Source organism: Rhinolophus sinicus, linkage group LG05 (genome assembly GCF_036562045.2).
Source record: "Rhinolophus sinicus isolate RSC01 linkage group LG05, ASM3656204v1, whole genome shotgun sequence".
Lineage (NCBI taxonomy): Eukaryota > Metazoa > Chordata > Mammalia > Chiroptera > Rhinolophidae > Rhinolophus > Rhinolophus sinicus.
In genome coordinates this window covers 2,654,948-2,799,126 of record NC_133755.1, presented here as the reverse complement: position 1 = coordinate 2,799,126, position 144,179 = coordinate 2,654,948, and the positions used below count along the sequence as shown (strand labels likewise).

The 144,179-nt window shown below is 44.1% G+C and overlaps 1 pseudogene; it reads left to right on the top strand.

The window, feature by feature from the left end:
• The first annotated feature begins 68,442 nt into the window (after positions 1 to 68,442).
• On the top strand, positions 68,443 to 68,753 carry LOC109433955 (small ribosomal subunit protein eS27; annotated as a pseudogene).
• The last annotated feature ends 75,426 nt before the right edge of the window (positions 68,754 to 144,179 follow it).

Sequence of the window (144,179 nt, the reverse complement as noted above, 5' to 3'; positions counted from 1 at the left end):
CTCCTTGGTTGGGACTTAGAAATCACATCCTCAGCAATCACAGTTCTTGGACTATTTATGTTTCAAACCAGACAGAGGAGACTGCAGGATTTGTAAACTTCGAAGGGATGACGAGGCCTGGGCTTTAATGATTGTTGAGGGTACTTTTTCTAAAAAAAAAAAAAGAAATATAAGTTTATCCTTCCTATCCTGTCCCTCTGCTTTTTCTACAAAAGCCCTGTCTAGTTTCTTTTCATACTGGAGGTTTGCCTGGAAATTGAAGCTTGCAGCTGTTAATGGTGCTGCTATTCAGATTTCAAGCCATGAAAGGAGCCACACCCCTTCCGAGAGCATCTTCCATTTGTATTTCTGAAACTGAGCAATTCTACAAAACATTCTTCTGCGACCTAGGGAGAAACTCAGGAAGAAGCACATCAGCCAAGGCATGCGGAGCTGCGCAGCGTCCCCACAACAGATCTAATGGACCAGTTTAGGATCCAGTGTGATGGCAAAACTGGAATGGATTAGAGAGAGAAAGGAGAGGCCAGCATTCCAAGGGATCAACACAACATTCCTTTCAGGAGACCACCTCGCCAGTCTTCTCCACCAGCTGCCATACGAGATCACTGAGCCCAGCGTGGAGCTGGATTTGGAGAAAGAGCTGGACCATTTCATTAGCAGCCAGTCCATCTGGACCTACACAACAGCACAGCAGGGTTGTGCCACGCCCGTGATCACCCAGTCGCCCCACACCCATCCTCACAGAACTGCCAAACTCCATCTTTAGATCAAACCAGCCCCGCTCCCCAGCTGCCAAACCCTGCCGACCGAAACCGTGCAGATGTGCTGGTGAGCTGCATGGCGGATTTTTAAACTTCCAGACTCAGAGTGACCTTCACCAGGTCCAGCCAGACTTAAATGGATCTCCTGTTGGCTTCCCATTCCCTGAAGCGGCTGTGACAACTTCTCAAGACGTCGCACGTTAACTTAATTCCTGACCCTCCCACTCTCAGTGTGGTCTTTGCCTCATTTCATTCATGATAGGAATCACTAACGGTTAGCTCCTGTCCACACTTTGCCTCTTTCCTCCACCTCAGTAATAAGTAATAACTCCCCACCTCTGTGCTTCCTTCTCGCTTATCTGGGGGTGGGGGAGACAGTGTCCATTGCTACTGACAACCAAAACCTGCCTGTGTGTTATTTGAACCCTGGAATCTTCCTCCACGAAACATCCAGTTGGAATATTTCTAAGTCGGAGTTTCAGTTTCTTTCTCTTCACTCTCTCCTTCTATCTCATAATTATACCTTCCAGCCCCATGTTGTGCAAATCACTTTGGAGATATGATACATTGTGCAGATATTCTGGTAGTTTTCTCGCAAGAGGCAATGACATTTCTTGATGGAGAAATAATGTTTTCAATCATGTCCAGAGTCCTCATATTGGCCACAGGGGCTGATCTCGGAAGAACTGAGTTTTCTTGACTTCTCTCCGCTTCTAGTTACAACCCAATTCCATTTGTTAAACCAAGGCTTTCTCCTCTGTTTCTGTGTCTTTGTCCACGTTTTCCACCTTCTTGACTCCCGGGGATTGTGAGATGCCTACCACCCTTCTGTTTCCCCAGTTTCCCTTGCTGGTATTTCCAAAGTCTGACAGTGGGTCTTCTTCCTTTTGCTCCCCCGAAATGGGAGTGCCACCCCTAACCTGTTAGCATGTCTCTGAAGGAAAGAAGTTCTTGGTCAGGGCACAGTTGGCCAATAGTTCTCTGTGCTGAGTTTGGTTGTCTGAGGGAGGGCAGCCCCAGGGTCTGCTAAAGATGGGACCATTGCATGAAGATGTGTGATTTATCCATAATCATTTTAAAGGACACATAGATTGTTTCCAGTGTTTCTCTATTATTAAAGAAAAAGTTACTCGTGGGGCTTGTTGAAGATGGTGAGATAGACTGTTTCAGGACCATCCCGACAGGTATGGGCAGCGCTGCAGTGGGATTTTACAGTGAGGGGAGCGATTGGGCTCAACTCCAGAGACAACGTGGGCAAGTGGGACTGTATTCCCAAAGAGCACGAGGGGCAGCAGTGGGTGGACAAGGACTAAGAGGCCACATCAGAGGTGAGGGGGACCCTGGGTATACTGACCTCTCAGGATGCTTGCTGAAGGCAGGCCAGGGCGCTCAGACATCACCTGGGGGAGGGTGGAAACTGAAGAACCCCATCAGTATGGAGGTGGCGGGGGCTTCTTGTTAAACCGACTTGGCAGAATTCTTGCTAAAACTGGATTTTACAAGAAAGTGCACGTGTAGGCCTAGGAGAAGCTTCAGGAACCTGACTGACATTTGGTCACATAAACAATCTCTGTCACTATTTAAGACCAAGCTGGACAGACACTCTCTCCATGTCCTCCTATCCTGATGTGAGCAGACTTTTCTGGGTTGGGTACATGCAGTCATGGAATTTTTAGGTCATGTGTCTGCACATTTTTTGTTTTACTAGAAATTACTCTCCAAATTAGTTGCACCAATTTACCTTTCGAGTGGTAACGCACGAGAGTTCTCATTGCTACATATTTTCTTCAGTTATTTAAATTATCCAACTAAAATATTTTGTCAGTTGGATAGTTTTGAAGTGGCACCTCCCTGTTTCACTCCACATTTTTCTGATTTCTCACGAGGTGGAGCATTTCCCCATGTATTCTAGATATTCACATTTCCCCTCCTAGGCTCATGTTTCTGTTTTGGTTGTTTATCTAACTGGTTTGTACTAGTTCTTCATTTATTCTGGTTATTAATTTATTTCGTGCATTTAGAGTTGCAAATACCTTTGCTCTTCTGTGATTTGTCTTAGAATTTTGTTTATGATATTTATTTCAATTTGTATGTATATATATAGCCAAACTTATCATTTTTTTTCCTTTGTAGATTGCATTTTTAAAGTCTTGTTTAAGAAAGACTTCATAATACATACAAATATCAAATCATTATGTTGTATATCTGAATTATTATGTTATTCAGTCATAAACATGTTCTCCTAGATTTTTAAAAAACACTTTAAAGTTTTGCCTTTCAAACTTTAACATTAGGGCACTTAAATGCATTATTTTATATGTGAACAAATGGCAGTCTCAGCGTCTCAGCTTTGTGTGTGCGCTTTAAATATTCTCACACGCCCTTGGTAGCTCTTCTACTCTGGGGGCCTAAGGATGCCTTTCAAGGTTTCTGAAGGTTTTCATTTGCACCCCTTCTGTCCTTTTCTGTTTCTCCACTATCCTTTTGGCCAAACAAATCTGTGTCTCCAGACTTGGTTCTTGGTATCTCTTCTCAATGACAGACTTTTGGCTTAATTACATGCCCTTCCTATTAGCTTTCTTCATTAGGATCCCACAGCCACCTCAAACCGAACACATTCAAAACCGTCTTTCCCACTGTGTTTCGTCTCTCAGTTGGTGATTTTCCTGATCCTGTTTTCAGGGGAAATGTAGAGAAAAAGGAGACTAGCAATGACTCTTACCTGTGTGACCTTGGATTGTGGGCAAGCCCCTGAAGTAACTCTGGGCCTCATTTTTTCTCATCTGTAAAATGGGGATAATAACACTACCTCATAAAGTCCTGTGGCAGTTAAGAGTGTGTAAACGTGTGTGTGTGTGTGTGTGTGTGTGTGTGTGTGTTAGAACAATGTCTGGCACCTGGCCTGCACTATACGAACGTTAGCTGATGTAATTCATTATTTGAACTGCGCCGAGCAGGCTGTCCTTCATCACTGCTAAAGTGGAGTGAGAAAATGTTCCAGCCAAACAAACCTAAGTAACATGGTCCTTGAGTTGGCGAGGCTCACTTTGAAAGGACATCTCATCACTGTACCTCATAAACTCATGGCCATATTGTACATGGAGAGTCACTTTCTGAATATGTGAGTCTCTGAAGACACTGTCCCGATGTTCATCCAGGCCAGTGGCCTTCCTCACTTGGACTGGTTTCCCCAGGAAGCCACCTCTGCAGATCTGCTGACCCCACTCTCATCCAGGCCGCGACCCGTGTGCTTCCGGGCATGAGGATTACAGTGATCACGTGATGCTGAAACACCCCAGCTTGCCAACTGAAGTGAGACCCAGAACTGTTTCTCTAGATGAGTGTTGTGATGGTCTCCCCAGCTGTTCCTATTAGGATAATTAATATAATTAACAATGAAGGCTTTAATTATCGATGTTTAACGAGAGGCATTTATAATTATCGCCCAAACGTGATCTAGAAACATAACACACTTTTGAGTGCCTACTAAATACTTCATGTATAGTATCTTACTTATCCCTTAGACTAATCCTTTAAAGGTAGATGTCAAATTTAAGAACAATCTAATTTTAAAAACTTCAGAACCTGATTCACAGTACTCCTGTGTTTCCCCGAAAATAAGACCTAGCCAGACAATCAGCTCTAATGCGTCTTTTGGAGCAAAAATTAATATAAAACCCGGTATTATATGATATTATATTAATGATATTATGTTAATTATATTATATATTATATATATTATATTATATTATATTATATTATATTATATTATATTATACCCGGTCTTATTTCACTATAAGTAAAATAACTTAGAATAAAAATTACTTGTAGTAAAATAAGACTGGGTCTTATATTAATTTTTGCTCCAAAAGATGCATTAGAGCTGATTATCTGGCGAGGTCTTGTTTTCGGGAAAACAAGGTAGTTCCTTTGGGTTGGTGTAAGAACCACAAACTCAGTAACAACAGAAGTTTATACTGCCTCACAATTCTGGAGGCTAGAAGTTTGAGGTAAGTTGTAGGTGGGTTGGTTCCTTCTGAGGGCTGTGAAGGAGAATTTGTTCCAGGCCTTTCTCCCAGCTTCTGTAGCCTTGGCTTGTAGATGGCCATCTTCTCCCTGTGTCTTCACATAGTCTTCCCTCTGTGCATGTCTGTTTCTGTCCAGATTTCTCCATTTTTGCAGGGTCATCTGCAGAGACCCTGTTTCCAAATCAGGTCACATTCTGAGGGACTGAAAGTGAGAATGCAGCATCTTCTTGGGGCACTGATTGAACCCCATTACTTAGTTACAAAGTAGCAAAGCCAGGACCTAAATTTAAAGCCATCTGCACCTGTGCCACCGTGTCTCTGTTCCCACCCTCTCCATCACTCCAGGTGTCCTCTGCCCATCTTGGGCCTGTCTCCTGCCCAGGTGAGCATCTCCTTTCCTACCTCCCGGGAGCCTTCTTCTCTTCCTTATGGTCGTTGTCTCTTCCTTCAGAGTCCTTCCCATTCCTCTGTCCTCTGCCTCTCCGCCGAGCAACCTGGAATAATAAAATTCCTCTACCACTTCCATCCCCTGACGTCCACACACGCCTTCATCTTCTCAGTCTGCCGTCCACCCCCGTCAAACCACTAACATTATTTGCTCTTTGGTTGTCAACTATTTCCACGTGACTAGTGGCCGGAACCCATTGACATCATCGTGTTACTGGATCCCTCACCACATTTTATTTGCTGGATCATTCTTTCCTTGAAACATTGGCTTCACTTCCATTTAAATATTGAAATCCTCATGAGCACCTTTAATTGTCACAATAAGTGGCTTCCTAAATATTTCCACCTTCAGTAGTGGTTTCATTGACCGCTGTTCTGATGACCTCCGGGGTAGACTTTGAACTGGAGTCTCCTGGTCTCCGTCCTGAACATCTTCCTTTCTCCTTCAATGTCTTCAACCTATGTCCAAAGTAAACTCATGATTCCCATGATCCCCAGGTCTGTTCTTCTAACGCAGGACACAAACAATGACGCTACCGTGTTTTCACATTTTGAGATAAGAACCTGAAAGTTGGACTTGACTCTGTACCCTTTCTCTCCTCTCTACCTCCAGCTCCACCTATCACCAAATCCTGCCAATCCCACCAGCTATGGCAGTGAAGGGGTGGGGACCCCCCAGAAAGTAGACATAGAGACTTATGAAAAACATCTCTCTTTCAACCTCCTCCAGGAACTTTTTTATTTTGATAATTCTTCAGTCTTTCAAAACTAGAAACTCTAAATGTCTGTACAACTTCACCGAAACCACGTCTGGGAAGATCTCCATCAGCTTAAATTGAAAAACAAAAAGATAGACACACTTTTTGGAAATAACGAATCTTCCTTGTATCTCTGCTTTCCTATGTATGACTCAGAAACATTTTATATTTTGTTCCGGGTCCCTTCCACTGCATGACCACGACTTTGAAAAAAGAAAAAGTTCATGGCTAATTTCTGCTTCTTAGAATTTAGAAGCTGTTTGAAGTTTTTAACATATAGAAACTTATATTTCACTAAAAAAATGACTGAGATGGACACCATATCCTCTTATCAGGTAGAAGCATGGCAATAGAGGCTTATTTTGAATGAAAAAACAGAGTTCAGGAGAGTGTGGGTTCTGGGCGGGAGGTCGGGTGTGAGCCCAGCGCCAGCCCTGGCCCTGTGAGCCAGGGAGGGAAGAGGCCTCAGTCTGTGGAGCTCAGTCTGCAGCCAGGGCTTTGGAGCAGGAACTAGAAGAGACAGAAAGCTGGAAGTACAGAACCGCATTGTAAAAGTGTAGACACGCTGCCTGTGATCTCTCATGGAATTGACATCTACAGCGAATAGCCACGGCTTCACCTCATTCTTTTCCTGGCCTTAACGAGGACCAGACCCAGCACAGCACCCTGGAGCCTCAGTGAGAGAGGGGGTGGGGCCGGGTCCAGAAGGGCTGGTTCTCAGCCAAGCCACCGCTCACAGCCCAGTCCCCACCTGGAATAGCCGGCTACAGGAGACCGGGCAGGTTGGGTTTTTCTCTGGCACTAGGAAAAATAACTTTTTTGCAGTGGGGCGGGGGCAGGGTGGTCACTGAACTAATCCAGCCAATGAACAGTATTTTCTTTTCTTTAAAATAAAAGGATTTAAAAGTACTGGATAACTCAATTTGCTGGGCTCAATTTAAATCAATACAACAAACCTAGTTTGCAAGCTTTCCTTTCTGGTTTGCCTATAATCCAGACGAAGATTGTGCTGCACTGGGAATACTGACCTGGGACAGACTTGAGTGGGGAAGACCCTGAACGTCTTTTGATGGCCCCGTAAAATGCAATCACTAAATATCCTGGAAGGTAGGTGTGATCCTCTTCATATTGTAGGTACAATGCACTGAGGCCCAGCGAGCTAGGCTGACTGCCCCGTGATCCATGCCTCTGAAATACAAAGCAGTGAAACCAATGACAGACAATGGATTAGAGCCATCACCCAAGGAGCTGGGCTAGGCTGGGGTAGAAAAGCAGGGGGCTCCAGTAAAGGGTGACCAACTGGCACCCAAGGTCCCGGCCAGTGGGACTGGACAGAGCAAGAGGGAGGGAAAGCCGGCCAGCCTGCTGGGAAGGCCCTGACCAAGTGCAGCGACAGAGTCCTGTGCTGTGAGAGCTCATGTGGAGGTCTGGGGCGCTGTCACCACAATCTTCTGAGATGGCAGAGTGCCTGCGGTTTCTACCCTGCAAACACCGAATTGAAACAATTCGTCCTCAGCATCCAGGCACCCCAAACTCCCCAGATAAGCTGGCACTGGATTTGTGTGTGTCATGAAAGCAGAAGACCAATGTGAGCTCTCGGGAGCTCTTTCTTTGAAGAAATATTTGTTATTCTTTGGGGAAGTGACAACATTTTTCAAATTATCTTCAAGAATGCCTGCTACTTTGAGTTCCTAAAACTTTCGTCTGTCCGCGTCTGCTTTGCTTCTCACTCCCATCCCTGCTTCTCCCCCCCTCCTTCTATGCTTTCCTTGCCCTGCCTCTTTCAGTAGTCTCAGGCCCATAACCTGAAAAACTGTTATTTCTGGTTTGAAAGGAAAAGCTTTCCATATGGCCAGAGTCAAAAAGGGGAGCTGTTCGCTTCTTTTGCATCTGGAATTAGGCAGGCGCTGGCCTTGGCACCCTTTCCCAAATGGAAGACATTCATTTGATATGATGATAATGTTCGACACTGGAAGATGAAATGCTCTTATAAATTTGAAAGCGTGTGCATATCAAACCTGTCAGTTAAGTAGGGCTGACCTAATTCTATGTGTTGTATTTTCCTGTCCATTTTCTTATAAATAGGATTTCAGTTGAGAGGCATAAGTGAAAAGTATATTCCGGCTCATCTTTTGAAAGCGGGGAGTTAAATTTTTGAATGAACTTATTTTTTTCCTAATTATAATTTTGTTTGCCGCCTGTGTCTCCCGCTTACAAGCTGTGTGTCCTTGAGCAAGCGGACCCACCTCTCTGGGTTTGCATCTCTCTTCTACCAAATGTGAGGGTTAGGGAAGCATTCTGAAGTCCCTCCCAGTTTGATGTCTATGATCCTTCATTAAAATAATCATGGTCCCAACTGCTTCTTTTAAGTCCTGTAAAAGAATTATTAGAATTTCAAAACCTCCCCACAAATACCACTTCCTATAAATGCTGGCAAGATCCATCTGGAAAGGGCCAGCCCACAGCAGAGCTGGGAGCAGGCAGGCAAAGACTGTCTCTAGGTCGCTCCCACTTTCCTCCTGCTGGACATCCCCCCGCCCGCCCAGCCCTTCTCATGACAGGTACCCTCTTGCTGCCACCTGAACTTCAGTCGTGGGATGAAAAAAAAAGCGTCTCTCTAAAAGTCAAGCTAACCCAAAGAGAATGTGTCTACAACAAGCTCGTTTGTGCGTGTGGGGGAATTCCATCACCAGGCTGGACGGTGAGGGCAATGCGTTGGCTGCAGGTAGAGAAGAGGTACTTCCAAGTGTCATTCGCTGCAAGGGTGAAAGTCAGCCCCGCAGCCAAGGTCCACGACTGCTGGATATTTCTTTTGCTATTTCACCTGTGCAACTGCTTTGCCATTGTTATTTTGCTATTATTATTGTTATTTGTGCAGACCCACAGAAACAGAATTTTAATTTTCTCTACACTTATCTGTTCCTAATATTTTAAATAACATTGGCCAAAATGTCCCAAATGCTTTGTTCTGTTCTGGACAAACAGAAATTTGACTGGGAGGTTTCTCTACCCAGAATATTGGCTGGAATTGGTGGATTTACATTTTTTTTTTTTTACTCTCAGACATGTCCCTCTGGTCTCACTTGAACATCCCTTTCCTCAGGGCTGCCCATCACCCCTGTGGGTGCAGCTCAGGGTGAGCTCCACTGGAATATTCAGGGAACATTCGGGGAGGCACCTGCCAAGCAGAAACTGAAGGCTCGTCCGTCCGTGTCAGTGTTGGCCACGAGGTTTTCCCAAGCCCAGTGAAATGGCCTGAGATCCTAAAGACAGGAAGACACACTTCTCTGGGTTGTGGGAGCCTGGCAACAGGAGGAATCGCACACCTGGAAGTTGCCAGCAGAGCATGGATTCTGGATTCTAGACCTTCTCTAGTAGCTGCTACGTGTTGAGCCGCGCCTAAGAGGGAGACACTGCTGCTGGACGCTTCATGAGCGTGGTCCTGACTCCCCACATACGCCTGCAGGGCCGTCATTGACCCATTTGGAGATGAGCAGATGGAGTCGCCCAGAGGGAAGCGCCTCATCCAACACCAAAACGTAGGCCAGCAGTAAACCTGGGTGAAACTTGGGTTTCTCATGTTTGCATTTGTTTTCCACACTGACTCCAGAGCTGGAATTAGAAGACAAGCTATTTGAAACCTCATACCTCCACCCTAAGTGTTCTCCCCATGCTGGAACATTCCATCCAGGATCTCAGATCCTGACTCTCCAGGATGACAGCAGGACTAAGGGAGTGACATCTCAGAGCAAGCAGAGTCTGGGCATTTCCTGAGTGTGTGACTAAGTCTTCTAGGCCACAGCTTTTATCTCTGTGGTCTGAAATTTTTGCATTGTCACAGTGAGGGAAGGGTGATGCAACACACCGGACTTAGTTATGGGAGGGAGTGCAGAGCAATATTTGGAAATTGGAGAGGAGGGTGGGGCAGCAGATGTTTCTTACTGCAGGATTTGCATCCATGTAAGACATTTGCAAGGAATTAAATGAAGTGTGGAATAAATTTGTGGACTATTTCTAAGCATAGACGAGGTCTATGAAGTTCCGACTCAGTGCCGAGCTCGGCAGCAGAGGCCAGTCATAGAGACATGAATAGGGTAACGTTTTTCCCACCGAGGGTCGGTCTGGTAAGGGCCCCAGACCGATTTGCCCAGAGCGAGGTTGGAGTGAGGTCTTCATCCGCGCGTAGACGTTGCATAGTGGGGCGAAGTGCTCTTCCGGCACAGGACGGCTTGAGGAGAACACTTAGGACATGGGGGACACATGTGTCAGGGAGGGAGGGAAGCCAAAAGCATAAAGAGAACGAGCTCCCTGTGTGTCAGCTTCCTGCAGCATCCCGTTTGCTAAATCCCCATTGGCTGAAACAAGTCACGTGGTAAGCTCTGATTGGAGCGACACAGGCATCACCTCTCCATGCGGTTCCTGCCGAGTTCAGTTATGAAGGGGCCTCAACCGAGGGAGGGCAAGAATGCAGGACCTCCTTGTATCAGGCACAGCCCCCCTGGATGACGTGTCCCAGCCTGTCCCGTACAACATTCTACAGTGACGGAAGCCCGCTCTCTGTGTGCCCCCAATCTGGTGGCACTGGCCATACATGGCTAGTGAGCACTTGAAAAATGGCACGTGTAACCATGGATCTGAATTTTAATTGTATTTCATTAGCATTAATTTAAATGTAAGTAGCCACATGGGCTGATGGTTATGAGAGAGTACACAGTACATTTCAAATATTTTTGATGGAATCCAGCTGAGTAAAGTTTTATTTTAGTCTCCCCGGTGTCAGTTTGAGCAAGGACAAGATTTTCTTAAGCATCATCAAGAAGAAATATCCCCTTTCCATGAGGTGTCACTTGCTGCTTAAGTCCTCTGTCCTGGAAAATGGCTTGTACCTCCCTGCAGCTTCTGGCAATGGCTGAAGCTGTAGTCTTCTGTCAGGTACCCTTGCGGTGTGGCAAAATGAACCCTGAGCCAGGTGTCCAGAGACTGATGACTTCCCACTTCAGGATCTGAAAGCATCTCTTGTGGGGCTGCCTCACAAAGCCTGGGGAGGCTGGGCCCAGGTGCCCCCAGAAATGTGGAGGTGCCAGGGGTGTTACCACCTCCAGGGAGGGACAGCCCTTCACTGCTGGGGCCAGGAATGGACAGGTAAGCCCTGCAGCCGGTGCCCCCCCCCCACCTCAAGGGCAGCTCTGAGACTCATGGCATCCCCAGGGCATTCGCTCCCACAGAACATCCTGCAACCAGGTCTGAGGCACTACTTTCGAGAAACTTAGTCTGACACGTGAGGAGATGAGACAAATGCTCTTCCATGATCCAGCTGATGGTGACAACGGTATCTCGGCCGAGTTCGCATTGGTCCAGATGAAGGAAAGCGGACACGTTTGACGTGCACTCCAAGAGACGTGGCATTGGTTTTCTATAAACAGCAAGACGATAAGTGCAGTGCGATTCTCCCTCCTGAACCGCCGTGTACCCAGAAGCACTTTGCACAAGAGAGAGGCAGGGGCCTCTGCGACCATTGAGGTCTGGGTGGAAACAACCCTGAGTTCAGTTTGGGGCATGTCAAGTCCAAACTAAATGAAACACGCGAGGACTGTTTGCTGAGTAATGGATGGGTGAAGACAGTCCATTCCCACACTTCTTACTTGTCTTATCTGTAAAAGGAAAACTGTGATGCATGCTGCCCAGATTTGTAAGAATTGACTACAATCTACCACATTAAAGTTCAAAAAGTTTGGGTGAAGGTAAAGCAATGTAACTGACTTTACAGACAGTAAATTAGATAACTTGCCCAAAGATGCCTTTTTGATCGATTCCCATTTTCCCTGCTCAAGTAACTGGTGTGTGCTCAACCCTCTGGGCAGCGGCACCCTCCACTTCTCTCAGTGGTCCCTGCGGCAGCTCTCCCCGGAACTGTGGGAGACAGGTGCCTTCCCACATAACCCATCGAAAATTGAGAATTAGGAAAGTGCCCGGCATCATCCAAAATCACACATAAGGAGGTGACAAAGGCAGGTGTTGGGCTTCGATCCCATGAATTTACATCTTATCTTCCACAAACTCATCTTACCTGGCAAAACCTCAAAACTAAATTTTGTGTGCAAGGCTTAGTTCAAAAGAATCTCTCAATTCCGAGAAAGTTCTACTCCAAACATTTAGTCTGCTTTGACATTTTGATTTCAGGAGTGCTGAAATGAAACTCCTGCCTCACCCCCAAACAATTCCCTTGACTATTTATTAATACCAGAAATCTTACAATTGCAGTTTTCAACTATGGCTGAAGCTAGTCACGGATTTCCTGGGTTGTAATAAAAATTCTCCTACAGAGCTTCCAAATCAGGTCGTATCATTTACTTTGATCTGAATGTGTGCAACTTACTGTATAGAAATCATACATCACTAGCAAATGTTTCTTATCACCTCTGCTCTGTGATGCCCAGCCCTGAAATCTGGGTTGCTGCTTTCTTCCAGATGCCAAGTAGCATTGGAAGCCGTGCCAAAGCAGGACGGCTCATGGTTCTTGGGCACCACTTTTTTTATGAAGATTGTGACCTAGACTTCACTTCTTCCATGTAATTCTTCCAACGACACCCTTAGATGGCCCTTGTTATCCCCATTTTTACACATGAGGGCACCAGACTTGGAGACTGGTGATGGGTTTGGCACCGCACAGCCAGTCAAGATTTAACCGTCATCTCATTTTCTCTGAAGACAAACTGCTTTACAAAGTGTCTAGTCTGCAGAATCCCAGCAGACTGGTACCAAGATAGGAAATTGCTGACATTCTACCTTGTTAGACCCACAAAAGCAGCAATTCCTGTGGCCTCATTCAAGCCCTGAACCCATTTCCTCCCTGCGATGCTATCTCCATTTTCCTAGAGTTTCTTACGTGGTCCTGCTCATGTGGTCCCGCTGCCAGGGGCTCTGTGTCCATCACACTGCTGATTGGAGAGGCTGGTTCGGTGCTCTGGTTGAAAGTGTTGGTTATTTCTTTGAAATTCTCACCATGAGCCATTGCCTTTTATCACTGTCTTAGGTACAGATGCTTCTTAAATAACTTACCCTGGCTCTGCCACCACAGTTCAGGTACTCAGCCTTCATGAGTCTACGTGACCTCCCAGCTGTGTCTTCCCACTTGGGATAATGGGCTCCATGCACGGCCTTTCCCACCTCCACAGCAGGTAGTAGAATGTGTATCTGGGCTTTGGAATCGAGCTGAAGTGGCTGTTTTCACTTAGGTTCTCCTAGCAACAGGCGTGAAACAAAGATTTGAGTGTAAAGTTTATTTGGAAAGTGATTCTAGGAATGATACAGGCACGGGAATAGAGCCAACAAAGGATTTGTTATCAAACAAGTTATGATTGTGGTTAACTCCAATTGATCCTTCTGGAGAAATCTGAGAGAGCCACGGTGGATGCCACGTCTCAGTGTTCACACAGCAGAGGGTGAGGGCCCTGCGTATGTCTACAGTCAGTCCTTCGATGGGAACAGCTCGGAAGACCTCCATCCCCCACCACTTCTGCGGCCTGTGAGCAGGCAGCGTGGGTTTTGCTGGCCAGAGAAAGCCCATGAAAAAACGTCCAGGTTGTGGCCATTAGAATTGGGTGGGCTTGCACCGAAGTTCTCAGGGATTGGGGCTATGGATGGGCAATGACACTGGTTTCGAATTCAGACTGCAGTTTCATGTGGCCTTGGACAAACCTTGCACAACTCTGAGCCTCCGTGCACCGATAAAACTTTGAAATGGGGAAATGTCATTAGTGATAGTAAATAGGGAAAGCACTGTAGCTGTTCTGTGTCAATCAGACATGCTAGAGATATGTAAGGTAGCATATTGTATTGGAAACATTTTATCCCACTGAGGCCACACCTTTTTACACCATGTTTCCTATTTCTGAGCTCAATTCCCAAAGTTCATGACCAAGAATCCCGGCTTCTACTCTACATGGTTCCCTGAAATTGGAAGTTGTTGTCACTCTCCATTTAGAAAATATTGGCCCACTCTGAGTCAGCAATGAAATGTTAATTAATTAATTAATTAATTAATTAATTAATTTTTTTAAATTTATTCCTGTCATAAACTATGGCATGTCTTGGGCAACTGGGTCTCTATAAAGCTCTTGTGTCTACCTCTTACTTGGGGCTTAATCACTTTTCAGGAATATTTGATACTGTCTCTGAAGGAATCTGAGACATATACCAAGAGAAATTTAATTTATCGGAGGCCGGGCTCAATTCAGCCAATACTGAACCCTTTGTCCTCATATGGGAAATGGAAGTGACGTGGGACACAGGGCTGGGATGGAATATCTTGATGAAGAAGTGAGTCAAATGGCACTGCACTCCCCAAACAGATGCCCCGAGGCAGCGAGCCCCGGCTTCCTGCCCTCCCTCTCCAGCAACTCTCAGCTCCACGGCCATCGTGGTGGCACAGGAACCGAGCAATGTCACACAGCCTGGCTATGACCACCAGGAGCAGTGCGGTGCAGCAGAAAAGGACTTAGACTTGCAGCTTATTTGGTTTGATCTGGGGACATTTAGCAACTTCCAAGCAATTTGATCTTTGGGTTTGAGCCAGACTTTGAAGCGAGACAGACCTTTTGCCCAAATTCTAACTCTGCCCCTCACAAGCTGAGAAAGAAAATGTATCTTGCCATCTCCATCTTTATATAAATGAGACCAAAAATATCTACTTTAAAAGATTATTGTGGGACTTAGAAATAAGTCTCGTAAAGTTCTTGGCACAGAGTCTCTGCTCAATAGGTTACAGACGTCTCTATGCCTCTGACGTTTCTGGTTAGATGCCCCATTGTCGCTTTAAACTCGACATGTCAAAATAAAATTTATTTACTTCTTCCCAAACAGATTTCTCCTGTGATTTTCTTATTTCTAATACTTTTTTGTCCATATTATTTTCATCTTCCAGTCTGAGTAAATTTGACTTTTACTGCTCTTTCTTTCAGCCCTGTCCATTTAGTGAGCTGCCCAGCTACTCATCAAATCAATGTGATGTGTGCTCACCAAGCCGCTCCCTGTCCCGACTCACACCCACACTGCTGCCAGAGTAGTCGTTTAAGAACATCACATCGCCCTATGTATATGGTCCCCCATAACCTCTGGGAGCAAGGTCAAGTTCTTCACCTGATGTAGTGTCATTTTCAGGACTGATGAAATGTTTCCAGGAGCCATGCAGTGAGCATGGATTTCACAGCAAGTGGACTTTACAGGAGCAAATGCCAATAGTGGGGAATAGAATTGAGCAAACACTCTTTGTCGAGAAGCCAAACCAGGACAGGGAGAACTCTAGAGGGTCATTAGCAGATGAGTTAAGAAGTGGGAGTGAGAGTGGGGTCCTGGGGATTGCTTGAGGACGCAGGGTCTGGAATGGGGCAAGAAATGTGTAGGGGGAATCGTGTTTCTCTTAGTCTGCATTCCTTCCTTCTCCTGCCCAAAGAACCTGGGCTTTCCACTGGCAACCACCACTCAGCCACTCTCAGGCAGTAGCTCAGATGGGTCCCCAGAGGGTACCCCAGACCTGACCAATCAGGGTAGGTGTTCCCTCCTGGGCAACAACAATTATTTAGGAATGGACGAAAGTTTTCATTATGTCATTAATGTGTGAGGCTATTCAATACTGCATGTACATGCTATTGAATGAAACTTTGTACTATTTTGAACTCTGGGCAGGCCCACATGCACAGGGCACCATATTGCCCATTAGAGCAGCTGTTCTGCTGCAGGTCTGGCCACAACCCCCGCTCAGGTAGTGACTCATTGAATCAGTGACCAACAGACTATGTTCAACTTTGATTTTAGCCTTTGCTCACTGCTGTTGTTTTCAGGTTCACTGACTTCCCCTTCCCCCACAAAACCAACCAACCCTTTGAGTTAAGTGTTTTTATGTGAGTTCGCTGCAGTGGAAGATCTCGACAGTCAGCCCATCATTTCCCTGCTCACCTCCTTGGAATTACCCAAACATTTATCCTTTATTCATAATGTAGTCTCTCCAAGGTGGGAATTAGGGATGGTAATTCCACCCACTCTCCTATAAGTGTCTCATCTCCCCAATCAGATGACAAGCTACCTCAGAGCACAGCCTGTACGCAATCTCTTGGGTGCATGAGTGTAAACGCTCCATTGAAGAAACTCAGTGCTGTCTCAGAATGGCTAAGAAGAGAGTGTTTGTTCAAAGGTGCACCTCGTGCCCACATTAAGGAATTATCTCATCATTTACAATTTTATAAACTATAATCATATAAGCTTTTTCCTTTTAAACAATGATTTGTGGAGCATTCCTATTCTACCAGCTGCATTTAGAGGTATACCAATAGTAGCTATATTTTACCATTCTCTCTCTCTCTCTCTCTCTCTCTCTCTCCCAACTCTCTCTCTCTCTCTCTTTCTCTCTCACTGAGTTGATCATTTGATGAAGAGCTTTTTCTCCATTTTAAGGTTCACTCCAATCATTTTCTGAAGGCTTTGTTGCTAATAAGCCCAATATAAAACAAAATTGTGAGGAGCCAACAAATATTAATCAAATCACTCAATATTTGTTCTGCCTGGGTTTTTGGACGCATATTCTCATGACGGAAATATCCTGCTGCATGCTAACGAGACAGCCACACTTTCTGTAGCAGCATTCTTCACATTCGTATAACAGGATTAAGTATGAACGAACACTCTCTGACTTTCAAGGGCTCTGCTAACAACTTGAAAGCCCTTATTCTAGACTGAATCAACTTGCTCTTCACAGTAGAGGAATGATGGGTTTGTGATGAGTTTACGCAATGATCCATGGGCAAAAGAATTTTAATGTGAAATGTGAATAGTTAAAAAGCAATTCCTGTGATTGTATAACCCAAGTCCACTACCTTGCAGACTAACCCTCTATGCAGCTTCTGTAGTCTTAAGAGTCTCATCTCTGAGAAAACTTATTTTCTTGAGCATAGTGGTTAAAAGCCAAAAACATGAAGGTTTGAGACTGAGATTGTTAAAAAAAAAAAAAGTATCTTAGCCACTATTTTGTAAGAAATGCTTCTTTGGGGCAATAAGAATAATCTTAACAAAAATAAATTTCCTCTGAGCATTTCTGTCATCTACTTGGTTTTGGCAGCCATATATATTAGTGAACTTATATTTTCTGATGTTTCCTCAGGTTTTTAAAGAGTTAAGACAATATAATTTCTCCATTTCTTTAGACTGTGTTTTATGCACTGAATGCTTGTGTCCCCTCAAAATCCGTATGTTGAAGCTTAAATTTGATGTGATAGCATTAGGAGGTAGAGCCTGTGGGAGGTGATGATGTAATGAGGGTGAAGCCCCAACGTGGCAATAGTTCCTTTATAAAAGGGACCCCCCCAGAGCTCACTAGTCCTTTTTCTGCCATGTGAAGACACAGTGAGAAGACAACCATCCATGAAGCAGGAAGTAGACCCTCACCACCATCGGCCCCTTGATCTTGAACTTCCAGCCTCCAGAACTGTGAAAAACAAATGTTTGTTGTTTGAGCCACCCAGCCAATGGTATTACAGCAGCCCAAATGGACTAAGACACCATGTTTATATTCTTGGGCACAAACCTGTGTGTGTGTGTGTGTATGTGTGTGTGTGTGATGAAATCTAGTGTAGTTCGATTGTTGTTTCAGAGAATGGGGCCCTCTGGCATGTCCTGACCATGGCCATGGATAAGCTGAAGTTGAGCTTGTTGGGTTTCCCTAAGGAGAAGACAAGATGTAAATCCCAAAGGGGACCAGTTGCTCCAGGAGGGAGCGTGCACAGGAAACCCAAGGAGGTTTCCTGGACGTTGACTGGAACTGAGTGGCTGCCATCATGGATTTTCCTCTCACTTAGGTCACTTGCCATCCTGAGTCCCAGGGCACGGGGCTTGCAAGAAAACAGATTTGGGAAACTTGGAGCCCTGCCTTAAGCAGAAAAGTCCTATTTTTTTTTTTAACAGTAGGAAAACACTGTGAGCAAGAAAATTGTGGAGTTGCTGTTCTAATTGCAATGATTTGATCTCAGGTTTTTAAAGCAGAAGCTCATCATCCAGGAGTTGGGAACAAATGTCTCCTCTCCTAGAGCAACACCAACACCAAGTGTTACTGAGGAGGAAAAGAGTCATTCCGGTCACTCTTTGTTCATTCAATACACATTTCTCCAGCACCCATTCGGTTGATCACAGCTCCGATTCTGGGCAGGAGCTCAGAGTCAGACAAACAAGAAAACAATGTTAGCTAGTGTAGAAATGTTTTCTCTTGGGACATGTTGCTAGTTCTTCAGTCCATAAGACATAGTAAGACCCATACCCGAAGAAGCAGTGGCTTCCTTTCATGAGTTTGGGGAAGGCATCTTTTGATAATACGTGATTTTGTGCTTAATGAAACAGATTCTTAGAATCCTGGTCTCACCCAAAGGGTTTTTTTGTTTTTTGTTCATGGTATGCTTTTGCTTTTGGTTGTCTTTTAATATTCAGGAGAGTCTTTGTTTGCTTTAGTGGGTGGTTTGCTGTGGACATTCCTCATTGTGTGCTTAAATGAATCCCAGCAGGATGTAAGGTTTGAGCTGGCTTTTTCTTTCCCCTTCTGTGGTTGATCTTCGATATTCCCTAAGCTTGTGTCATTCGTTTTAAAGTCATTGGTTAAAATAAAAACAGAAACATTTTGGTTTGAAAGCACACAGAATCATTTCATGTAAAATTTTCAGCAAACTCCTTGGTGGCCTGAAACAGCCCTCAAGCAAAACCTCTTTTTGAATGTGACACATTTGGGTTCCTCCAGAGCCAGCTAGAAAGAAAAATAACGGAGCTGAGCCAGTCCTGAACGTTGAGCTTTTCCACAGGAAAAATTAATAATATTCATAATTGCTGCGTTATTACCCAATGTCCCCATTTTACATGAGGACATTGATAAAAGGAGAAACTATGTCTCTTGTGACCATAGTGACATCTGAAATGCCACAATATACCTGAGAACCAGGAGAGAGCAAGGATGCTAAAGAGATGGCTTCTTCACACATGCAAATCTGATGGTGATTAGAAATCACTGAGGGGAATACAGGACATTTTTGAAAAGTGCTGTGAAGACTTTGCTGGAAGGAAGAGGACTCCAGGTGCTGAGACTTAGGTAAAGAAAGGTTATCTGGCTGGCTGCCCCAACCCTCAGCAGGTGGCACTGATCTTGGTCAGTTTACTACATATTGTCTTGGATCTGGCTCTTAGGAATTGGATCAAGGTAAGTCATTCACTCTTACCACACTCTTAAGACATCAGTGTAAAAGCACAAATGCCAAATTTAAGTCTACAGTCGGCCACCAATCAGACTAGACATTCACTTCTGATATGGACATACTCTTTCCTCATCAAGAAATTACAGGGAAATCGAGCAGAAAAATTGCTTGTTGACAAAAGCTCTGAGATGGATGAATCAAATGGCTAATGATATAAAAATAAATTGCACCCATTCATTTAAGAATTATTGCATGCCTTGATGTGAACTATCATTCTTGAAGAACAGTGTGGGATCCAGACATCCAAAGGCAAAGTCACGGCCCTCAGAAGCGCTCAGTCTGCTGGGAGAGGCAGCCAAGAGATAGTACACAGCACAGTGATGAAAGCTCTCAGGGAAGCATACATTCACCTCATGCCATTATGCACACACCTGGAGAGAACTTCACGCAAGATGGAGGTCAAGTGTGGCAAGTTACAGAGGCCTCGCGGAATAGGCAGCACCTGAGTTACCTCGTGAACCATGAGCAGAAGTTCCCTGAAGGCGGAGAGAGGGGGCTTTATGAAGGAAAAGGGAGGCTTCAGACAGAAACAACAGCTCAGGCGAAGACCAGGAGAGGCTGGGTTGGCATTTGCAAACTGTAAGTAGTTCAACTTGGCTGCGGCACAGTCTGTGTCTAGTGCTGGGTGCAAAGAGATGAAGCTGGGCTGGATTACAAGGAAAACATTGCACTTATCTCCATATCATGGGGCATTTGTGGAAGAAGAGCGGAATGAGTCTTCTGATGAGGGTTTGTTTTCTTTTTTAGAGACAATTTTTGCCTTAGGTTCTTTGTCATGGTGTTTTATATATATATATATAATGTTTAATGTTGGTCATTCAAGTTCTATATTTCTTTATTTTGTAATTGTTTTCTTCCTTACAATGTTTCTGTTTTAACTAAGTTTTTATATTTGTTGATATGAAGTTGTTGATAATAGCCTTTTTATTCACTGCACTTAAACCCTTTTTCATTATATTGTTCATATTTGTAACACAAATTCTTTGATTTAAATTTTTTTTAAAAAGGAAAACGAACATCACACCAAATGGCGAATCCCAGCATGAGGGAAGCATGTTAGTGTCTTAGACTAACGTTTCTACCTATTTCTTAGCAGTGAAACTCTGTTTTATCCCACAAGGAACTCCAACGGGTGTAATAGCCAAGTGTCTGTCCCTCCTTCACCAGGCGGGGCATGAGGGCAGCGCTGTGGGTGTGGTGACAGCCCCCCCACCTCTCGTGTTTTGCTCCTAGAGGGACCCTCGGCCCCACGGACCCTACTGAAAACCCCTGACGTGAGAACCGCCACATTTTATGTTGCGGGAAACTGAAGTTCAGGGAAGGGAAGTGACCAGTCCAAGGTCACATAAGTCATTGGTGATAGGACCCGCCCCAAAGTCCACAGCTCTTGACACCCACTCAGAAACCTCCTCCCTGCGCTTCGGGCTGTGATAAATACCCCTGGTTAAGGCTCCTCAGATCCCGTCACTGTTAATGGCAACAAAAACAAGTTTCTGAACTTGCTGAGTCCGAATTGCCGCAGTCTGGGTGATGCTAGAAGCGCGGGGTGCACGCCACACCTAAGGAGCAGCTCCGGGCCCCTCTGTCCCTGCCACACGTCGTGCGCCAGCTCTGCGTTCAGCAAATGTGTTCCCGGTTCCCATCCAGATGTTGCGTCGCTTTCTGTGGAAACTTCTGGGTGGTCTTCCGGAATGGCCCCAAGTCAAACCCTCTGCTTTCATCCAGTCAGTCTGAGAATTTCCCACAGATAAAGAGCGAGGCCCCCGCCCCCAAGTGTCACCTGAAGCATGAAAAGCGTTGCAGCCGGGGCGCTCACCAAGCCAGACCAGCTCCTGACCCAGCGCCCAGCGCTCCTTTGGCGGCGCTGCAGGAGGCCAGTCGCTTCTTCAGCCGCCCCTCCAGCCCCACCCCGCGGGCGGACAAGGGGGTACTCGGTGTCCTCCTGCCCCTGCCCACCCAGCCTCTTTCCAGCCGCATGGACATCTCTGTGAAGCCCAGGGCCTGGGGCACCCCACTCTCTGAGCATCTCAGAAACCTGTTCTCTGTGCTGTGACTTAAGGTTGCTAGCATGACCTTCAGGATGTGGCCCGGGTTTTAGCTTCTCTGAATTGGCAGCCTCCATGCAGACCTGCATGTTGTTTTTCTGTCTGAAACTCCGCCCCCACCTGCCACACCCACAGAAGGAGCCAGAAGCTGCCCACGACTGGGGTGCTGGGTGGTCTCTACCTGGAGGCTCCTCCTGGTACCTCCTATCCTGAGCCGAGCTAATAAGGGCATTTAAACCAACACAACTCATGCCCTTCTTCTGGGCAGCATTTATGTCTTCTCAGGTGCTCAGATAGTCAGGTAACTTAAACAACATTTCCCCCCATACATTTTGTGCCTTTGAGTGTCTTGTTCCCTCTTCCTGAAATGCTTATATCACTAACCCTCTCCGAATTTGCTAAAAACACTGCCCCCAGGGCCCCTTTCCACATCCCCTGTGGCAGACAGTGGGAAGTTGCAGAAAGAAAAGGGTTCAAAGCCCTGCTGGGACACCTCCTGAGGGGCCAACGGGGCTCTTGGACCCTGGGAGGATTCCCTGCCCGTTGCCCCATCCCTAGGATTAGGGCTCTAATATGGACATGCCTCGCACACTTGTTGGTGTAGATTGAGGAACAAAGTACAAAATGTTAAGGCCTCTCAGCAGTGGCCAGTGTAGAAGTATTAGCAATAAATGAAGTTTTTCTTCTAGACGCCTCTCTCTCTCTCTCTCTCTCTCTCTCTCTCTCTCTCCCTCCCTCTCCCCCCCGCCTCTGTCTCACTCGCTTCCTCCCTCCCTCACTTTGTCTTTCCATGTGGCTGTATGTGTATGTATTTTACTATAATGTATGATGTGTATTTAATGTCCTTCTCTACCCGCACCACAATTTTCTAGATACTTTGAGAGTGAATCCAGTTCAAATCTGGCCAGAACATAGCACAGGCTAAGCAAATGTTGGTTGACTCAAATTAGTTCATAACGAAAGCTTCCCAGGTCTTAATCTGAAAGAATGAATAATTCCTGGAGTTTTAACTCTGGGAGAAGGCCACTGAGAGAGTTGGAGGAGATTTGGGGAAGGAAAAACAGTTTCCAGTGGTTCTCACTGCCCCCCGTTCAGATGCTGCCTCCTCCACTGAAATACCCACTGAGGCACCGGAACTGCTTTGAAATCAGTGCCAGTGGGAATGGGTGTCTCCCAGGGAGCATGGGCCCTCTGCATTTAACTTCTTCACCAGGACTCTCAGTGCACTCCTTCACCTTTGCTTTGGTTGGAACAGTCTCTGCAAAGAACGCAGGACAGTGACCGATTTGAAACTTCCGGGAGCTGCTTTGCCATAACTTCCTCTGGCCCCTTTTCTGCCTCAAGCCCCACCCAGTAGAGGACTTTCAAAACATGAGAAAACCTGGTGGAAATGTTTATCAAGAAGTGATCTTTTGACAAGAACATGACAGTTCTTTCCTTTAAGAAGCAATTCCCTTGACATCATCTAGCAAGAGGCTCCAGAGTGTCCTTCAAATTTGGGTGAGGAAAGCGTGTTGTGTCCAGAATGTAGCCTACAGCTCTGATGCTCCCAGCATCCCTCTCTCTGTGTATAGCCTATGTACCATCTTCATTATGCAGGTGGCATCTTCCAAGACCAAACTGTTTTTCTCTGATACTCCTTATGAATCAAACACAAAACTTGTTTTCATCCCCATTGTCACAAAGTCTGCCCCCTCCTGCCTTTGTAGTTGAGCAAGATTGTCCAGCTGGCAGGAGGCTGCCAGATGGCAGCAGCTACAGAAGACGTTGGTGAGCAGTCAGTTATGTTGGCTGAATACTGAAGCTTTGCACGGAACCATCCTTGCTTTGAGTTCTCCATCATTGTATCCTGGGCACTGGATCTGTTTGATCTCCATGGTGGATGAGCCTAGATCCATTGCCACTGGCCCATGATTCAGCCTCTGGCCAGTTGACAGCAGAATGCAAGGCATTTTCACACTCATTCATAGTGTCTGAGAACCCCGTAATTATGTTTCGTAGGGAAGAAATTCACTCCCTCATTTATTCAATCAAAAACTTTACTGAGCAATTGCTGGGTCCAAGGCAGGGTGCTGGACAGTGGGGATTTGACTCTGAGGATCAAGTGGTCTCCACCCCAGATGCTACGTGGGTCTGAGTGAGGGGCTTTCCAGGTACATACAGGGGAGCACATGCTACTCCTCTTCCATGGCTCAGGTGTGCCTCACCCTCACTGTGCTGAAGGCCAGGTCTCAGAAATGCTTGCTCAAGAAGACAACTGAGAAAGAGTGCAGTATAATTGGCCATGACCAAACAAATCTTCAGATTTTCCTTGGGAGGAAGAATAAGAAAGTTAGGCAGAGGGGATTGCATTGTGACGGGAAGCCCTAGACAGGCAGACTGACCACACTTGTCCTCTTCACTGTACCTCCAGCCCCTAGCATCAATATTTATTAGCCTCATTAATAGAAGGGCTTCCATATTTGTAAAGTTGGATTGAGTGTGCAGACAGAGTGCTCTCACGGAGCCGCAGGAGTCTAGGTAGCCCACCAACGTTCACACACACACACATCCCCCTGGCATCACTTCTAGCTGAATGAACTAGGGCCTTCAGGAGACAACTGTGTGTGAGTCCCAGAATTACACGGATTGCAGGAGTGCTGACTTGTAGGAGAAGGTTTCATGAGAAGGAGGATAGCACCCAGGATGTAAGGACTCCTAGTCGCCCAGGGAGCAGGGACCAACATGGGATGGGCACAGGGACCCATCAGCCTGAGCGGGAAAGAGGCTGAGTGCAGACCACCTTAAGCTGTCCATGTTCAGGGGCTAGTGCTTCTGGGCATTCTTTCTGGAAGAACTGGTCAGTGGGAGCTAAAAGGCTGACTGAACTTTTTCCATAAAGAGTTCATTTCAGTGCTATTTATCATGAGAAAAAGTGAAAATTGTCCCAATGTCCAATGGAATATTTGAATAAATTATGAGTTAATCACATGACAGAAATTCAATCATTAAAGTGAGGATTATAAAGAACCTATTGGTACTTTCTGGTGGAATGTTGAGTGATAAAAGCATGACGCAAACTTATATGTGTAATAGTATCAAAACCATAAAGTTATACATGGACTGCTTTTGAAAAAAAATAGAATAGTTATAGTTGTCTGAACAGAGTTTGAGTTTAAGAGACTAGCAACACTAAGAAAATAATCAACATTTGAATATGTATATATGGCATGATTTCAAAAATATAGTGGAGTCATAGAGAGATAGAGTGTCACAGGTGGATTTAATCTTGATGACCACTACAACTTAATTTTTGGATGCAGAAACTAAAGCCCAAGAGTAGTGATGTATCATTAACAACAGAGCTGGTATGAAAATGGAGTACGCTCTTCTCTGTTTTCTTCTCAATTTCCTGCCTGATTTTTCCACATTCACCAATGTCACTACCTCTCCCACTTCAGTTCCTCCTTTTCCAACCATTGCAGACCCACCACGGGCTTTGGTAAAGGCGAGTTAAGCAGAGTGACGGGTGCTGTAATCAGCAACCTCACTCTTACCCTGTTCCATTCACTCCAACTGAAGGAAGTATATTAGAGCACAGAGGCCTGCAGATAATATGATAATGTGGTGCCTCACTTCTGCTATGATTATTTAAAAATTAATTGGAAACATGAGTGATTTATTAGTAATAAAAAGTAAGAAGAATTGGGGATCTTCAGTAATACAGGATTAGCAACTCCTCTGTTTCTCACACTCCAACTGAAGGTCACCTTTCTTGTGCCTAAAAGGATCAATTATCAGAAAAGAGTAACAATCCTAAATGTGTATGTACTTAATAGCAGAGATTCAAAATATGAGAGGGGGAAAACTGATAAAAGTCAAGGGATAAACTCAAATGCACACTCATAGGGAGAGGTTTTACAATATCTTCCTTAGTATTTTACTCATTAAGCCAATCATGAATAAAGATATAGAAGATGTGAATGATACTATTAACTAGATCAATCTATTGACATTATAGAATACTATAATACACCTAAAAATAGCAGAATACATTATTTTCAAGTGCTCATTGATCACTCACTAAGATAAACCATATACTGAGCCATAAAATAAGTGTCAATACATTTTGAAAGTTTGAAATCTTACAAATTATGTTCTCCTATCACAACATATGAATAAGAAATCAACAATAATTTATATATATTAAACCCATCTAGTTAGAAAACAAATAACACAGTTCCAAATGATCTGTGAGTCACAGACCAGAAATCACCAAGAAGGGAAATTTAAAAATGTTTTAAACTAACTGAAAATAAAAAACAAAACCTATAAAATGTGGAAGATGCCCCTAAAGCAAAGTTTAAAGGAAAATGTATACTCTAAATGTTTACATGGAAATAAAGAAAGTTTAAAATCACAGATCTAAGATTACATAGGAAGGAGCTAGAAAAAGAAGTACAAATCAAACCTGAAATAAGTAGGGGAAAAATAATACAGGAAAAGTAGAAATCAATGAAATAGTAAGCAAACTATATAGAAAATTATCAAAGCTAAAATTTGGCTCTTTGAAAAGATTAATAAATTGAATGTATTCTAGATAAACTAGTGAAGAGTAAAAGAAAAAACACAATAACCAATATGAGGGATGAGGTATGGGTTACTATTGATTCCACAGATATAAAAATGTAATATCATGAACAACTGATGCCAATAAATATGTAATGGACAAATTCCTTGAAAAACATAATTTGCTAAAACTGACACAAGAAGGAATAGGAAATTGGAATAAATTATATGTACAGAAGAAGTTGAATTTATAATTAAAAACCTTCCCACAAAGAATATGTCAGACCCAGATATCTTTACTGGTAAATTTTATCAAACTTAAAATTAATAAACAAAAATCTTACAAAAAGTTGTTTTAAGAACTTGTAATTGTTCAGATTTTCTATTTCTTCATGATGCAGTCTTGGTATTTTTGTTTTAGGAATTTATCCATTTCTTCTAGGTTACCCAAACTGTTCTGAGTATTCTCTTTCATTCTTTTTTATTTCTGTGGCATCAGTTGTAGTGTTTCCTCTTTCATTTCTAATTTTAGTTATTTGAGACTTTTCTCATTTTTTTAAGTTAATTTAGCTAAGGGTTTGTCAATTTTATTGATCTTAAAAAAAAACAAACAAAAAAACAAAAAAAAAACTCTTGTGTTGGTTTCTTCTCTATTGTCTTTTTATTATCTATTTTGTTGATCTGTGTTCTAATTTTTTTTTTTCCTGCTAGCTTTGGGGTAAATTTGCTCTTTTTCTAGTATTTTGAAATGTCAAGTTAGATTGCTAATTTGAAATCTTTCTTTTAATGTGTGCATTGACGGCTATAAACTTCCCACTTAGCACTGCTTTAGCTGCATCTCATAAGTTTTAATATGTTGTGTTTCCATTTTTATTGGTCTTAAGTTGTGTTCTAATTTCCCTTATGACTTCTTCTTTGACTCATTTGTTGTTTGAGTGTGTTAAACAACCATTCTTTCTGTTTTACCTCTTTATTATTTATTTTATTTCTACTTATTGTGGATTCTCCAGTTTTCCTTGTGCTTTTGATTTCTAGTTTCATTCCGTTGTGACTGAAACAGATACATCATATGATTTCAATCTTTCTGAATTTGTTATGACTTTTTTCCTGGCCTAACACATAATCTATCATGGAGAATGTCCCATGTGCACTTGAAAATTTATATTCTGCTGTTTTTAGGTGGAGTGTCCCATATATAGCTGTTAGATTAATTTGGTCTATAGTGTTGCTCACGTTCAAATTCTGTTTCCTTAGTGATCTTCGGTCTGGTTGTTCTATCCATTATTGAAAGTGGGCATTGAAGTCTCCTACTAGTGTTGTGTTACTATTGATGTCTTCCTTTCATCTTTGTCAAAGTTTGCTTCATATATTTAGGAGCTCTGAGGTTTGGTGCATAAATATTTATAATTGTTATATCTTCTTGGTGAATTGATCCTTTTATAATTGTAAAAGTCCTCCTTTGTGTCTTTAACAGTTTTGATTTTAAGTCTATTTTGTCCGTTATTAGTATAATGACTCCTGCTCCTCTTTGTTTACCACTTGCATAGTGTATCTTTTTTCATCCTTTCACTTCAGCCTATGTATGACCTTAGATCTAAAGTGAGTCTTCTGTAGACAGCACATAATTGGATTCCGTTTTTTTTCTGTTTTTTTTTTTTCTGCTTTGTTTTGTTTTCCTTCTTAATCCATTTAGCCATTCTATGTGGATTGGGGAGTTTAATCCAATTACACTTAAAGTAATTATTGATAGGGAAGAACTTACTATTGCCATTTTGTTATTTGTTTCCTGTATCTCTTGTAGATTCTTTTTCCTTTCTTTCTTACTGCTTTTCTTTGTGTTGTACTGCCTTTTTATAATGATATGTTTTGATTCCCCTCTCATTTCCTTCTGTGCATATTCTATAGATATTTTCTTTGTGGTTACCATTGGAATTATATAAAACAGCTTAAAGTTTTTAACATTCTATTTTAAATTGATAACAACTTAATTTCAATTGCATGTAAAAACTCTACTCCATTACATGATTGTATTTTTATTTACCAAAGGCAAAACAATTGGAAAAGTTTAAAATATTCTATTTATAATGCCATTGAGAAATATAAAGTTCATGGTAGTAAATAAAAGACACGCAACAACTCTATACTTAAAACTATAAAACACTCTTGAGAGATATTTTTAAATGAGCTACATTAAGAGAGAGCTATTCCATATTCATGGATTAGGAAACTCAATGTTGTTACAATGGCAATTTCCCCAAATTTGATCTATATACTCAACACATTCCCAATCAAAATCTCAGTAAGTTGTTTTTGTAGAAATTGACAAACCAATTCAATTTATATGTAAATTTGTCATACTTTTTATGAAAAGCCACACAACCTTAAAATGAATGAAGTTGGAAGATGTGCGCTATCTGATATCAAGATTTACTAAATAAGCTTTACTACTCAACACAATGTGTTCAGGAGAAACAAATCTATCAAACCAAAAGGGGTCAAGAAATTGACCCCACATATGTATTCCGTGATTTTCAACCAAGGTGACAAGGCAGTTAATTCAGTGGGAGATACTAAAGTATTTTTATCATATTGTGATGGAACAAATAGAGAAATAGTTGTGTGAAAAATTAACTTGGCTTCCACTTCACACCATCATATACTTGTATCAAAACATGAAATGTAATGCTTTTAGAAAAAAAATTTTAAATCCTTGTGACATTAGAGTAGGCAAAGATTTCCTAGGGGGACATAAAAACATCTATAAAAGAAAAACGGAAGTTGGGCTTCATAAAAATTAATAATTTTAGAGTCAGAAGACTCTATTAGGAAGATAAAAATTCAGTTACAGACTGGAAAATTATCACTGACAATACATATAACTTAAGCAAAGGACTTATATCCAAAACATAGATAGAAATTTATAAATCAATAATAAAAGAACAAGCAAGCCCAGTGAAAAATGGGTAAGCTACTTGAAACAGACATTTAACATGGAAATATGTAGGTGATAATAGGCACTTGAAAAGAGGCTCACTATAATTAGTCGTCAAGGAAACACGAATTAAAATCACAATGAGATTATATAAAGGCTAACACCTTTTAGTTGGCCAAAAATACCATCAACGTAATCAAAACACAGCAACAAACTGAAAAAAATATTTTAAAAATTTTAATGAGAAACCACTGCACACTTTTTTTGTACTTTTTAAAAATTAGTTTCAGGTGTATAGAACAATGTAATAGACATTTACACCCTTCACTAAGTGATAAACCCCTCCCCCAATCTACTACCTCTCTGACATCCTATATATATAGCTGTTACAGTTCCATTGACTCTATTCCCTATGCTGCATTCCACATCCCATGACTGTGTGTGTGTGTGTGTGTGTGTGTGTGTGTGTGTGTGTGTGTGTGTTATATGTTTAAATATAGTTGACATTCAGTATTACTCAGCTTCAGGTGTACAGTGCAGTGGTCAGGCATCTACACAGTCCATGAAGTGGTCTCCCTAGTAAGACAAGTGCCCATCTGACACCCTACAAAATCTTTACAACATTATTGATTATATTCCCCAGCTGTCTTTCATATCCCTGTGGCAATATTGTGACTACAAATTTGTACTTTCTAATCCCTTTACTTTTCCCCCCACCCCAACCCCCCATCTAGCAACCATCAGTTTTTTTCTCTATATCTCTAAGTCTATTTCTGTTTAGTTTGCTCATTTGTTCTGTTGTTTAGATTCAACATATAAGTGAGATCATATGGTATTTGTCTTTCTCCGTCTGACTTATTTCACTTAGTCTAATATTCTCTAGGTCCATCCTTGTCGTTGCAAATGGTAAGATTTCATTCTTCTTTATGGCCAAGTAATACTGCATTGTATAAATGTACCACAGTTTTTGAATCTAGTCGTCTACTGATGGGCATTTCGGTTGTTTCCATGTCTTGGCTATTGTGTATAGTGCTGCAATAAACACAGGAGTGCATAAACTTTTTTGAATTAGTGTTTTGGATTTCTCCGGATAGATACCCAGGAATGGAATTGCTGGATCGTAAGGTAGTTCCATTACCAGTTTTTTGAGATATCTCCATACTGATTTCCATAGTGGCTGCACCGATCTGCAATCCCACCAACAGTTCATGAGGGTTCTCTTTTCTCCACATCCTCGCTAGCACTTGTTTGTTGATTTATTGATGATAGCCATTTTGACTGGGGTGAGGTGGTATCTCATTGTGGTTTTTATTTGTATTTCTCTAATGGTTAGTGAGATTGAGCAGTTTTTCCTATATCTGTTTGCCATCTGTATGTCCTTTTTAGAAAAATATTTCTTCATGTCCTTTGCCCATTTTTTAATTGGGTTGTTTGTTTTTTTGGAGTTAAGTTGAATGAGTGTTTTATACAATTTGGATATTAACTCCTTATCAGATATATCATTGACAAATATCTTCTCCCATTCAGTAGGATCCCTTTTTGTTTTATTGATGGTTTCCTTTGCTGTGAAAAAAAAACTTTTTAATTTGATGTAATCCCATATGTTTATTTTTTTCTATTACTTCCCTTGCCCTAGGGATATTTCAGTAAAAATATTACTCCGGGTAATGTCTCTAAACTTTCTTCCTATATTTTCTTCTAGGAGTTTTATGGTTTCATATCTTACATTTAAGTCTTCAATCCATTTTGAATTTATTCTCATATATGGTGTAAGGAGGTGGTCCAGCTTCATTTTTTTGCATGTGTCTGTCCAGGTTTCCCAGCACCATTTATTGAATAGACTGTCTTTACCCCAACGTAAATTCTTGCTTTCATTGTCGTGGAATAAATGACCATATAGGCATTGATTTATTTCTAGGCTGTCTATTCTGTTCCATTGATCTATGTGTCTATTTTTATGCCAGTATCATGCTGTTTTGATTACTGTAGCCTTGTAATATAATTTGATGTCAGGTATCATGATACCTCCCACTTTATTCTTATTTCTCAAGATTGCCAAGGCTATCCGGGGTCTTTTATGGTTCCTTATAAATTTTAGGATTATATGTTCTATTTCTGTGAAAAATGTCCTTGGTAGTTTGATAGAAATTGCATTGAATCTGTATATTGCCTTAGGCAGTATGGACATTTTAATAATATTAATTCTTCCTATCCATGAACATGGTATGTGTTTCCATGCATTTGTATTTTCTTTAATTTCTCTCTTCAGTGTCTTATAATTTTCTGAGCACAGATCTTTCACTTCTTTGGTTAAATTTATCCCTAGGTATTTTATAGTCTTTGAAGCAATTGTAAATGGGACTGTTTTCTTAATATTTCCTTCCGATATTTTATCATTGGTATATACAAATGCAACTGATTTCTGAATATTAATTTTGTATCCTGCTACTTTACTAAATTCATATATCAGTTCTAATAGCTTTTGGACTCTTTGGGGTTCTCTATATTTGTATCATGTCATCTGCATATAATAACATTTTTTCTTCCTCCTTGCCAATTTGTATGCCTTTTATTCTTTTTCTTTTGTGATTGCTGTGGCTAGAACTTCCAGAACTATGTTGAATAAAAGTGAAAGTGGGCAACCTTGTTTTGTTCCTCAGCTTAAGGGGAATGCTTTTAGTTTTTTCCCATTGAGTCTGATGTTAGCTGTGGGTTTATCATATATGGCCTTTATTATGTTGAGATATGATTCTTCTATGCCCACTTTGCTAAGAGTTTATTAATCATAAATGGCTGCTGGATTTGGTCAAATGCTTTTTCTGCATCTATTGATATGATCATATAATTTTTATTTTTCATTTTGTTAATGTGATGTATCACATTAATTGATTTGCAGATATTAAAACAAATTTGCATAGCGGGAATGAATCCCAGTTGATCATGGTGTATTATCTTTTTGATGTATTGCTGAATTTGGTTTGCTAATATTTTGTTGAAGATTTTTGCATCTACCATGTTTCCCCGAAAATAAGACCTAGCCAGACAATCAGTTCTAATGAGTCTTTTGGAGCAAAACTTAATATAAGACTCAGTATTATATTATATTATAATATATAAGACCTGGTATTGTATTATATTATATTATATTATATTATATTATATTATATTATATTATATTATATTATATTATATTATATTATTTATGACCCAGTCTTATATTATAGTAAAATAAGACCAGGTCTTATATTAATTTTTGCTCCAAAGACACATTAGAGTTGATTGTCCAGCTAGGTCTTATTTTCAGGGAAACATGGTATGTTCACTAGGGATATCAGCCTGTAGTTTTTTTGTAATGTCTTTGTCTGATTTTGGGATCAGGGTGATAGTGGCCTCATGAAAAGAGTTTGGGAGCCCTTCCTTCTTCTGGATTTTTTTGGAATAGTTTGAGAAGAATAGGTGATAATTCTTTTTTGAATGTTTGGTAAAATTCACCTGTGAAGCCATTTGGTCCAGGGCTTTTGTTTGTTTGGAGCTTGCTGATGACTTATTCAATTTCATTGGTAGTAATTGGTCTGTTTAGATTTTCTGTTTCTTCTTGATTCAGCCTTGGAAGATTGAGTGCGCCTAGAAATTTATCCATTTCTTCCAGATTGTCTAATTTGTTGGTGTATAGTTGCTCATAATATTTTCTTAAATGTTTTTGCATTTCTGTGGTGTCTATTGTCACTTCTCTTTCATTTCTGATTTTATTAATTTGGGTCCTCTCTCTCTTTTACTTGATGAGTCTGGCTAAAGGTTTGTCAATTTTGTTTATCTTTTCAAAAAACCAGCTCTTGGTTTTATTGATCTTTTGAATTTTTTTTGTTTGTTTGTTTCTATTTTGTTTATTTCTACTCTGATCTTTCTTATCTCCTTCCTTGTACTCCTTTTGGGCTTATTTTGCTGTTCTTTTTCCAGTTCCTTTAGGTGTAAAGATTCACTATTTGTTTGAGATTTTTCTTGTTTCTTTAGGTAGGCCTGCATTGCTATAAATTTCCCTCCTAGGAATGCTTTTGCTGCATCCCATAGACTTTGGGTCATTGTGTTTTCATTTTTGTTTGTCTCAAGGTAACTTTTGATTTCTTGCTCAATCTCATTGTTGACCCATTCATTATTTACTAACATGTTATTCAGCCTCCATATATTTATGTATTTTCCAGTTTACTTCTTGTAATTGATTTCTAGTTTTATAGCACTGTGGTCAGAGAAGATGCTTGATACTATTTCAGTCTTCTTAAATTTACTGAGATTTGTTTTGTGGCCTAGCATGTGGTCTATCTTGGAAAATGTTCCATGTGCGCTTGAGAAGAATGTATGTACTGCTGCTTTGAGGTGAAATGCTCTAAAAATATCAATTAAATCCAACTGGTTTAATGTGTCACTTAAGGCCACTATTTCCATATTGATTTTCTGTCTGGAGGATGTGTCCAGTGGTGTCAGTGGAGTGTTGAAGTCCCCTACTATGATAGTGTTACTGTTGATCTCTGTCTTTATGTCAGTCAATATCTGTTTTATATACTTAGGTGCTCCTATGTTGGGTGCATAGATGTTTGCTAGGGTTATGTCCTCTTGTTGGATTGATCCCTTTATTATTATGTAGTTCCCTTCTTTGTCTTTTATTATAGTCTTTGTTTTAAAGTCTATTTTGTCTAATATAAGTATTGCTACTGCAGATTTTCACTCGTTTCCATTTGTGTGAAATATTCCATCCCTTTTAGTCTATGTGTGTCTTTTTATCTGAGGTGACTCTGTTGTAAACAGCAGCTGCGTGGGTCTTGTTTTCTTATCCACTCAGCCACCTTATGTCTTTTGACTGGAGCATTTAATCCATTTACATTTAAAGTGATTATTGATAGGTACATAGTTATTTTATTATTCATATTTCTGGCCTTCATTAGTTCGTTTGTTTTCACATTTCTTTTGCTTAAAGATGCCTTTAAACATTTCCTGCAATACTGGCTTGGTGGTAATGACTTCCTTTAGCTTATTCTTTTCTGGGAAGCTCTACCTATCCTCCAATTTTAAATGATGACCTTGTTGGGTAGAACAATCTTGGTTGTGTGCAGTCTTGCCCACTCTTTAAAACAGCTGAAAATAAAAGGATTAACAATAAGGTGGTGGACAACTGAAGCCTTTAATCATTACTGAAAAAAGCATAAAATGTTAAAAACACTGGAAAGTTGTGTGGCACTTATATCTGTTCTTACTCCTAGGTACTTATCTAAAATAAATTTAAAAATATATGCACACAGAAGGACTTGAGCAAAAATATTTATTGCCTCTTTATTCTTAATGCCTCAAATTGGAAACAACCAAATGTCCATCAACAGAAGAATTTATAAGCAGTTATCAGAACATTTATATAATAAAATACTACTCAAAAAAAGAAAGACCTCTTGATATTTGTACCAACATGGAGGAATCTCAAAAACTTTGTCATGTGAAAAAGGCCAGCTACAAAAGATATAGCTATGCAATCCCATTTATGTGTCATCCAAAGAGAGGGAAACCCGATCTGTGATCCTAGAAGTCAGGAAAGTGATAGTCCACGTGTATTGAGGAGTTGATTTGTTAGAAGGCTTGAAAACTTTACCATGATTGGTTACACAGGCATATACACAGATGTTGACATTTGTGAAAACTCATCAACTTGAAATTTAAGATTACTACATTTTACTGCAAATAGATTTTATTTCAAAATATACACACAGGCATATGATCACCTTCATCAAAGCCCTCATTTTCTCCTTGCACAACTGGGATAGAAGCCCGGTCCTGGTTTTTAGCAGAATGCCCAAAGGTATTTTTCTTCTTTGTTCAAAAAGAAGGAGCAATGGAGAGTGTGCTGGCTCTGGACTCCAATCTGGCCCCATTTTTGTCCCTGTCACTTGCTATCCTGAGAATCTGGGCTGTTACTTATTCTCTCTAAGGATAGTTTTCTGAGAGTGAAAAATAATATCTAACTCAAAGAATTAAAGATTTTATAAAAATGTAAGTGCTGTGTTCATCTCACTTAGGCACACACAACAAATATTAGCTCTATCCCCTTGCCTATGCCCACAGTTATACTAGAGGAAAAAACTGACTTCTAGAAAACTGACTTAGTGAACTATGAGTTTTAAAAGAATTCTCTTTGCACTCCGTTAAAAAGATTCTCTTCTTTTGCAACCTATATTGATATTCTTTCAGGCATGTACAGAATTCCACGTGCACAATTCCTTGGTATGTTGTAAGAAAGAGGACTCTGCAGGCCCATGACCTCTGTCTTTCTGGTTATCACTCCTCACCTTTTCTTCAGAGAAGCAGCAGATCTGAGTGGGCACAGCAGGGTGTCAGGGAGATTGTCGGGAACGTAATGTGGTCTCCACACTGACATCGGTTCATTTTCTCTGTATGGATTATCTAGCCAAGCAAGGAGGAAACAGAGAAACATGGACAGTTAATTGACAAACTAGGAAAGATCAAACACGTTTTAGAGAGCAAAGCAAACCTTCCCTTTAACTGTATATGTTCCTAATTTGGAAACATCTGAAAATGATTTACTTGTGAGATGCTCAAGTTCAGGAGTGGAATATGGGCCGGTTCTAAAAACATAGTGTCTGCCTTGTGGTTTATAATGCAGGCATGTCAGAAATACTCTACAAGAAGTTTCTGGAGGAGGAAAAGTCCATCTGGTCCACCATTCCGGACTCTCTGTTTTATTTTAATCCTGCCCGTCTGCATTTTCACTCTGCCCTTTAATGCCTTCCTCTTCCAGAAAAAAAGACCGAAGTGGTTATTGAACTCATTTATACTGTTGCCTTCAACAGGATCGCCTGTAACCTTTTCCATGTGTATCTTAGCCTTCACTTTAAAATAAAAGTTGTCCTCCTTCAGTATTTCTATATGTTCAATAGGTCAATTGCCATCTTTAGTTTTAACTGTTTCCCAAGAAGAAATATTCAATTTCTATTTGATTTAGTTTCTACATAGTCCCTATTTTCTATTTACTAATTTTTTTCAATGACACATCTCTAAGGTCTTCAAAATAATCGTACGGTTTGACAAATTCATTCCACTCTCAATTTTTCCAACTGGAAAGTTTTGCCATGCAATACACAGCGGAAGAGAAAACTGGCCACGTATGTAGGCAGGATAAAGTAAGTTATGCTGCAGTAACAAACAATTGGGAATTTTCAATGGCTTAGTACAATACAAGACTTTTTTTCTCTCACACTCTGTAACGAATGTATGTCAACATCTGGGCTGTGCTCATCTTCCTCACTCAGGATCCCAGGCTAATGGAGGCTCCATCTTGACACGTGCTAATGGGATCACTTCCTGTGAGAGATGCAAATATGGCAGGTGTACACTGACTCTTAATTCTTTTTGGAAGCTACACATCTTACTTTTGCTCACATTTTCCTGGCCAAAGCAAGCTATGTTGCCATTTAATGTCAAGAGGGTAGAGAAGTACACTACTTGTATGCCAGAAGGAGGCATTCTGAGAATATTTGGTGAATAGTTCTAATGGTTATTGTACTAAGTGACATTGCATATTTGGATGAGGCATCTCAAGTTGCTGCTGCTGGTTTCGGGAATATCTTAGTCAGCTCAGGCTATTATTACAAACCACCACAGACTGCATGGCTTAAACAGCAAACATATTTCTTACAGTTTTTGGAGGCCAGGAAGTCCAAGATCAAGGTGCAGGCAGATCCAGTGTCTCGTGAGGATCCCCTTCCTGTTTGCAGATGACCGTTTTTTCCTTATGTCCTCTGAGTGAGCTCTGTGTTGTCTCTTTTAAGGGCATGAATCCCATTCATAAGGGCTCCACCCTCATAATCTAATCACATCCCAGAGGCCCCACCTCCTAATACCATCACATTAGGGATTTAAGCTTCAACATATAAATTTTGAGGGGACACATTCAGTCCATAGCAAGGAATGTGGTAGCGCCTGGCTAGGATTAAAATTCCTGCGTGTTTGAGCATGGACAGTGTGGAGTAGTTTATGAAGTCTTTTATGGTCTCAAATGGTTTTCACATGTTGCCACTGCATACTACTCTCTACCTTTGACTTTTTACCATGTTTCCCCCAAAATAAGACCTAGCCGTACCATCAGCTGTAATGTGTCTTTTGGAGCAAAAATTAATATAAGACCTGGTATTATATATTATATTATGTTATGTTATATTATACCTGGTCTTACATTAAAATAATACGAGGTCTTATATTAATTTTCGCTCCAAAAGACGCATTAGAGCTGATGGTCTGACTAGGGCTTATTTTTGGGGAAACATGGTATTTCCTTGAAGAGACCTTAAGTTAACAACTGACGTGATACCCCGCCACTCTTTCTTTGCAGCAAGTTCCGCACTATTATATGTACAATAGCCATCACCCACTATGGACTGGTTCCAGGATCCACTGTAATGCCCAAAGGAAAGTGTGCAGAGGTGTGACCACACCCTCTTGTCGGGGTAGCACAGCAGCTCCCTTACGGCTTGAGACCATTGCAGTCTGAATGCTCTGCTCGGGAGCCAGAGGCTATGGTCAGGTCTGCGGGCAGGTCTGCGTGTAAGTGTCCCTCACTGTGTGAAGAACTACATCAAGCCAATTGCTGTTATACAAAACACATCAATGTCATCTGGCACAGATCATATCATGTCACCAATTCACTTTCTGAAAGAAGCTTCAAACTCCTTATTGTGGCATCGAAAAGTTCTAAAAACCCACCCCCGCCAGCATGTCCAGCCCCTTCCCTTACACTCATTATATTTCAGCCATAGTGCATGACTTGCCAATTTTCTAAGCACAGCAGTTGCTTCCAGGCCTCTGTGCTTTTGGTTTTTTTAAAGCTATGTTCTCAGTACAGAATACAATATCATTTTCTGGCCGTCATAAATTCCTCGGTTTCAAACTTCGGGGTGAATGCCATCTCTACCGTAACAACTGCTTTGTTCCCTGTCGTCAGAACACAGCAAGCCTTTCCTTTGCACCTATCATAGCCCTCACTGAATTTCTGTTTGACTGGGTGGTACAGGATACAGTCCATCCTCACTGACGACCAGAACTAATTTCACAGATCTGTTTGCTTAAGGACACCCATTACTGTCCTGCGAGTGAACCTACTAAATCTCAGTGGAAGAGAATGATCTTTCCAGAGAGAAATGAACCAAAAGAAGTAAACCATTTTTTTCTGTGGAAGCATAGCAAAGTTCCAGCAAAGCTGCAATGGGGCTGTACAGTTAGGCACTGTTGACAAGTCACATCTTGTCATTTACGAGTGGCGCACAGTATCCGCAGAAAAGAAGTTGAACTATGTCCTCAGATTCAGATGTGTTGGAAGGGCTGGAGTTGTGGGAGGGAGTTGGCAATGGAAATTAAGTCATGAAAGGAATAGCAGGAAACTTAGGAAGAGAAAATAAATGACACTTATCCCACACCAAGTATGGATGGAATGTGGCCAGTGTTGATACTAAGCAAGGGGTCCTGGGAAGAATGGAAACAAATCTCTAACGTAGAGTGACCATACTTGGATGTACCTCATCCCCACCTGCCTGGGGACAGCTACGAGGAAGGGGAGACACAAGCAGTAAACCCGAGGAAATGCCAAGCTGGTGGCCCATGTGACATTCCTCTGGGAGTTTCCCTTCCTCCTCCTTCACAGGCCAGGACCTGAGATGACAAAGAGGGTTCCCTACAGGACAGAGAGTGGGTGAGCACCAGGTCAAGAGTGGATAAATGCGACAACACAAGTGTGTGGGTCACAGCAATGGCAGGTCGCCGGACATGGGCCAGTGACGTCTATATCAGCATGTGACTCAGGACAGGCAGGAGATTACAGCAGAGGTGCTGGCAGAACTGTGCCTTGAGGCTCAGACCTCCCCTGTTGGCGCTCCATGGCTTCTCAGGAAAGGGCGAGGAAGAACTGGAGAGCTGTGATGTGGCAGGTGAGTGCGGGGTGAGGGGCTGGGTCCCTAGTCGTCCCCTCACAGTAACCTTCCCAAGGGTCTTCACTGGGTGGGGTTTTGGAGACATTTGGGTGGCCTGAGTGTCACTTAGAGTTTGCTTCACTGGTTTCTCTCATCGTGGACGAGTCTGCGTGGGCTCATCATGTGCCCTGTCTTCTTGTCTCCCACAGTTGTATTCCATGGTAGGCACACAACATAACTATGGTTTTCCTGTTTTTCTTTTTTTTTTTAAATTTGAAACAATAGCAGAAGATAAGGGATGCTAAACCACATGGATAATCACATTTCCATTTTTCCAAGTGCTTTTAAAACTTAGTTTTAGATTAATCTCCAGTTTCTTATTGGTCGGTTTAAACCGTATTTACCTTCACCAGGGGTCATGACAAAAGGCTTCATTGTAATAACCTTATGGTTTCTGTATCCCCTTCTTCCAGAACTATGAGAAGCTGCATCTTCACGTATTATAACTCATGCTTCCCTTTTGCTTATGTAGCCGCTGTTATTCAGATTATAGTTGAATACCCAGAGAGAATTCTTACAAATTTCTTTCACTCCCTTCAGTTTTTTCTTTTTTGAAAACATATGAATTTATGTTACAAAGAAATTAATAAATACCAGACTTTTCAACATAATTGTGCTCCATTTTCTAATCTTCTGTGGTTTGTCTCAGACATACATTGATCTCAGCTCCTCTGTAAAATGCAGCTTTTCATATACTTGACTACAGTTGCATCATATTTCAGAGATGAAGTGAGCATGTATCTCACTTTGCTATAATTTCAGTATCATTTGAAGATTATTTTATATTTAGTTAAACTATTTCCATTAATTCAGTGGCCTTAAAAACACTTTGATTTTAGAAAATCATTGATAAGAGAATCTTTGCTCTATGTGTCTTCTCAATCATTTTCTGAAATCAAACAATTTAAAAGATATTGTGGATGATTAGGATAATAAGAAATGCATTGGGGAAGTATCTTTTCTTCTAAATTGCTTCATAGCTGAAAAAGAAACTTCTTCCTTGGTCTATAAACACGAGCAAGCCACAGCACGGAGGCACACTAAATGTCACAGCAGACTGGCTTGCTGAGGCAGGAGGCGGACACCCCCACCTCCTCCCTGTGTCCCGGACATGGCCTCACGGTTAGTGAGCAGGGTCAGGGCGGGGGGTTGGCTCTGAGCCCATGAGGACCCGTCAGAGAGCAACAGATCAATTCTGAAGTGATAGAATTTGCTTTGGGAATAACTAGATCCCAAGACTGGTGGTAAACCTTGCTGGAGTGTAATTACCAAGCTGATGGGGCTATTTCCCAGAGTACTTCATACACGTGGCAATTTGTCTAGACTGAAACCCTGGCAACAAGGGTACCTTAAACCTGCCTCTTTGTTTGAATTCAGTTTAATAAGCACATTTTGAGGATCGGACATGCGTGTTCAAGAGGTAGAAGCAGAACCCTCAGACCCAACTCCCTGGGTTTGGAGACTATTTGCCCCAGTTACGCTGCCAGTTCTCATGAAATAAGTCAGTCAATGAGCCATGAGTGATATTTCATGGGTGTGCTGTCCTCAGTACAGCTGGGATCTTCTGAGCAGGTGAAATAAGGTTTCATGAATATATTTTGCTATAACACTGGATGGCTGGTTTCTCTACTATGAATGAAAAAAAAAATATATATATATATATATATACACAGAGAGAGAGAGAGAGAAAAGAAGGAGGTGAAATTAAACTACAGGCAGGTATTTCCTTTCTGCATACTACAGAGATGACATTTAAAAATATATAGATATGTACCACCATCAATGCCAAAGGCTTGGGGAACATTGTTACAAAATATATTTTATGATCAACTCTAATGACATTGTTTTTCTTGCCAAAGTTTGGCTTGCTCAAAAGAAATTAAATAGCCCCTAATTACCAGGATTAGAATACTCCTATATTTGCAAAACCATGAATAATAATTTTTTTTAAAAAAGTGTTGTCTCTCTATAGCTCAGATTGCTTACTCACTGTGATTATATTTTCAGCATAATATTTCCTAGCATTTAAAATGAACAGATTTATTTTAAATGGTGCTGCTAATGAATGATCAGAGAGTAAGACAGAGAATTTTATACTTTTGTTGTCTCTAGTCATAATGTCGCCGTTATTTTTGACCGTATTGTCTCATTGAGGGTCACCCCTTCTAAAAAGAGCACTTCAATTCCCTCTTCATAAAATAAATAAGAAGCATTGGAGTTGGGTTTTAGACATTTGCGACGTCTATAATATTCTGTATTCCCTAAAATCTCCGTTCCTTGAAGGTTTGGGGAATGTGCGTTTGTTTTTGGCCCATCGCAGGGGCCAGGCGTCTTTACCCCACTCAGCCTTACTGTCCACTCTGGTGGGCACGCTGATCGCTGCTATTGTCCCCGGCATTCTGCCCTCTGCTCAGGAGGAAACCTGAGCTCCATTCTTGTGCTTTTACCCCCACGGCTGGGCCGGAGCGCGAGGAGGATGAAGGTCCGTCTCCCAGGGGGAAGCTCCGCGTCAGTGTCTCCCCAGGCAGCACGCTTGTGTGGTGGGGTCTGGTGTGAGGTTACTTTCATACTTTCTCTACAACACATACCCACACACCTGCACACACACATGTACAGGTGCACACACAGGTGTACACTCACACATGTACACACATGCACACACTCTCACACATGTGGACACACTCACACTCATGTGCACACACATGCACGCTCACACATGCACACACGTGGACACACAACATGCACACACATACACACTCATGCACACACATGTGCACACACATACACATGCACACGTGTGTACATGCTCACACAGTGCACACACATGCACACATGTGTACACTCACACACATGCACACACCACACACACATGCATACGCACGCACACACACCACGCTCACATGCATACCACCACTTGCTCTGAAGGGCTTGTGTGAGAAGCTCTGGGCGCTGCTGGCCGGGAAGGATGAGGTGCTTACATACTCCAGCAGACAGCGTGTGTCGTGGAGCAGAGTCACAGAAGCCAAAGGGCAAGTCTCACCCTGCTGATGGAGTGACACAGCCCGTCACCCATGCCTGAGGCTCAGCCTGGTGAAGCACTCGGTCTGTCAGCCTGGCTGCCCCATTCCTCTCCACTACCCTTGGTGTAAAATTTCTTTCTCATTTGCCTCACTTGTTCCTTCCAGCTGCAGTTCTCGATTCTTCCTTAAAAACAGACTTTCTTTGTGGCTAAAGGGAGAACACCGCCTCTAGCCGTCACCAGCACCCCGTGCTCTCAGACTCAGGCGTAGAGGAAACCTCTGTGTCATCACATCCTAGAATCAGGCATGACTTCTGGGAAGGAGGGTGCCCGGCAGAGCTACGGTGGGTGATGGCCTCTGGGGTCAGGTCCCCCTCCCCCAGGGAGTAAGAACACTTTGCAATCTCGGTTTTTGTGGTTGTAATTGTTTTTCACGAGGAGGATCATGACTTTGAGTCTCATGATGTGATCAGTCCTCTGAGATCACTAAGATCGTAATAGCAGGATTATTCCAAGTACTACAGGAGAAGGTACCCCAAACCTATTTTTAAATCTGTGGAGTTAATTTGTAGACTTAGAGGAACCATCACGATTACCCCAGTTTTGCAATAAAAGATTTTTTTCGTAGTAGATGACACACAGAGGTCTTGCATTTCTGAAGTGCCATCACTCTTACAAAGACACATGGTATGTTCACAACTGTGCTAGGAAGTGTCATAAATAATTAAAATGAAATTTCACTTGTCCAAAGGCAATAAAGAAATTGTACTTGGTAATGAAATCTCCATGTGGTTTTATCTTAATCTCCTCAATTTGCTGGGCAGCAGAATTTACCAGATGGTTGCTTTTTCCTGTTATTAATATAAATAGTGAAATTTTACTAGGTGGATTCATGTCAGCTATAGTTCACAGATAAAGGATATTGGCACCAACTCATGCTTTCCTGAAAGGAATGCGTATAGTTAGTAAGTGTAGAGCTAGGGCACACATTCCCTGTATGTGTTGTATACATGCAGATACACGCACATGTGCACACACGCTGAAACTGCACACACGTGCTGCTGGGCCCTCCTGGGACGGCGCAAACAGCAAAGCAGAGTTGAGTTGGGCATTGCTCCCACATCCTGAGTGTTTCCAGCTGGTGACACTGCATACCCTCTGTTCCCCATGTGGACGCTCACCTGTTGTTCTCCCACCTTCTCTCCTCCACTTAGGTGTTTACTTATTAATTATTTATCATTTACTCTGCAGGAGGGACGTGGGTGACGACTGGCTTCATCTTCATCACCTGTGTCCTGCTCTGTGGGTGTTTGCAGGTAGCCAGCCCATGACAACACGGCACAGCGCACACGCATTCCAACGGGAAAACAGACCTGGAAGTGCTGTCATCCGCTGAGTGAAGATGCAGAAGGCGCTGGCATCAGACGCAAGTTGCAGGTGGAGTCTCTGCGTCCAGGGGTGTGGGCTGTGCTGGGAGCCTTGCAGAGTCTGGCATCATGTGGTGCATCTGAGTCCACTCCTGGAAGTTGCTCCCTCCTGGAAACTGCCCATGACAGCCCGTGAGCTGCTTGTGACCATCCCCAGGGCAGCCGCGGAGGGCACCCTCAGTCCCTTGTTTTGAGATGCCTAGCTGTGCCTTCGCTGTTCTAATGTCCAGTTTGTGTTGCAGTGACTGCAGTAACATGGCACTTGAGGTTTAGTGACTGTACAGTCCTCTCTTAATGTCGTCGATAGGTTCTTGGAAACTGACGTTAAGCAAAAGGACGTATAAAGAAACCAGTTGTCCCCCAGCCTAATGGATAGAAACAGGAGGTAAGTTCCTAGGACATATTTCTGGCTATAAAAATAATACCCAACTTCTAAATAAAGACCCAAACCAGTTCTAATATTAAAAATTGAAATAAATATGAGCTATACAATACCTTTAAGAAAGATTAACAAAACTATTAGGTTGGTGCAAAAGGAGTTGCGGGTTTTGAATTTTTTCTTTTTTTTTAAAATATTTTAAACCATAATTACTTTTGCACCAACCTGATAGTAAGAGAAGTCTTTTCCAACCGGCTTGTTCCAGTTCAGTGTCAAGGGTGGCCGGAGCCTCTCCCTGCAGCTCAGGGCACCAGGTGGGACCCCGCCCTGGACAGGCCAATCTTCCAGTGCAGGGCCACTCACACCCACCCCCACTCATGGAGACTCGGACAGTGTAGACACACCATTCAACTCACTGCACATCTTTGGGATGTGGGAGGACGCCGTAATACTTGGAGAAAACCCACGCAGACGTGGGAGACCGTGCCAACTCCACACAGACCATGGCCCCACCAGGAATCAGTTTTTTGTCCTCATCAACAAAATGACGATGAGCGAAAGGACACAATTCAAGGACCTGTTGTAGTTAATTCTTTTTCTCAAGATGTAGCCATCAAAGTGAGAAAAAGTAGTGCTCAAGAAATGAGGTATATGTGAGTCCCGTGTGTTACAACAATCAGTGCGGTTACAGCTTACATGGTACAGAGGCTAGAACTGCTGTGAGAGGTGAGTAGGTTCACCAAGGAGTTTCCATCTGTGCATAGTAAGGTGTCATGGGCACGCAAACCTGACTTTCAAAAGTAAAGGTGCAAGTATAGGTTTATACAACTTTTGTCCATGGTAAATAATAACTAGCCACTCTTGGCGTTAAACCGATATCATCGTTTGGGAAATCCAGAGATCAATCAAGCTTGTTTTTGAAAGCAATTTATACCTAAGGTGTTTTGATTTTCACCTTTTGAATTTTGGTTCAATGTACAGCAAAAACTGTTTGTTTGAGAGAGGACCTTATCAGTGCATTTTTGTTGTTGTTTTTCTCTGTCGTACTAATCTCCTACTTAGGAGTAATTTAAGGTAATTTATTTTGACATTTGAGACAGTTCAGAGATAAGCTAAAATCTGTTTATTTTCCTAATTATCTTGGATTTCTGTTATCACCGACTGGAAGAGCACATTCTGTAGCATGGAAAGTAGAAATTTCAACATTTTACCCATTGTCCAGGTTCTGCATTGACTTCAGACTACCGGTCCGTAATGGCACAAAGCTGCGGCGGTGTGCTTGTGAGAAGTGGGCAGTGCTTTCAAACGCATTCGACTGGCACTTATGACCCTGATGGATGGATTGATTGATACTAGTTTCAGGTGTACAAACCAATGTAATGGTCAGACATTTACACCCCTCACAGAGTGATAACTCCCCTCCCCCAATCTACTACCCCTCTGACATCTTATACAGCTGTTACAGTTCCGCTGACTCTATTCCTTAGGCTGTATCCACATCCCATGACTATGTCTATATCTATATCTATATATCTATATATATATATATATATATTATCTTCCTCTCTCCATATATATATATATATATATATATATATTTAATTATAGTCAACATTCCATATTATTCAGCTTCAGCTTCAGGTGTGCAGTGCAGAAGTCAGGCACCTACACCGTCCATGAAATGGTCTCCCTAATAAGACAAGTGCCCATCTGACACCCTACAAAATCTTTACAACATATTATTGATTATATTCCCCAAACCCTGATTTATTTAATGCATAGAAAAAATAGATTTGTGGATGAAATCTGAACGTCGGCTGGTTAGATGTCTTGAATTCATTCTTTTGCATAGGAAAATAAAAGTAAACCACGGTAGGCATTTCCTGCTTTGATGTCAAACCTTCCAAAAGGGGCACCTTTAGTTCATGTGCCATTGTAATGTAAGGTTTTGGAGTAAAATCTGTCAAGTATTTTACCCAATGAGATCACAACTCCTACTTTTCTACTTTGGAGAACGTGGCAGCATTGTTTTGCTTGTACGTTAACTGTACACATGGTTTAGTTTTAAAATCACAAAACCTTTACATTTAATACATTCTCCTTTATTAACTCAAACATGTGCCTATAGGGCAAGACAGGAAAGGTAAGTTAACTTTGAGTCAGACTCCTACACACACACACACACACACACACTCACACTCACACACTCACACACCCTATATTTTAAGTTTAGCAAATTCAGTTATTTTATTTTTCATTGCAGATATTTCCCAGGTCCAAATTTAAGATCTCCCAGTAGAGTCTTTTAATTTTATATCCCATTTTAATTAACTTATGGCCAAAATGTGGAGGTCAGTTACCACAATGCTTTCTTGACCTTAAATCACTGAGCTAAATCCATTTTAACTGGTGACCTCTGACAGATTCACCTTCCATCTTTAAGCAAAATGCTCTGATCCAACCTGTGCCCCTGTGAGAGACAGCAGTGTGTGTGCAGAGCTGTAAGAATGGGTGTGCAAATGCCCAAAATGGTTTCAACACTTTCAAAGACGTATTTTGGTCTCTCCACTTAAAAAAATCTATGTATATGTACCCACACGCACACACACTCACAAACCTGGACCCCAAAGTGTATAAGCAACTACAGTGGGCTGGCCTGTTGGTCCAAGAGAAAGAATAAAGCGAATCGCATTTTCATTCCCACACATGCAAATTAATATTCCAGCTTTCTTGTCTTTGTTCCACTTGGTTCTTTGAGGACTTTCCTCCTGAAATATGTGCCAGGTCAGAGGAGAGATGTTTTCAACAATTGCAACCCAGGCAACAGTGCAGTGTTTGAGGACGCGAGGAAACAGCACCCCCAGCAAATGATAGCAATAATAATAAAGATTGTTTTTATAAACAGCCCCTTTATGTTTGCCGTGATCTTCCCTTGGGAAGGTTTGCCGCAGGTCCCCTCCCTTCTCTAGTGGAGACAGTGAGTCTGAGAGGGCGTGAGCCCTGCCTCCTGTTCCCTCCTGGGCCGGCTTTGACTCCTGCCTCTTCTCCTGGGACCCTCGCCCAGTGATACGTGACACCCATTCCCAGCCTTTCAAGAATGAAAAGGGGAGCAATGGGGTCAGGGCTGCCCTGAGCTGCAGCCCTGCACCCCCAATACTTTCTGAACTTGAAGGTTAATGTTAAAAATTATACATTAACTGGAAAAGCGTCCTTTGAACTGATGGGAAAGTTAGAAAATGGAATGATTCAAAAGTGAGGGTTTCTCAGCAGGTCCCCAGCCCACTGGTGCTCTGCAGCGGTGGCTGTGACTGCCATCGGCTCTGCCATGTACCCCACAGGTCAGTCTGCTTCTCGGGGCTCTGGTCTCCTGTCTGCTACATGCATGGGGTTGCATGGAAGGGTCACTTCCAAGACACCTCCCACCTTGAACATTCCCTGGTCCTTTCCCCAAATCTCCCTTGAACAAAGACACAGAAAACAGATCACTTTCTCTGCAGTGTCACATTCTCCTGGAGCTAAAGTCAGGCTGTGTGAAGCCTGCAGGCAGAGCCTCTGTCACCGCCATCAGGTGGGGATGTCCCTGCTGTAGTTCAGGGCCCCACGTCACCCTGCTGCTCTCTGACTGGGCCAGGTTCCCCTGGGGTTAATGGGGTCCCCTTCAGCCCATGCTCAGGGGCAGCTTGCTGCCACGTCATCACTTGCTTTTTTTTTTTTTTTTTTTTGTAGTTTATACTTAAAAAACTTTTATTAGTTTCAGGTGTATAAAACAATGTAATAGTTAGACATTTACACCCCTCACAAGGTGATAACCCGCCCCCCCCCCCGCTGTCCCTCTGACATGTACACAGCTGTTATGAGGAGCCCATCTGAGAAGCCACTTCATGTCAGACTACGCGTGTGCTGATGCTTTCTTCTTCTTGTCCCCTCAGAAGGCCATGTGCACTTCAAGTGGCCCTAGCCTCCCCAAAGTGACTTTGCTTTTGTGAATTTCTCAACACCACAAGGCAGTATTGGGGCGGGGGCGAAGGCCGGCTTCCCTGGGCTGCTCCTGGCCCCTTCAGGGACCCTGTCTAGTTTAACTCTTATGAAGAACCTGTCTCTAAGATGTTAAAATTAAAGATATTGGTGAGGTTTTAGAAAAGGATAAACACATTATTTGAAAGATAAGGATTCAGAATATCTGTGTATGAAAATAATTAGTCACATTGAGCCAAATTCTCAATAATGAACGGTTTTCGGGCTGTGTCTCTCCATAAGATTTCTGGTAGGGCGTTCTCGTAGCCCATGCATGACTGAATGGTTGCCTAGACATTTTCTGGCCCATGATGACGCCTGTCTGCTTCCTTGGCTGTCCTTCCCAACAGCCTGTGCATTAATCTGCTGAGGAAATGTGCTGTGACCTCACTGAGCTCCTGGTGTAATGCTTTCATTTTGACAGTCTATTAATTTGACTCGTAACTGTTTGTCCTAGTCACCCCACTTTGCTGGCAGAAACTCAAGGTTTGGCCTTAGTAACTCCCTGAAAAATGGCAACGTTTTATTGTAGAGTGATTCTTGCATGGAAAAACCAAGAGAACCATTTATTACAGGGCTTAAAACATAAATTTGTAGCCACACTGACTGGGGTTCAAATTCCATCTCCGCTAGTACCAGTGTAATGTGGATGATTGTGTTAAGTTTTCTGAGCTGTTGGCATGTCCTCGTTACCGTGAGCTCCTGTGAATTCTCAGAACCACCTTTCTTCTGCTGAATGCCCCCCTTGACTTGGCGGGATACTCACACACTTGCTTGATGGTAGTAGTTTCCAGACTATTGACTCAGTTCAGCTCTAAAAATGCACTTAGTGAGCCAGGGTGGGCTGGGATCTGCAGTGTGAGATACAGTCCCCGCCCTCATCAGACTCACAACCTACCCAACAGTGTCATCCTAAGGGCATATGTGCCTTTGCTTCCCCCTGCTCTGTCTGTGTGTGGGCACGCGTGTGCGTTCACGGACGCCCCACCAAAATGCTTTCGTTACAGGCAAATTTTGGGCTGTGCTGCCTTTAATAACTAACTCCCTCTCTGTTTCTGCTTGAAAGGCAGCTGTAGACAGTTTGTGGCAGGAGGAATTTCCCTTCCCTGGGTCTCCCAACCCTGGTCCCAACCTTCTTACATGTATAAATGGTTGTTTTTCGTTTTTGTTGTTTGGTTTTCGGTCTTTCTCATTGTCCCCTAACTGCTCTCTGTCCTCTGCCTCGCCTTCGTGGGCTGAAGCCTTGGCAGGTGGCCTGGTGGGTGCCTTGATGACGGCTTCTCCCTGGGCTTCCTCAGCAGCTGGGCTTAAGCACAGAGCCCGCAGAGGAGCGGCCCAGGGTTCCATGTCCCGAGTCTTCACTTGTCTGGGAGGAGTGATTGGACAAATAAAAATTAAAAATGACCTTCACTTAGACAAAAATGTTTTTCCTTTCCATTTTGTTCCAGTGACCAGAGACCCTGCAATCCATTGCTGATAGGAGATAGGCAGAGAAGCAGTGAGTGAACATGGTGGACTTGGTGGAAGATCATGGAGATGATGAGGATGGTGGGGATGGTGGGGATGGTGGGGATGGTGGGGAGGTGGAGGTAGTGGGGTGGTGAGCCCTGGGATCAGTCACCCTTCCGTCCCACAATGCTGTTGTGGGGAATGAAGCATTGCCACATCTTCCAGTTTTCTAAAAATACAGAAATCCTGATTATTTTCAAAACATAAACTCTCCAAAATCAAATTTTGGCTACAATTCAAAAAAAATTTAAATTATGTTCACTAAGCCAACATTTGCACACAGCATTGATTTCAAAATTCTGTTTAGACATTGAGACTTTCCATATTTACTATGATAAATACACAAGGCAGGCTTGAAAAAGAGTTGTAGTTTCTCAACGTAGAATTAGGCTTTTGCATGTAGGCCAATCAATTGTTTTCTGTGTGTCAATCAAGACACCCACATCAGAGATGTACTGGAAAGCCTTGTGGGTAATATATCCTGACAATTTCAGTGTCAGGTCTGAATCAAGCCAGAGCAGCAAAAACTGGTACCCGAGCCACACTGTACTGTGACATGGACTTGAGTGATGAGCATTTGGTTTAAACTGATGGACTTAGAAAGCAACCCTGCAAACCAATGACAATGTGATCTGGGAATGTGACATTGTGACAGTGTGAGGAGCCTGTCTGCTACTGCATCCGCCTCCCTGCCTCCCGCCCCCTAGGCTTCTGGCACTGGAGCCAGGCTTAAGGTGTTGCTTGCATTCCAGAATGCCAAGAAAAGCTTTAACTTTATGCACAATGAGGCTTGGACAGTCTCAGGTCCCTTCTGCAGGGCGCTCTGTACTCTGGAGGCCTGGCTGAGGAGCAGCTGGGTCGATCCATGCACCCTTCCTGCAGGTCAACCGAAGCTACTCTCGATTGAGTTTCATGTCACCTCTAACTTGTCAGTCACAGAAGGAGTTAAATAGCTTTTTAGAGAACCATCAATATAGTCAGTTCTATTTCTCTTTTCACATTGGTTGCCAGGAAATTCAGAATTGAGTTATGTAGGCTCCTGTGGCCTGTGTATACAATATCTTTCAGTCTAATTTGTAGCATCGTGTCATATGATATATGCTTATATCTACTTTATTTTACATATGCTTGAAAGTCAGTTCAAGTCCTTGTAGAATGAGTTTGGATGCTAATAAATAAGACGCAGGCATAATGGTCACATGTCTGTCCATTGAATAAATAGCATCGTGCCATCAGCACACCGTGGGATGGGCTCTGTCAGGTCTGTAAGAGGCCATGCTCCGAGGAAAACCGTTGGGTGGTTCCTCAAAAAGTGCAACATGGAATTCCCATATGACCCAGCAATTTCACTCTGGGTGTGTACATGAAAGACTTGGAAGGGGGACTCAGATACTTGTTCATAACTGTTCATAGCAGTATGGTGCCCCATGGCCGGAAAGTGGAAGCAAGCCACGTGTCCATCAGCGGATGAATGAACAAGCAAACTGTAGAATATTAGTCAGCCACGAAAAGCAATAAAGTTCTAATTCACGCTACAATGTAATGAAAGCATTATGCTAAGTGAAATAATCCAGACACAAAAGGACAAATCTTGTATGATTCCCCTGTATGAAACAGTGTACAATAGGCAAATCCATAGAATGGAAAGTAGATTAGAGATAAGGGGCTGGGTGCTGGGGGGTGGGGATACAAAGTTGCTGTTTGAGAAAAAGTACTATAAATGGACGACAGTGATGGTTGTACAATATTGTACGTGATTAATGCCAGCAAGTTATACACTTAAAACTGGTGAAATGGCAACTTTTATAATCTGCATTTGTATCTATTTACCACATAAAAAATTTTTAAAAAAAGAAAGTCCTTAGAAAATTCATGTTGTTTCCTGGGTTGATTATAAGAACAAGAAAATACTTATAAAACAGCTCTAATTAATTGGGAAGTAATGTGTGTTCAGGCTTCGATGTGTTTTAAAGACCATCCGAATCAGAACCTCACCTTGTTTAAAATGTGAATTCCTGGACCTACCTCATCCTACATCGAAAGAATGTCAGCAGTGGGACCCAGAGATCTGAAGTATGACCAGGGCTCCCAAAAGACTCTAATAATCACTAAAGATTCTGCGGCCTGGGAGGAAAGATGAGTAGATGGGGGTCCTGGCAGTTGCAGTTCCCTCTGGAATTCTGTAAGATGACGCATTTGGAGTAGGTGATATTTAAAGATCTTTTCAGTTCTCAGTTACTGGGATGCAAATGAATAACAAAAACAGCTACATCTTTCTGACCTTACCTAACAGTTCAAGGTGGTTTCTGTTGATGCAAACAACAGAACAAGTTCAAATAAATAGAAAGCAATCACAGGTTTATGTAGCAGAGAATATGATCAGAGTATGTCGGAGAAATTCAAGAAATGGCTTGGCCTGAAGAGGAGGAGGAGGAGGGACGTTGATGTCCTGGGGGTGAGAGAAGCCGGGTTTTGCTTCTGACCCGTGAGGCTTCTCTGACCCCAGTGTGCGGTACAGCAGGTGTCAGTGGTTCCTTGAGCTGTAGTAAGTTTACGTAGAGGAAAAGCCAGGTCAACTCATAGTTTTTTTGTTTTTCTTTTCCTCACTGGAAAGATTTTGCCTGCAATCCCCTGCGTTACGTAAATAAAATTTGTTTCCCATGAGTTGAATACTGCTCAAACCAGCCAAGGATCACATTCCTTTTGTCCCAATAGCTGTAGAGAACTTATTTTAAAGTAAACTAGTTAAGAAGGGTTTTTCAAAAGGTCTCTATTTCAGAAGGTGAGAAATCAAGAGATGGGAAGTGTTGTCTGGGCTGCGTAAACCAACTTGAATGCTGGTGAGAACGCTGAGGACCAGGCCCTCTCAGCGGTCTGATGATGCCTGGGTCCCGGGTCTGCCTGTGGGAGGAGGGGAGCGGAGCGGAGGGCAGGACAGGCGAGGGGCAGGAGGGGGCTGTAATGCATCATGTCAGTCGTACAGTAAATACAGCGATTCTGGGCTGCACATGGCTGTCCGGCCTCACACTGCATGCCTGGAGTAAGTGCTGCAGAAAATGAGATCTCCCGGCCTGCCACTGGTTCTGGCCATTTGAACGTTAAATATGGGTAATAACTGCCATATTTCTAAGCCTAAAGCCTAGCGCTTTCTTCTCTGGCTAGAAATGCATGCCACATTTTGCTGAATATTTTCCATTGCAATCCATTTTCACTCAGGAACTTCTGAATTGATGGCTGGTGGGTGGGTGGGAGGGAGGTCAGATGTCGGAGGTCATTTCTGACATGACATAGTGTGGCGGGATCTTGTGAATTACAAACAAGCTGAGATCTGCGTGTGGTTCAGGATTGCCTGGTTTAAAACTCCATCACTCAATGAAGAACCGTGGCCCCTCGGACTTATTTAAATATTTTTTCACCTTTAGTTTCCTACTCTTCTTGAAGAGTTTATTGGAATCACAGAGCGATCCACCCACAGAAAAAGGTGTGATTTCTGTTTTATCATTTCTATTGTCCTTTATCTGAAAGAGGAAAGTTCGCTGGTGAACTCTTTGTGGGTCTTTTCACTTTGGGGTCAGCCTCCCTGTGGACCATGCCAGGCCTGCATGTGCTGGGAGGGGAGCTCATCCGGAACTCGCTGATTCACCCACTGATGACACAGGTGACCTTGGACAGGCCGCTTACCCTCCAGCCTCAGTTTCCTCCCTGAGAAAGGAACGGGGTGCTGTGTAAGGTGATCGGGAAGGTCTGTGGGGGCGGTTCTCCTGAGATAAAGCTACGATCTCCCATAGGACGAGGCGGATGGCGTGTTTCTGGATCGAGCCCGTGATTGCCACAATGCTGACACGGATCCAGGCATCCAGCCACTTGGAAGAAGGTGGCACATGGGCCCCAGCTCACCTAATCGGGATCTTCTAGGTCTGCGGAAGTTTACACACCCACTGCCTTTAATCTGAACTTGTGCCAACGTCAGGGAGGAAGAGGCGATCGAGCGCCCTTCTCCTGAGGAGATGATTGCATCCCAGTCAGCTCTGATTTCTCCCACCGGCCGCCAGCTTCTAGGTGGCACTTTGAGTGAAGGTGAGGGGTAGAGGAGCACAGGCCCAGCCTGAAAGGGGCGGCCTTGTTATTCATAAGGTGCTTTGATGGTCCCTGCCTGTGTCAGTGAGTTTTAAAACTTTGCTGGAGGAGGATGTTCTCGTTCAAATGCACCATCCTCTGGGGCACAATCGGGAAGCAGGTCCCTTGTGCTGTGCCCGCGCCTCCTGGCAATTCTACGGTAAGGGAAATGGGCAGCCTGCTTGGGACCTTATGAAGTGAAACAGAAGATGGACAGAGGAGGGCCAGCCACGTGCAGGAGGCTTAGCTGGGCTTGTGCCATGAACCTACTGTCCGCATCTCAGTAAATTCTACTTTGTGGGCCTTTGTCATCCGAGGTGCAAAGCAATAAATATTGCAAGTGATGATGGAAGAAGTTCGTCATGGAGGTAGAAAGTGCCCCCATCGCTGTGGGTGTAGAAGGGCTGGGTCTGTCAGGTGCTGTCTCCCGTGATGCTCGTGGAAATCCTAGGGAGCTCATTGGCTATTCAGGTCCTGAGTCCCCTTCCAAGACTTTCTGACTCTTCCATCAGTCTGAGGTGGGACCCACAACCAACATTTCAACGCATCTTCTCAAAAATCAAGAAATCGTGTTACGAACCATAAAGCACTGGATGAACACAGGGTGAAGGTGTCATACTGGCAGCTACATGAGGGGACTGAGCAGACCCCCGAGGCACAGCAGGCAGGACAGCTGTGCTTCAGCACCCACAGCTGGTAACACAGGACAAGACGGGCCGTGCAGGCAGCAAGCGACTCCAGTGACAAAGCGACATCACTAAGTGTGATTTCAAATCATGATTCACCTGTTCAGGCGGAGAGGTTTTCTGTGAATATCCAAGTTGCAGCCTTCTCTTCAAATTTAGATCAGGCAACACAGAGCCCACATTTTTGCCTCCCTCATGGAAATAGCAGGAAAGTGAGGAGCAGCAAAGCTTGGAGACGGTGGGTGCTTCAGTTCAGGACCCTCAGATTACTTGTGTGGGTCCCATGGGTGATTGGGGTGGCTGTCCCTTCTTTAGGCCACACATTTGAGGAACTCGCATCCAATGAGAGGGAAACATTACATTTGATTGAATTTATTTATGTAAATTGGCCTGGATACTTGAATGGTTTTAATTTGGCATCTAGAAATATAGACTCTTAAGTGCAAAATGACTTTCAAGATCACCTGGTCCAATATTTTTCGAGTTTACTTCCTTGAGATTTTCATGAGTATTAATACAAGTGAAAGTCCTTTTGCCAAATGAACTTGGGGAAGGAGTGAGCAGACCTCTTCACTGCAGCTTCTGGCGCCGTAGCAAGCTCCCTGCAGGAACCCCCAGCTGGATGCGGGGACCCCAGTCTCCCAGCGCTTACTTCCCACCCCACCCTGCCATGTTTTTAGAAATATGCTTTGCAAATGAAAATCTATCTTGCCTCCTGTTTTTTTTTCTTTTGAAATCCCCAAGGAAACAGAGTCCCAGGAAATTGAATGCAGTTGAGATTGGAAAACAGCTTTCCTTTTTGCACTCCAACGCTGATTCTTGTGCGAAACCAGTGACTGGCGAGCTGCAAATACATCATCTAGATGGAATCAGAAGGTGGGTTCCAGGATACACATTTGTCTCTTGGGTATACAGACTGTGGTAAGTGGAGCCGGAGGTGACTTTCCTATGGGGTTTAGTCAAGGTTTTGAGTCACACCTCTGAGCGTGTCTGTGAGTAATAGCAATCCAATTTTTATGGTTTGCTTTCTTATTAATTGTACTAAAGCATTAATACTTGCAGATTTCTTTGGTTTGTAAGAACAGGTAATATATATTTGTTTAATAGATATATGTGTCTCTTGGTGTATAAAGTAGGGCAATTTTTAAAAAATAAACACCCCTCATTACAAATTAAGGAAGTGCAAAGCTTTGTGGTCAAAATTAAAGCCTTTCTTTTTTTTTTTTAAATAATCTCCACATTTTTCTAAAAATCCCCCAACATTAGTAGACATCTTTAAATATCATCTTTAAGCGGGACCTTTTTTCTGTGTCCACCCCTTCACTCCATCCCTCTCTCTTGAAGCCAAAACGTCTCTCCCAGTCCTATGAAAATATCACCTTTCCCTTAAGCCTCTTGGGATCACCTTGACTGGGCAAATGCCTCTCTTACCTCTTACTTTTGATGTGTTGGTGTTTTGAGGTTAGTGCTGTTGTATAACGTGCTGTTTTATGACTTACAGTTGTTGTAAACATACTTCCTTGCCAGTCTAACCTCTTTAAGGTGAGGACAAGTGCCTTATTAGATCCCCCAGCGTCCTGCTCAGTGCCAGGTACATGGTTGTCGGCTGCTGCACTAAAATATCACAGAATTGGGGGTAGGGGGGTGGCTTAAAGAACGGACCTGATTTCTCACAGTTCTGGAGGCTGGAAGTCCAAGATCAAGGAGCTGGCAGATCCAGGTCCTGCTGAGGACTGTCTTCCTGGTTTGCAGAAGGCGCCTTCTCACCGTGTCCTCACATGGTGGGGAGAGAAGGAGCAACTTCTCTGGTGTCTCTTTTAATTTGATCATCAGGGCCCCATTCTCACGACCTCCTCTGAATCTAATCACCTCCCAAGGTCCCATCTCACTGGGAGCTAGGGTTTCAACATGTGAATTTCGAGGGTCACAAATATTCAGTCCATGATAATGGTGGCATTCAAATATTTATTGGATTAATAAACAATGAGCCTGTTTTTAATGTTCTATGGCATTACTGGAAGTGTACAAACGGCAGCCCTGTGCACCCCTGGACTGAGGAGCTCTGGAACCTGGGTGGAAACCTAGTTTTCTGCATAGCCTCCCCCTGAGTGGGAAGACACATGGTGCTATTGTATGTTTGCAGACAAGGTTGCTGACATCTAGACAAATAAGTGACTTTCTCAGGGTGGTGATGGCGAGACTAGAGCCCAGGTCTTGTGTCTTCCACAGCCCACTGCCAGCCCCCTACGCCTTCATCCATCCTTCAGTGCAAACCTCTCGTGCTCCCCACCTGCCACAATAAGCCACTGAACAAGCCACTTCTTTCTAGGCTTTGACAAGGGCTAGCACTTTGGACAAAAAACATGTGAAAGTATAGAATGTGTGGGAATTGCTTGTTAGATCTCTTATGATGTGGATCAATCGAGTTAGCCAACAAACGAGAGGCTCCCTTATTGATACTTATTTACCAGGACATCAAGCACCAGGCAAGAATTGTACTGACAGCTCTTGTGCATTACGGACTGTTATGTGTAGGATACCATCTTGGATCTTGCAGGTGTAACATTCATTCATCCCCATAACCATCCTCGAAGCCGTGGGCATTCTCCCCACTGTACAGGAGGAGCTCAGACAAGTGATATAAGTTGCCTGAGATCACAGACAGTGGGACCTGGATTTGAACTTGGAACTTTCTAGTTTCAAAGTCGCGCTTGTTTTACAATATAAGCTGTGACATGAGGTGGGATAGGCCATGGTGGTGGGGTCAGTGCCTCTCCTGCTTCCTGGCTGAGAAAGACAAGCATGAAACAGTGGGTGGCTTCACTCTTTTGTAACTTTTTGTTCTTTCCTACCCTTCCATGGCATGTCTTCTATTTCCTCTTTTTTCTTGAGAGCCAAGTTTTTTAAAAAATTAGTATAACCAGGAAAAAAGATATACCTATATGCACTTAAAGATATGCCAACTTATAATAAGGTGATGACAACATGCATTCACTGTGTAGGTAGAAAAGCAGATGTTATAAGCAGGTGTTTCCATTTCTCTTGATTACTGTGAAAAATAAGTATGATTATAATATTTGATCATATACCTTCATGTTCCCAGGCTCTTCACTCAAAGATAAAGTTGCCTCTAATCTTCAACTGTCCTTATTTATTGTTACAACATCTTCATTTATTCTGGATCAGAGCTGGAAGGAGCTTTCTGGTGACTCTTGAAAACGAAAAAAAAAAAAAAAAAAAAAGGTTAAAATGATGGAGGCTGGGTTTTGTGACTGCCTGGTGCTTGGTCTTGTAGCCTGGTTTTGATTAGCTGGGCCCACAGCCTGGGGGCAATGTCGCAGCTCAGAGACGAGGGGCTGGCCTCTTTGTAGCCACATGTACACACAAGCCCAGCCAGTTCCCCAGCAGCAAGCCTGGGGAGTGTGAAATAAAACGTGGGTCTGGGGAGCCATGCCCTTGCTGGAGACAATGGTGGGATTTGTGGCTGACTGGGATACTTTCCATGTAGATATCTTTATTTGCTAGTTTCTTGGATTATTGTGCACATGTGTTTGAAAGGATACATTTGTGTAAAGCATTCTGAGTTACCTCTAAGAAGCCAGCCTACCGCCTCACTTTTCCTCTTAGAAATGTAAACAAAACCCATCAGTTTCATTTATGTAAAAACAACAGAGATTATTTATATGATTTTCTATCAATGTTTGATTTTCCCTGATTTTTATAATATTGTATTTTCTGATCTCTAGAATGAAGTAGGAACTGAGTTGTAACTCTGTGTATTTATATTGCTCTTTATGAGCAAAATAAAGAAAAAAAATAATTTCAATTTTACTGAGGCAAAAGTCCTGAATTTATTATGAAAACAAGATGGGAATCTTATGTCTGCCATATATGGTGGCACCTCGGTTTTCTCACCTGCAAAATGGCAACACTCAGGGTCTTCACGGGTTTATTTTGAGGAGTGAATGAGAATATATAGTGCTGAGTACACGCTGAGAGCTCAGAACCTGAGAGTTCCCTTCTGCCACTTAGGAAGCACACCGACGACCGCGTCCCAACTCCATCATTCACACTTGCTGTGAAGGTCACCGTCCTCTGCTGCGTTAGGTATACTTTTCATCACTCAGGTTTACAGTTTGTAAGTGGGGTCTACCACTTGGAGGGTGTCTTTAAACATCAAACTGGACTAAGAAGCAAATACACTGCTAACTGGACGGGTAGTCCTGCAGCCTGGCGACAGCCGTTCCATCGCCATCTGCAAACATAAACACAAGCAGAAGACTCTGCCAACAGCCAGAGCACTTGGATAAACAAATCAGCCCCCTGCTCCCCTCCCGCCTATTTTTCCGGAAGTCTGTGAAGTTCAACGGTCTCTCTCTCTTTCTCTCTTTCAGACCTGCAGAGCCCCTGCCCCCAACCCTGGTCACCAGGAGCTTAAATCTACTTGCTGTCAGCAGACCCTGAGGACTCCCCGAGCAGAAAAGACCCCCCTTCACCTAGCACTGCATCCCTGATCTCTGAACCCAACCACTCTTCCCTGTCCAAAGGTTTGTAAAAATCACTTCTATGAACTCCTTCACCAAAAGCAGTCGGTGCTCCCACGCCCACCCCATCTCGCCTCAGCCTGCATTGCTTCTCTGCTGGTTTTGGCCTGGGCCACATGCCACTCCTGTCCACCCAGGCCCTCTTGTGGTCAGTGACCAGGGCCAGGGGCTGTACCTGGTTTTTGAGCAGTTTTTCTCTATTGTCAGTGAACCGGCTCCTTTGGTGGCTGAGTCTGTGACCCTTCTTCCATCAACATTGAAACTTAATCCCCTGAGATGAGCAGCCCAGATGAACGAAACACCCTCTGTAGGATGCGTTCCATCAAGGATGGATGGTTCCCGAGGCCTAGAGCCCCCCAGGACCCTACAGGTCACTCTTCCACCCTCGTCCGCTGCGTTTTGGGGTTTTTATTGGGTTGTTGTTGTTAGGCAGAACATGGAAAAAGAGCGGCTAGGGCTGTGCCCAGACATGGACCGGGAAAGGGGTACGGAGCAGGAAGTCATCCCCAGCCGAGCTCTGGAGCAGCAGGTAATGACCGTGTGTGTAATCCAGCTCGCCCACCAAACCAGACCGTGCCCTGTGCTCACAATTTAGGTCTGTCCCTCTCCTGAGGGAGTGCTTGTCCCTTCTCTGCAGGAAGTAGGCTGGATTGCGCACAGCTTGTTAAATGTGCGACAGACCTGCTAGAGATGAGACTTCTTGGGGCTCCAGGCCCACATGTTGGCTAATAAACCAGCTCCAGCCACAGCAGCTTGTTCCGGCTGCAGGTTGCCAGTTCAGGTTTCAGCCAGCAGCCACCTGAAGCCTCATGTCCTGCAGGACCAGTGAGTGCACACGAGCACATGATGTTTCCAGACGCCGCCCGCCCAGAGGTGGGCCTTCATTTGAGTCCGGCAGGGGTGTCTGCTGACCCCTCTCACCCCGTGTCTGATGAAAGATTGACTTTCTGTGTTTTCTTATGGAAAATTCTATATCAGAAGACAGGAGATTTACGAATTAATTCATGGATGACTGCATGTGGAGTTATTTGGCCAACTGATGAAAAATGAACTTTTCACTACAAAGAGGGAAGATTGTGGAAGTGTCAAATTTTAGTCCCATTTCCCATAAAGAATATTCATGTCCCAAGACCCTTCTAGGAACCCCAGTTAATCACCCACACACCAACCTTTGTCACACCTTGGATGAGCCAGCAGGCATAAGGCAGGTGCCACACGTGTTTGGGAAAAGATTCCTGTTTGAGGGTGGGGGAGAGAAATCAGCTCTGTGCCAAACATTCAGGGGAAAGAAATATTAATAGATGGAGTGGGTCTGAGTCCAGATCTAGGAAAACTTGTTACTTTTTTAAGTAAATGAGAAATAAATAAAACACCAAATATAAAACATTTTTTTTTACTGGAAGTTCTGTTAAATTGTAATGACTGCTAGCAACAATGCAGGCCTCACTCTCTGGCTAAACCCAAAGAAAAGTAGCAAGTCAGGGAAATTCCTTCTTGTAAATGTGCAGGCATTTTTGGTGGCGGTGGGTTGTGGTTAAAACACATAGACAGTTAAAACATGCTACAGTTAAGACACACAGACACACCAATGGCATCTACTAGAATTAGTAGATGTGCTGTGTCTTGGAGAAAAACTACATTTTTAAGAAGGTGGTGTTAGCCATCTAAGGCATATCTTGGACGTGTGCTCGCGCACATACGCTCACGCGCGCACATACACACACACGCATACACACACATACACACACACATACACACACACACACATACACACACACACACCATGCAGTAAAATGACGCAGGGCTGGTTATGCTCTATTCTGAAATATTAAAAGCTAAGCTTTCTCTGCACACCTCCCAGTTTCAAAAACCAGAACGCTTCTGGACAGCTTTTTGGAAAGAAGCTTGCGTTATCTACCCCCTCCAGCTTTCTACATGAATGCACATTTGAGAGAGGATATATGTTAAGCAGTAGACTAACCTTACTAATGCATTTTGTTTAATGCCCTATTTGGTCCAATCATTTTCTGAAAATTACTCTCGTGATACCTTATTTTCAAAGCACTGGAAAAAAAAAATCAAGCAAATTGCAGTGGAACTTTGAAAGCAGTGGGATGGATGGAATTGGACGTGCTTTCTGGGCAGTACACAGCACCTTAAGAGGCCCCACACATAGGGAACTAGCCGTGAGCCCTGCACAGGGGCTGTGTGCAAATTAGGTGGGCCACTGTCAGGGAGGACAGAAATCCTGCCACATCAGGTGTTGCATCCTGCAGGGACGGCATCCTGGTGTCCATGCAGCTCCCCTCCCGGTCCACCCTGCCCTTCTCTGTCACTGGCAACTCATTACAGAAAACCATTTAAAGGGGACTCCTGTGCTGAATCAGCAAGCTTGATGTTGAATCAATTTCTACAGCTTCTACCTTTCGAAAACAAGATAATATGGTTAACTGAAGAGTGCCCTTCATTTGCAGAATATATGAAGACAGAGGAAGGGGAAGCAAGAGACGGAGTGCTTTCATTTTTACACGTGATCAACATTGAATTTCTATGTCTGCATTTTATCATTCTTGCTACAATTTTTTTCACATTCATATTTTCGAAGTGGGTAGGTGATGAAAAGTCACATAGCCTAGAGATTTTTAATATTTTTAAAACCAGCTTTACTCCCAACATAGAAAAGATAAAACGGGAAGGGCTCTGGTGAAGGTACCTGCTGAAAAGCTGGGACTGGGCAGAAGTTTCAAGTCCATCTTCCTCCTCCGGTAAAGGGGTGTCTGCACTCACTGTGCACGTCCACGGCAGTGTGGTGGTTCTCCCTGGACCAGGTAAGAATGATTTATGAAGCTGTCTCTCCCTGAGGTGGGAGCACAGACACGGTTTTGTGTGTGTATGTGGGGGCGGGGGGAGGGAAATGGCATTCTGCTTGGAGTCTCTGGGATTTGAAGTGTCTCTGAGATGTCAACATGCGCCTGCCAAAGCACACAGTCCGATCTAAGCGCAAAGGTTTAGAAGAGATGGGGTAGGTGAGCCTTCAGCTCATGGGTGGTAATGGAAGTCACCCGAGGAGTTGACAGCCACCCAGGAGGACTGTGTTTGGAGAAGGAAGAGTAGTGAAGGTGGAATCCCAGAATATATTCCAGAATTTAATTTTTAATTTGTGGTATGAAAGAGAGAGTGGTTTCAAGTTGATCTTGCACTAGAAACCCCCACTGTAGGTCACTCCTCTCTTGTGAATTACGTCTGCTTTTTTCTCTCTTTCCTGGGATATCTCTTGCTTGGAAGAGGCTGACCACCATAGAAAAGCAGAGCCGGGACCAGGGCTGGGCTCAAGGCAGGCCAGGCTGCCAGCGGTGCCATGGTGCAGATGGTCGGTCCCCAACACCTATGGTCCCTTTCCAGGATGGTCACCCCGATAGGAATTATTTTACCCAGCCTGCCTTGCAACTGGCCTGTGTGACTAGCATCCACCCACTGGGTGTAGCCGAAGTGCAAGGTGCCCCCTCTGGGCCAAGGATTCCAAAAGTCTGTCAGCCTCCTCCACACTTCTCTCCCCTGTCACCAGCTAGATGCCGGTGACAGTGACATAGTGAACATGGAAGAAGCCTGGGTCCTTGAGTTCCCTCAAGGGTAAGACCCACCCCAACTGGGAACATCCACAGTGACAACTGCGTGGAAGTGGGATAAACTTTTATTTTAGCCTTCACATATATGTTGGGTCTCTGTGTCAGCCTACCTAAGCTAATTTCTAGCTCTGTCCTGAGCCAGAAGGAGAAAATGAATCCCCTGGACTCACGTAGAGTCCAGACCAGCTCAAAAGTGAGGGTTTTCAGTAGAGGTTCAAGACCAAAGTCTTTGCAAATCGTTACATATCCACGTGCCAGTATCTTCTCTTCTGCCTTTTATGTATCTAACTCAATGACCCATGGGGCTCATGGGAGCCAAGATGGCAGCTGCTGTCTTGTGCCTGAGATTTGTCCCTGCTACCTTAGGACCCTATGGCTGCAGGTTACACAGACACACTCCAGGAAGCTCGATGACACCGAAAAGATGGCACCAGCATAGAAGGATGTCCCCACAGTGTCTGAGTCTCTTGGGATTTACAACTGAAAACGGAGGTTAGGGCACATGGACTCCCATTTATGGCGTCTGGGTTTCTTTCTGCACATGTGCTCTGTTACCCTCTTTCTATTGAAGACCTCCCCTTACTCATGTATCGTTCCTTCTTTTCCGCAACTGAAACAGCATGTGGAAGCCATTTTCTCTCCAGCCTTGACTTCATGCGACCTTTTGGCTGTAACACCCCACCAGTAATAGATAACTTTGTTCTTTTCTTTACATCAAATTCCTAAGAGCTGCTCTGCCCGTTTTGCTGTTTAAGTTAGCCCGTGGGACACATCAGGTCTCGGGGTCCTGCCTCCCCCACCAGTCTAGTCAGTTGTGATCAGGGTCACATGGAGACATTCGTATTTTAAAAAATGGCTTTTGGGGGCAGCAGGAATCATGGACAAAGCAGATGTTATCCAAGGGGAATATGGGATGATAGGCTGTGGTCGGTGTCTTTGGCGCAATAGCAAGCGGTAAAGTGCTAAATAAATGTTGGCTCTCATCACATAATATAAATATAAACATAAATAATTATGTACAATAAATTTCATACCAACTACGTCTTAGGCATTGTGTTAAGGTGTTGGAAAAACAAATTATAAAATCGCCCTTATTTTTAATAGTTAACTGTTTAGTTGGGTGGGAGGGATAAAAGCATGCATATAAATAATTAATAATAAATCATAGTAAACCAGTAAATAGGCCTACTTTTTAATGTCAAATTATTTTCTAGTATCTCAAATAACCATATCCAGTTGGTATTTCTTGAGCAATGTGCATGGTTCAGCTCATGAAGCTCTTGCATTGGCACTTTGCAGACAGTGTGGTGGTTTTTCGGGGAACAGAACTTAGTTCCTGGGTTCCGTGACTGGCTCGTGGTCCCAGAGCTCAGCAGGGCTTATTCTGACTCTCCTGTGGCTCTGAATCCATGGTCTTCCCAAGGATCTCGCTGCAGGACAAATGCCACACATTCTGAATCCCTTCATGACCATGCAGAATGATCAAAGGAGGACATCTGTCAGGATTTGGGGTCTGATCACTTCCAGGAGCAGAGCAGAATGGTGATGTGGGTGGAGCGTCTTTCCTGAAGCAGAGGAGGTGGTCTGGCTTGTGTGTTTGCTTTGAGCAGCAAGCTGAGAGCAGAGCCCCTCATCTGGACCATCTTTGTCACACCTGGAACGACACCTGTGAGGGTAGCAGGTCTTAGATGGAGTTGGACTGCTGGGGGAGTTGGTTCAAAACAAACAACTAATCTGTGTTAGACTGTGCATTAAGAGGAAGGTGATGAGAACACTGGACATCATTCCTCTGTAATTGCTAATTTTTGTAGGATGCAATAAGGTCTTACTTATTAGTGGCTATGGTATTCGCTACTTGTGTCAACCATTTTGAAGTTTATATCTGGCTTTGCACTGTGGTTTAAGCAATTTAGGATTTTATTTCATCCCTATATTAATTAAACTACATTATGAAGCACTAACTACATCCTAGATTCTGGGAAGCTAAAGATCAACACACCAGGTTCACATCTTAAGGGGCTTCCAGAGTCTATATTAAGGTGGAAAGAGCATCCCCCTTCAAGTTCAGCTTCTGGTTGTATGACGTGGGCCAACGGATCCTGACTTTCCACCTCCACAAGATGGGGGTTTTAGTACCTACCTTATTCACAAAGATATTTTCAGAATGAAATACGAGGATACTTTGAAAGCTAAAGCAACCACCCTGGTGTCTGGCTGTGTCAGCACTCCTATCACATCCCCCACTAACTCAACAGCACCTGACATGGGAACGGACACAGACAGGCACACAATCAATATTAGATCTTTTGTTTTATTCTCTCGCTTTACCTCTTATTCTTTTAGTCCCTCCCAAGAGAACATTGCCTTTTTCTCAGATTCTACGGAATTGCTGACACATAAGAGGTCTGACAATTAAGTTTGCGAACTCATCCTAGAAAAAGTGCTCCATACCTCATTGCTGAATATCACTATGGTCACCTTCGAAGTACTCCCCTTCGGAAGCTGTGCACTGAAGCCAGCGCCTAGCCCACCCTTCAAAGCAGTTTTGGAACTCTTTTTCTGGAATGGCCATCAGAGCTGTCATTGGGTGACCCTTGATGTCCTGAATGTCATCAAAATGTCTTCCTTTCAGTATTTCCTTTATCTTCGGATAAAAAAAGAAATCATTGGGGGCCAGATCAGGTGAGTAGGGAGGGTGTTCCAATACAGTTATTTGTTTCCTGGCTAAAAACTCCCTCACAACCAGTGCTGTGTGAGCTGGTGCATTGTCGTGATGCAAGAGCCATGCTTGTTGGCGAGAAGTTCAGGTCTCTAACTTTTTCATGCAGCTTTTTCAGCACTTCCAAATAGTAAAGCTGGTTAACTGTTTGTCCGGTTGGTACAAATTCATAACGAATAATCCCTCTGATACCAAAGAAGGTTAGCAACATTGTTGCAACAAGTTCGTGAGCTTAATTGTCAGACCTTGTATGCAAGCGATGGTCAACGAGATTCTTCTCTACTCTGGCCAATCCTCGCCCGTGCATTTACAGTCTGTGTTTTGAAATAAAATAGACTCTTCTTTTGTATGCACTGATTACAGTGTATGTTCTTGCTGAAATCCAGCCTGTATATTTATTGGCCATTTTTTCTTATTAGTCCCATTGGACAATTTGAAGTTATTGCTATTCTCTGAGAAGCACTTCCCAGTAGTTTCTGGGATGACAGAAATATTCTACATATGCAGCTATTAAACATTTGACTATTGACCACTTGAAATATGACTGGTGCTATGGGGGAACTGAATTTTTAATTTAATTTGATTTCAGTTTAAATTTAAATACTTACACGTGGCTAGTGGCAGCTGTATTGGATGGTGCAACTTTAGATGATTAAGAACCCACTTAATCAGATGTCACCTATTCTCATCTTTTCTATTCAAATCATCCAAAAAGATATTTAACGGACTAGATATCAAAGCTAATTCCAGGAAAACCACTCAGTATTATCAGGCTTGCTGTCACCTCCTCCCACATGAACATGTAACCAATACCGGAACACCAGGCTGTGAACCAACCACCTAAACACAGCAGAGCAGTAGAGCGGGGCTTTCTGGATGGACGGAGACTTACCGTGCTGAGGTACCTACAACCCACCACACTCTTCAGTATAACATTCCTTGAAGCTGGATCTGAGACTGATTTCCAGAAGAGGGAAATCTGTGTGTCCATACCTTGCTCCAGGTAAAGGGAATAAGACACAAAGTGTGGTCCATTTGGGGCCTGGGCTGAGGCCACCAAGCAGCGTGGAGGGCGGAGGCCAGGCTGTGAGGCCTGGAAGCGTCACCATCAGTGGTATCGCAGACTCTGCGGGTGAAACGCTGTGATCCCAGATGGCTACGGCATTGCCTGCCATCTGGTAGCAGTTGGATGCAGAGTCCAATCTGATGAATCCCAGCCAGACAGCTGGTATCAGATATTAGAAAATGCAGAGTCCAAACTCCAGAGCAGTTTTTCACAAAGCTGCCTCTGAGCCCGGGGTTCTGGGAAAGGGGGCTGAGGTCTTACAATGCTGGCCCACGGGGTGAGGACGCTCCACATTTGTAAGTATGTTTTTAATAACTTCGTTATGTGCCCACAAGGGAGTGTAGGGCATGTTAATTCTTAAACTGATGTTAACTTCTGGTCAAAACTGTGCTTCGTCCAGATCATTACTGGGTTTTTCCCCAGTGTGATGTGGAAAAGCCTTTCTCCGACAGCACATCTCAAGTTTACTGTGAAACATGCAGCTACTATCCGTGATATAACAATGGTGAGTGGAGGAATAATTGCCAGACACAGACCTTCTCAGAAACAATCCCCGGAGAGGAAGTGTCCCTAGTGATGGCCTACAAGTAAGTGCCATGTCCCTGGGGTGGTCAGGGTCCCTGAAGCACTGTGGTCCTAAAACCAGAAGCCCCTTAAGCACAGGTGATGTAGAAGCCCCCCAACCCCTTGTGACATTCTGGGAACAGCTTTCAACACCCAGCATAAATGATTTTGCAAAAATGGTCACAGGTCACTAACCTGCAAACAAAATTCTTTCTATTAAAAATTACAGTTCCCACGTTCAGCTGTAAAGAAAAGAGCTGTCATTCCCCCCCCACTTCTGCCTACCACTGTTTGGCATGAGCGATTAAGCCACGTCCTGGAAAAAAGCCAACTGTGTATCATTCATGTGAACTTCTGAGGCGCTGTGAATTTTTCAGTGTGATATCACACACATGCAAATGAATACCCACGTCTGCCAAGCTCACTGGAACAAAGACATCTTTAGGAAGGTAAGTATGTGTAAAACACTTTCTGATAACCCAGATATGTAGCTGACAAGGAATGGAGAGGATATGTTTTCCCCCCTGAAGGTGCTTTCGGCCTGGCCACCTTAAAAAAGACATTAGCGGGAAGATCCAGCTGCCAGGAGATGTGGTGGCAGAAAGTGCAGCCACGTGAATTTATGAGGCCCAGGGTTGGACACTTTAGACTGTAGGCCGGGCTTGGCTTCGGGGCCTTCTCGCCCCGCAGGGCCGCTCAGGCCACAGGCTGCACCGTTTCCAAGCCTTTTAATTGATTGGTTTCTCTGATCAAAAGCCTTGGAATGCTGGAGTCTCCAGGATCCTTTCTGTTCTGTCCCAATTCCAAATTGCCTCTTGAATTATATCAGTGATAATTTTGTTCCAAGCTTAGATCCATAAGGAATTCTAATCTTGGGATATTTTGGGACACAGAGTGGCTTTTCCTAGGTAGTTTCATTTCAGAAGCCCTCCAGGGATGTGCAATGAGCTCAGGACGCCAGCGTGCTGCTAGTTGAGGAAAGCGTTGTGTAGAGTGAGGGAAGAGCCCTGTGTGTCTTCGGATATGAGGGTGAAAGAGAATATATAAGAAGCAGGGAAAAGAAACGTAAGAGGACAAAATAATATTTAAAAGGAAATCAAAGTGCTCAGAGGTCCTTCCGTGAAGGCGTGCTAGCTAGATAGCAAGTGTCCCACAGGCAACGTTTGGGTAATACTACTGGGCAGGCTTACCTGTCTGTCCGTCCAGACCCCCCCTCTGCTAGATGGATGTTCCCAGCGTGCTCTCCTTTTATATCCACCCTCCTCCAGACAGCTTCCATCCCGATTCGGGGCCAGGGAGTAGGGGTGTGACTGCCTGTCTGTCACTCCTTCAGTGATGGAAGTTGTAAGTTTATTCCGGTGGACATGGGTGATTGGCTCAGGTAAGCAGCTTAACACTAAACCTTTCAGAGAGTACATCCTTTCCTGTAAACTATACAGTCTCTTAGAATTAAAGTCCAAATTCTTTTAACTGTGTCATGATAGAATGGCAAATGCATTACTTCAGCAGTAAGGGTGTGCTTCCAGGCAGGTAGAACTCAGTACCTGGAGAAATGCTGGGAAGCCACCCTTGGCCGTCCAGGCAAAACTCAGCACCAGGGACAGCCACTACTGTGAGGGTATTACATGGGACTTTCCCTGTTCCTATGGAATTTCGGCCGAGGACCTTCCGCTGAGGACCCCAGGAGACAGGGCCTACACAGAAAAGCGAGGCACATCCCTACAGGGTTTGCAAACAGGTGTTCAGAACTGTCCATCCGCATGGTCTCCACCTCTAGCCTATTGAAGAGAATCCTTAAACTTGAGCAGGAATCAATTCCTTTTCAAAGGAACTTGTATGTGTAGGTTACTAGTCTGTATCTAGTCCCTTCTCATCAGGACAACTGAGGGAGATCCAGTATTCCACCTGTTACGATTGGGGTTGTTGCTTTCCGGTGGTGACGACCTCCCCATGAAAGCATGCCTCTTGCTAAGGATCTCTTTCATCCATCTCCAGAAGAGGAGAAGAGGAAACACAAGAAGAAGCGCCTGGTGCAGAGCCCTAGTTCCCACTTCATGGCCAGGAAATGCCCAGGAGACTATAAAATCACCACTGACGTTAGCCACGCACAAACTGTAGTTGTGTGTGTTGGCTGCTCTGTGGTCCTCTGTCCACCTACAGGAGGAAAAGCAAAGCTTACAGAGGATGCTGCTTCAGAAGGAAGCAGCACGAAAAGCACCCTGAGTCAAGAAGAGCGAGAAACCATCCTGTTAAACACATTTTGGGTTAAAAAAAAAAAATTGGGGTCATCAGCCAGGAGGTGAAACTCCCCTCTCCTCACGTGTACCTTCGTCCCGTCCTACCTCAATGACTGCCAAACTGCAGCCACTACGCACCCCGCCCCAGAGCTGAGCATTGAGAGTTTCCAGGAGCACCTGACCTGTCTGCATTCTGGGGGCAGAAGGCTTGGTGCCTGACTCCAGCCTGGGGGACGGTGATGGTGGGCGTCAGTGAGGACTCCATGGGGTACAGTGAAGACAGAGCAGCAAGAAGGGACTTGTGCCCCCGAGTTTGGCAGGATAAGGATGTACAGAATTTCTCATCATCCAAATAAAGCCTCTAGAAACTGGGAGTATTGAACAGACTAAGAAGGAACAATAGAATTCCAGGAACGTTGGGATTTTCAGCATGGATTTTTAATATACCTCTCGTTGAAATGGACTAAACAACAACAGAAAAGTAAACATGATACAGAAAGATCACTAAGGCAAAACTAGAGAAGTTTCTTATCATATACATTTTGAGGAGTAGTCACCAAAAGCAGTAAAATGAAGAAGCCACAAGAAAGATACCCAATTCTGCCCCCCACCCCAGAGGGTGGTGTCATGAAGTAGGAAATTCCAAGAAGCTCACTCTGGGGGAGGGAGCCTGGGGACAGATGGGACCAGGGATGAGCCTGGAAAGCCCCTGCTTAGGGCTCCTTTCCCCACCACAGGCCAGCAGCACCTTCCGAAGCAGACGTCTCAGAGCTGGGAGGAAAAGTAAGTAGCCGTGGCTGACTGTCCAGTAGGAGCATGGATTTATTTCGACCTTGGGAGAACGTGACCAGCCTGGGGAGTGCGGGTTGAGGTCTGAAGGCAACGATCCATGAAGGTAAAGCATGAGATATTTTCCAAAACACTTTTCAAAACTAAAAGTCAACAGTGGCCAAAACAACAGAAAACTCACATTGTCACACTTGACAAAGAACCCTCGAAACACAGGACTTATGTCTGTCCGCTGGCCTGTAAGGCAGAATTGAAGGATTGGGCAACATCCAAGGAGACCGCCCAGAAAAGATGGGTCCAGGGATCGCGGCGTGAATTAGGAAGGTGTGGGCTGAGATGCCTACGTCGGCCTGCCAGGGCTCCACCCCCCCCGCCTCCCCCAGCGCTGCCCTGAAGCCTCAGCAACTAAACGAAACAGGTCACGGAAACTAGTCCCTCGGTGCTCTGCGTCACAGGCAGAGGATGCTCAGAAAGAGGGAGAGACACACGTTGATCCCCATGAGTTTGGAGCCAGTTGGAGGCCAAAATTTTAAAGGTGAACAAACAGCTCGGGGACAGAAATAGAGGAAAACCAACCTCACAAGCAGAGTGTGTTAACAATATATTTTGGAAGATTTACATCAGGAAACAAATCCTTTATCAAATGTATCACATATTAAAGAAAATTAAAAAGAAAGAAGAAAGCTTCTCTGACATAAAAGATTCTCTGATTTGCTGACAACATCCTGAGACATAAAGGGAGTTTCGTAACTGAGGAAAGAGGTAACGTCATCACAACATTACCTGAGAATTACAAACACCCAAGTTGTTAGTTACTTGTTCGTGAAGTCAATGAAAACATCTTTCCTAAGATGTGAGGTCAGGTGGTGCTTGTTGTCCACCTTCTTCCCTGGATTATCTTCATGATGACACAGAGGATTAAATAACCCGCAAACGGGAAGCTGTGGTGTAAAAACCAGGCAGTGAGAGCGAAGTCATTTACACATGAAATTAAATCCACATAATTAGGGATTATGGTTTCTTGATATGTAGTGTTATCCTTAATGAAAGAAGCCATCGTAATGTGACTGTTGCATTAGGACTGCGTTAAATGAATGCAGGTATATGTGCTTGAACTCCCCCCAACCCCCCCAAAAAAGGAAAAGGAATGGGGACAGCAGAACTTAAGCAGTGGCATTAATTCAGCCTGCCGTGCTGCGCCAGGCATATGCCCGAGTGAGCATGAGATACGAGGCTCGTCTGCGGCCCCACCTGACTCTCAGACGGTCAACATCTTCCTACACTGTGCTTCCACGGCTTAGCAGTATCTGCGTGGGCACACCGGGGCCGAAGAGTGAGCCATTCACTTTCTCTGACACTTAACCAAAGAAACAGCTACTGCTTTCAATATTTTGATGGAGAAATTGTATTTGTTAGTCTTATGGAAAGGCTTTATCGGTCCCTGATAATGCACCTTCTTAGGGAATTTCCACGGGTAATTTTGACAACAGATGATTTTGGTTTCATCTGTAAGGTTAGGAAGGAGGTCCAAGTGAGAGCAAATCCTACATAAGAAACAGTTCTGCAAAATTATTTAACTATAATAGACTAGGGGAAAGATTCGAGAACTGAATTGGCAAACCTGAGATGTGAAGCAGATGACAGTTGTAGATACCCTAATATAATTCTCTTTTATGGAAAGAGTAAATCTCACTTTGTTTAATATTGGTTTATCACTACTATCATATAAATAAAGACATATTTTTTTCTCTCTCTCTGGTTAAATGGGGCAAGAAACAAAACTTAAAACATAAGACCATATAGCAAATGATTAAACGTAGCAGTGACACAAACAAAAAATAACAGTAAAACCAAGAAAACCTAAAACCATAATTTGGATTTAGGAAATTCAGATTATGAACGCTTTATCTACTGGGGTGAAGATCATAGAAGGTATTCAGGTATACACAAAATTATTAACATCAGTTAACTCAGATGGGAACATTTCTGAGTGGTTTTTACTTTATTATTCAAACCTTTGTGTTTGGCAATTTAAAAAGAGAAAAAAGAACATGTGTTATCTTTTTTCTGATTAGACCCAACAATAAAGTTATGTCATTTTGTTAACAAAAAATATAAAGTAGGAACAAGATTTTGGTGCCATCCCTTTAATCTCCTGTGCTTTCTACAACCGAGTGTGCAGTCCTGGAGAGGGCTGCCCGAGTTTCAGAACTAGAAGTGCTAAGGATGTGAATGGTCGTCAGTCTTTGGAGAAAAATGCAGTGATGTTCAGAATTTAAACTTCTTTTAGTTAAGATGGAAACTGCACTAATGATTTTTAGCAAAACAAAAGAAAAATCTACAAAGTTCCGATTAATCACACAGAACATTAAATTGATCAGTATCCCATTCAAACCCATTCCAATTAATTGATTGATTGAAACTTTCAAGTCTCTTCTGGAATATGTACCGTACGTTTAGCATGAATCTCTCTCCCATTCCTTTCGTTCTGACTCCCATCTTTCCTCTTTGTCTCACGTTATATAAATTTATAGCCGATCTCTGCAAAGAGTAGAAAAATTGTGTGGCTTTTAATAGATGGAAATCCGGCTGTTTGCAAAAATTGTGGAAACAGTGTAATTTCCAGTGTGTATTTTGGGCCAGACTTCATATTTGCTCTTGGAAACTCCAACCGTAAGCTGTTGACCCTGTTTTGCCTGCGCAAGTCAGGTAGGTCAGTTTTTCCTTTTCTTTTTACCAGACGCACCAAGTACAAGGTGACATAACGGATGTTTCTTCTTCAGGAACTGAGAAAAAAGCCCCTCAACTGGCCTGGAACAAACGATGGCTAGGGAGTGACTTTGGTTAAAGCTGGGGGACTATTCGCTGGGAACCTGTCCATCAGTTCTCTGTGGAGATGGTCGGTAGCTCCTTTCATTTAGTACTGGGATAGAATGCTCTCTGGATTCGACCACTCAGGCACCCGCATTTGTCTCAATATTATACTTCCCGCATGCACGACAAAGCAAAGCTTTCTGTCTATGTTAAATTTGAAGTTACTATGTGGCCTTTGAAGGAAGCCCAACGAAAAGTTCCATGGAATTAGACGAGGGTATTCGCAGCTACCTTGCCAAAAGTCCAAAGACAAGGGAGTTGCCTGCGGGCTTGAATATTAAGTCCTGACTTTGATGATGTAGTCTGCACATTCCACTCATTAGCATACTTGTGATTTATTGCATTTCACCAGCATTTGCAGCATTCTGGGCCAGAAATACGTTGAGTAAATATTTGAGGCCTGTATCCGCTTCAGCTCCTACCTGTGTTGTTTTCAAGTTATCAGTGAGGACAGATGAGTTTTTATTATAAGTGACCTTTGATGCGATGTTGATGGCATAAAAACTAAAGATAATGAAGATTAAATTGACTTTGTAGCCCTTTTTCCTTTGTGTTGCTGGCATTTCCACCCGACTCCTTATGCCATTTTAAATGTAAACAACTAGAGCTTGGCTCCAAAGTCATTTATTTTCAGGAAAAGATGAAAATAAAACTGTATGACGCTAGGAACTCAGGGAGCCACTTTAGCCATAAAATAACAGACTTGGGGGCTTCACCCTTTCTGGTTAGTTAAGAAACAGTAATGAAACGGGCCTATCTAGGAGGCAGTGAATTTTCAATTAGGTTGTCTGTGTTTCTGAGCCCACAGGTCACCTCTGACACTCAGACATCTGCAACCCCCCTACCCCACCTCCCCGAGCTGAGGCCAGCAGCTGCTCAGACCGGGCAGTAATGAGTTGGCTCCTTTCAAGAACAAAATTGTCACCTTCACACCATGACCATGACTCAAGAAACCTCAGTGACAGAAATCCCAACTCCTTCTTCACCAAATTCCCTCGTATCTTTCCACTTTCCAAGAATAGTGGGGCAAAGGCTCTTATCATTGATGGCACAACATTAAAATGACAATGATAACAAAAATCATGGTTTACTTTCAGTGCACACAATCCCAGTAAATATAAAAAAAAATAGACATCTGGATGGTATATTCTATCCAAACATCATTAAATGTTGGGGTGCACCTAAAAAAAAAATAGGGAAAACCAAGTCAGTATAAAAATCATAGAGAAAATGTCCTGGTAAGATGGGCTGTGATAAATTGCCATTAAAAATTATTCTCGATTATGCAGAATTCAAAATGTTCATGTAGGCCTCCTTTTCAAAAGCTAGTTAACGGAATATAAATATGGCTGGAATCATTTCAAAATTCCAAATTTTACAATTCGGGCTCAAACAAACATGAGAAAATAATTAAGGCAATTGCTTTGCAAAGTCTGCTGACTTTTAACATGAAGAATGTTATGGAATAGTTAATGATCTATAATAGGTCATCTTCTTAAAAGCTGCCTTTACAGCACAGAAAGCATTTTTTCAGTTTAAAAAGTAGATTGCAGTGACTCTTGGTCGGTCGGCGGCTCTTCTAACACAGGTCCCCAGGGGGTTGTGCTGGAAACAATCTCGGGGAAAGCCTGGTTTCAGACTGTTCACTGTTTGACTTCTCCAAGACCCCCAGAAACAGTGCGGCTGCGGGCTTCCAGTGACGGCAGTTTGAGGAGATGGTGGGTGTGCTCATCTGTTTGGCCCTGGGTGGGGATGATTAATGCTCGGTGTACAGACCCTTTAGCAAGCAGCGGGAAATGGCTTTGAGCAAGCCCTGACTGTTCATTCACTCAACAAAAATTTATGGAGCCCTGCTACGTGCCCAGCCATGCAGCGTGACCGCCCGAGGACCCTTCCCCCAGGGAGCCTGGGTTCCAGGGGGAGGCAATCCAGGCACAAACGGACACCAGCTTCTAGAGTCCAGGGGTGACACAGGCAACAAGGAAACTAGGAGAAATTCCGGGCCAGGGGTGGAGGGGTTGAGGGAGGGTAGAGCTGCTGTCAGATCTATAAGGAGCAAGTGTTTGAAGGAAGGGAGCCAGCCGCCCAGCGAGGTACACATCTTGGGGGGAAACTAACTATGTGGGTAACTGGAGAAAGAGGACCCAGTTCTAGGCCGAGGCCAGAGCAAGTGGCACAGCCCCGGTGTGCAAGCATTTGGGAGTTTTCCAGGCAGAGCAGGGACGGGAGCGACTGTAATGCAGCTACGACAGGACGACAGGGGACAGAGCTGAGAGATGGGCTGACGCAGGGCCCATGGCAGCCACTGTGGAGGTTTTGGCCTTGACTCTGAAGGCAGGGGAAGTGACGAGAGTTTTCGGAGCTACAGTGAGGTGATCTGACAAATTACAGAAGGGTCATTTCGGGCTGTGTGAAGAATAAACTACAGGAGTTGTCAGCCTGGGTGAGAGGCCACTGCCGGTTTCCAGGAGCTGTACGGCGTCATGGTCCAGGGTGGGGGCAGTGAGAAGGGAGCTCACTTTGGATAGATGCTGAACGTAGGTGAGAGGAGGGTCAGGAGTGACTATGGTTTTGGATTTGAGCATCCAGAAGAATGGGGTTACCACTTGTGTTAGTGTGCTGGGCCGCTGTGGAAAGCACCACACACTGGGGCTTCAACCACACACATTATGGTCTCCCGGTCTGGAGGTCAGAAGTCCAAGCTCCAGGGGTCGTCAGGGCTGGTTCCCTCTGCAGGAGGGTCTGTCCAAGCTGCTCTGCCAGCTCCCGGTGGCTGCTGCCGTCTGTGGTGGCCCTTGGCTTCTGCTGCATCCCCCACTCTCCAGCTTCATGTCACATGCGTTCTCCCTGTGTGTCCGCCTCTGTCCAAATGTGCCTCTTCTATAAGGACACGAGTCACATTGGATTGGGGCCAACCTGACTCCAGCATGACTTCATTGTAACCTAACTCATGACATCTGCAATGACCCTATTTCCAAGTCAGGTCACATTCTGAGGTGTTTGGGCTCTTACTTCCACATATGAATGGGGGAGAACATTTCAACCCATCACAGCACTGGTAGCATGAGCCAGAGTTGAGAGCAGCAGGTTTGGACATGACGCCCACCTGTGTTCCGAGCAGAGACGCCAAGCGGACAGCTGGGTGTTCGCAGGAGAAGTCCAGCCTAGAAACGGAAACTCAGCAGTTAACGGAGGGTGTATTTAAAGCCGTGCTCTATGTAATATTGCCTTTACAGGGGCTATACTTGGAAAAGGAAAGATACCTGAGAACTAAGCTTGACGACACCCCAACATTTGGAAATAAGAAAGGAGAAGAGAGGACTTAGAGAACATCGGGACCAATCTCATCATAGTCACAAAAATAAGTGAACAAAGCCCCACATACAGGGGATACACAGCTCTGTACATGTCCCTAAAGTGACGCCATCTCCTACACTTCCCCAGCTCTCAGCTTCCTGCCCCACACCTCCTGGAACTAAGGTCTCTCGTGAGCAAAGTACTTTGCATATTCTCCTCATGTTTTGGCTTTGGCTAAAACCAGCTTCCTCCATAGCCCTGTCCACCAACAGCCGTAGCTGTTTTCTGTCACCACCCTGCAGGGCTGACAGCACCCTGACATCAGTGTGCTCCTTGCTTCTTACTGCCCCACCCCCCTCGTCCTCCTCTTCACTCCTTCCCTCTCACTGCCCCTCTTGTAACAGGATCTGCTAATGTTCAGGCAACTCTGCGGCTCCATTACTACTACCAGCCCCCTTCTCTCCAGAGCCACTTCTGTGCTTCTTCTTGGTCACAGCACCGAAACAGAGATGACCCTTTCAAGTCCTTGGCTGTTCAGTTCTTTGACGTCCTCTCCTGCAGTTGTCTTGCCCTCCTTCCCACCTCAGACCCTTATTCTCAAGGACAAACTTTAGCTCCTGTGATTCCATTGATGACACCCCATAGTAGTAATTTCTAGTCACCCACTCTCTGCCCCCAGTGCCTACACTTCCTGCACTCTTGTTATGGACTGAACGTTTGTGTCCCCCAAATTCCAATGTTGAAATCCTAACCCCTAAACATGATAATGTGAGGAGGTGGGCCTTTGGGAGGTGTTTAGGTCCTGAGGGTGGGGCCCTCCTGAAGGGATCAGCGCCCTTACAAAAGGGGCCCTGGAGAGTTCTCTCAGCCCTTCCCCACGTGAGCACTAGGAGAAGGGTGCCACGCAGGAGAGAGCCCTCGCCTGCCCACCCTCACCGTGGACCTCCAGCCTCCAGAACTGGCAACAAGAAATGTCTGTTGTTCAGAAGCCCCCCAGTCTCTGGTGTTTTGTTAGAGCATCCTGAACAGACTCAGACACACGCTCACTTCTGGAATCTAAGCTCTTTATCACAAACGGAACAAAGAGCAGCCGGTCCCATCACATTGCCCTGTCCTTTCTCACGCTTGTCCCCTAGCTTCGCCCGACCATAGTTTAGACGCCATGCTCATCTATACAAGCCTCCCCTTGCTTGTCTCTCTCACCATCTGACTTGCTCATGAAAACCCTGTAAATTCCCACTGTTTGCCTGTTCTGTGCGCATCCAGGAAGCTGGGCACCAGTGGGGACCCGACCCCATAACCACATTGACTGATCCTAAAATTCATGACCATTGACTTCAACTGGGTTACATCACATACACCAGCATTACATCACACATGCACACTGTAACACACAGACACACACGTTACATTACACATGCACACTGTAACACACAGACACACACACGTTACATTACACATGCACACTGTAACACACAGACACACACGTTACATTACACATGCACACTGTAACACACAGACACACACACATTACATTACACACACATGCTGCATCACACACTGTAACACACACAAACACACACATTACATTACACACATCACACACACACACACCACATCACACACTGTAACACACACACATTACATTACACACATCACACACACACACACCACATCACACACACACGCTGCATCACACACTGTAACACACACAGACACACACATTACATCACACACTCACATCACACACACACACACATCACACACACATGCTGCATCACACACTGTATCACACACACACCACATCACACACTGTAACACACACACACATTACATTACACACATCACACATACACACACCACATCACACACACACGCTGCATCACACAGACACACACATTACATCACACACTCACATCACACATTCACATACACACACATCACACACACATGCTGCATCACACACTGTATCACACACACACCACATCACACACTGTAACACACACAGACACACACACCACATCAGACACTCATGCTGTATCACACACACATCACACACACACACTGTATCTCACACACGCACTGCATTACATACACACATGTATCTAGTGGTGTCGTGTTCCCAAATAAATACATGTGTGATATAGTTTAAATAATAAGAAAGTACCAGAATTTCTTGATCACATTACTGTGGAAATTACATTGCCCCTGAAAACTAAAAGTTCTCTTAGGAAGTGTAAAAAGAAGTTAAATGGAAGATAGAATTAAAAAGGTGGAAAAGAAACATTGGTTTCTTTAAATATTAACAGTGACTGTTTTTACATGGTATTTTTCCCCACAGTAGTCAAAGAAACTAAATTAGCAAAATAAAAAATAACAATAATAAAACGTCAGTGTTGTCGTGTGTCCTCCTTTAAAACCAGATCTCGATTAAACTAATTCATAGCGTTGTGGATATTACAACCGTTTTTATGATATTTTGTGAATTAACAACTTCAATGTTACTAGAGAACTTAAAAGTACATATATCTCAACTTAGTGATGGCATCAATGCAAATTGGCATCCAGCAATGCAAAACTGTTTCAAGTGTAAGGCTACAAAACCACGGTTTTGTTTTTGTTTGTGTTTTCGTTGTTTTGCTCTTCTGTGACTCGCGTCTTAGACGTTTTACTGAAGGTGTCCTTAACGTTAGAAGAACACACATGGTCCGGAATGTAAATGAAGAACATCACGTGAGCCCGTTCCTTTGCAGTCAAGGTACCGAAGTGCCCATTTATGTTTACAGAAGATCTCGGACACGGCTCTGCCTGCATGGGTGGCAGTGACGAAGTGCAGCTGTCACAAAGCAGATGTTCAGATGGGCCCCTCCGACCTCTGCCAAGGACAGGGCTCCGGCAGCCACATCAGAAAGCCAGCTCGTCAGCCAGAGCCCAGAGAACTAGCCGAGTCCTCACCGCCTCCCCCGGAACAGCTGGAACCCATTTCTTTCTTTGGAGCGCTTTCTAGTCTGAGCTGAATAGACTACTGTGTCGAGGGTTTCGACTTGCCTCTCCTCGGGATGGCTGGCCTGAGAGAAGCTAGCCCAAATGTTGATCCCTTTGAGCTCGCAGGGCTGTGGCCTCCCAGGGGTCAGGTTTCAGGGTTTCAGCGCTGGCCTGGAAAAGCAAACAAACACATGCACTGTGTACTTAAGCATTAGGGGGAGGCAGGAGGGCTGAGAGCCCGCGGCCTCCTTATCTTGGCCTCTGCAGCCATTTTGGACACAAAACCTTTGTGACAGAGCAAACTGGGTTTTTTGGGTCTCTCTCTCCCCCACCCCTTCCTGCTCAGATCCCAAGGTGCCCACCCAAGTCAAGTGGGGTTTGGCAAAAACAAATGGCCTTGTTTTCTCTTTCCGAGACATTGGAATGATGGCTTTCCTCAGTCTCAGGCTAGTTCTCAATCTTCCCACTGCAGGGGAAGCGAGGTGCTAGCCCCCCAGAGGTGGCACAGTGGGGCAATTCACAGAGGCCTTCTCCAAAGCCCTGCTGCCCCAGGAGCCAGCAGGAAGGTGGCAGAAACCAGCAGCCTTCAGCCCTGGCGGTGTTTCTGCCCCCCACACCCCGAAGTTTCTGGTACCATTAAGTGAAAAAAGCAGATGACAAAATCGTACCTACAGCATGACCTCATGTTGTTAAACACTTTACAAGAAAAATATGGGTGCGTCCCCAGGGCGGGGGGGGGGGGGGGGGGGTGAGCCCCAGGAAGGGCAGATGCGGGATGGTCACCCAGAGCTGAATGGGGGCGGCCCTGACTTCCATTTCCTTTCCTTTGCTAAACAGTCTTCCTAAATCTTCTGCTTACCTTGAAATAAGTTTTTCTTTTGTTGGTTTATTTGTCAGTAAGTAGGCCATAAAATTGTATTTCTGGAAAGACAACGGGGGTGGGGTTGGAGGGAAGAATAAGATGTCAGCAGTGACTTTCCTGGTGGTGAGTAATTTGCATAGGTGTATGTAGTATATATATATTTTCCTAAGTTTTCAATATTGTGTATATGCTGCTTTTATAATGGAAATGTGTAAGTTTGACCAACATTGGCTTTTGTTCTTAATCTCTGGGAAGAGAGAGGTGGAGAAATTGCCTCCAAACTTTAAACAGAGGATTTGATTTCGCTGAAGATACCATTCAGAATCAGGAATTGGGGTGATAAAGGAGAACCCCAGGTGGAGAGACCCGCACTTTGTTTTCAGGTGAGCTCTAATCAGAATCACAGTGAGGCCCTCCAGGGAAGGAGGGGCAGGCGAGGCCTCGCCAAAAGGCAGACTCAAGTGCAGAGGTACAACCCACCTCCCCCACCTCAACCAAAAGCATGAAAAGGACACAGGTTAGGAGTAATGAGCAGTTAACACACGTTAACACCATAAATGGACATGAAAATGGTCTAAACCCTTACACTGAATTAACCATTTCGGACTGAATTGATAGAGCCTGTTTTTACTGATACTCTCTTCTTCCTACTGACATCTGGAAAATCCCAGTGGAACCATAAAGAAAGTGAAGGAATGATTTACCATTGTAATTTAATACATGTGAACGTCTACAAGAAAAATGCACATTCAGGGATGAGAACCATATTCCTTCAATGCGTTCGTTCAAGCTGTTTGCTTCATTTGAGGTCCTCCTAAGGATCACGACAGGAAGAAAATGTTTCAGTGAAGTGTTTTTTCACTCCAGTGAGTCAAATCTGTCTGATTATATATGTTATATAATTATTTTATGTAACAAATATATGAATATTTACATGAATTCATTTGACATACGGTAATACAAGTATGTTATTTAACACATTATATGAATTATATATATAGCAAGAAAATCTGTCCTGCTTTAATAGACTTTCTTATCTTTAACTTGAGACTTTATTCAAATTATAGCCCATACCCTAAAAAATGCATTTCGATTTAAAATATAAAATTGGTTCAGAAAGAAGTTGGCAGCTGTGTTTTCATATATTGAGCGCTATGAGTACCAACTATAGGCACGATCTGTTTCGAATAGAAAACCGTGGCTCAATTATAATACTGATAACTATGTGGTGGGCAGGATAGGATCTGTAACTAAATTTATTTTAACTTCCTTTTGAAGCCTTTTAAAAATCAGTCCTGGAAAACGGCTAAATGAAGCTCCGTAGGTCATGGTGAAATCAGCCTTGGAAAATCAAGAGAAAATGGAAACATTTAAGAAACATACCAGGTAAGCTTGGCTCAGGCTTTGAGCAAGGTCTTTTGAAGTCTCCTACAATAGAGACCCCCTCTGGCATCTGCTTCTTTCTCTGGATCATTCACCTACCTCTTTTGGCTTTTGCCCCAGAGGCTTCTCCAGCCCCCAATACAGCAAAAACTGCCAAATTGAGCCCCACGTCAATACCTTGCATTCAAAAGCAGGAAGATAATACTTGGCTTAGCAAACACAGGACTCAATTTGTATTTCCTATCTTGAAAATTCCCAAGTATGCCCTATTCATGGGATTTTATAGATTCTTAGGTTTCAAAGGCAACGTAGAAATTATCTGCCCCACCCCCACTTTTTTTTTTTGCAGAAACTGAGACACAGATTGGTGAAGAGAGTAACCAACTATGCCAGAACAGATCAAAATTACCTAAACTTGAGCCCAGCTGCCATTCAGCTGCCTCTTGCAAATGGATTCCTTTTAATAGACCGCAGCTTGGGGCCGGGTCTGCTTTGCATTAGCCTGCAGTGTTCACAATCCTAACTGTGGATCCTGCTTTTCTAATTACTCCAGTTCTGTGGACTCTGGTCTGAAAGCCGGAGGCCTCTAGTGGGTCTGTAATCTTTGGTTTATCCAGTACAAGCTTTTCTTTATGACATGGTCTAGATAAAAATTAGCCCTAACAAAACGCAGTTTCTTTCCGTTAAAATCAAGAAAGACCTGGGATAAAAAAAAGTGGATATTAGACATTTTGAGAACGAATCTAAGGCTTCTTGGGCCTGTTGTGGGCTCAGAACCCCAGCTACTTCTTCTGTAACGTGGGGACGGAAATGCCTCACCTGAAGATGAGCTGACTGGACTGGGTCATCGGCAACGTCCAAGAAAGGACCAGTCTGGGCAGATTTCAGGTAAAGGTAAGAGGAATGTGATGCAATAATACTAGGCAAAGATGGTGATTTCTGACTTAGGGAAAACTGTTAAATGATATAAACTAACTTAAGTGGGCCTAACAAGGTCGTGATAATCAACACTGAAAAAGATTTCTGACTTAGAAGAGACTGTTAAAAGTTTGTATTGCTCATGTACCCAGCTGGGGAGGCTCTCCTTTGCCTTTGCTCTGGGGCCAATGGCGTTTATGCATATGACAACACTGTGGGTCTGCTCTACCTGACAGACAACGCTGCTACTATCCTCACTCACTGTTGTTATAAGTTAGAGTACAATTATAGGGACCTGTGATACCACGTGTCCTGGGGGCCTTGGGAGACCAGCTTATCTTACTTCAGTGTATCCTAAAAATTGCCTGGAGCTAGGAAAATGGTTCAGCTTATTAGAACAGTTCACGTGACAAGGCAAAGTATTGCCTTTTTTTTTTTTGTCTCCGGCTTCCAGCACAAATGGGCTAAACTCCACGTCACAACTGCGGGACCTACCTAATGGGGGAAGGGCTTCTGTGCTCTATGCAGGCCATTGCGAGCTACTTGGGGAAACTCTAAAAACATGAGTTAAATTTCAGCTGCGTCGAGTAGTGATGATGAAAAAACCCTTTCACGTGTTTTTGTAAAGATAGTCTGTTTCAGCTAATACAGATCAAATGTTTGGGGGTGGAGGGTGGTGGGGAACTCTGTTCAGGGGTGAGGGGGAAATCCTTGCCTGCGAGAGATGCGTTCCCTAGCTTATGAACAAATGTGCCCTTTAAGACGTGGGATTGTAGACAGGGTTAGAAGTTCTGGGAGGGAAGAAGAAATCCAGGATCCTTCCACCACCCTGTGGGCTGTTGATGAGGAAGGAGCTTCAGTGATGAGGGGGAAGGAGGGTTCCAGGCACACCATCCTGGCTGGAGGTGGGGACTCAGAAGGGGCCTGGGGCAGACAGATCACAACTGTAACGTGTCCCCAGACAGCTTGAGCAAAACCTGTAAACTATAGCCGCACAACGCTTCCCTTTAGAAGCACAGCTCTTAAATTACCAAGGTATATTTTGTAAGTCTTATGCTGATTTAAGCAGGATTTGTTTTCCAGAAAATGCTGTCGTTCTTAATATGTCATCTGCTCATTTTAAGGTGCTCCCTTCGAAGGTACATGCACATTAGGCAGCATGTTCTCCTCTCAACAGACATGTGGGTGCCTTCACTGGCGATGGCACGTGGGTTATGATCTTGCTCCTCCGTGTCACGGCTCCCCGAGGGGCTGGGGCAGCCTCCCCAGCTGTAATGGGACCTAGCTAGCAGTTGAAGGGTGTGGTGTTGACTGAGGTCTGGGTGAACACATCGCCTAGAGAAGATGTGGTCCAGGTACCAAGCATAGACAGTGCTGAGCAATCCTGGCAGCCCTGACCATTTCTGGAAGGTTCTTGGTCTCCCTTCCCTGGCACCCAGAAGGTCATTGCATGATATTTCCCAGTGAACCTGAATTCCTGGGCTCTGACTTGCCCAATAATCCCAACTCTGGGCTCAAAACTGAATTTGGGTTCTGTTATTGCTTCCTTTTTTATCACTTGGGACAGCAGAGAATTTGCAGGGACAGAAAGTGTAGGTTGTGGCTGTGGGCTGTGGACAGATGTAAGAGTGGGTGGTGTGAGACAGACCAAGCTTGATACACAGTCCTTAATCTCAGGGTGCTTATAACCTAGTAGGAAGACAAAGCTGTGACATGTCCAACAATTAAATAGCAACAGATACCTGCGTGTATCATCAAGTGTTAAGTGGGTGGTAAAGAGCTGACTGTGGTTCCTTAAAGATGGGCAGGCCATGGGCTTGGGAGATCTCCAGGAAGGAAGCGAGCACAGAGGGGCACCATGCTTTACACATCTCATTTAAACCTCCTAAGACAACCTTTGGGACAAAAGGTGCTACCTTATTTTAAAGAGCAATAGAGGTTGGCGTGTTTCTCCCTCCTTCCTCCTCACTTCCTGCCTTTTTGTCCCACTCTGCGCTCACTGAGGGAATGAAGAATAGAAGTAGGTCCAAGCCTACTTTACTCAGCCTATTCCAGCCACGTTTGGCTGAGGCCTCCTGTCACACTGTGTCAAGTGTCTACAGAGCATCTTCCTGCGCTTACGGAGTGGGTGCCCAGGTGTGCTGGAAGCTTGAAGACAAAGATGAATGTTAATAATACTGCACACACCTAAGGAGTCCTGCCCACACCCCCAAATCCCTGACAGCATCATGGCTCCACGAGGCAGAAATTCTGTGTATCGGCTTATAGCATTTGCTTAGAGAATAATCAGGGAGGGGTGAAGATTTCTGCATTCAACATTCAAAGCTACCTTGAAAGTGACACGGTGGCTCCAACTTCGGGCCACAGACTCCATCAGAATCGTTGTGGGGACATGTTCCTGATGCAGGTTCCAGGGCCCACACTGGATCCACTGAGTAGACTCAACTTGGGAGATTCAGGCATCCGGACTTGGACGAGCTTTCCAAGTGACCTTTATGCACTCTGAGTTTAGGACAGTTGAGTGGGGAAGTGTCCTGGTGTGAGGGCATGACACTGATCTGAATCGCAGCTCACATTGATTGAGCCCTCGCTGGATGCAGGGTCACCTTCAGTCCTCACCACAGCCTATGATGGAGAAAGATTTTCTTCTCAGCCTCACAGGTGAGGACGATGGAGCCACAAGTCTACCAGTAGTGCCCGTTGGAGATGTGACTCGGGCATCTGGCTTGTGAGCGTCACCCTTGTCTCTCTCTCAGCTGAGGGTTAAACGGAGAACCCTGGGAGCAGAATGAATTGATAATCCCTTGAATAATACAGAACTCCCTAATGCACTTTCTCTGTATGTTTGTTCCTGGCTCTAGTTACAAAATGCTACCTACAGATGGGTCACTTTATCTTCAAGACATGGGAACCCCGCGTGAAAACATTTGGGAAATTTGGGGGCATCAGCTGCAGCGATGATTGAATCACATTCCTCAGTAGCCAAGGCTCAGCCACTGAACTTAGAAAAAGGAAAAAGAAGGAAAAAAAGCAAAATTTGACTTTCGCAGGTACTTGGTTTGAACTGAAAATGAACTCCAAGTAAAATCAGACTCTAGAAATCTATTTCTCCCTGGGGAGAGAAAAATACACTTTGCATTTTCATTGGTTTATAGGGGGAAAAAAATGTATTAAATAAGATTGACTTGGAAATGAGCACATCCCCTTTTTTTAATGCTGTGCAGTGGCCTGTGAGCAGATGAGTCTCTGCAGAGCAGATGTGACCAAAGTCATGGTCTCATTCACTCAGTGGACATCTTTGGAAGCCCTGCTTCATGGTGGCTCCCTCTCTCTGACCACTTTCAACACTGTAGATCCAAGTTTCAAAACAAGTTGAAGTTAGAGAAATGTACATGATCAGCTTCATAAGCAAAAGTTACAGGATGTGAAAATACGCTCCATTGTTTTTATAGTCGGCCCAGGGAATCTTAACAAATGATATGGAACCCAAACACTTGAATGCCAGTGAGCCACAGGAGGAGAAAATCAAATGAGGGGGACAGCCCTGTCTCCAAGGTCATGCAATGAATATTCTAGAAACTGGGACATGAGGGAGGAAGCCATCACAAGCCTGGAAGAGTACTTGTGCCATGAAGGAAATGCCAGGGTGGAGGAAATGTGTCCTTGGGGAGAAGATGGTGGAGGGGGTGCTTGACAGAAGTTGGGGTCAGAGGGAGCAGACTGGAGTCCTGGGCAGTGTGAAGCACTCAGGCAACGCCCAGGAGGTTGGTTTGTTCAGAGAACAGGGAGGAGAGTGAAGAAGGGGACTCCCTGCTGTGGTGGAAGCTTGAGTGAAAGCGGCAGGAGGCAGAGAGGGAGTGAGGAGGGCTGCTGTATCCTGCCCAGGAATCTGGACTTCAGCCCACAGGCAGTGGGCAGCTGTGGGAGGTGCAAAGAGCTGGAGCGCCCCAGCAAACCCTACCTTTATCTTCATGCTGCAACTCCTGTGGCAGCTCCAACACGGCCAAGCGCACGCCAGACTCAACTAGTCACTCTGCCAATCCATCAAGATGGTGAAAGTCTGTGTGTTTGGGGCCGGGGGGAGGGCGGTGATGGGGAGTCTGGATGATCACCCTGGATGCCTTGTGGATGGGGGGCGTAGTTCTTCACTCTGGGCTCATGTCTCAGCTCCATCACGAAGCCTATCACCTCTACCCGTCCAGTTCCTGGCCCTGAGCACTCAGTGTTTTTAGGCTGCTGTGGTATGTTGCAAGCTTGAGAATTGTCTCAGTTTCCCTTTGGAGGGAACAATTCTCCTGGACTCCTTTGCTAACTGAAGAAATTTTCTTAGAAGGTACTTTATGTAGTAACAAATCTAAGAGCATCTATATAACCCTAACTATGGTTATAGTCTTCTCGAATTATAGAACGCTTACATATTAAATACAAGAAAGCAAATTAGCAAACCTAATCAAAAGTGTTGTTTTACTGAAATGAAAGTGACAACGCAGGGTTTAGTAGAAATAATCTGTTTTGATGACTCATTTGTTGTTCAATTTATTCTTTGAATTTAGGGTGCGATGGCGTCTATTGTCATTGTAGTTCACACAGCCCCTGTGAGTTCCCTGGGAAATGAACTCATATCCGATGGATCCCGCTTTTGCAGGGCTTGAGGCTGATAAAATTTGGGGGGCCTTATTTAAGGAAACAGATACAAAATTATGAATACAAAATTGCTAGTGTCCCTCCTAGGGTTGTGGAAAAAGCCGTTGCCAAGAGAGGGCCCTGCAGCTCAGGTTCTGGTAGCGTCACAATACGTTCACATTTTCACAAAGTACCTACGTACTAACATCACGGCTGGCACATAGCAAGTGCTCAGTAAGGATTCATTTCTGATGACCTGCCCTTGAACACAAGCGAAACCTTGGCTGTAGTGACATCTGGGGGGGGGGGGGGCGCTGGACTCTGTCCAGTGCTCTTCTGTCCCGGGAACCCCCCACCCCCGACACAGGTAGTTGTTCAGCCAGAGTCCTAAAGTCACGTGCACAAGACAGTGTAACCATTTAGCATGAGATGACCTGATACATCAAAGTTGTCAATGGAACCTAAAAATCCATCAGTGTCCCCAGAAATTAGGCGTCTGTCCAGTCCCCATGATTGAGCTGGGTTTGCTCGTAGACACAATCCGTCTTGGAAAATGCGTCCCAATGTCTTCATTAATTTTCTCCCACTGCTGCGACTGTCATTGTCATCACACAGCTGCAGAGGGTTGTATGTTAAGAGGGTGTCAGGACTCTGTATGTGTGTTGACATCCACTTGTGATGGGCGTGTGTCTGAGAGACGCAGCCCTGGGATCCTGTTTTAATTGTAATGGCACTGCTTTGGTTACAAATGGACTGCAGATTTGCACATTTTCTTGAATTACTTAATTCAGGAGTGAGCAGTCAATAGAGGCTGAAGCACTGTGCCACTATTGCACCATTCCTAATTAAAAATGGAACCAAGTGTTTAAATAAACACCAAATTGACATACCTCTTCAGGCCTGTCTGAGAGACCTGCATGACTCCCCAGGAATAAGCTTTGCAAACATGAGCTTCCCAGTCAGTATTCTGGATACATGAATCAGCCGTATCTCCTCCTGCCCAGCCCGAGTCGTCAACAAACCTGGCGGTGAGATGCTGCCCTCGGTGCCAGTGGGGACGCGGGAGAAAAGGGTGGGTGCTACCCAAATGCCTTTCAGTGTGAACCCGACAAGTTCACAGAGAAGATACATTTTCCCCATGGCTCCCTCTCCACATATTCTATTCGCAGAGAGGAATTGTAAAAGGACCAAGTTCCCTAGTTGCAGGTCAGAGCACGGAGGTGTGGGAGCTGGGGGTCCAGCCAGCGCCAGGAGGAGCTGCTGGGATCCAGGACATAATAAATAGAGCAGCAGACAGAGGCTTCTGTGCCAGGAAAGGGAAAGCTCCGTGCCCTGGGGTGTCATTTAGGCAGAGAGCCACCGACAGGCAGACAGGGGCTGCCGAGCTCACACATGGAGGGAATAAGACAGAAATAACTAGCTGCTAGGAGAGAAAGGAGAGAAAGGAGAAGAACGAGGGGGAAAGGGGGCCCTAAAACAAGCCAGCACGGGAGAAAAGAAGGGGAAAATCAATTTTAAAAACGCATTATATAGGTCGTAGCCTGGAATAATGGCAAAAGGAAAGAAATCAGAATTAGAGAATTTTCAGTAGTTGCTTCAGCTATAAGCTGCCTGCTCTGGTGACAATAGGAACGTTCTCTAAAATAACGTCTATTATCCCAGCCCATTGGCCACCTTTTCCTTTGGAGGCAATATTGGTGTTTTGGGGGCACAATTGGTTGCTTGCTTGTTTGTTTTTGGAAAGACATGAGAGAAGCAAGAAGAATGTTGATAGGATTTAATTTACTGGAACTAGGCAGATTACTGCATTTCATTTTTTTCTTTGCAATTATTTAAAGATAACAATGAAAAGAAATCAAAGAGATTCCACACTCCTTCCCACTGCTACTCTGAAAGATTGAATCTTGTTTCTCAGAGATGAATACATTTAATTTCACCCTGGGAAGGAAACACATTCTGCTTTCTGCATGGACAATAACGAAACAATTTTATCAAGGACCGAGATGTTTAATATGGAATAAATATTTAAAGCCAGCATCTTTCTGTATTGCATATGTAAGCACATATAAAACATTTATGCGGCGGTCCCTCCCTGTCCCACATAATCTAATGAGCGCGGTTAACGGGGCAGGGAGCTCTCCACCTGTGTGTCTGACCTCCGCTGTGCTTCCAAGGTGGCTGGTCCGTCACAGGCTTCTGATAATGAACTGCATAAAAAACAAGGATTAACTCACTGTTCACTGCTTTATCTCAAACCAGACAGACTGCAGAAGCATTTACATTTCAAAACAGGGATTTACTCACAATATTCAGATAAGCTGGAGAACACCTGCTTTTTTAGCCTTTGCAAATAATATCTGTGCATTTCTCCTAGGAGGCAGTCCCAACCTATCTTATCGCCAAGTAAATAACGTGTGTCTAAAGAGGTGGAGAAGTAAAATTTGTGGGGATGGGGGTCAGTGGGTATTGAGGGGAAGCAAGACGCAAAATGGCAGAGGCGTGAAGGGAAGGCGGACTCTTAGCACAGCAGCAGGATTTGATCCTCTCTGGGCCACACCCGTGTTAGCCGTCTGATTCTGATAACTCGTCACCAAGGCCGCATGTGTTACAGGTGGGGGCTGATGTGCGTGAGCCCCTAGCTGCCTAGGCTGAGGCTCATTCTTAAATCTCATTGGTTCCTTCCTGCCCTGCCACCTGCCCCCAGGTGAGTGGGGGCTGAAGGCACTGCCAGCCTCACTCCATCACCGTGGTTCCCGCTGAAGGCGTCTGATTCCAGCCTGCATCCTGTCTCCTCTCCAGGTCCCTCTCGTCCGTCACCCGGATGTGCTGCAGAGGGAGCTCCAACTTTTGACACAGGCTTGAATTTGCATCTCACTTTGAACCTGAGGATCTCACTGTCTGCGGGCCTAACTCACCATGGCCTCACTTTGTTCACCTGTAAAGTGGGCTGTTGATGCTTTCCTTCAAAGGGGTAGTGAAGAGGCAAAACAGGAGCTGATGCGCCTACGTCTTCCTAAAGCCAGATTCTAACTGGGGGGTGGAAGGGCACTGGCAGTGCCAACAGAATAAAGCGTAAGTCATCACATCGAGACGTGGGCCAGGCAGGGGCAAGGCGCAGGCACTGGGATGACGTGGCCGGGTACAGCCAGAAGCAGAAAACTGAAATCGCAGACTGGCCAACCCCCCAGGAGTTGTGTCCTGGAAGGAGAGAAGGGCTGACAAGCAAGATCGCTGGAGACTTCATGTTGTTTCTTAATGAAAAGTAATCAAGCCCCTGCCCTCTGGAACTCAAGGCAAGTCCACTGCTGTGGCCCTACGGACAGCTTCTTCAATTAATCTGTTGAGACTCAACTTTAGGCAAGTGTGGCCCCCATGAGCAGCTGTACGGAGCAGTTCCCTCCCGCGGATGTTCCCAGAGCACTAAGCAGAAGCCCGGCTGGGTCTTGGGCACAGAGGGGCTCCTGGAAAGCTGCCATGGCCCCCTGAGATTCTCTTGGCATTTGTTTCTGTCTGGAGCCTGCCAGACTCCCTTTGGCGACTCCCTGCAAGTTTTAAATGCTGCTATAAGCTGATTAAAGCCGTCTTCAAGGCCAGCTTTAGAGAGAGCAGGGGACGTAGTGTCATTTAAAAAGGAGGGGGGTAGGGGTGGGGAGAAGGGCTGGGAGTGCAGTCCAGTGCCCTCTGAGTTCCTGCTTCTGCCCAGTTACTGAACACCCGTCAGTGGTCAGTCCTGTGCTAGGCTTTAAGCCAGGCCCACCCACCCCATGCCCTCCCATGACCCTCTGCATCACTCCGAGCATCTTATTCACGTTTGATGGATGGAAAGAAGTGGAGATCACAGAGATTTTTAAAAATGATTCACACACCTGGGAAAAGAAGCTTCCTTTGGGGCGGATGGTGCCCAGAGCTCCCGCCGGCCGCCTCTGCCTCTCCTGGTCTCAGTCATCTGGGACCTCAGCACGTGAAGGCTTCTTAGGACCCAAATATGTGTGTGGCATCCCCTATCCCTGCGTTGCTGTGAGACGGTAGGTGGGCCCACAAACAGGTGTTAGGGTGCACAGGGCCTGGGCAGGAAGGGAGTAAGTCACAGCCCTGTTCTTTAAGCAGCTCTGGCAGGGATCCGGCAAATCCAGAAACTACCACTTAATAAACATTTACCTGACGCAGTGTACCTGCCCAGCTCGGTTCTCAGCAAAGCTGACAAACCCAGAGTTAGAGGAAGAATGTGGTTCTTGCTGGTAGGACATGTGCCTGCTTCACACACAGGCGTCCCAGCCGTCTGGGAGAGGGCGTGATGGGCCCGGGCAGGGCACCAGCGGAGGCGCTGAGGGCCCGGAAGCTTCTGACAAGCAAACCAGCCTGGGAAGAAGGAATGTTCCGTGAAGCCCAAACTGAGCAAATTAGGGCAGCAGGAAATGTGTGGAGAACCGAGGCCCAGGGAAGTTTCATGCACATTTTTTACCATTTTTTTTCCCCTTTCTTTTTTTCACTGAGGAATAACAATCTTTTTAAAGAAGATTGCAATTTTCAGAATTAAATTCTTCATCCTTGTTGAGGCATGGAGTTTAAATTTGAAAAGTTTTGTACTCACGCAGGTCAGCTCCACTGATTATAATTAGCACTCAGTATCACCCCCTGCCATTTAAAATGACACACACTTACCCACAGCAAATAAACACAACCCGAGAGCCGCTTATTCTGGAGCTAGACAGCTGGTTTTCTATCAATGTATACGATTATCAAGCAAATTCATTTAGGTTTCGCAGAACCACTTGAAAAACAAACAACAAGGACACGCAATGCTTCCGTGAGGGAAGGGTGCAGCTGAGGAGCCCCGAACTTGGCCTCCGCACACTGGAGTCTGCATGCGATTTCATCAGTCACTACCCTAGGATCTCGGTCTGTCACTCTTCTTCCCAAACCTCCTCTTTCTCTTCTATCAGTTGGGGTAGCTTCGTTCACCCTGCTCGTGTCATAGGACCAAGTGAAATCACTTAGTAGGATTTAAAGTGGCAAAAGGATGGAGTGTTATTATTTAACGTGCCAGTGAGAAAACGTGAGGAGTGCCTGCTGTTGGTGGGGCCGGGGTTAAGCACGTGTGTATCCTTACATCACTTATTTCTTGAAGTAAACTTGGAAAACCAATAAAACTCCATTTAAAAAAAAAAAATCATTCAAATGTACACAGCAGGTGACTATTCTTTGCTGAGACCAGAACTAGCTGGGTCTCAGCCTGGAGCCCACGCCCCACCCCACGGCCTGGTGCCTTATCAAACAACACAGGGGACGAGTGGCAGGACCCATTTTAAATAGTGACAAGTGATAAGGATGAGTATTTGCATGACCTTTTGTACTGAGGGGAGAAAGGAAAATATGTTTCTGCTCTTCTATTAAACCACGACGCGCTCTGCTCCGGACAGTGTTTATAATGCAGGGGAGAAGGTTCAGAGGGGCCCGTCGAAATGTCAAAGGGGAGGGAAGACGCAGATTATCCCGCTGGCCTCTGATGTGCCAGGCTCTGTGCCCAGAGCTATTCATACAAGACACTTCTATGCTCAAAGGACTGCTAGGACCTACCTACCATCGTCACCTCCAGCGCCGGCTACAGAAAAGATAACTGAGGTACAGCCGGGGTGAGTCATCTGCTCACGGGTAGAGAGATGCCGTGTGGTTGTTGTAGACATGACTGACCGCGGGCATGCTGATTCCAGAGACTTAAGTAGTACACTAGGTTCCTTCACATGAGTATGAGTTTCCATTGCTAAGAGCCACAAACTGGTATCTTCCGGCCACCGAGATTTATTCTCCTACAATTCTGAGGCCAGAAGTGCAAAGTCAGGGTATCAGCAGGGTCGTGCTCCCTCTGAAACCTGTAGGGGAGGGTCCTTCCTGCCCCTCCCTGGACTCTGCTGGTTGACTGGCATTCCGTGGCTGACAGCCCATCCCTCCAGTCTCTGCCTTGGTCACCACACGGCCTTCTCCTGGTGGGTGGGACTTCACATGGCCACTTTCTTACAAGGACCCAGTCCCATCGGACCAGGGACTGCCCTAACCCACTCTACTCTGTATGATATCATCTTAGCTAATGTCACCAGCGACGACGCTGTTTCCAAGTAAGGTCACATTCTGAGGTCCTGGGGGTCAGGCCTTCCCGGTGTCATGTTTTGGAGGACACAGTTCCACCCACAGGAATGCGTTACACTCGCTAGTTACTGTGTTTCCCCGAAAATAAGACCTAGCTGGACAATCAGCTCTAATGCATCTTTTGGAGCAAAAATTAATAGAAGACCCGGTCTTATATTCTATTATATGAGACCCGGTATTATGTTATGTTATGTTATGTTATGTTATGTTATGTTATGTTATGTTATGTTATGTTATGTTGTTATGTTATGTTACGTTATGTTATATTATGTTATACTATACTGGGTCTTATAGTAAATTAAGACCGGGTCTTATATTAATTTTTGCTCCAAAAGACACAGTAGAGCTGATGGTCCGGCCAGGTCTTATTTTTGGGGAAACACGGTACTTATGGTCCGGACACACGGAGCTGACACAGGCCGAGAAAACAACAACAAACATGTATGTATGTATGTATGTACGTACGTATGTATGTATTTCAATTTACAAAAACTTTCTGGATGAACAATTTCAGGGAAACTGAGATGTAGAGTGTTATTCTCATTTAGCACTGGGCAGAGAATAACGCCTGCAACATAAATTGTTATTTGCTTAAACATCCCTGAAAATGAGCCTGATATTATGGTCCTGCTCCACTGACCTGTCTTCCTCTCTCTCCTGGGCTGTCATCTCTTTAAGGCGGAGCATTTCCCCTCCTTGTTTTCTACACCAACACTTACCTCAGTGCCTGGTGTGTGCTGGGCGCTCAGCAAACAGAGCTTAGAGACGGCTTTACCGTGCCGAATACAACAGATGCTAATGTTCTGAAAAAGGAAATTTTGAAAAAAGGAACGACGCTGCCATTCAAGTTTCCCCAGCAGTGATGCCCAGTTGCAAACGTATTTTGCTGAAGGGGGACATTTTTTCTAAGCCCTCGGAGACCCCTACATATTTGTTCCCTAACTCGGGGGCCAGGCTGGCTCACACATCTGACAGAGATGCTTTCTCCTTGCTGTCACCAGGCTGAGGTAAAAGTGGGAAAACATGTGGTATTTTGGGCCTGGCTGCAAAACATGGCGATCTTCCTTGTGGGTATTGACTGGTTGGCATTCATTTTCGCAGGCACGATTAGATCTATGGTTCACCCAGGGGTCTGTCTTTTCAACCGTCCTACGAAATCTTAAGGTACAACTAGGGCAATGCAGTTGGCATGTACCCCAGGGTTTGGAATCTGTTTGAAAATCGTGCTGTGAAGGTAGGGAGCCTGGCTATGTTATTCTGGGGCCTGGAAGCTGACACAGAAGGTGACTTTCAGGACATCTTAGCGGGGTTCCTGGGCGGTGACGTTTCCATTTCCTGGGCTTTGGAAGTTGCTATTATCCACCTTCTCCACAACAATGCATAAAAGACATTTATTTTCATCTTATTTAGCAAAAACCATGTAGCACTTCCCATGTGCTGGGTGAGCTCTATTCCAAGCACTTCTTTTGCTGTGTGGGCAACTCCTGCTGGATCTACCCCATGCCTGGAGCAAGTCACAGAGGTCCAGATTACCCCCTGGCCACAGCTTAACTCAAGTTTCACATAACAGTCACATATTTACAGATATCCCAAGAGGTGGAAGCTCTTCTCCACTCCAGGGTTCAGGTACCAGTCCCTTGACGCAGTGACGACAGGGATCTGACAAATCCCTCCAACACTTCCCAGTTTCATTTTGCTCATGAATGTAACACAGGTGGAGCTCTGTGGGTACAGTTTAGCTCTGCTCCACGTGGCTTTAGCTGGGGACATTCAAAGTCTGTCATCACCTGCTGACTGCAGGGTGTGGGAGGGGTGGATGCTGATGGTGGCTGATACCTTAGGGGGACCTGAGATGAGAGCACCTCCCTGTGGGCTCTCTGTGGGTCTGAGCTTCCTCACAGCATGGCGGCCGGGGTCCCAGGGTGACCCGGCTGAGAGAGTCAAGCAGAAGCGGCATTGCCTTCTGGAACTTAGCTGGCTGTGTCAGTGGGGCAGGAGACAGACTTCAGCTCTTGTTTGGGTGCCTCAATGTTCTGGAAGAACTTGAGCCTAGAATCACCTCCTTGGTCCTTTCCAGGAATGTAATCTATCTTACGCCTGAAGTTCAAGTCAACCAAACCTGTGCTTCGGCTCTCCTCACATTTAGACACAAGCCAGACGTTTCTTTAGGTGCTTTTACTTTGATTTGCATTTCCTTCAGCATGGAGAAATCGTTCTTTTTTATATTTCATGAACATTTGATGTCCTAGTGAGACATGTCATGCTATCTTCCTTTGAAAATCTAATGTGCGTGGACTTTCTGACAGGCTGCTCTCTAACCTCCCCCGGTTTTCTCCATCTTCTCAATACTCCCAGAAATTGCCAGTCAAGTTTAGGGTGGAAAAGTTTACTGGTTATGTAATTCACCACTGTCACTTACAGATAGAAAACTGAGCTGTGAGAGAAGACACACAGTTAGTTGGGGGGAAAAATTCAGTTAGAATTCACATCTCACTACTTACATTGGCACTTACCTGATGCACCCCTAATCTCCAACTTTCTTATTGTAAACCGATGGTGACCTTAAAAATGTCTAAACCTCCTTAAATCTATCTATCTATCTATCTATCTATCTATCTATCTATCTATCTATCTATCATCTATCTGTCTACCACCTAATGACCTGTCTCAACCAGGAGTTACATTTTAGTTTTTTTAGTACATAGCATCCATACATTGGGGACCAGTATTCTTTGCTGATCCAGGAAACACTTTTTAAATACTTTCAAAACCTACCCGTGGTGTGTACACACACACACACACACACACACACACACACACACACATCCATATTGCCAGGCAGGAAGCGAGAATTATTTCCCAAGATACATCATCCTGTAACACTCTGAACGCTATCAAATGCCACATTCAGGCCTCCATGCTGTAATTTTCGTGCTGCGGTCATATTACTCCATTTCCTGCAGTGTCTTACCCCTGGCGCTGACCTATACAGGGATTTGGGGGTGGGGTGATGAATGGGGGCACAGACCCCAGAGGGTCTCTAAGTAGATGCCTTTCATCTCCGAGGAAGCAGAAACAAATGGTCTTCTCATTTCTGTGCTCCCGCCTTCTCTCTCAGCCTCACAGGAAATGCACAGCAACTTTGACTGCAAGTTGCAAGGTTTTTATTTCCCAAGAGTCACCACAGACGTTTGTCTGGCCGGTTGAATGGAGCCCGCACTGCGCTGGAATGAAGTGATTGAAAAATCATTTTCTGGCATAGGGAAATGTTGTGGCAAAGCTTCCACAGAGAGCCACTTTGCATGCCCCCATGTCCTGCTTCCCAGGGTCAGATTTCACACTTGCAGATTAAAATGTCAGTTTGATAGGCTGTGTTGCCCGGCTGCAAAACTGCCCTCCTTGGCCAGTTAAGCCTTAGTTGGGACTTGTGTGAAGGCCCAGTTCTGGGCTGGGCCGGCAGGATTCCTTTCAACACGACCAGGAGGTCTGCGACTTTGGCAGGAAAGTCACATGAGTGTTTCCTCCTGGGCTTCAGGGTAGATGCGCTGGAGAGTATTAAGCACGTACTGTGTACACAGCAAGGTCCTAAGCTGTTTGCGTTTCTATAAGTCTTAGCCACGTGGAGTCTGTCCATACTTGTCCAGCCTGCAGTTCCTTGAGGTTTACAATTTTTATTTTAGGATATACATAAAGACCGTCTTGCTAACACAGCTGCTCCAGCGACTGAGAGGCTAGAACTCCAGAGACATGTCTTCACCTCCTATCTGTCAAGGAGGCCAGATGCGGGGACCAAAGGGCTTTGTTAAAATGCTCTCTTTCCCAAGAGTCACTTTTGCAACAGATCCTAGAGCTGCCCGACCACACGTCCTTGTCAACCTCTCCCAGGTGTTGGTGTCTTTTAAACCGAGGCACAGGTTGCTTTCTCCTCAGAGGGCTAAAGCTCGTGGCCTTTTCAAGATGTCTTGTGAGGCTGAGCAACAGAAAGCTACGATGTTGGGGACAAGGCCGTCTCAGAGAGAAAGAGGTGAAGGAGAGAGGAAATCAATAGGATTGGGACATCCAAACCCGGAACAATGGGCTTCCAGCAACAGAGGAAGTCAGCTGGCTCTCCTACAAGACAAAAATGCTTTTCCTCAGGAGGAAGTAGCTTATAAATATCTGAAAATGTCAAGTCAAAACACACATGGTTTTCTACCTGGTGGGACCAGAGTGTTTAGAGAGACTTACCTGTGTTTTCCCCTGGCTACAAGCTGCAGGGTGAGGTACATGTTCAAATACCCCTTTGAGGCCCCACAGCCTCCGGTGCAATGCTTTGGGTCCCACCTGTGTTTTCATGTTCCTCTCTGTCTCCAAAATGTAACCCTGTCGGGTACGCTCTGGGCTCCTGCAAGGATTGCATCAGGGTTGAAAAGTGGGTCCCTCTTGTTTTGTGATCTGTCTTCATGCTTTCCCCATAGACTGTCTTTCTGGGGACAGAGCCTGCTTCGAAAAAGGGATCCTCATGGAACCCCCAATTGCAGTGTTTGTTAACTTCATGGTAGAGATGGCAGAATGGCATTCTCCTGTCAGACACCAGGACACCAAGCCCTGCAGCTGTCAGAGGGGCGGCTGTCAGAAAGAAGGTCCAGTTACCCGTCTCCTGCTGGCCCCTGAAGGCCTGGCTCCGAAGCCGGGTGGGGATGTTTAACCCAGTGTCGCTTTCTCCTGCTGCACTTGATGGCAGAGCCGTCTAGCCTACACCCTCGGCCCTCAGGAACCCAGACGGGAGCAAAAATAAACCGTTGGCAAAGGTCCCACAGCTCACCTTGGGCATCTGCCTGCTCAGAGTGAGGTGCTGCTGGCTGGTGGAAGAAGCAGCCACCTGGCTTTAGGCGCCTCTGAAGCCCCCAAAGGTCCCTGGGAGCCTGGGCTGTGTGTGTACCCTGTTCTCAGTTGTTCTTTGCACTGGACAGCACCCGAGTTAATTGAAGCCCAACTGAGCTGTGGTGGGGATCTAGGTCCTCGTAGTTCCTGAGTCTTGAACAAATCGCAGGTGGCCTTGGGCACTGACCCTGAATTGCCGAATTGCCGGAGGAAGGTTTGCATGTGGCCTCCGCATGCTGGCCAACGAAACGTGCTTTAGAAGCTCTTGGCGCGAGGACCCTATGCTGTATTTTTCTGTGCCCAACAAGTCTCATTTTATCGTATTTTAGACTGATACCATGTTTCCCCGAAAATAAGACCTAACTGGAAAATAAGCCCTAGCATGATTTTTCAGGATGACACCCCCTGAACATAAGCCCTAATGCGTCTTTTGGAGCAAAAATGAATATAAGACTCAGTCTTCTTTTCTGGAAAACACGGTAGTAGTATTTGTAAATGGTTGATCAAAGATAGAAAGAAAGGCCCTTAAATTTGTGAAGACTTGGCTTTCTGGACCAGTGCTAGAAAGGACCTGCTGAAGGGCTTGGTCCTGCCCATCTTTTGACAGAGGAGGGACCAGATTTGCCTAATGTAATTCAAGTACTGAGCCATTTGCAAACTCTAGCTCCCTGCAGGGCTCCTTCACCCTCCTGCTCCTTTTTTTGGTCATTTTCTACACAGACATCTCTGAATAAGTACTTAGAAATCTCTTTTCTACAAGAGTGCATATATGTGCGCACACACACGTGTGTATATATATATGTATATATATGTGCGTGTATCTATGTACATACACACATTTAAGATATTTAAATATACTTTACTATGTATATTATGTACAAATATATTTAAATTACTTTAAAAATATGATAACATTGAAATTACTAGGCGCAGAAAAGATAAATAGGTTATTTTTTGCTAAATATATGTGCTCTACCATAAATATACATATATGCATATATATGCTATTTTTTGCTTTGTATGAGTAATTAAGCTTTCCTTCTCTGAGAAATTTTGATGTGGAGATGTTGAGAGAAAATGTATTGGCAAGTAGTGTATTTTGACAAACATTTAGGGGAAGCATCCTTGCATTTCAGAATCCGATATGCATTTTCCTTGGTTAATATTTACACACTTAGATTTACGTAAGGTTTGGAAAACACAATGCTTACAACAAAGAGTAGCTATAAGTGCTTCGATTTTCATGGGGAAAATGATATTCTAAAGGCATAACATTTGCTGATTTTCCAAATCCTAATCCGTGATTAGGGGGGAGGCTGTCTCCTAGGAAATATGCAAATGGGAGGAAAGGAAAAAAATCACACTGCACAATCCTGTCTAATAAAAGCACAAATGATCTAGTTTCACTTTAAAAATGACAGGGAGAATCCTGCTCACATCTATGAGAATATTTCCCCCTTATTTATTCGCTTATTTATTAACCTGCTTTAGTAACCGGAATCCACCCCCCACTGAGGCGCAGGCTCACTAATCTGGATTTGATCACCATCTCCAGACAATTGTGGCTGCAACTTTATACGTCCCCCATGGAGGGTATAGAATTTGGCCCACCCCAGTGACACACCACTAATTAAGCAGAGGTGGTGCTTGTGTTGAGAGAACAATGATGTCGACATCCAGCCCTCAGGGGAGGGAGTTTCAAATCACAGTCAACAACCGTCCCCCAACTCCGTCCTTAAAGGGAAATGTGCCCAGCAGCTTCTCCAGGTTGCAGGCCTTTGCAGGCCTCTCTGGTTTTAATCGCGGTGTGTAGCTGGCTTTCCCGTGTTGTGCTTGACTGCGGATTCCATCGTCCTTGTCAGCATAATTTGGGGTGGGGGTGGTCACTTACAATATGCCTGGGCCCAGACTCTTCCTTTGCTCTTTGGCTGATGTGGGAGGGCCCAGAAGGAACATGGGGTTCTGTGGGGGAGGCCCTGGGGAGAAGCCCTCAGCACCCCAGCACCCACCTGACTCGCAGGCTGTCCCAGACTCAGCGTCCTTACCCCGCAGGAAGCGGGCTTTGTGCAGAAACCATGGCACAGGGGATGCAGGCTGTTTGCAGCCGCTTGTCCGAAAATAACTAGGTGAGGCCTGACTCCAGGACTCACAAGAAGTGCCAGAAAGTCCCAGGAACATGCATTTGTAGAACAAGGAACAATGTAGGGAGAGGTGCGGAAAATCTCAGAGGCCATCCAGGCACTAGTCCCGGACAGGTGAATTATATACATGTTTCCACCTGGCCAGGAGCCGACCAGTCTCCCTTGTGGGGTTCCCTCGGATGGCAATCCATTCAACTCCCGAGGTCGACGGTAACACGGAGTCTAAGGCGTCTATGAAGAGTCATGATTTGGGGAAATAAAACCTTCCACTTTCAGTAGAAGGTGACAATACGTAAATCTGCCAGTTTCTTTAAAAAAATAACAAAACATGGGAATCAATGCTGATTACCATCCTGGGTTTGTCTACATCTCACTGGGAGAGAGTCTCACATAGGTTAAGAGCAGCATGTGGCTTCAAGCTATTTAAAAGAATAAATTAAGAAACAATGTAAAAACACATGAATAATAGTGTATGTATTACAAGGGCCTAGGGCTGTAAAATTTATTCTTTGTTTGAAAATATTGATATGAGGACAGTATCCAACCCAGACCAGCATTTCCCTGGAATAAAATAAGAATGTAATTGGCAGGTACACGCATACAGAGGTGAAAAGTGCATGCTGTCCTCGTATGTGTAATGTTCATACATATGCACACAGATGCTTTCTCATGTTACTTAATAGTGTACCTAAGTTTGTGAAGTCAGTCAGTTTTTGCCCCGATCTGTATTCATTCCTTCTGTTTATTCCCTTCCTCCTTCCTTACGCCCTCTCTCTCTCTGTTTTTCTCCTCCCTCCTTTCTTCCCTTCCTTCCACAAACACTAATTATCCGATACATGCCAGACACGAGGCCAGGTACAGTACGCATCCCGGTTGTTGCCATGGAGCCTACCGGATCAGCAGTGAACGAATACAAAGAACATGGAATATGTGCCTGCGAGGACCCATACGCATTTTTAGGTAATGTCACAAAACAAGTGGTAACATTGCATCGGATTTGGCACCTGAAGTGCTGGGTTCAAATTGATTTTAGGAAGAACTTAGTAAGTTGAATTTCCTTCCAGTAAATAAAAGTAATGATAGTTTGAGCTATCTGTCACAGGAATCACATAAAGATATAATCATTAAGGCTGTCAAAACATTGTAAAAAAACGCACAACTTCGTGTAATGTACACAGAAGCCTTAAGAAAGTAAAGCTTTAGTCCAGCACTGATGAGTAAGAGGGATTTCGGGAGGACCAGGGAGGTGGACGTCCCAGGCTGAACAAGCAAACTCAGTGCAGCGCAGGCTGGATGGTGGCCCGGAGCTCGGCCAGTGGATGGGCGGCCGATAAGCGTTCGAAGGGCAGGCGTAGAGCTGAGGGCGCAGGTGCGCACACGTGTATAAAATGGGTCTGCATCACAGATCCTTGAATGGATGCTTGGTTTTGATCATAGAAACGGCATTATTGATCTGCGGTTCCCCCTCGCTAATGTCAGCAGTGGTGTGAAGCTACCTTGGGAAGGTGTAAGGTGGGGAGAGGGTCCACTTGGAGACGTGGCTGTAGCCCAGGTCAGCGGGGCCCAGAGGGCGTCTGCACGGCCGCACCACCAACAGGGGCACTGTGTCCTACAGCCGCCCTGAAGTACACAAACGCGGGGCTTGAAACAACAGAAACCCACCCTCTCCCAGCTTTGGAGGCCAGGGTGTCTGCAGGGTCCTTCTGAGGGCCCAGAGGGACAATCTGCGCCTTGCCTCCTCTCGTTTGAGCACCACTGGCCATCTTTGGTGTCCCTTGGCGGGTCAGCAACTCGCTCCAATCTCTGCCTCCATGGTCGTGGTGTGGTCTCCCTCAGTTTTCCGTGTGCAAATTTCCCTCTGCTTGTAAGGACGCCAGTCATTGGATGGGGGCCCACCCGAGTCCAGTGTGACCTTATCTGAACTCGATCACGTCTCCAAAGACCCTGTTTCCAAATAAGGTCACAGTCACAGATTGCGGGGGTTAGGAAGTCAACATATCTTTTGGGTTGGGGGGGGCACAGTTCACCTCACAACACGTGGGATTTTGTTAAAAATGAAAATTCTGCTCTGCCCACGCCTGCTGAATCGAGCTCTGAGACCTGGCCCAGCAGCCAGGTGTCACCAGGCGCTTGGGGCCTCCTGACGCTCACTCACATTTGAACACCACTGGTCTAAGGGACAGTGGGGAGGACATAGGAAGGGGGGGCACACATAGCTTAAGTGGGGAAGAAAGAAATGATGGCTGGAAAGACGCAAGGGAGGGGTGACAAGGAGAGGGTGGGTTCTTTCTCAGCGTAGTTTTAGTTTATGCCACGTGATTACGCAATTGGGGAAAAGGTTTTCTGTGAAAGTTGAACGGGGAACCGCAGAGAAGCCGACGCAGGTTACAACAGCCGTCATGAATGGAGGGGCTGCTGCCTCCCACCTCTTTCCCTCCCTTGCTCCTCTGCATCTTTCTCTTTCTCCATCTTGCTCCCTGTCCCCCATTCTGTAAGCCCCCCACCCCCAGCTTTCCCTCTGTCATAGAGCTGGCCACAGTGCCACACCGCCTGTGTCTACACCCTCTGAGTTTTCACAGCAGCAGAGACCAGCGATCACAGCTGAATCCCTGTATGGGTTTGTGGGAGAAATAATCTGTTTGGCCTGTGGCATGATGGGGTCCAGAGCCCAGCTTAAATGTCCTCATCTTGGCTGAGGGACAGGATCATGTGTGTCAGTATGGCTGTCAAGACCCCCCCTCGTGGGTACAGGCAATTATTTTCAAAAGGAGGTTTCAGAGACCAGGCAGACACTCCATGCAAGACAACTCATGTTTGCGAGACTCCTGCGCCCACGCCCCTGTCACGGGCCTCCACCAGTCCCTCAAGCAAACAGCTTCTCACTGCAATCTAGGGAACGCAAGTAGGTGATTTTAAAAACTGGATGACTAAGTGGAAATCGTAAATTAAATTTTGAGTAAGAGAGAAGACTGTAGGTCTGAATTGAGTGGAGGAGCAAGGCTTAGAGATAAAAGCCGGAGATGGAGCCAGCAGACATCAGAGAAATTTCAGGAGCCAAGATGAAAATAAACACGCATGAGACAACTGGACTTTGGGAGTGTTTGGTCTCCGGTGTCTGGGTTCTGGAGGTAGGTGTGGGAGGGTCCCAGGCTGCAGGGCTGATGGGGGACAAGATAATCAAAGTAGGACTTGAGCCGGCCATCCGATAGTGACTCTCTCTGAAGACAACGCAGGGAGAGAAACCAACTTGTCTATCTATCTATAAAGCCAGAGTGACATCTTGAATCCCTGTGCAATGTTTCCAGGACCACTGGGCTGGATGGGCATCGACGCACTGGTCCCAGCATTGCTCCCAGCTGGTCTTGTGACCCCGGAAAACACTGCTTCTTCCATCTGAGGCGTTTCCTCTGGGAAGCACAGAGGTTGTACCAGGTAACCTCCAGGGCCCTGCAAGGTCCTTAGATCTTACCTTGTAAGCAGCGCTTATAGACACTCCAGTTTAGCGTTGCTTTGAGCTGCCCAGTTCTGAGAAAGAAAACTTAGAGAGAAAAGAGGAAATCAGGTAAATACCATGGGACGACTGCTGAGACAGATAAACGGAATGCTGGGAAGCTCTCCGTTCTTACTCTACGTGGGATCAGGGCAGAAGAATTCTTTGCTTTTTCACAAATCCAAATAATCCCTCTGGATTTGCAGTAAATCAGGCACGTAGTCGCTCAGCCCTTGACACACACTGTGAGGAAATTATTTGATTTATTCACTTGCTACACTTACAGAATTCCACTGGTCCAAGAGCAGTTGGGTGCATGAAAAAAATACAAATGCAGCACTTAGACAAATGCTGCAGGTAACAGCGTCTGCAAAGGAGAGATGCCCGTCAGCAGTGAGTGGACACAGAAGGGGAGGAAACTGTGACACCAACCACAGGGGCCTTTTGGACGAGTAAGCTGAAAGTCAATTCTCATCCACCATCCCTGACAGGAGGGTCATTCATTCGAAAGCTGGCACTGGTACTGGAAAGAACTTCCAATGCAATGTGCTCCCGCCCTCCTCCAGGGCCCGCGATGTCAGGCCAGGCTGAGGTCACAAATGGAGCTGGCGTTTGGGAGCATTCTCTGGGCCTTCCATGCAATCACACATCTCTTCAAATTCAGATGGTTGTAATTACCCTGACTGCACACAAGGAACCTGCGTTTAGAGAGGTCCAATGTGACATGTCCCAGGTAACACAGTTCATAAGGTGCTGAGTGTGGCACGAAAGGTGTGATTGGACATGTGCAATCCATTTTAATGACGGTGGTCGGCCATGAGGATAACAGCTCTTCCTCTTAAAAACAAAAACAACAAACAAACAAACCAAAAAAACTTAGTGAAAGTAAAATTCACTTTAGACACACAGAAATCCTTCATTTATACAGTTCTTAAAACCTACCTTTTAATTTTAACTATGCCCTTTGTGGTGGATTATGGCATATTTTATAGGTGAGGACAATGACAGCGAGACTTAGCAGCTGGCCTGTCATCAGATAGTTGACAGTTGGCCCAGAACTCGGGTCATGGCCTCCTGACACCCAATCCAATAATTTTTCCCAGCACCTACACTACCTACGGTAGCAGCCGGAAGTGAGACTTGCATTCAGCATAGTCATAACTACATTTCTGGTGAAATTTAAATATATATATTTTTAGCAGTATGGAGTAGGATCATGACCGCTACATTAAAAAGCCGTGCAGGCTCATTCCGAATGGAAGAACCAGTGTATTTGTGGAGAGGCGCAGTTAGGGGCAGTGCACACACTGTGATATGGAAGTTATTCTGAGCTTGTGGACTTCCCCAGTGTCGCTCAGAGAGCTTGCTGCCCAACGTCAATCCGTGCGTGGGTCCGTCAGGCCCTCTACCGTGTGGGGTGTGCTTGGAGCACGCACACGAAGCCACCTGATGTGAGGCGGTGCCCCTGACCTGACAGGGCTTCACGTGATGAGCCGCCATCTGCGTCCTCTGTCCAGTGTCTGGATACACTGTGGCTCAGGTGTCTTGTCCCTCTCCTGGCCAGTCTGGTTCTGTGAGTCTGTGAGCCTCCCTGGAACACTGGGGCATCTGACACCGGAGCACGCATCCTTGTAGGAGCGGGCGTTGCTCTCCTGGGCCTCCTGGTCACTCCCTGAATTCCCACCCTGCCTTTCATCCCAAGGTTCTGCTCCTCCGTGCTTTCCTCGGGCACAGGTTCTGTCATTATTCTTGAGATTCAGCACACTTCTGGGAGGAAAAACAATCAGTGTTAACTCTTTAAAACAAACTCATAAAACAAACTCATAAACCTCATTTTGTTTCTCTAACATAGCTGGTTCAGGAATCTTCAGAAGGCAGATAAAACCTTTCTCAAATGCCATTTTGAAAAGAGTACGAGTTACCCGTCTGCCTTCTCTAAGAGTATTTAAACTTGGCAAAAGACGTTCATTTATCAGTTAGATTCCTGATCCATTCCTGCCAGGTTCTGAAGCTGCAGAGATGAATAAAATGACTTCGAGAAGTTTAGAAAATCGCACCTTTGGAATCGCCCTGAGTGCATAGTGTGTGCAAACCTCACAAATGCATGTGTGCACAGCCAGCAGCAGATGACTGACAGCCTGCTTCTGTTGTTACTTGCAAATTCCTTCCAAGCAAGGCCTGTTGGAACCCTCACTCAGCACATGTAAGGGAAACACTAGCGTCCTGATCCGTTCAAACGATTTTCCTTTACCATCTGGCCTACGTCTGAGCCTCCGCTGCAGCAGTTGGCAACCTTTGTATGTAAATGGTCAGATAGTACATAGTCTAGGCTTTGGGGGCCAGATGATCTCTGTTACAACCACTGAGCTCTGCTGTTTTAGCTCAAAAGCAGCCATAAAAGAAGCACAAAGAATGAGCCTGGTGGCTGTCCAATCAGACTTTATGTACGTACAAAAACCGGGTGGCAGGGCAGATGTGACCGTGGTCAGTATGTGGAGCCTGCTCTGCTGAGTCCCATGCCTTTCAGGGACCACACTGGCCTGAGAGGGAATGACCACCTCTGTGCCCTGGGACTTTGTGTCAATGACACGTACTTATCTCTCTGTGCTTTCCTGATGTTCACAATTCCAGTACAGAACCTACTTTAACTTTTATAACTCAGACGCTCCCTGTTTCTAGTTGCTTCACAGCAAATCTGTGTAATTATGGGTCAATTCCATGGCATCAGGCTCGAGGAAAAAGGGAGTGGGACAGGGAAGGTGGAAATAAAACATGGAGGGGCATCGCTGAGCTAGCCGCTATTGGCATTAAGCAAAACCGCCTGCTTGTCTCAAGGAGCCATTTTCAGAGATGCCATATGGATCACTGACTTCTCTGGAGCTCCATCTGTGGAGGGGCCAGGGAGAATTTATCCACCAAGTCCTATCTCCCGCTGGTCAGAGCTCACTCTATGGGACATTATGTCTTAATACTTTCAGACTGCACACACGGGCCCAGAGTGGGTCTCACTCTCTCAGGTGTAGCAGGGAACCTCTCATCTGGGCTGAGAGATACATAAATGGCATGGAACAGGGGCTGTGAAGCTGTCCCATGACATTGAGTGAGCAAAGCGTCAAGGGCCAAGAGGTGTCCCCAAGGGAAACTCTGCACCCCGTACCTGGCACTGCCCTGAACTCATGGTCCCCCATTATATCCAGATGCCATGGGATTTTTGTCATAACAAGTGCCATCATTTCTTTCCTGAAGGAGGAGGAAAAGACTAATTGGTCATAGAGTCCCCTTCAAGGTGGTGGCTGGCCATAATTTCCAACAAGTCAAGAAGATGAAGAGAACCCTCCACCATCTTAGCTGCTCTTGAGACCACAGGTGACATTCACTACCTTCCTCTCCACCATCACTCACTAGAGCTGAGATCTAAGGGGAATGCCCTGACCTTTCTAGATTTGCTTTGCCCTTGGCCAGCATTCTTTGTGCTTTGATTACTTTCTCGGTGGAGTGATCCCAACCTTCAATCCAGAAGGATGGGGTGTCTAGTTGACTCATCCTTGGCAGGTATTGGTCCCAGCTTCTGCATTTGTCACTGGGCACAGAATCGTCCAGATAGTAAACTTAGCCACTTACTCAGGCTCAGTTATACTTGCAGTGCTTTCTGGTCTCTGGGTACTCAGGCCTGAGGAGATGAAAGTGGAGATAAAGTAGACAGAACTTCTAGTTCAGTGGGGTTTTTATTGGTCTCCATTAAAAGAGTTCCCCATTGGGTATTAAGATTGCAGACCAGCTAAACCAAAGGGGACAGGAAAGGGAAATATACATTTCATCAGTGGGTCACTAAGAGTGATGGTGACAATGGCCAATCATACGTCCATCTTTTGGACAACATGCTCACATAAGCTAGCCATCAGGAACATTTGCCTCTGAATTGGTCATTGGTTCAGCACACATACTGCCTCCAGGAGGTCATTTTCCCCAAACCGCCTAAAGTCTACCACCAAACTCAGTTTTTAATCAGCCACTGCAACATTCGGTCAGGCTAGATGCTTCTGTGTGATGGTACAACTTGTGGTCACATGCCTGTTGATGCATATTATTTGCCCGTAAAATTGCTGCTGCTGGTCTGGGGCAAATTGCATGTAATCAACGTGCTGCCAAAGTGGGTCTCTGGTCTCAAGAAATGGTGTTATAAGATTCAGCATCACTTTCTGCCACTGGCCAGTTGGACGTTCAGCCATGGCAGTAGCTAGCTCAGCAATGGTAAGAGGGAACCCATGGAAAGAAGTGGGTCATGATGACGTGATTGCGTCACTGAATCACCCACTGCTTGAACCTTACTTGTAAATATAATCTTATGTGAATTAATATATATCCTTACTTTTAAGCCAGTTTGAATAAGGGGTTGGGTTGGGGAAAGATAGTTACAGGGAAACACCAGCAATCTACTTGATTAATCATGTTTTCTTCATGAATGGAACCCTAAACAATCTGTCTCATAAAAGATGGGGCTGCCTGAAAATGAGGCCCATGTAGCAGAAAGGTCATTATCTTTCCCCACATTCTTTCTACTGCAGTGTGTTGTAAAGGTGTCATTGCATGTTTTGGTGATGGACCCTTTCTCACTTTCCTTGCCATGTTCTGAGTGGTAGGGTGACTTGCAGCCTGATTTATCCAGGCACGTTCACAGGTGTGCCGCAGATTCCAAAGTCTGTAAAACAACACCTTAGCAATTCCCGAAGCTTCGTCTGTGTCTCAGTGACATTGGGATCATCAGAGTGCTTGTTGCAAAGACATATCTTCTCGCCCTACTTCAAATCAAATAATAATAATCTCTGAGGGCAAGGCTTAGGGACCTGTACAGTTACTTTCAACAAGCTCTCTGGATAATTTTTCTTCACTTCCAAGTTTGGGAACAAATAACGAAAGAAAACTGTCTCAGATCAAAGCCAGGGTAAGAGCCCGCCAATTGAGCTACTTGGGATGAAAAAGTTCTCTTCACTAATCCAGGATCAAAATTTCACATGTCTCATTGAACTTTTAGTGTTGAACTAGAAAGGGCCATGGCTTCCTGTCTTACTCCACCAGTTCTCCGTGTAACCTTAGAGAAATTACATTTGGGGGCCTCAGTTTTCTCATCTGGCAAGTAAGACGGAAAGGATTACATAAGATTTATGTATAAGGTCCTTTCTTCACAAGAAATTCTAGTAAAACTCAATGACATCAACCTTGGGGAATGGTTACAAAACTCTTATATTTTTAGGTAAATTTATGTAATTTTATTTTAGTCACTGATTTTGACTTTTCTATTCCCATCAGGACACTTTTCTGGGTAAGCAAGCGGGCAATGGGAAGAATGTATTTAGTAGTAAATGGTCCCCCAGAGGCACTAATCAGTAGGAAATCATCTATGAGTTAAGAACCTTGTTTCTGAAATGGAAGTTTCATGCCTTGGAAAGAAATTAACATGATCTGATGGTATACGATAGGAAACACTTGAAGAGTTGTTCACCAATTGAAATTTTGCCTGGCTTCGATTTTCCACTTTTAGAACTTATGTAATTTGAAAGTAGACTTTATAAAAGTCTATTGGAAAGCACACTTGTGTACTCAGATTCTCTACGATGCACCATGTTATTCTAGCTAATGAGAAGTTATTATCATATGGGCTACATTCTCCTTCTCTGTGGTTCTACAAGAATCTCACAGTCTACAGTGTACGATTTGGAAGGATTCTGCTTTAGACTCTAAGCATTTGCTTCCAACCCTGAAAATCTAATGTGAAAATTCACCCCGTTTTGCTGCACCAGTCAAATCCCGGTGTGCAAACTCTGTAACCTCAGTGCCCAACCCAGCCCAAGTGTTGGGTCGGCTTTCCTTGAAATCACCCCTCCTCCTGCAGGCCCAGCAGTAGGTAATCATGTCTTGAAAGTCCTAAAATGAAACCCTGTGATGAGATCCGGCCCTGCAGTGATGCCGCCCACGTTGGCGACTGAGCTCCATGACCGCCTGACAGCCCAATGCAAGTCTGCGTAGCTCGTCTTCCTTCTGGACATTTTCATGCACACAAGTTACAGAATCAGTTCCCTGCCATCCCAAGGAGCTTTCAGAGTGTAACTTAGCAGCAGCATCCAGGAAACACTCAGCAGCACCCTGGAGTCTGTGTCTTCAGGACGGAGAGCTGCACAGGAAGAGCCCAGCTTTGCAGGTGAGGCCGGTGGCGTTCTGACGACTTTGAAGGGCTGTCCCCTGCTGGCAGCCGCCTGACGACAGGTGTGCACACGGCGGCAGCGCCATGGCCCCCGTGCATGCAGCCCTGGGGTTAATGGAAGGCCTTACTGACAGTGCAAGGTGTGAATTCATAAAAAGAGCTAGTGTGCGTGGACTTTAACAGCTTGTCAAAAGTGTGAGTGGAAGATAATGAATCCCAGTCCAGTGTGGGGCTTCTCTCTGGTGTGCAGGTTTATGAAGAAGGATGACAGAGACACAGGAACCACCTGGGGAAACCCAGCATGCTCTGCGAGGACCTGGGGTAGAGTCGTCTTTTGTTCAAGGCCACCTGGTTGTTGAAAATAACTAGACCTGTCTAAGTCCCTCCTGTTTGCTACAAAATTAACCAGTCTTCATTTTCACCAACTCCACACTTGGGAAGGCTAACCCCAAACTAGTCGTTTGGGATGTGATGTGATCGGAAACCTTGTCTGTACCATCCATTAAGGCAGCCACGGGCTGCGTGTGACTTTGGAGTACCTGAAATGTGGCTGCTCCAAACTGAGATGTGCGGCCAGGTAAACAGCCTACTTAGCACAAAAAATAAAAGAAAAATAGATCATTGATTTTTTAATGTTAGTTATACATAAACATGATAATATTTTAAAAACACTTGGTAAAATAAAATCTATTATTAAAATGAATTATATCTTTCTTTCTACTTTCTTCAATGTGGTTACTAGAAAACTTAGTTCTATGCGTGGCTTATGCTATCTGTCTGTTGGACGGTGTTGCCGTAGGGGGTCTGATCTAACCTGAACACTGAATAAGTAAATTTCTTTTGTAGGTGATCAATCATCACTTGATTTTCATATATTGCATTTTCTCAGCATTACCTGTGCTTAGGGAACTTTTAGATGGTAGTTAAGAAATTAATTATTTCACAGGTCTTTAGTCCGACTCTCTAAATACCAAATTTCATACTTAAATTCATAAACACATATGACTTTTTAACATAACCCTGAAGTAGAGTTAGTGCAAATTTGGAAAAAGGTAAGTTATTTTGCAATCTATCGCAAATAGATTTCAACTTTCAACGTACCTCGAATTCATTGATGACCTCTGTACCAATTATTTGAAAGACAAGAGTTTCAATAATCAACACTGATTATCCACTGCAATAATCCTGCTCCGTCTCTCTGCCGACCCCGTTTCGCCTCCCTTTCCCGTATTGTCAGTGAGCAGCCAAACGATTTCTTTCCCTCTCCTTAAATATTTAATTTGTGCCATATTCATGTAAATTTTTTTCAGAAGAATGCCTTTTTTGGTATTGAGTTAAAATTCATGTAACACAAAATTAACTATTTAAAAGTGTACAATTCAGTAGCTTTTAGTATGTTTACAAGGTTATGTAATCACCACCTCTACTTCCAAAATATTGTCATCACCCAACATAAAGCCCCGTGCCATCTCCCTCTTCCCCCAGCCCCAGGCAACTACAAATTTGCTTTTTGACTCTATGGATTTACCTCTTCTGAAAATAGAATAGAACTTTCCAGAGCCACGAGTAGAATAGAACTTTCAGAATCATATAATTATATATGATTATGTATGATTATATATAACATATAAAATTATACATGTGTATATACATAAAAATTGACATATGAGTGTATGTTTTAAATAATTATATTTGTGTTATAATATATAATCCTATGTGATGATTACACATTATATATATAATTATATACACGGATCTAATCCATATGTGTATGAATTCTGGCAGTTGTTGAGTCTGATGAAGGTTTGTGGAGCTGGGGCAGTAACCACAGGGTGGTACTGGAGACCCACTGGACCTGCTTTAGCCTCGGCCCTGAGCTAAAACTCCACTGATCACCCGACCCCAAAACCCCACTCTTACTAGTGGGCCCAGTGACATTAGGAGTGACCTGAAAGTGTTGTCAGTGCAGCACCCGTCCCGTCACCCCCTCGCAGTCTGAGTAGTTCCTTTTCACCACTGCACACTCACCCCGGCAAAGGCCACAGGTCCCTTTGGGAAAGGCCGGGAGAAAGACGAACAGAATACGTTTTTGACAGTGTAGCAGGGGGAGCCGGCCTGCTCCCATGTTGTTGGCCTGCTCGTCCCAAGCACAGACCCCATCTTCTTAACCAAATTATCATCTCCTTAAGAGAGGGACCCTGGCTTCAGCTCAGTTCGATTTGCTCAAAAACCAAGAAGCATTTACTGAGCATCAGGTGTTCAGCGAGTCTACAAAGAAAATAAACATCAGTAGAGAAACAAACATACCCCCTAAGGTCAGAAACTACCCGGCAACATCAAAACCTCCCAGTTCTCATGAAACTCATCTTCCAAGAAACTTCCAGCACGTTCTGCTAGTCTGAGGTCTTGACACTCTGAGACGTACACGGTATCTATCCGATTATCTGTGGTGGGAACTTAGACTTTACACAAAGCACGTTTGCACAATCACAGCTTTACTTTGAAGAATATATTTGATTCAAAAGTTGTTATAAACAGCAATACATAGTTGCCTAGGCAATTATTTTAGAAGTTAAAAATTGTACAGGTCGAGGAAAAATATTTAAATGTTTCTTAAAAGTTACATTAAAAAATTATTGCATGAGCAAATTATGCTTTTGATGCTAAAATCACCTGCTCTCAGGTTTGCCCCGCTGCTGGGACTTTACTGTAAGTAGCTAATGGCCTGGGGTATTTTGGGGAGCAGGAACGAACTACAGAGCTGAAAATATCTCCCCCACTATATCTTCTCCAGCAAAGGAGGGCAGAGCCGTGTCCTGTCTCCACAGTCCTTTCTTCTTGTGAAATTGCAGACATGCTACAGGGGACAGGTTGCTAACCAATGCCCCATAAGCACAGGTTTTGTTTCTCAAGTTGTATCCTGGATTAAGACCAGAAAGAGAAGCGAAGTTTGATGAGATGGCACATTGGCATCTCAGAGCCCAGGCAGGGGGGCCTCAAGGTGAAAGTGCAAGGGGAGAAGACAACACTGGGTGTGCGAGTAGCAATGGGGAACGGACACCCAGTGTAGTGGGAGCTGTGGACGGTGCCCAGCAGAACGATTCCAGGCTGAGTCCCCAAAGAACCCAAAGGCAGGCCTTCCGTCTGTCTGCATGAGTCACCCTCGCTCCGGCTGTCTTTGCAGCAGCTTTTCATGGCTGAGGCACCTCGTGCCTCTCAGCAACCCAGCCCCAGCAGGGTGAGCTGGAGCAGAATTCGGGAGGGCACTGCAGGTGTGCTCCTCAGTGGCACAATTAGTGCAACTCTTTCTGTCACTCCCTGGGGGAACGTCTAGCCCGAGCGTGGCCATAACATGGACGGAATTGAGTGACTGTCAGCTGTTTGCATCTGCAATCTTGTTTAATTTGAATCCCTTGTTTTGAATACTCACCAGACTTTTAATAACATTTATTAGTTTTGCTTTGCTCTATTGAAATTTTATAAAATCGAGACAGTATGAAGAAACACAAAATAGCTCATAATCTCATCACACACAGATAACCAGGATTAATATTCTTGTGCATTATTTTCCAGTCTTCCTTTGGATATATTTACCATTATATTTCCTCAGCTCAAAGATTTCATAGATTATAAAATGCATCATCATTATAAGAGGGCTCTTTGGAAGAAAAGAAAAGGAGACATAGGCACTATGTTATCCAATGTTTACATTATTTGTAAGATGCATCTCATTTCACAAACAGTAAGGGGCACATGTCAGAATCAAAAATGTGTAAATATAGATCCCTATGACCCAAATGTATCCAATTTCAGGGACATGACTCTGTGAAACACCCATGGGGCAATAAGGGGAGCCCCACCCTGCATGGCTGTGTGTCGTCTGGTCTGTTCCCATTTCGGAGGCCTCCCTGGGAGTTTCCACGTAAACGTGACATCCTCCTGCCCCTACGGGGGCACTTCCGCCTCAGCAGCTCCATGGCTGCAGACTCCTGGTACCTCTCTTGGAGAACATCTGCTACTCTCTAGGCCGTATAGAAACCGAACACAAAACAGTATTTCAGCGGGTGGTGCCCCCCACCCCACATCCCTCAGACAGCTGGAAGAAAACAAATTCTAAAATGAGAACGGAAAGTCAAGCAAATATTGTTACCAGTGATGATACATTTATTTACATACATATATATGTGGTCGCTGGAGGAAGGGAAATTCTAGTCCCCGATTTGTTAGTTGGCCAGTGGAGTACCCACACACTGGTTGCTGCCTGCCATCCGTCTGGATAATTCTAATGTTTAGAATTTTACCTCAAGCTGATAGAAGTTTATCTCTTTGTTCCCTAATACATTTGTTCCCTAATTTGTTAAATTTAGGTAACATATTTCATAAAATTGAGATACATGACCGTTTCTTTATAGTTTGAGTTGTTTTTAAGTTTGACATGGCTGCCACCTGCCTAGCTTGGTTGAAAGTCAAATCTCACTGCGGGGTTTTCCACCTGCTCCCTTGAGTTCATAGGTAAACCCTTGGCTTATGCAATCTAATACCTCTGGCAGTGTGTTTCCGGAACCTTCTGAAAGCCAGAGAAACAGTTCACTCCCTGGTGCAAGGAAGCCTGGCGCCCAGAAGCAGGGAGGTGTTTACAGGAGAGTGTGGGAGGAGGGAAGCTGTCCCTTGTCCGTCTCGCAGAGTAGCCAGAACATGGCAAGAATTGATGGCTCAAGCCAGAGACTGCTCACTGCTCACCATGGCTGGACACACAGTGAGACTAGCGTTCCTAGGTGCTCCTGGACGTGTGTGCATGGCACCGGGCCCTCAGGCCCCTGCTGGCCTCGCCCTTGTGGGCCCCGTCACTGGCTGGAAGCGAGGACCCTGAGACCCCACAGGATGGCAGACCCACAAGGGGGGAGGTGGTTCCTTCTCAACCAACAGCTGCAGGACAGCCTCCTGCCAACCAGAAACACCTACCACCTGGAGGGTTACAAGAAAGAAAGGCTTCCATCTGCTGAGCCTCTGAAATGATAGGGTTTGCTTGTTACGTAGCTAACATTACCTTCATGACTACAACTCAATTATCTGCATATATAAAATATGCAGATATATATCAGAATTTATTTAACCATTTCCCTAATTTTAGACATTTTTGTTTATTGACATCTACTTATTAGAAATAATGTTTTCATAAACATTCCTGAAGAAATATCTGCATACTTCCAGAAATAGTTATGAGAATATATTTTTACAAGCAGAGATTTGCAGTGTATTGAGAATTTTAAATGTCAGCTCAATTTGATAGGAATTAACAAATTGTACTTAGAACATTTGTGCCAGATTAGATTTTCCCAGGTAATGTATGAAAGCACTTTTTTCATTCCTTTTTAACTCATGTGTATCAGCAATCATGTTGCCGTTTGCCACCCTGACAGAAAAAAACTGTAACTTAAAAAACATTTTTACTTACTACAAATGATGCTCAGCTTCTTTCAGTCCTCACATGTTTCAAAGATGTTTCTATTTCTATGTGTGTTACTTTTCTATGTGTCTTTTGCAAAATTTGTTGTATTGGATATTGCTTCTATTTTCCTTATTGATGTGTAGAAACTATTTACATATTAGAAATATTGTGCTTTTGTCTCTTATTAATCTTGAAAATATTGTCTCTCCATTAAAGTGTACTGTCTCTCAGATTAGCTTTATTCATATATTTTGACATACCTGACAACTATCTATGTAAGTACATAGATACTATATTTTAAATTTTATATGGACAAATTTGGGGTATATATGTGTATGGATATGTATATATAATCCATCTGAAAAAGGTATGGTGTAACATAGCTTTGTTATTTCCATGAACACAGCAAATTATATCCACATAGTTAATCGTCACTTCTAATATAAAAGTGTACATGACCACATACTAAACTTCTTTGTATATCTGTATCAGTCTGATATTTTCACTGATGTATTTGCATACCGAATGAATGACTTTGAATTCTACTTTAGTGATTACATGCTATTTCATCACAGGGGTGTATTATAATGCACTGAGCTTACCCTACTCCTGAAAATTGTTGGATTTCAATTTAATTGCTATATGAACGTTCTCTGTGCATGAAACTATCATCTGTAACTTTTACATTATTTCTTTAAGATTGATTCCTTGAATTAATACAGTATGCACATTTCTGAAGCTCTTGAAACATATTTTCAACATGATTTCAGAAAAAAATTTGTGACACTTCACACTTTCCCTCGGGGTGGATGAGCGTGCTTTCCATCCTGGCCTCACCAGCACCTCAGCTGTAAAGAATGCTGGCTAATTGGAGAGGCTGAAATAACATGTTGAATGAATTATGTTTTGATTATGAATTGGCCATTTAAGAAATGTAATGTTAGCACTCAGCACTTTTACACTTAACTCAAGAAGAAGGACGTGACCTGGAAAGAGTGAACCCAAAACCTTACAGGTTCCAAATAACTTTCATGAATGGGTCTGGGAAGTACGTACGGACAAACCATTCCTGTGTTCTAAGCCAGGTCGCATTAACACCTTTATCTTTCCAGTTTGAACCCCTAAGTTCCCTGCAGCTTTTCATGGGCCTGTCCTGTGGCTCGGCAGAGCTGCCTCTGGAGGCGACTCCAGTGACCAGACCCTCCTACAGGGCAGCCACCACTGCAGCAATCGATGGGAGGACCCACCTCCCGCACGTGACCGTGACCGCCAGCACGCACACTGTCGCAACTGCTTGCACACGGGAAGGGAAAATCAGCCAGAATCCTGCTCAGCACTCACTCTGCAGTTGCAGGTGTTAAACCCGCCTCTCACCGCCTTCCCCTCCCATCCAAAGAAGCTTGTAAAGATGTCGTGCGGGGGACCCTGTTCGCTGCGCCATGCGTCATGCAGGGCGGCCTGCGGGGTCTCTGGTTCCGCTCCCCACATAAGAACGCAGCACACGGTGAGGCCAAAAAGGAACACCCACAGAGCCATAGGTAAGGGAGTCATACCACTGTACTCTCGCTGGAGGCTGGGTTGGAGAAACAGGAAACAGGAGCCACACAATCTGCACCCGCTGTCCTAACAGCAATCCACGCTTGCTAGCTCAGCCACCATCTTCTTGCCAGCCCCCATTTTCTGCTAGCGTAGCCACAGCAGTTATATTAGTGGCCAATGGCTCACTGGTTACAGCTGACGGCCAACTAGCCCCAGCTGATGGCCATCCAATCACAGTTGATGGCCATTTACTACCCGAGTGAGCACCTTTCCATGTGAGGCCGAGAGCCTGGAAACTGCACTCCTGGCTCTGTCCCCACAAAAGATGAAATTTAGAAGCTGCTTCAGACCCACGCTAGGCCGCGTTTACTGGCGGAAATGAGCCAAGGCCTGTCACCGAGGTGTCCATAGAGGTCCGACTAATGTCATGGAGGGAAAAAAGTCCAAAGGCTCGACACGCAGCTTCTACCCCTGCTTTGTGGCCACATGTCCCTTCCTGAGAGTACCTTGTGGTTTTATGAAATCGAGTGAGCCAGGGGCTGACTGTGGCTTTCCTAAGTCACTGCCAGCCGCCAGAGGCCTGCTCCCCACGGACAGGCCCCATCTACTAACTGCCGGGTCTGAGGAAAGGCAGGAAAAGAAAATCCCTGTGACTTTGGATGGAAGAACTCGCAACCACGAACACACCAAACCAGAGGCAGAAAACAGCATGAATCACACCAGTGGCAGCTGATGAGTGGCAATTGCTAGAAGGGCTAGTGTTTGCAGCTTAGCGCTCCAGAGTGCGAGGAAGAGGACGTCATGGCGAGGCACGTGGCGAAACTCCAGGCTCCGTGAGCGTGTCAGTCTGTGGACAGCCACGGGAGGAGCAAAAGGCAGGCCCTTCCTGCCCCAACCCCGAAGCCCCAATACAGGCGGAAGCCCCAGTGCTCTGGGTGTGTTCGTCTCCAACACCATAACCCCTACGACAAATCAGCCAACACAAGAGTGCAAATAAGAGATTTAAGGTGCAACTGAACAAAGTGCTCTACTGAGTCAGTCAATTACTTGTGTGGGCACAGAAAGGTTTACATTGAGGCTGAGCCACAAAATGGGTGAAGATCTCATGTTTTGGAGGTCAGTACAATAGTTGCCTGCTTTACAAACGTATACATTTGAAAACCAGAGAAGAAAAAAAAATGTGGAAGAGAAAGTGGCAGGAGGCATGCTGTTCCGTAGCAAATGGAAGTTTCTAAAAATAGGTGCTCCCTACAATATACTTCAGGGTTTGAGAGGAAAGGATGGGGCTGGAGCTGGTGAGGGAGGCAGCTGCTGGTCTCAAATATTGCCAGGTAAGTCTTCCCTTGAATTGCAAAACTGCAGTTGTTTGTAATCAAAATCCTTAAAACTGAAATACAATGGAAATATAACTGAAATACCCTATTTCCATCTCAACTGATTTTAAATGATAAGAGCTCTGCATTTTCATTCTGGGATATCAATAACATCAGAAATATTGAACAAAGTAAAAAGAATGCCCCAGTTTTTGTGTCTAAGTAGCGCTAAGATTTAAGTTCTGCAGAAGTGTCATAAACAGATACTTTCGTATTCATAAGGACTCGATGGCCGGCTCTGTCCTTTCCTCCCCTTTAATGGTCCAGGCTTCCCTACTGTTGCTATTGTTTGATGGGGGCAGAGATACTGGTGAAGAGGAAGAGGAACGTAGAAGCCACCGGAAGTCAAAAACCCGTGCTCAGAGCTGGGACACAGAGACTACACCAGCACTAGGAGAGAGGTACTATTGCTTATTCTTTTCTTTTTTTTAAAATTTTATGGGGAAATATTGGGGAACAGTGTGTTTCTCCAGGGCCCATCAGCTCCAAGTTGTTGTCCTTCAATCTAGTTGTGGAGGGTGTAGCTCAGCTCCAAGTCCAGTCGCTGTTTTCTTCCCCGCCTTTTCCACCCCTCCCCCCCTCTGGTTCAAGCCGTTGTCTCTCAGTCTAGTTGTGTAGGACGCAGTTCCCTGGCCCATACTGGTGTTATGAGTCTTGTGCTCCCCCTGGCTGAGGCAGTCGGTCGCCAATTGTCGGTTGACCGCTCCCAGTAGCCCACGGCAGCTCTAACCGGCTGCCAGCCGCTCACGATGGCTGCCAGCCACGCACAGCAGCACACGGTACCCCACTGCAGCCCAGCTCCAGGGAGAGCCGTTGTTCACAATCTTAGCTGTAGAAGGTGCAGCTCACTAGGCCATGTGGGAATCAAACCGGTGACTTCTGCGTGGGGAGCATGGGTGCTCTAACCACCTGAGCCACCGGGCCAGCCCCAGTTGCCATTTTCAATCTTTAGTTGCAGGGGCACAGCCCACCATCCATGTGGGAATTGAATCCAGCAATCTTGTTGTTGAGAGCTCGTGCTGTAACCAACTGAGCTATCAGGCCGCCCCTCTGATGCTCAGCGGCAGCTCGGTGTCTTCAATCTACTAGTTTTGGAGGGCGCAGCTCACGGGCCCATGCGGGAATTGAACCGGCAACCCTGTTGTGCAGAGCTCCTGCTCTAACTGAGCCATCGAGCTGCCTCAACTATTGCTTATTCTTGCTGTCGTAGCAGGAAGATAAGCAGGGATGGTATTGCCCCTACAGCCTCAGATAAGCGACTATGTTGTACCTATTGGGCCACAGCAGTGTTCACTCAAAATTGTTTGTTATTCATGCATTCAAGCAATTATTCAGGCCACAGCATTAAAAAATATGCAGTCTAGTTCATTATAGCTTGTAAAACTTCTATCCACATTTCATTTCAGACTCAGTAATTTGGCATCAGCGTGGGAGGTAGACTGAGGCAGGAGTGTGCCTGCACTTAGAGTTTTTCAAAGACGAGAGTTACGGTGCTGTGAGTGGTTCTCCCCACAGGTGTGGCCAAGTCGCAAGACTGAGAATGTGAGCTCCTGCCTGATTTTGCCATAGGCTCCTAGGGGACCTAGAAAAGTAGCCTAGGACGTAGTCTCAAGTTCTTGCCTAGTACAGCCTGACAGGAGTCTTCTGCAGGCATTGTATCTTCGCCTTAAAAGAATCCCGGATTCGGTGTTTCCAGCTTGCTTTTGCTACCATCTGAGCTGTGAATATTGTACTGGGGCATTTCATGCAACACGATACACAACCCTGATTATAACATCTGCTGTGCAACCTCCTCTTAATGTATTGGTTATTCGATATTTGTAAGTTGCCAACTTTCAGAATGGATTTGAAATGTAGAACTCATTTGGCTTTCCAAGGGTGTTTTGAAGTGATCGATCTGTCTTCTTGCCCGCATCCTCAGGACGCCTCGTTGCTCCTTCTGTAAATATGATCTAATAAAATCTTTCCTCAACTCATCAGTCCACTTCAAAATGCTGTCTTGTCTCTCTTCTTTCTATTCTGTGAATTAGTCTGAACTTGGGGTTTTCATCTCCTTCGTATTTTCCCTTGAAACCTTGTTCCTACTTCAACCACTGCATTGACCGGTGGGTCCCTAATCCTGTGCATAGCAACTCTAAGGTGTAATTGCTCTCAACATCCTGGATCATGTTTTAAGTTTATTTCCAGTTTTGGAGGATCTAGAAAGGGATCCATGGTGGAGATGTTGCCGAAGAGGACTTAGATTTCAAATGGGAACGAGAGAAAGAGGGTGTGAAATGGGCACTTTAAAATGAGGCGTTAGAATAAAGAAAATGTGCAAGAGGCTGTTCATTGGGTGTATAACAAAGACCAAATTGTAACCTATGATGTTAATAAGATTTTAATTTATTGGTGAAGTAAGATATCTATATAAATAACTACAGTATAAGTCCCAGTGATTAGTGATACCACAAGATAGTGGTAAATGGCACATTGCATGCTTTTAGAAAAGCAAACATTTTCCCCTCTTTGCTTAGCCAGGGAAGACTTCTTGGTAGATACAGGAGTCAAACCCCCCTGGAAATGCAAGTAGAAATCAGTAATCAGAAGGAACATGTGCTAGCATAGCTCCAGCTGTGTCCGTGGGGACAGCACAATCAGAAGACGGTCTGGAGTGGGGTCTATAAAGAGAGTTGGGAGAGGAATGGAGAAGTTGGCTAAAGATGCAATAGCTTCAGGGAGCTTTCAAAGGCTGGCGGAGAAATTCAGAATATACCCGACAGACAAAAAGCGTTTGTGATGATTTAGAAGAAGTGATTCTTTGTACTGACACTATGGTAAACTGCTGTGCCAAATTCAAGTCTGTTATTTCATCAGCTGAGCTTGTCTGTGGAGTTCTTTAAATGTTTCTGTCTGACGCGTTTAATTAAGTCACCTAGGTTTATCCTGTCATTCCAGCTGGGTGGTTTGCTCGTGGCCTCTAAACTATTACGGTCTCTGCCTTTCTAGGCGTGTGCCTCTAAACGGAAACATCAAATGTTCTCTCAGTTTCAGCAGTAACAGGTATGAAAGGAAAATTGTGCCTTTAAATAAAGAAGAAAATAATGGTCTACTTTAATTAAGACCCAAAAACGCTTCTGTCTAGGGGCCCTGATACTGGATATGAAGATATTATTTTGAGCAGGTAGAAGAAAATTGATATTAATAAAGTGTCTAGTTAAGATATTTGAGAAACAATTCATCTTGCGCAAAGCATTTTGTAAACAGCTATATTTCTACTGGCCTCAGAGCCTTTAAGAAATGTCTGTAAATTAGTGTGCCTGCCTGAATAAATATCTTTTTAAATGCCCCGTTCTATTAATGCTCTGACAGATTTGTCATTACATCATTCTTAGTTTACAAATGAGAACAGCTTGAGTGGCCTCCCATGTGGCTGACAGTATATGAGTTGGAAATTCAAGGACCTCGATTTAAAATAAAACTGGAAGATATGGTAAGCTGCCATTTAAAAAATCATCAAATGCATAGAAACCGGATTCTACAATGATGGCTTGTCTAAACATCCAGTCCACACAGCCTATTGCTAGGGCCCAATTCCAGAAGCAAGAAGTGGCTGAACTCTGAAAAGGCCTGCTATGGCTTCAGCCATTTATATACATTTTAATGGAGTTATAATTGGATTCAGGATTCCAGCTGGAAAGCAGCAGTAGGAAGTGGGGAAAATGTGTCCCTGGGTATTTCCTTTATAGGGATCATTGAGAAACAAGCCACATACTGAAACACGAGAGAGGTGGGAATTGGTGGCCCTAAAATTGGACAATATGTGCAACCAAATAGTGTTCAGAGCTTGTACTTAAAAAGCTAAGCCTTTCGATCTAGCGCGAGAAGCTGACAGTCTTGACATCCCGACTCTGATCATTAATGCGATTATTCATTCCAACCAGGACTAAGTCATTTTATTTGCATTAACTAAATATATTATGAATAGAAGTCAAGCTGGCCACGGCAGCAAACGGAATATGGAGATTCCATTTACTTGTCTGGCAGAAACCCAATATCTTTTCATTTTCCCTTTCTCCCTGCACAATGAACACAGCTGGAAGCTTGCATATAGAAATAAGAAGGGCTGGGGTGTTGTTTTTTCCCCCTTACATTTGACAGTTTTAACGATTATAACTTTTGCTAATTTCAAAGTGATTTTCACATTCTTCATAATGCTAAAACAAAAATTGCAGTTTGTTCCTGTAAGACACAAAGAAATGTTATATCTCCTACTTGTTTTGTATAGATGTCTATGCAAATTCGATAATAAAACAGAGCCCGAAGTATTAAACGATTGCCACGGTTGGGTAAACTCTATCTAGTCATTAAACAAAAATTGAATTATTAGAGTTCTTACTAAACCCGTAATAATTAACACATCGGTTATTACCAGCTGTCTAAATGCTGTGCTTTTTACGTATTTTGGTTTGCAAGAAGAATGAATGATTTTCTTTCTTCTTTTTTTAAAAAAGATTTTTATTAAAAATATAGCGAGCATACAATATTATATCAGTTTTAGGTGTACACCATAATTGTTCAACATTCACATACCTACAGAAGTGGTCACCATCCGACACCATCCCATGCTGTCACAGTATTACTGACTATATTCCCATGTTGCACATTACATCCCTATGACTTATTTGTTCCACATTTGGAAATTTGGACCCCTTATTTCCCTTCACCTTCCCCCCTTTTATGATTTTTTCAATTACAGTTGACATTCAATATTATTTTATATTAATTTCAGCTGTACAGTGTAGTGGTTAGACATTTGTATAATTTAAGAAGTGATCCCCCTGACTAGTCTACTACTCACCTGGCACTATACATAGTTATTACCATATCATTGACTATATTCCCTGTGCTTTACTTTACATCCCCATGACTATTTTGTAACTACCAATTTCTACTTCTTAATCCCTTCCCCTTTTTCACCCTGCCCCCCATCTCCCTCCCAGCTATGATCTCAATAAATCTAGTACCCATCTGTAACCATACATAGTTGTTACAATATCACTGACTATATTCCTATGATATACCCTATATCCCCATAACTGTTTTGTAACAACCAATTTGTGCTTCTTAATCCCCTCCCCTTTTTCTCCCACCCCTCCAACCCCCATCCCATCTGGCAGTCATCAAAATGTTCTCTGTATCTATGAGTTTGTTTCTGGTATTTTTGTTTGTTTATTTCATTCTTTAGATTCCACATATAAGTGAAATCACATTGCATCTGTCTTTCTCTGTCTGACACTCTGCTCAGGACAATACCCTTCTGGTCCATCCATGCTGTTGCAGATGGCAGGAACCCATTCCCTTCCCTGGCTGAGCAATATTCCATTGTATATCTGGACCACGTCCTCTTTATCCATTCATCCATTCTGGGACACCCAGGTTGACTTCATATATTCGCCATTGTAAACAATGGTGCAATGAACATATGGATGCACACGTCCCCTCGAAGTAGCATTTGGGTTACTTTGGATAAATACCAGAAGTGGGATGACTGGGTCCTTCTTTGTCTCTTGTTGTAGTCTTTGTTTTAAAGTCTAGTTTGTCTGGTATAAGTACTGCTACTTCAGCTTTTTGTTTGTTTGTTTTTGTTTCCATTTTCATGTAGTATCTTTTTCTATCCCTTTACTTCCTGTCTGTGTGTGTCTTCCAATCTGAAGTGAGTCTCTTGTAGGCAGCATACGTAAGGAGTTTTCTCCTGTTCTTTCATTTGGGATGCACTTCTTTGTTTTTTTCCTCATTTTGGCTGCCTCTCTGTGTTTGTTTCTATGTATTAGGTAGGTCTGCTATGTCTCTCAGTCTTGCCAAGTAGCCTTATATAGTAGGTGCCCTGTGGAGCTGTGGCACAGTCTCCCTGGTCACCTTCTCCAGGAGTGTCCCTTGTGTGGATTGTGTGTGCCCTCCTGTTGTAGTTGAGCCTTGATTGCTATTGTCATGTCAGTGGGTGTGACTGACCCTCAGGCTGACTGGCTGTGGGGTTTGGCCACATCCACAGCTTACAGGCTGCTGTACAGGGGGCTTACCCCACTCAGTGGGATTCACCCCAATGGGCTCTGTTGCCTGTTGAGACCATCCTTTGTGTGCTGCTTGTGGGGCTAATTGGGCGGTGCTCTGCTGTGGTCTGAAGCCATCCTCCAAGTATGTTGCTCCTGGGGCCTCTTAGGAGAGGCTCTGGGGCAGCTGAAGTCACCCACTGCCTCTGACTGGCTGGGGACTACCTGGTAGGAGCTACAGAGTGATCCGTGGTTGTTTGCTGCCTGTGCTAACCCTGGAGGTGTGTGGGGAGGTTTCACTGGGAACCAAGATGGCTGCCACCAGTGCTGGGCCTATGGTAGCTTTGCAACAAGCCAGGACTCCCCGAGGCCTGCTGCCACCTGCCGGCTCACTTAAGGTTCAGCCACTGATAAAGCCTCATGAGGTATTCGAGTTGGGTGAGGCAGGGTCTTAGGGAGTCACTAGAGTGGCAAGAGTTTTGGTCACTAGGTTAATGTAGATTCTGGTTTGGTGCCAATGCTGAGCCTGGAGCCACTCAGCAAAAGTCTCAGAGCACATAGAGGCCAGTTTCTACCTGCCTGGAGCCTGTGAACTTTGATAGTTTTCCAAGAAAGAGTACAATATGGGTGAGGCTTGCTGTTTTCAGAGAAAGTGCCTCCAGCTTTGGGAGCATTGGGTGGGGCAGGGTCCCAGTGAGTCAGTAGGGTAGAGGGAGCAGACCTCATTGAACCAATCAGATTCAGATTTGCCTGTGTGGGGGTGGGCTTAACACAGGAAAGATGGTGCCTGCCTGCTGGCTGCCTGGTAGGAGGATCCCATTATGGGGAAAACGGTGGCTGTCCTCCATCCCTCACCGCAAAGCCACACTCCTCGGTCTGCTCCCTGCATGCCTCTGACGCACCCCGAGTCACCGCCCCCACGTGGGAGCCCAAGGTGAGTGCCTGCGAGCGAGTGAGTCTGTGTGCCGGCGCTTTAAGAGGACGCCTTTCCCTCAGCCTCTGTCCCACCAGAAAGGTTGGAATCCCCTCTGTTTTTCACAGCCAGATGTTGTGGGGGCTCCCCTTCCTGGCACCCATACTGTGGGCTTGAAGCTTGGTGTTTTGCTGGAGTCCTCGCTCCTCCTGGGGAGAACCTCCACGCCGAGATATCCCTCCTGATTCTCAGCCTCCACACACAGGTGTGGGGCCTGTTTCACGTCTCTGCCCCTCCTCCCCGTTTCGTCGTGGCTTCTTTATATTTTCAGTTATAGGACTTCTGTTGGGCTAGGTTTCAGGTGGTTCTCCAGGTTGACTGTTCTATAATTCCGTTGTAATTTTAATGTGTTCACAGAAGGAAGCAGGCACAGTGTTTCTCTACTGTGCCATCTTGGATTGTCCAATAATGAGTGATTTTCAAGGTGCCCATTTCATTTTGTCAGATATTCTTGATAAAGTCTACTCTAGTCATCCCCATTCACTGAAACCAGTCAGCGTAAGTAGGTGATTTCAAGGACTTTGCTAAAATGTCTTTGAGTCCAGGTTTTCCTCACCACTACTGTAGCAGTTCCTTACAGACCTGGTCAGGCCCGCCTCTAACGCTGGACTTTCTCTGGGAATGAACTTTTCATGGCTGTCCCCAACTCCTCTGTCCCTCTCATGATGCCACACCGAGCTTGAGCTTTCTTCTTCAACCTCCTTTGACCACATTCCTCCCTGACTGAAGCACAGACAGACTCTCCCCCAAGCCAACCCAGGATCTCATTCCCATCCTTCCTACACATTAAAGCCTGTCCCCTTCTTCAAACACACACACACACACACACACACACACACACACACACACACATACACATTATTCTCAGACTATCTGCATCCCACGCTAATCTTTACTATGCCCCATCAATACTTCGTTTTCTTTATTTTGTCGTATATCATTTTGCGTTTGTAACGAGGGGCCTGTGACTTCATACATTCCTCTCGTGGGTGAATGTTTTCCTCCAAGGAAACTATCACCTGCTTCAGAGCTCCTGTAAGTCTTCCTCCTGCTTCAACCACCTTGCAATGCAGTTGGTGTTCAATGGACGTGTAGTAAAGCTGTTGATGACCTGTAGTTTCTCAGGGCCGCGTTTTGTTCTGCCTCCCATGGCCTGCTTGCCTAACTACAGTGGTCGTTCCCAGCGCCCTCCCCGTCCTCAGTCAGGCTGTAACTGTTGTCAGGTAGGCTCCCGCGTGCTGTAGGTGGCACTGGCTTCTGCAGCCAGGTCCTGGGCTGTCTCTGCTTGAGTGGGCTCTGCACACAGGCCCTGCTGTGCTGCTGTCTCAGAGTCGGTGGGAAGGAGCCGACGCATGAAGTGCTGCCTAGCACATGCACAGGGTTTGCCACCAAGGGCCTGCTGCCTGCGCCATTGTGGGATTTTTCTTAGAACAAGCTTTTGGAAAAAGTTATTTGATGTTAAATATGACACACAGAGAGAAATGCACATAAAATATACGTACAACATAATGAGTTATGTAAGGCCAATACCCTTGTGATGACCGTCCAGGTCAGGGCATGGAAATGCAGTCTCCTGGTGACCACCTATAACTGACACAGTCTCCCCACGTTTATGGACGTCACTTCCTTACCTTTGTAGCAGTTTTATCTCCCAAGTGTGCATCACTACAGGCTATAATTCGGTTTGCCCGTTTATTTTTAATATCTTGTAATAATTTTAAAAACAGAAGACCAAGTGCTTTCTGAGTATAGTTCCATGTGAATGCTTCAGGAAACTCTTTCTGTATTTTGATGTTAACTTACATGTACTATATCTGTATTCTGTTATCTATCCACGTCTGTGTGTGTGTGTGTGTGTGTGTGTGTGTGTGTGTATCTCTCTCTGTCTCTCTCTCTGTCTCTATCTAATTATATATATATATATCATCAAAACACACATTTCATTGGTCCTTGTTGTAGTCTTGACTTTTGAGCCATTAAACATAATAATATATCTGCTATTGCCAGGTTTTTACATTTTGGAATATATTAATAATCCATGACAGTTAGGGGGAATGTCAATATGAAATATTCTTGGATACACTATGGGTACTAATGGGACACAAGAAAACAATAGCTCTTTTATTAAAGGGTTGTTATAAGCGCTATGAAGACTGTTTTCAGAAAGATTATTTTCCATGACAGGAAGTGCTCCTAAAGATAATGTTAAGTACAATTCAGGCAGTAATTTTCTTCAGTGGGGTTTGAATGAGTTGCAAACATTTTCTTCTTGTTCTTACTACAACCTTTGAAGGGTGTTGAATAGTGGACAAGTTGTGATAATTTTATTTTGAACCAAGCAAAAAGGCAGATGGGAAGGACAGCCGTGACTCATGAGCATATTAAGGAAGATTGTAAATTCTTGTAAGAATTCACTGCCTCTGACACAGGACACCTAACTGTCCAATCTTCAGTGTAAATGTGAAAAATGCAGGGCAAGATCCTTGCAAGCCAACAAAGTCCATTTCTCTAAGTTTGAAATTAAAATAAGACGAATGCCAGAAAACCATCCAAGAAATGCAGTGTGGGGTTTTATCTGTAGTCCTGACTGAAAGTATGTTGAACCCCCCCCCACTTCCCCCCCCCACACACAAGAGTAACTAAGGGTTAAGGGACATTCAGTGTCATTGAAGCAAAATCACACGAACAATGCCAAGAAATGGAGATATTTCCGAATGGAATGGTTAGCTTCCCATTTGTACAGTGTTGCCTGGGATCCAATGGCAGAATGCATTTCATAATGAAGTCAATATAGCAAAGTCAAAGTTAAGGCCCGTTTGGAGACGCCTGATGCCTGCCCTGTGATATCCCTCTCATATTTATCTGCATTCAAAGGAAGAGCTTGACCCATTCCAAATTTAAAGTGGGACATTTGTGCCTCAGGTACAGGGCACACAGCGTGAAGCTCTGAAGAGCAGGCACTCTCTTTGCAGCCAGCTCCAGGCACCTGCTAACTGTGTATCTAACACCTGCACACATGCGCGTCACATTGTTGAAGCACAGTGAGTAGGACTCTTCAACTTCATTTCAATATGAAATCCAGGATTCTTATTCCACTCTTTAGAACTATGATTGGAATAGAGGACCCGCTCTTCCTTTGAATAAAAAGGTGCTGTAGTGAATACACGGGGTGCCAGTGTAATGCTATTATTGACCAGGAACTTGATTTCAGTCTCATCTAAATGGGTTTGAAGTACCAATAAGACCTATCCAGGTTCAAACGTATAATCTACAAAAAATGAGATCAATTGAAAAAAACTAAATACACATCAAGCGCTGTTGAAACAGAATAATGGTGAGTTATGCCTGAGTAAATATGAATTTATTCCACAGCACAGACTGCATAAAAACTCTTGAAGTTGTTTCTACTTATAATAAAGGTTTTCTTTTCCACTTAAAAAGAACTCTGAGAGTTTAGCTTACTTGGCATTCACTTGGTAATTTGTTTAGTTATTGGTATGTTGATGGGTCTCACTTACCCTTGAAGTGCTATTTCATCCTTTTAGGTTATCTCAAAGCAAAGAAAGGTAATTGTTTTAGGACTTTGAACTCACAGAGATACCTAGGCTGCCGTTTCTTCATGTACCCAGCATGGTTATTTTTGAAAATGGAGAGGTAAAAAGTTCATGTATATTTTGTGTGTGTGTGTTTGTGGATGAAGAGAAAATAGAAAAATCTAGGGTCTAGATTCCTATTTCTAGGGATTTACTTAAATGTTCTTATTACTCCCATGATTTCACACCAGTTTTCAGAAGCATAGTGTCACATGTAGACGTGAATTTACTTTTCAAAAGAATGTTCTGAGAAACTGTTTCTGGCTGGTCAGACATTAAACTTGTCAGTCACCAGCGTGACGCTGTCTGTATCAGATCATTAACGCTGGGAACACAGACTGACGCCTTCGCATCTCTGCAGCGCTGTCTGCTTTGCATTAAGGTTGCACTAAGCTGAACTGAATGGACTTAAACAAATGTAAGTGGTTTCTATGTAAGCTGGGTCCACAAAGCGGCTCTCAGAAACTACTCAGAATCCAAACAACCCACTAAAACATGGGGTTGACCTTACAGGATCACAGAGGCTTCAGTGAGACCGTGGAAGCATCCTCGTGACGCATAAAGACCTGCTTTCTTCTGCTCTCTTCTGTCTCCGCTGAATTCTCACCAGGTCCTGCAGGTTCTGTTCGGAAGGGTCTTCCCAATCGGTCCACTGCTCTCCTTCTCCACTTGTCGTCTGAAGCACAGAAAGTACCCTGCCTGGCGTCTGCCTCGGCCTTGTTCCATCCAGTAGTCTCCCTTCCTCAGACACGCAGGCTCTCTCCAAACACAGATGTGAACACAGCACTCTCCTAGTTTAACCCTTCGGTGGTGCTCCAGAGTCCCCAAATAAAGGCAAGTCCCTTCCTGTGGGTTACAGAGTCGTACTTGATCTGAGCCTGCCCTCCTCTCTCGAGTGGTCGCTGAGGTCTCTTTCTGTAGCCATTTGTGCTTAAAAAAAAAAGCATTTATGGGAGAATAGATGCAAATAAAGGGTTTCATGAATTTAGTAAATATACAGCAGACATTTGGATAACTTGCAGACTCTAATTTTCTCAACCCTGAGACCAGAACAGAGGACGTATGTAGGTGACATACTGTCAAACACCAGTTGGTAATGGGACCCTCGGACATCACGTGGGCTCCGTGTCTTGGGTCTTTGTGCAATCGCAGCGGCTCAGGCAACGTGACTTCTCTGGTCTTGGAAGACGCGGTGCTTCAAAGTTTCTTGACTGTGTGCGCATATTGTGCGTTCAGGTTGCATACACGTGTGTGCATGTTATGTGTGCATGTGCGTACATGTTATGTGTACATTTTGTATATACATGTTAGTGTGCATTGTACATGCATGTGTGCATGTTGTGTATGCATGTTCTGTCCATATGCTGTGTCTACACATTGTGCATGCATATTGTGTACATGCTATGTATGTGTGTGTGCATGTTGTGTGTGTGCTGTGTATACGTGTGTGTTCATGTTGCATATGCATGTTACATGTGCTTGTTGTGCACACATATGCAATAAGCTGAGCAATGTGCCCGCAGAGACCAAGTCCATACTTACACAGTAACTCTTTTGGTCCACAGTCTGAACTGTTAATAAGAATTATCCATTAACATGTCAGAAGCTGATAAACAGTTCTCTCTTACTGAGCTACCTCTACCAGATACCTTATGAGCACCTCGCTTGTGTCTTTTCATTTAATTCTTGCAGTGTCCTGTGCAATGGGTACCTTTAGCCTGACACTGCAGAAGAGAAAACTGAGTCTTAGAGATGAAAAGTCTTACCTCACAGATGGAAATTAAAAAAAAAAAAAAAAAGCCGCTAGGATTTTTTTATCCTCAGTGTGTCAAAAACTCAAGGTCTTAACCACCATGGCGTCTCTTCTTAAAGTCCTGCCTTCCTCCAAGTCATGAACCATATCCTGCCTTGTTGCTATGGTAGCTTTACTTCTGCTTCTGTATTGCGGGGTGGGTGGGGGGGGGGGGTGCGAATGATGCCCTGAGACAGACAGAGGTGGAGAGCAGAGGCTCGGGTGCTCCTGTGCTCTCAGAAGATCCCAGCACGGTTCCTAGAGTCCAGGCTCTGAGTCAGGCACAGCTGCGGCCCCGGGGGGCACACCCCCCTCTGCCGGGAGCCTGGAGTCCTGTTCTCACTGGCAGCTGTGAAGGAGATCAATCGGGAGGGCCTCACCATTAGGGTCAGACTCTTGGTATTTCCTCTGCAAGAATCATACTGGTCATTAGGCCAGTCACCGAATGTCAGGTGTCAGGACCTGGGTTACATGTACGAACATTTTTCAATTTTCAGCATTTCACACAGGACCTTGATAAGGGTGTTTGCTTTCTCTTCATGCACCTCTACTGCTGTGTGATAGACTCACTCTTTCAGTTAAATGAATGAGTAAAGGGAAATCTTTAAAACAAAATGTGGAAACCAGTAGCATTTGTCAGAAATGCAAGATGAAGAAATACGTGCACAATTAAACGCACACATAAAATGCAAGGTCATCTGTGTGCCGCCTAAAATCATCCGTTCGACCAAAATCTTATAGAAGCCAAACCGCTCCTTAGGAAACTTACATAATATCATCGCTGATTTTTATAGTCCTACAAGGTTGCACGTATCCTCTCCATGTTACAGAGCAGAGAATGAGAAGTCTGAGTAACACACCGAAAACCCTACATAATTTTTCTGATGGCAAAGCATCTGCTCTTCCCATGGCCAATGCAGATACAGGCTTATTAGATTCATCTCATGCAGTGTCTTCCACGGTAGGCACACTTTTTTCCTCCTTTCTTTAACAGTCATGACAAGCAAAGGGGAAAATAGTCAACATTTTTATACCAGGATTTGGGTCACTGTGGAACTCAAAAAAATTGTCCTTAAAAAAATAACTTAAAAACACTGATTTTTGAGATTGTGTCGTATCTTCCCCATGATTCATGCTAACTCCAGAATTTGGGGTCAGCACAATGCCAAAGAAAGATTCAACCAACGCAAGGCTGTGTGTCCGCAGGAGCGAACTCAGGCAGCCACGTCTGCTTAGGATAATGAAACTTCACACCTGCTTTGGGAGCCCTTTCAGCTTGTTCGTCTCATTCATGGATCACCTGCACTCGGAGGGAGGGGACCACAACCCGTGAGGGTACCGCTTGTCATGTCTGATGTTGGGTTTCACGCCACCGTGTAATGACATGCCACATTGTGACATTTTAATGAGAATGTGTAAAATTTTACATCTGTTACCTTCTAATCTTCTGGCGGGGGAGGGGGTAGATAGTGTGATCCTATAAAAAAAAAGCAATAAGAGAGAATGAGAAAAAGCAAGGGGAGAGAGAGAGAGAGAGAGAGAAGAATTTTATTACTTGGCTCATCTGTTGCGGAGCACGCAGAACCTTTATGTTCATGACTGACCTGAGAGAGACAATGGGAACTGAGACATTTCTGTCTGAAATATCTGCTTGGCGCGTAGGCCAGAAGCCCCTCATCAGGGGCTCTCGGGCCAGCACAACGCTTAACTCGGCTTTCCCATCATTCATGGAAAAGGAGCCCACCTGCTTGGAGTGCTTACCTTCATTTACCGCAGGGAATCATGGTCCCCACAGGACTGAGACGGCTCAAGAGAAACTGACAAATGAGAACGCAGTGCCTGTGAGCCACGAGCAAGGACCCTTGAAGCACTTTGTCCTCAGAAGATGCTGTGAAGGAGCTCAAAGACACTGCTTCAAATGTGCCTCCGATTCACAGACATTTTTAAGCAGCAAATAGAGGAAAAATACATGTTTTCACAAAAGTTGTACCTATTGAAACAAAAGGGCCAGAGTGTGTTTTTCTGATGAGTTGTGACATCATGCTGTGCTGTGACAGGTGGAACACAGTCAGTAAACAAATGACATGCAATCTCTCATGGGATGATGATGCCATAGAGACCGCTGAACGGGGACCTGGGGAGGTACTCAGAGGAGGGGGCAAGACGGTGCCATCTGGTTGTGGAGGAAGAAATAATAGGTTGCAATTTTCTGCGTACTGTCCTGTTTCGTATTGCTGTTTGTATTTGCTTCCAAATTTTTTTTAAAAATCGGTCATTATTAATCTCTTGACATTTTCATACATGGATTGTTACCAGATAGCAACATACTTTTTTTTTTTTTTTTTGGTATTATGTGATATAATTTAAATTGTTTTGGACTTTTCTAGCCCTTCTCCTCTGTCAGGGACCACTAAACTTTGATTGCACATGGACTATTTTTCATTCAGAGATTCCATTTTGAAAAAACATTTTCATAAATGTTTCTAATTCTCTACCAGACTTTCCATTACCAGCACCCCGACTACTACCGCGGACGCTATGCCGATCATAATGTTAAATGCCTACTTCCTGCCAAGCACTGTGCTGGCACTTCATATACCCAACTTGTTACGATGTGGACCCTGCAAGGTGAGCATTGTTATATTACTTTGCAGGTTTGAAAACAAAGAATAAGAGAAGTAAGTTCCTTGATACCACAGTTACTAAGTGGTAGAGCTACAACATTACAACAAATCCTGGAATGGAAGAGAAAAGTATTCAAAGCAAAGGGATTCCTGAGCACGAGTGCAGGTGCAGTGGTGCTGGGGCCTTAAACTGGCCACTGCTAGTTAAATACTGAGGTGCAGCCTGAGACTGTTGTGTAGGAAGCTCACGGTGCACGTGGTCTGGTCTGAGGGCCCCTTGGAATTCTTCTATATGTGAATTACTGCCCGCTGGCTCTAGACAGAGATGATTAAACTCAACATTGCGCAGATTCTTTCCTGGGGTCTTTTCCACTATAGCCTGAGCCATAGGATAAAGGAATAAATAAAACACTTAATACATATACAGTTGCGATATGTATTCGCAATTAGAGGAAAAAGTGCCCCAAGGCACATACCCTCCACTTTTTCAGGTTGATTTAAAATGATGAACTTCTGCTGATTTTAACTACCTTCCCCAATGGATCCATATGCTACACACCACCAGAAAAATGAGCTGACATTGAGCTCTGACCCTACGTCTCTACCTGTGCTATCCAATATGGCGGCCACTAGCGACACGCAAATACTGAGCACTTGCCATGGTTTAGTCCAAATGGAGATGTGCAGTAATTGCAAAACACACGTGAGATTTCAAAGACTTAATAGAAAAATAAGAATGTAGAATACCTCACTAGGAACTTTTATATTATTTATACATTAAAATGACAATATTTTGGACATATTGAGTAAAATAAAATGTTATTAAAATTGACTCCACCTAGCAACAAAAACAAAAAACAAACAAATGGGACTATATCAATGAAAAATTTGCACAACACAGGAAAAAATTAACAGAGTGAGAAGGCAGCCTGTGAATTAGGTGAAAATACTTGCAAACCATCTATCTGATAAAAGGTTAATCTCCAAAATACACAAGGAACTCCTACCATTCAATAGTAAAATAACTAATAATCCCATAAAAAAAAAATGGGCTAACATCTTGGATAGGCATTTCTCCAAAGAAGACACGCAAATGACATATAGGTGCATTAAAAAAAAAAAAAGCTCAATGCCAATAATCATCAGGGAAATGAAAATCAAAATCACAATGAAATGTTACCTCACAGCTGTCAGGATAGCTCTTATCAAAAAAATAAGTATTAGTGAAGGCGTGGAGAATTTGGAAGCGTGCACATCCTTGCTGGGAGTGCAGGACGGGAAGGCAAGGGAGCAGCACGGTACTTATTACATGGCAGCAAAGTGATTGTTCACATCCTTCTGTCGTATTTTTCACACTAAGATCATATGCTGCTGCCAACCTTTCAAAGCTGGTCGACTTGACAGGAAAAATTCAGGACAACGTAGAATTTTGTACATATTGCAGATTTTCTTAAGACAACTTGAGACTGGCTAAACCCGCTTCTTCTTGTGTATTTTAATTGAGAGGGACAGAAAACTGGACTTCTCTACATCCAGGTAAAATTAAACCCTGCTAAGGCAGAGGTGAGGAAACCCTTTGGGGTGATAAGTGTGGGACCAAGAAGAAACTCAATCTCACACACCACTCACAGGCACATTATATTGTGTTCCTTCTCTCTCAGAAAATAAAGATTTATTTCCATTTTAAATAATCATTCTGGGAGATGCAATGTAAGGGCAGAGATGAGGTTAACGGTGTCTCCTCAAGGCACACCATTGTTGGAAATGCTCTTAGGTAATGGCCAAGATGGAAACTGTTAGGTGATAGACTGAGCATCGAGTCACAGCCAGCTGCTGGAAAACCATATTCAACATCAAGGTCATCTTCCATCTCAATGTGATCCCCACCTTGGCACAAACCGTGGAGTTTAGTGAATAGAAATAAACAAAATGCCTGTATGTTTGTAAGGATTTATATAACTGGAGTGACTCTCAGGATGGCTAAGAATGCTCTGGAATTGCTCAAGCCTAAGACAATCCATAGACCTCTGCCCTTATGTAAACCAATCCGTGATGTGACAGATGAACAGTCCCGGAGACGATTTCCTCCCCAAGCTGTCTCCAATGTGACCCTGGGGGACAGTAGACAAAGGTGGTTCTCCAGAGAACGAAATCAGAGCAGGTGGGCTGAAGGATTACGACACTCACGACCAGCCAGGGAGTCCTTGCTGCTCCTTCCAGCAGGACAGGAAACGCATTGTGGAATGTTTACCACCAAGCACTGTCTTCCAATATCCTAAGGGAAGGGGTTCCCCACCCCCACCCCCAAGTCTGGTTCTATTTTTGTATATTGCGTGCTTTGGAAATGGTTTTTCAGTTAACAATAGACCACCAAACCGTGAGGAGCTAGATTAAGACTGAGCCCCCCAAACTGTGTGTCAGTCAGAGATCCTTATTCTCGACCTAGAGCTGCGTGAGAGAATCAGATGAAACTTTGTGATAGTTGAGGAAGTGGCATTTTCCTAAGAGCATAGATTTTTCCTAAGAGCATAGCTGTGGATGGATGGGAAGAAGCGGCTGCTAACAGGGGTGGATGTAGTCAGTGGTGGCTGTTTTTGCCTCATGGCATCACTCCACTCCCCTTGAGGTAACTGTGCCCCAGAGACTTGTGGGAACTACCCCTCTCCTATGTTCAATCAATGGAAATGTGAAGCTGCGAAGAGGGCGCATTTGATCTAAACTGCCTAATTAACCCTCTTCAGGTCGCCAACCAAGCACAGAGTTCAGACAGGAACTTATGTCTCAGATAAAGCCTGTCAGGGCCAGTGAGACTCAATTCCATCATTTTATCTGTGCTCCCTGGAGACTTGTCCCCTCTGTAGCACATGATGGGTGAACACAGCCCACAATAGCTGCCTGCCGGGTGAGCACAGTAGGCCCGCTATAGCTGCCTGCCGGGTGAGCACAGTAGGCCCGCTATAGCTGCCTGAATGGGAAGTGGAGTCTGAGAGGGGTTCCGCCCAGAGGCAGCAGCACTGAGCTCTCCTGGGAAGCTTGTCCTGTTACCACTGTCTGAGACGGCGGGCGGGTCTTCCCCAACACTCTTTTATTTTTATTTTTTTTTAAACCCATTTGAGTTGGGTTTCCTATGAATGTAACAGAAAACATCTAATCCAACCGATAACAATATTCCTGGCAAAAATGAGAAGTGTCTGATAACTACTGAAAAGTCTGCACAGCGCTTTTCATAACTCCTGGCTGATAGTGGAGGTAGCTGACTGAAGCTTCCAGCATACGACTTGGAAAGACTAAGCCAGATCACATCCCACAAGAACACGAAAAAGGCAATGATGTTTTATTGTCAATATTTATGTGACATAAATTAAACAAATCTGGCTTGAATTCTTCTGTTGACTTTCATTTATTGTCTTTAAATTCAACATATATTTTTAGATGTGAACCTGGCATTTGTACTATCGTGGATGTTTCCAGCTTCTTTGGGGGGTGGGGGTGGGTGAGAGAATTTAAACATATATGAATGTGTATACACACACCACACACATGCTTGCCAAGAAGTATAATTTTTACGTTGGAAAGTGGCATCTCAAGAATTTTCCTCAGTGAGAACTTGCCTTTAGATACTGACCAAAATCAAAATGCATATTGATAACACCTGCAGAAATTCAACTGAAGGCAGCTTAAAGTCAGTGTAACTTCTTTTTGACATAGTCTGGATTCACTAGCTTTTCCCATTCTTTCCTAACTCAAACTACGATTATTTGGTTAAAAACATACAAAAAATCTTTCATAATAACATTAGTATTATAATTATTTTATTATTAACTTGGCATGTTCTCATTTCTTGTCTGAAAATTTGTCTATGTTTTCAGCCTTAACACGTTGCGTACGGCGGGGTTTAAATCCCTCGTGAAGATTCTCGTGATCCGTACGCAACGTGTTAAAAGATTCAGCTGAGGGTCTGCTGCTTAGAGAAATGCACCATTTTGTGTCATGTTTAATATTTAGGAAATACAACTAAGTACATATGCGTATATTCAGAAAATGCTTGAAAATTGAGTGTTGAAGACTTAGGCTTTGTTCGTATTTTCCAAATAGACATACCTTGGGGTTTTCTATTTTTTCTTTTTTTTTTCTTTTGTGGTTTGGTTGGCTTCAAGTATGAAGAAAGCATTTACATAGATCCTGAAATACTGGTCTGCAAAGGCCATGAAAGAAGGTTGTGTATTGGATTATCAGTGGTGCTATCAATTGGGGAGTATCCAGTGTCACACCATTTAGCATCGCCTGTGAAATAATGAAACTGTTTATAAGACTTCCCATGGCAATGTCAGGACAGGAAGGTAATTATGTGAACAGAGCCGACTGCCCCTGTGAAGAGAGGGACTGTCACAAGCAACATGAACCCAGGAGAGGAAACTGCCCGGCCTCTCTTTCCTGCTTTTATTCTCAGAGCATATGCCTTACTCATTCTTCTCTAGGCTTGAACAATATCTATAAAAGTTCTAGTGACTCCTGCATAATTTAGGTCATTATTGCGTCCTAAAATATTTCCAGGGTTAAAACTGATCACACGCTGGATGGAAAGTTCTCCGTCTCTACCAGCTTCTATAATTTCCTTTGTAAAACTTAAAAGACCCCATTTTCATTTCTATTTTTTTGCAGCTGGAGTGGAAATTAATGTAAACATTCTGAGGATTCTAAATGACAGTCTTTCACCAACTCGAAGCCTTAGGCCAATAAGTGTGCACTTGTGAAATTGCCATGGGGACATGGAATTGATGCTAAATTATTTTGCTTTCTCAAAACCTCCCACTCAGGATCACAGCAATGAAACGTTTATTAGCAATGGCTGCACATACACATTTTATTTATTTTTGTGTTTTGCTCTTACTGTTGTACCCTAGAAATTGCTATTTTTGCCTCCTTTATAATTATGTTTTTTAATTGTTGATGTTTTGATTAAAATATTTATAGGTCCAAAAATCATTTGTTTTCAAAATTCCACAGTGTATTGAACTTCATTCCTCTGTTATCTCATAGCTATAACTGCCTGAGGGGGTTAAAACCTGATAGTTTCTGTTCCGGGCAGTATTTTCTATATTCTCCCCTGAGTCAACTACCATTAACAGTGGTTTTCCACTAGAGGCTCCATTTTCCACCCCATCTCAATTTATTTTCCTAGAGTCTTCCAGCAGAAGTCAATAGTGAATGAATATTGTGAAAATCCCATCCAGAACTATATTTTTAATTTGAACTCAGCATTTCTCATTACTTGAGTCCCTCCATGAAATAAACCAGATCTAATCAATATCTAATATAGTAATGGGTTAATGTTGCAGCTAAAACAAGAACTACGAGGCTCTACTTAAACAGAAAAGGACTGACTATAAAAAAATTCCAACGACTATGTGTAATTTATGAGAAACACATCTAAAGCATAAAGCATATCTAAAACATAAGGTTAAAATAAACGAACAGAAAAAAGGACATACCAAGAAAATATTAACTAAAGGAAACCAACCAAAAGAAAACCATGTAACCATGATACTAATGTATATCAGACTAAACTGACATTAAGTCAAAGCATTGCTAGAGATAAAGAGGCAGTAATGAAAGGTTCAAACGATATGAGGTTCCCTCTACTGGGAAGACACAGCAACTTACAGATTTCAAGTAATTTTATGGCCTGGAAACGTGAAAAGAATAAACTGACACAATTATAAGAGAAAATAGAATAACTCACCATCATTGTGGACAGATTTGCAATGTCACCCTTAAAAATTAAAGTAACAAGTAGATGAAACCTCGTTAAAATAGAGAGATTTAAACATAGAAATGAGCAGCTCTAACCTAAGGGGGGGGGGGGAGAGAGAGAGAGAGAGAGAGAGAGAGATCTAGTTTGGCGACAGAACACACACTTTTCACCATCTTTACTGCGAACATTTTTCCAAAATTGAACACCCTAGTCCATAAAGGAACTCTCTACACATCTTAAAAGATTCACATTACACGGAATATGTTTTATTTTTTTTGACAACTCTGCAATTAAATGAGATAAATAACAACAACAAAAAGGGTACAAAATACACCTAAGTTTGGAAATTAAGAAATAGCCTTCCAAGTACCCACCAATCAGAACAAAAATCATAATGGCAATGAAATATTTTGAGCCAACAGCTGGAAATAATGCATTAACCATCATCATTCTAACGGGCAAACACCTTGTGAATTATTCAGACAACAGAGTACCACAGAGAAATGCAAAGCCTACGTCTCATGAAGCATGGACTAACAAAAAGAATAAAAGGTGATATATATATATGTTGTTGAGCAAAAGAGACCAGGAGCAAAATAATATGTGCTGTACAATGTCATTTATATAAAGTTCAACAATAAGCAAAACTAAGACACAATATTTAGGGACACAAATAAAGATAGGAATACAAACAAAGAAAGGATGTGATTACCATATAAGTGAGGACAGTATCTCTATTCCTGGAAAGTACTAGAACAAGAAGGGAAGTTGGGGGTTCGGGGGCTCATGGGGCACTGGCAATGCCCTAGTTTTCACTGTGTTAATGGGTTCATGGGTGTTTACAACGAATGGTTAAACTATGAGCTTGTGTTTTATGTACTTTCTTGAATGTGTGTTATTTCACAATAAAAAAGTTTAAAAAGTACATGATGCTAATTTAAAAAAATACCCGTATTTTACACACAAGAATTCTTACTGATCTTGATACGTTTGGGAGGAAATATGAAATAATTAGCTCTGTTTCATGCCCTTGAAATGCCAGTTTGACTTGTCACTCGCAGGCAATGTGCTAGACACTATTATCTCTATCTAGGTCTGGGTATAGATGCAGATGTAGGTGAAGTCAAGATGGAGATAGAGTCAGGTAAGGGTACTCCTAGCGCCGTCCCACTAAACTCTCATTTCTTGTAAGTCTGAAGTGATTCACTTTGCATTTTTCTGACACCAGAGAAAATGAATAAACTTGAATGTTCACAAAGCTCAAGTGAATACCTAACGATGTGTTGTCACTGCATTCCATATAGAAATAAGATAGTTCACACCATTCTAACGTTTGAATGCGTCTTTGTTTTAAGCTCTGCTAAGGTCCTTTGAATACATTTTCATACTGACGCGGAAAGGAGTGAGGTAAGAAGTTCGTCACTGTAGGACAGTCAAACTTTCCAGAAGTTTATTCCGAAATATGCCTTCCTTTACAGTGCTTTCTCATTGGCTAAGAGCAGTTTTGAAACACCCGATTTCAATTTTATCTTGAAATAAAAGGTTTATTGTCTGTGGGCATGCAAGGACTTGCCCACCAGATCACACAGGAGTGAACAGAAGTGTTCAGGATATTTAGATTTTGCAGGGTCTTCAGTTTCCATGCCTCTGGCCTCTAGGGTGTGATATGCTCCACGGACGAATAAAAGCTGCCATTTACCTTCAGTTTGGAGGACTGGCCCCTGGCAAATGGAGACACAGTGTTTGGTTTTGTTGTTTTCCAATGCTATTAAAGGGGGAGAGGTTTGCAATTTTAATATAGTATGCGTGAGACTGCATGGTTCTTTTTTGAGATTATCAATCATTTCATGGGAGCAGGGGGCAGTGTCATGTAAAAGAAAAAAAAGGAAAAGTAAACTTTGCCATTTAGGGGAGAGCTACTGACCATATTGATCAGCATAAGAATGGAAAATGTGTTTAAATTCAGAAAGCTGCGAAAGCTACATTTTTATTAGTAAGGAAACCATTCTCAGAATGCAAGTGAAAATAATTACAAGTTACCTCAAGACTGAGAGTCTAATTTGACTAAAGAGCTCTGTATTAAAGTAGGAACCTCCTAACTGTTGATGGAGGAGGGAAGGTTGGTCTCTGTGAATAACATGCCCTGGATTGCATGGCCCACTTGGGTGTAAGCTGCTTCCGATATTAGGGAGCAATATTTACGCACAGGGTGTGTGTCTTGCAAACTTTGCTACCTCACAGTGGAAAGTGTCAGCAGTGCCAGGGTCTATTCCTCTTTCAACTTTGTCTGCTTGGTAGTTTTGTCAAAGACAGGAACAGTAGCGGACAACTCCAAAATCTGCCCAAAGTTCAGTGTCAACCTCTGACTCCTAAACCTCCCGGTCTCACTAAAGAGGAACGCATGACAATGTGCAAATGTGTAAGAACTGGTTGGGTCCAACGTCATAGGAAAATATTTTGTAAAAATGTTGAATCTGACACCGTTGTGTGGCCCAAGCATGACACCAGATCCGGCGGGATGCCGAGCAAGGCGGTAGAAATGACAGCCTTCATTTGCTGTCAGGCTCAGTGGCGTGCGCTCTGCGTTTAATGCCAGAAAACCTGGGTGTGAGCCCCCCTCCCCCCATGTGATTCACTGGCTGTTTGACCTTGAGGAAACTGTTGACTTGTCTAAATTCAGGAGCACACAGGCGGGATTCCTGTGAGGCTCAGGTGAGGCATGTGTGTGTCGGGGACTGGAGGGAAGCAACTCTGCTCTCAGGGGTTGTCAGGTGGCCTCATTCAGCCCCCAGCTCCCTGTTGGGGAACCGGGCTGTTGCTCTCATTGTTTGGTCATTAACCCTCCAGTAAAAGCTGTCATCACTCAGTTATTAGGGTGTATCACTGATCGTGCAGATGAAGATGGGCCCAACAGTGGGGTTTTGCTTACCAGTTAACACATTTAAAGCTCTATTATTGTTTTGTTTTGTTTTTAGTGTTTCCTGTAGGGTATCTGTAGGGTATCTGTTTTGATTAATCTACACTGGTGTTTGTATCTAACTTATAAAGATGTTGATATCCTTTGATTATTTTAAAAACACTTCCCCAGGGCTAGCAATGTAATTTGTGGGGTCTAGTACCAAATGAAAGTGTGGGGCCCTTTGTTCCAAAAGCAGGGGGAAGAGATATTAAAGCTGCTGTGATTTAAAGCTTTTTCCTTTGAAACTATGTTGTTATTTATCAGCGAAAGTGATAAATGAGTAACACAATTTATAAATTGTGGAAATGAATATTTTTTAGTGTCATAATTATATACATATAATACAGTAACTATACTTCATTAATGTGATAGTTTGACCATATGCTATTTCTGGCTCACTTTCCTACAAATTTATTTATTGGGCCATCAAAATTTATACTTTTAGCAACTTCATTTTCAACTGATATAATTAAATGTGACGTCAGTGAACTGCAAGGTCTTAAATAATTTTTGGTGATATTTAATTTTGAGAAGGATCTTTCCACTGATGCAGCTATTACTGGAGCTATTCAGAGTATTTTATAGGATGTGACAAGAATGGGATAAATTTCTGACAAATTATTTTGAGACATAAATTTTAGTACAGCAGGAGGTGATGATACTTTCACCATCAACAGAGTCTTCAAGACAAATCTCAACAGTGTTTTCTTCTGCTATATTTTTTATTACTCTTTCCATTTTACATGTGCAGAGTTTCCTTCATCGGTGCCAATTATCTAGATATTAACGCTCTGTTCTGTTTTTCATATGTGCCTTCTTCTTTCTCATTTGTGACTGTCTGTCCTTCCTGTATTCTAAGACAGCTATTCAAATGTAACTCCTACATCACTGATTTTTTTTTAAATCAGTTTGTCTCTTTATTGTTTTCAGTGTGAATTCGTGTGAGGTTTACGAGGGCTGCTGTGTTTTCTGTTTGTGGCAGCTCTCCCTTATTGCACCCCTTTCCTCTTCCTCATCATTTTGTTGTCATTTAATTCTGAAGTCTTCATGCTCCTTTTAAACACATAAACTTCTTGCACTGCCCCAAGAAAAGAAGATTTTTGAAAGCTTTGTATTATGGGTAATTTTTTTTCCTTTGAGTTTTAGGCTTCATCTATTTGCTTTTTGTTGAGATCATTTATTTATGTTTATTCTCTTCTATTTATTTATTCATGAACAAGGCAGATCTACTCAAATACAATGGTTGTCAGTAGATGGTTTACTTAGATTGGATTTGGCCCATTCTCAGAGCCCAAGGGTGGTTTTGATTCTTCCTCAAACATTTCGGAAGCTGTTAACAACTTTTTAGGTTTCAGGAGCTTAACACTAAGGGCCTGAGTTTTTGCTACCCCCCTGCCTGATTTTATGAATATTTTGAAAGATTGGGTTACAAAAAATAAACACAATGCAATCGCCAACAAAAAATACTGTCATTTGTCTTCTCCTTGTAAAATAATGCGAGCAGCATAGAAGTGTATAAAATAAAAATTGTTAGTCTTCCCTCAGTCCACTCCTGACCCTCCCACTGCTGTGCCCACAACCCCCATCCCACTGGGCTCCCCAGAGCCTCACTTTAACAACTGTGTGTGCATCTAACAGTGTTTCCTTCTGCTTTGATACATGAATACAGATATGCACTTTATTATTTCTCTCTTCTTGCTATTACATGAAATATCTAGTGGGTAATACTCTGTAAAATATTCTGCAATGTGCTTTTATTTCCATAAAGGCATATTTCAGAAAAACTTTCTTATCAGTGTATCTACAACTTTGTAACTGTTTCATGGTATTTTAGAGCAGAAATATTCCACTTTTGAGCAATTTCGCTTTCAAAGACCTTAGTTGTGTCCAACTTTTTGCTTTTACAGTAAAGCCCGGGTGAACATCCTTCCCTACGAGCTCCTTTGTACATCATTGCGAATATTTCTGTAGGATCAGTGGTAAAAAGAACGCTGGGTCAGATATGAGGACCCTTACGCCTTTAATCAATGACCCTAAGCCGCGCTCTGAAAAGGCCGCACGATGGGCCTCCCCAGCGGCACTCACTCCCGCGCTCTGCCAAGCACCGGGCCGTTGCCCACATGCTAATTTTTACAAGTCTGATGGGCAAATAAATTGAGTCTTATGGTTTTTAAGTTGGTATTTCCCTAACTACTAATGAGATTGAGCATACTTTTATATGCTTATACTTTTTTTGTATTAGTCCATTTTTTATTAGTTTCAGGTGTACAAAACAACACGATTAGACATTTACACCCCTCACCAAGTGATCACCCCAGCATGTCTGCTGCCCATCTGACATTGTACATAGTTATTACAGTACCACTGACTCTATTCCCTATGCTGTGCTTTATACCCCATGACCATATATATATATATATATATATATGTATTTAATTATAGTTGACATTCAATATTATTTTATATTAGTTCTTCTGTAAATTTCCTGTTCTTATCCTGTGCTCAGATTTTCTCTGTTGGTCTTTGTTTGTATATAGACTTCTTTAACACGTTGGATAGTAAGTGCTATCTATTCTATATGTTTTAAATCTCCCACTCTGTCAGTTTTGTGGCCAACTAGGTCTGTATTGGTCCTGGATTTTGTTTCTTGTTTAAGAAGCTTCTCCCACCTTAATAATTAAAGCCTACCATGTGAAGGATAATATTCAACACTTTATCTGATTCACTTCCTCCGTTTTGAATGAGAAGTCATCCTGGATTTTGTCTTCCTATGTCCCCAAAGTGCGTATAAAATATACCCCCTT